This window comes from Limanda limanda, chromosome 12 (genome assembly GCF_963576545.1).
Source record: "Limanda limanda chromosome 12, fLimLim1.1, whole genome shotgun sequence".
Taxonomy (NCBI): Eukaryota; Metazoa; Chordata; class Actinopteri; order Pleuronectiformes; family Pleuronectidae; genus Limanda; species Limanda limanda.
The window spans coordinates 21,225,196-21,345,716 of NC_083647.1; the positions used below are offsets into that span (position 1 = coordinate 21,225,196).

The following is a 120,521-nucleotide window of genomic DNA, read 5'->3' on the forward strand; positions in this document are numbered from 1 at the left end:
CTGCACAAAATCACCACATCTGTTTTCCGTGTTTCTTCTTCTGAGCTGCAACATCTGGTCACTGTGAAATCAAAAACCTCATAGAGATATAAAGCTTTAACAAGTGGTAAGTGAGATAAATGGATATAATGTCAGATAAAGTCACCTGTGTGGTGTGTAAGGACACTTCTATTTAGTTTGGAACGCGGCCACACCAAAGTCACTTCTCGCACAGACCACAGAGAGGCAGCAAAGATCGCGATAACTGCGAGGGACGAAAACAACAAACTCTACTACTGTGAATTTATATTTACAATTTCCTGCAAAGCTTCGTCGTTCACTGCTAAATGCAACTGACTTATAAATGTACTGGCGTAAAAGCAACTGGTAGAAAAAGCTCCAGCAAGCATCAGCACTTGAGTGAATGTACTTTCCACCAGTGGAGTTCTGCATGAACCACAACAAGCAGCAATGAATAAGAACAATTTGACTAAATATTACACTAAATATTAGGCAAATAGGCAAATATTAAGAGCAAATGACATTAGAAGCCTCAAAAGTAGTATATAAAGGTATTACTTGACAGAATACCTTGTGTCAGAGTGTTATATAATAGATTAGACCACTGATTTATTATCATGTATACAACACTCTATTGTTATAGGAGGACCTGGTGATGCGTCTTTAACTAAGACTTTGACTAAAGGCTATTTAGTAGTTTAATCTGTAGCAAATTGTGTTTTGTATTGACCTTGAACGCTGCTATATTTGCCCCTCTGAATTATAGTGTTATTATTGTTGCAGTGTATTATGGTAACATGAAATGGAGATAACCAACTGTGAATTATGTTGAAACCCACAAACAATACAGATGATACAACAAAGTATCCCTTTGATGGATTGGTTTATATGCACAACACATCTGGAACAAACTCTCAGAAACCCTGAGGTCTGTTCTATCTTTCAACTCTTGGAAATCAAGTCTTCACACTTTTCTGTCTTTTGTCAAATGACAGTTTAGTCGCTCATTTCTCTGAACAACACTGTAACTGAACAGCAATTTCTATTTATTCTGTTGCGTTACGTTTTAGCCTTGTTATCATGGTTTAACACATGTAATAAATTCATTTGAAGGAAAAAAAATCTTTGTGGTTGTGTTGAAACTGTTTTACGGTAGTGTTGATTCAGCTTTATGGTCAATTTGAACTGTAATGACAGTTTTATTGTCCACCTCATTTACATCAGGGAAGGTAGGAAATAACAGAAACACTTCTATATATTATGCAGTACAGTTTAACAACAACACAAACTATGTTCTCCAAGATAAATACCGACACTGACTGCATTTATACTACTAGTACTGCCAATACTATCACTACAACCGCTGCTACTACTACTAATACAAATAATAGTTATAAAACCTGTGGGCAGCATATGTTTATACTATGACTCTCGTCCACATTTTTCACTACTTGTTTCCATCACAGCCTCAGAAACTGTTAAATGTGTGAATGTTTGTTGCAGTTTGTTAGTTGTTGCTATTTGTATTGATCTTTTGTTTAAATTAGAATCTTGATTCACCCACTGGCTCGTACACAATGTGTTTTGTTTCAGCTCTGTTCAGCTCAGCCGTCCTTGAGTTTGCTGAATGGCCATGTTTAACTCCCTGGACACTGTTATTAGCACTAGACATTGTTATTGGTACGGTGTGTTAGTACACTGAGAGCCTCTAAGTTCCTTATATGAGGAAATATAACACTCTGTTGTCAGTTTAATCAGGAACACCCAGATACAATAACCCAGCTGAATACAACAGGCCTGTAATTAACCTTGTTTCATGGAGATATGACATTTATATAGCCAGTGTTGGTTGAAAGTATTTTGAAGTGGTTTATATCATAAGGACCATTCAGGGTCTGCAATTTGTGCTGCTATACAAAGAGCTGTCTGTTGTTTAGCCTGATTTGAATGGGCCTGATTTGAATCAACATAAGAACAGAACAAGCTGCAGCCTCCAAATCCAAAGCAAAGGATTAAATCAACATCTCTGTAGCAAAGTTTTAGTGAAATCTAATAACTTTAACCTTCAATAAATGAGGATTTAATGCAAGATTGTTGTGTGTTATTATTTGATCGTGACAAACTGCTAACTGAGTGTAAGATAAGATAACATAACATAACATAACATAACATAACATAACATAACATAACATAACATAACATAAAGAAGCAGAATAGACAAGAGAATAGAAACCTTCAATAATTGAGGATTTAATGCAGTGTTGTTGTGTCAGATCGACTTAGTGTTGTGTTATTATTTAATCGTAATAAACTGCTAACTGAGTGTAAGATCAGATAAGACAAGATAAATAAGATAAGATTAAATAAGATCAGATAAGATAAAATAAGATAAAATAAGATAATTTATAATATAAGATAAGATAAAGCAGCAGAGTAGACAAGAGAAAAGACATTAAATACAAATATAGAATATGTACGTAATATTTTTCCCTTTGGAAATAGTGTCTGTATATGTAGTTAATGTATACAAAATCAATATGAGTATTAAATGCTATATATATTCATGCTGGCGAAAACAGAAGTCATACATGTGTAATAACGTCAACATATAATAACATATAATGTGTAGAATGACATTGTCGTGATAAGCAGCTGTGACATGAGAACAAACTGCAGTGGCTGTAGTACCAGTACTGGCCACGTGTCACACACTGACAGGTGACCAGTAACACTCGCTCTGGTCTGCGGTGCTCGGTAAAACGTGTCAGAGTGAGACCTCTTTCTCTTCTCACACTCTCTCTCTCTCTCTCACCGTGACGTCTCCCTCCTGCAGCCGGTCGGTTCCTGTCAGTGTCAGTGTCAGTGTCGGTGTGTTGCTGGTGTTACTGGTGTTACTGGTAGCTGTGGTCGGTAGCTGTGGTCGGTAGCTGTGGTCGGTAGCTAGCCCCGGAGCTAGCCTCGGAGCTAACCCGCTCCTCCATGCATCCCCTGCGGCCGCGATGGCAGCGCCGGACCCGGTCTGAGTCGTAGCTCCTCTGCCATGAGGCGAACCGCCGCGGCTCTGTGTGTAGTCACCGGCAGCCTGATCTAACCATCCTGTCCCCCTGTCCTCTCCCCTGTCCCCGGTCCTCACCCACCGGTAGCTAGCTTCTTTATTTCTTATCCATCTCTCCCCCTGTCTCCCCCTGTGTGTCCCCGGGGCAGCCGGTGGCAGCTAGCCCGCCTCCCTCGCCCCTCCGGGAGGATGCTGAAGCTGTTCGGGGTCCTGGTGGTCCTCGGACTGGCCCTGGCCTGCTTCACCTCCTGGGTGCTGGACAGCTACGACACGGCCTGGCACCCGAAGAGGAGCGTCCAGCACCCGGGTCCAGGAGTCGGGTCCAAGGGCAGCTCTCCTCCGTTTCCTGGCGGCGAGCTGGACGGGATCTTCTGGTTCTTACAGGTGGGTTGTTGAGTTTGATCCAGAAGCTAGCTCGGTTCGGTTCTAACCTGCCTCATTAAACCTCATCAAACCTCATCAGACCTCAACAGACATCTCCAGCAGCTGTTTATTATCTCATTTCATTCTAAACCTCTGTAGATGATCTGCTATGTTGTCATGTGGAGCTTGACCTCTGACAGATTTGAGTCACTGCTGGATAAACATGAAGTTCAGCCACACAGGAAGTTGTGTTTGATCCACTAGCTAGCCCGGTTCGGTCCTAACCAGTCTCATCGAGCCTCATCAAACCTCATCAAGACTCATCAGACCTCATCAAACCTCATCGAGCCTCATCAAATCTCATCAAACCTCATCGAACCTCATCGAGCCTCATCGATCCTCATCAGACCTCATCAGATCTCATCAAACCTCATCGAGCCTCTTCAAGACTCCTCAAACCTCATCAAACCTCATCAAACCTCATCAAACCTCATCGAGCCTCATCAAACCTCGTCAAGCCTCATCAAACCTCATCGAGCCTCATCAGACCTCATGGAACCTCATCAGACCTCATCCAACATCTCCAGCAGCTGTTTATTATCTCATTTCATTCTACACCTCTGTAGATGATCTGCTGTGTTGTCATGTGGAGCTTGACCTCTGAGAGATTTGAGTCACTGTTGGATAAACATGAAGTTCAGCCAAACAGGAAGTTGTGTTTGGACTTTGCACCTTCGACCTATTTCCCTCTCAATCCCAAGCACAAGCCTTTTTAGTGTTAATCTCACTTTCTCCCCCCATGTTCCAGGTGTCTGACATCCACATCAGCCGGTTCCACGACCCGAGGCGCATTCCGGACTTTGAGAAGTTCTGCACCGACACCGTGGAAGTGATCCAGCCGGATCTGGTGCTGGCAACAGGTGCTGTCCCACCCTCGGCCTGTCCTCCTGTGTATGTGTGTGACCGGGTGTGTGTCCCTGAAGATGTCTCACACACTTTCCCCCCCCTTGTCTCCACAGGGGACCTGACGGACGCTAAGACGGAGAGCAAGGTGGGCTCCCTGCAGCACGAGGTGGAGTGGCAGGCCTACCACAACATCCTGAAGAGGTCCCGGGTGATGGAGCGCACGCGGTGGATAGACATCCGGGGAAATCACGGTGATTAACCGCAGCATCATTACTCTCTAAGTGTTAGAGTATGACTGTCAGATGGAGCCCGGCCGAGTAGAATCAGCCGATATGAGCCTTTCACAGATATTTTGGGATCAGAGTTTAAGTTTCCTTATATTCAAAAACCTTTATTTGACAGAATAAACAATGCAGAATAGATTTGCATGTGAAGCCCCTTTCCCACTGCTAACATCTGGCTCATGTCTGCAATGGGAATGGTCACAATGGGCTTTGCGCTCACTGCAGTAAACATGGGTTTTAATATGCTCCCATTGGCAGTGATGGAAATGGGTGAACAAGCTATTTGGCAAAAGACCGAGAGGAGAGAGAGAGAGAGTTTCAGTTCTAGTTTCGTTTACGACATCGAACACGATGTACCTTCCTCTACTGAAGACAGGAAATCACCCTTATACCCTCGTTAAAAAAAGACACAATTTTCGATACATTTGATTGTTTCATTTAATGCCTCCACCACCCCAAAAAACAATATCAGTTGTGCTCTAATCTTTGAGTTAAGATTTTTCCAGAAGAATCCATAAACTGTGGTTCATTCTAGCATCTTACAGGAAGTCGACCCCCCAACCCCTCTCCTCCTCCTCCTCTCCTCCTCACTGCCTATTTCTCTGTTATTGGATCTCTAAGCTATTAGATGTGAAACAAGATATCTCCTCTCCCATCCATTGGAACTGTTAAAATGCAGACAGCTAGTTACTGGATGTGGAGTGTCTCTTGACAGATATGTTCTGCTGTTAGTTGTTTATGTGTGACCCCTCAGTTCAGTTCCCGGATTCTATATTAAACAGATATTGTTCGATATCCTCCTGTATCACGAGGGAATCTAATGCCTCTGTTAAAGGTGTGTGTCTTCTTTAGATGTCCTGGCCACTGTGGTCTCTGTACGCTCCCTAATCTCACCATCATTTCATTTCTCCTGACAGATGCCTTCAACATCATGTCTCTGGACAGCGTCAACAACTATTACCGGTCAGTATGAGAAGCCAGCAACACCGCAGCGAATGCCTGATGTACGTCCACTTAGAGCTCCCTCCTGCATGTCTTCAGAGTGTGAAGCTCGTCACACTTCAATGGCTGTGAAACACGAAACACTAGGAGCAGACCTAGTTTATCGTCAGTGTTCCTGACGCCCGAAATAGAATCAGAATCTACACGAACAAACGGACTCTCGTCGTCTTTTTTTGACACGAATTGTGTTTTCATGTGCCACGGCTGTTTTTCTGTTAACGCTGATTGATCTTTTAACTCCCTTGTTGTCGTCCTTCATGAGACAAAGTCTGTCCCCTGCGAGAAGCCTAATTTATTTATTTAAAAAAGCATTAAATGGTCTCTGCTCTGTGCTCCTGGTTGGAGCTGCTGGCTCCGGCCCAGGCTGCTGAACAGCACTGTTTGTTGCTCATGTTGGCTTTTCTCCATTTTTCATCTAGGAAATACTCGGCTAATCAGAAAGTCGGCTCTTTCCACTATGTTCACAAAACTCCCTTCGGCAACTACTCCTTCGTGTGCGCGGATGCCACCCTGACTCCGGGACCCAAGAGACCGTACAACTTCTTCGGGATTCTCAACCAGGTATTCCTGTCCAGCAACCTCTCTCTTTACTCAATTTGTGCAAACACTGGTTCTGGAATTTATTAATCATAAGGCGATTTCAATAATTTAACGCCATATTCATCTCAGTAAATGAGGCTGCTGAATAAGTAAATCCAAATTTTAAATATTGAAAAGAATTAGCAAATAGAAGGTTGTACTATCACAATGAACTCACAGTTACAGTACTACAGCATATACAGCATACCCATAGATGAATGAAATAAATGGTAGACAGTGCTATTAATGTACATTTTAAATTAGAATGTCTCTCAGTAGAATGTTAACCTCCGAGAAGAATAACAGTAGTTTGTGTATAATCCTGCTTGCTAACAAAACCCTGATGAAAACATAACTTCCTTGGTGGAAGTAAACGTGTATTCACTGTCTTCTTCAAAGTTATAAACAAAGGATGCACACGCAGTAGGAATTGAATGTAAATGAAACTATTATAGATACATGTCTCTTTTGTATGACAGACTCAGATGGACTTGCTGGACACGTTCAGAGTTGAGAGTCTGGAAAGCAACCAGTCGATCTGGTTTGGCCACTACACCACTTCCACTGTCGTCTCCCCGTCGCCGGGAGTCCGGGACGTAATGAGGTAGGAAAATCCTGGATGTTAAACCGGTCTTTAGAAACTGGGTGGGAGAAATATTTAAAGCTGAACTTCTATCACTGAATCCTAGAAAGGAATTTTAATTAAAAATGTAAGAAGCAGTCATTGGCATATTATCATATCATTTTTAGTTTTTACATTTGGACTCCTTGTGTTTTAAGGTCTGCAGTTGCATATCTCTGCGGCCACCTGCACACGCTGGGCGGCCTGATGCCGGTCCTGCACAGCCGACACCCTCAGGGAACCCTGGAGCTGGAGCTGGGCGACTGGATGGACAACCGCAGGTCTGCAACACGACGTGATCCCAAAATATTCTCAACTCCATGTTCATTACCTCTCTTCCTCTGCGGTGAAGTGAACTCCTCTCCTCCCGCCTGTGTCTCCAGGTACAGGGTCCTGGCCTTCGACCACGACCTGCTGAGTTTCTCTGACTTGAAGTTCGAGCAGTGGCCTGCGGTGCTCATCACCAACCCCAAGGACGCTCAGTACCTGCATCCAGGGGTGGAGCCGCTCGGTCGGATCCGAAGATCCACACACATCAGGTGCCTGTTCACTGTTATCAGAACCATAAACGCCTCCACTGGCGCCGCTGTACATGGTTGTGCAATATCTGATTTCTCTGATGTTATGTACACATGTTTAAACAGATCCTTTGCCTGTGATCACAAACATTGGCAACAGATTCCAGTGTCATGTGTCAGAGTGTTAGGTTAGTTAGTAAGATCTGGCTCTATAAATCTTTTAAAATGCTTGTTAACATGAGGAAACAAAGCATCTGTAAACATTGTGGCCATTTCTAAGGAATTTGTCCTGGTTCTTGAATCAAAATTAAAGAATTTAGCTTCCTTTAAATATCTGTAGTATCTTTTATTATGATGCAAAAAGTCAGTATTAAAGACAATCGTTGTGGATTCCATCACAATAGTTGTTCCACTGTGAATCGAGTGAACACTGTGAAACCGCCTCAGGCTATTTTCCTACATTAAATCATTCATTGTCTTTGTCTTCCTCAGGATCTTGGCCTTCTCGGAGGCTTCCATCACAGCGGTGCATGTGAGCGTGGATGGGGAACCTCTGGGGAAATGTAGCTCTGCTGGAGGACCTCTGTATGTGCTCCTGTGGGATCCATCTCTCTACCTCACTGGACTGCACACCATCCGAGTGAAAGTGGAGGTCAGCACTGCTTTCACTTATCTTCTGCTTAAAGCCACAAGAGTTGGGAACACATTTAATTGGTCTTGATTAGTTTTGGAAGTTTTCTTTGCCCCGAGTTAAATTATGATTCATTAGTAGCTGTGTAAGAACTGCTGTCTGAGCTTTTAGCTGCTTTTCAAACTCTTCTCAGTATCGATACCTTCTGCAGATTTTAATGTCCTCTGACCTGAATTTGCATTTTCTTCTTTTCTCATCACTTTGTGTGCGTGCCGTGAGTCAGGACTCGGCCGGCCGGACGACCGAGCGGGAGCAGCACTTCACTCTGGAGGAAGACCTGACTCCCAGCTTTGGTTTTGTGCAGTCCTTCATCCTCCTCACAGACCACTACATCCTGGCCCGAGCAGCCTTCATATTCATAATGCTGCTGAATGTCGGTGTGCTGCTGGCCTTCAGGTTCCTCAGTGTTCCCTCTGGCAAGAGAAGAGGTAAGATTATATAAATATTAGGGCTGGTCAAGTTAACTCGTTGTAACTCAAGTGATGAGTTAACTCGATTGTTTATCCTCCAATTATTTTCTTTTTTCCTGTTCTGCAGCAGTCAGCAACAGACTTTCACAAAATAAAAGCCTGACTTTCACAATAAAACAATAAATAATCAAACCTGAGTGAATGCGAGATAAAATAATTAATTGAGTTAACTCAGCACGAGTTAACTCCATTGAAACGAGTTAACTTGCCCAGCCCTAATAAATATATCATATGTATATACTTTATTCTATTTTATTTTATTTTATTCTATTTCTTATATATTGTTGTTTTTTTTTTTTACATATATTGTTGTTTTATGTTCAGTGCACCAATGACACACAGTCAATTTCCTATATGTGCAAACATACCTGGCAAATAAAAGAATTCTGATTCTGATTCTGATGATGCCATTTGAATTGTAGGCAAGTAAAGTGCAGTTACACTGACATTACAGTCTGTGCTATAAATCATACATATTTGTTTTTTCTTCTTCATCTTCAGGTTTGACGTCTCAAGCTTGTATGTCTCTGCATCTGGTCAGTAAAATGGACTCTTTCTACTACTCTCTGCTGCTGTTCAACCTGTGTACAGCCATAGGTGGGTCCACTGCTCTTCTTATACCTCAGGCTGAACATGCCTCTACTTCCAATATAATATTGCATCTAAAATCTATAAAAAATGTGTTAATATTTAACTGAAACACCTGCTAGTCCTGTGTTTGTTCTTGTATCACGTGACTCAACCATGTTCATAATGGTCTGTGCTGTTCCCCCCCCCCCCCCGCCCACAGGTCCGTGGTTCGTAGGAGAATTGATAGACGGCCATATTGGCGCCTGCTTCTCCTTTGGGGTTTTCATCGACGGATACTTCCTGGAGGGCAGCCTCAGTTATGTTATTGGAGTGTTTCAAGTAAGAAAAGTACATTTTCAACCCAAACCTCCTCACAGCTGAAGTAGCTAGTTGAAAATCAGCAGCTACCTTGATCAATAAATTATCTCTAGTAAAAATGTTTTGGTCGCAATAGCAATTATGAGATGTGTTGCTTTTATTTGTCTTATCTGAGAGTAAACCCTGTCTTTGGGTTTTGGGTTTAAATAGGACAAAACAAGGTAATTGTATTAAATATTTAAAAATCTAATATTATAGAAAGAATAATCAGCAGAAGATTAGCTCATGACAAATGTTAGAGGCTTCACTAGTTTGCTCTACGTCTCAGTGATGTCTCCATTTGTACAACTATATTTAACTGCAGCCTTTAACATCATGTAGCTTCATCTTATCTCCTAAATTCTGCACAAACCTTTTACATTGACATGTATAACTTTGTTTTGATTATGGCAGATTATCATATTAATCTTCATTTGGCCTACTAGAATCTAGACGTTTTTCTTCTTGCTCTTCGCCATTTGTCAGTGCTTCATTTAATTTTACAGACCGAGAAACTGCACTAATCACATTTAACTGAACTAATTTCCAGGTGCTGTTCTTTAACATGCCGCTCACCTCTTACCTCTGCTGGAGCCTCCACCACCGTTCCCGCGGCAACACCTTCCGATCCCACTTCCTGCGGCCGGGCTGCCGCTGGCGGAGTCTGGTGATCCACCTCTTCATGCTGCTGCTGCTCACCTGGCAGGCCCACTCCTGCTACTTCCTCCTTGAGACCTACGGCCTCATGGCCTTTTTCCTGTCTCCTGTCCGCGTGTGGGCGTTCGGGCTCAGTATGCTATTGGTGTACCGCGCCTGGACAGGCCCCGCCCCTTTCACTCGTGACAATAGCAAGAACGTCTCTTCCTCTTGACAGTAATTGCACTGTACCACCGCCACCACCACTATCTCCATTGAGCCTGACTCACAGATATATTTTCCAGTCTCTATCCACCCTGAAGCCTCAATTTCCCCCCCACACGACAGCCTCTTCCTTTCTTTCTCTCCTTCCATAGCATCCTCCCAGTACACCACTCACTACCCTGTTTCTAGATTGTATTTACTTGATATGCATGTTATTGTAAAGCACCGGTGAGCACATTTCTGTCCATATTCATTCCAATAAAAGTACCCTGGATAAGAATTAAATACCCTATTCGAGGACTAGTCCGATGAATCCTGCAGTTGACAGTGTACGAGCTGTGTCCTGCTGTGGTTAAAGCTGACTCACTAACTGGAGCTTTAGCACTTTTTGGAAGTGTTGCCTTGGCTGAATGCCACCTCACCACTGCCAAAGGATGAATAAGAAAGATTTCACCTTTTTATTCTCTCCCCTGAAAGCCGTTTTCATTCGCTAATGAAAGCTGCATGTGCCAAACCAATCCCTGTGTTTACCTCCCGACAAACAAATCAAGTGGATAATAAAAGGTGTATGCCTCACTTTATATACTTTAAGCTTTCCCTAATGTCCCACGGGCTGATGGGAAGTGGTAGTAACTTCGGTGGAAATGAGGATGTTGCAACCTAGACGACCAGATTCTCAAGTTTATTCTACATTTAATTACAGGAAATGACATAAGGGAAATTATAAATGGGTCGAGTACTGTCGCTGATCTGTCATCGTGTTTTTAAACTTACATGAATTCCACTTGCACACAACTGCCAATGTAAAACTTCGTAATATTCGCTCTGGAATATTCATATCGAACACTTCGATGCCACTTTTCACTCTCGACACAGAGACGCCGGCCTGACTCCCCATGCTCCTTCAAACGTGACTACAGAAAGCAGCTGTTTGTTTCTCAGGAATGTGAGCACTTGAACAATAGGCCGGCCCCGCTAGTATTTCAGGACAATGTTTTTTATACTCCATAGTAGCTCAGTGAACTTAAAAATCAAGATGTGTGGTGGCAAAAAAAAACTTGTATTGTGGGATTTCTTTAGATAATTTTTTTCTCATGTTATAAAACTGCACTGGAAATGGTTATTTTTCACCTCCCTCCTGCCGAGTGTGGGCAGGAAGATGCACGAGCGAATGTTGATCCCTTTTTTGTGAAGGTGCGAGAGCCTTAAACTGGGTTTGTGTCACACTAATTCAGTCCAGTACCCAGTAGTGGCAGGCGCCTCAATTCCACAAGAACTAACTGGTCTAAAAATGTACAGAAAATGGGAGAATACTTTATTTATCAAGTCCTTTCATGGAGGGAATGTTCCAGCGGCGTCAGATTCTCGTATATTTTCCTCATCCATACCCAGTGTCGGTACAGAATCGTTCCTCAGTGCTGTTAGAAGACATGCGCTCTAATATTAAAACACCTGCCAGGCACTGAGAAAAATAGATTTATGTGCAATCGTGCTGGCAGTGGTTTAATAACTTCATTCCTCTGCATCGACAGGTCTTACACGTTTGTACAGGAGCACCACTAAGTGTTTAATTCCAGGATGAAGACTGATGTTTTAAATGTATTGACTTGTTATTGGAGATGTTGTCTCTTAGCAACGCTCAGTATCTCTCTCAAGCTCTGGGACCTGTCAACAAGGAGGCAGTATAGAATGGATCAAGAGGGTAATGATTTATTACTGGGCTGCATTTCACTTCCATCCCCAAATTCTGCATGATTATTTTTTTCTTTTTGCAGAAAATCACTCACTGATTATAGTTTAATATAAATCTGGTGGTGATTGTTTTGTACTGTGCATCCAATTAACAAAAAACAGACATCATGACATGTCTGAGAAGGAATACACTGTAAAAACAATGTACTGGTGTTCACTTATTCCACATCCCCCTCTTATGTTCAACTACTTATGCATACGAATATGAAGACGATGATTCCCCCCCCCCACCGGCCAAATATTATTTCTTCTCGTGACCACTGAACTTTCAGCCAGCCACAACTTTTATTTTGTTAATGGTTTATAGTGCTGTGGAATAAAAATGTTCATTACAGTAAATCATGTGCTTTGTTTACTTTTACACAGGCGCCCCCCACACTGACAAATGCAGTTAAAAAATATCTATGAATCAAAAGAAAATATTTATAATATATTATTTAAAGTAAACATAATATTATTGCAGTTTAAACTCACACTCTGGTTAAAGTACTTTAGCCGGCAAGCTAATGCAAACAAAATTAGCAAATGCTGCTTTGTTTAATTTTGAGAAATGAGACTTGAACCAAATGTACAGAATGTCAAAGAGAACAAAATTAAAGTCCCACGGTTTATTTACAGTTTGTGTGATATGAAAAATCTTAAGTTTGAATCAAATAATATCAAGGACATAACAATGAAGACCAATGGCAATGCTGGATGTGGTGCTAGCCATCTAATACTTGTTATTTGCTTGTCGGCCAAAACACACAGTAATGCTATAGTGGTATTACACTAGTATATGAACAATTCAAAGCATAAACTGCAGCAAGAAGCTTATGTAGTTTTATGTAGCTCGTTAGCTCCAGCTGCGTAGCGCGCTGAAAAGGTCTTGTTCCTTTACACCTCAGACCTCGGGTTGATGGCGTTTCCAGTTGCACAGGAACAATGTTTATATTAGCCAGCTAGCAATTGTAAGTAAAACCAGATCATGATACCCCATTACACAGTAGTTCACACATACCAACCCTGGTACCAACAGACAGTAGTTTGACAGTACTATATGTACGACACATTTAATTACAGTAGTGCTAATAAACAGTCAAAACAGTTATTTCTCCACTAGATATAACCTTATTGCCTTTTGTCACTTGTTCTCCAAATAGGACAACGTCTGATGATGTCTCTTTATGGTTCAGTAACGTTTATTTTGGGTGATGATCTTTTAAAATAATTTCGTATTACTGCAATTTAAAATGTGTAACACGTAGATTAATATTATAAGCAAATATCTAATCTTTGTTTATTTTTTACTGTGGCCCTGACTTCTGAAAATATAATTAAAAAAGTTGTAATACTCAATACTTATCAGGTTTTCAAACACTTTTTTAATTTTACTTTTCACAAGATCATAAAGAGAGAACGTTATGTGATTTTTTTCATTTCTGGTTTGTAATTGCAATCAACTGGCATCTGCAAAGCGATGCAATGTCTTACTTGAGCTCATTACCTTAATGGGTTCATTTCTCGAGGTGTCTGGAGAGAGTAGTAGCTACCGGGAACTGTGGTGATTATCCTCACTCTGATATCTTTATAATTTGTTTGCCAATGTTTCCCCCTTTCATCATAGAGCAAAATGCATCTGCAAGAAAATAGAACAAAATCAACTCTGTAACTGTAAAGTCAACAAAGAAGCAAGAATCATCAAATAGTGGATAAATTCCAGAATTTAACTCACATACCTCCCATGTTTTCAATGCCATCCACCACAGTTTCTAGCACCTGCAGGATGAAAGTACAAAATTATACAAAACCACAATCAGGGAAGAGGAAAACACACATTGACACCATTTCCTCCTTACCTTGATCTGGCCTGATTTAATACACTGGCTGAGTTCACAGAGGGCAGCTTCTGCTTGGCTCATGTACTGAAGCACCATGAATCTCTCTCTGGTGATGCTCTTGCTTTGCAGAGTTTCCCGTGTCTCCTCGCTCAAAGGTGGAGGATACGGCACATCCTTGTTGTACTGAGAGATCTGCCCACACAGGATCACATGGCTGCCGCTGTTCATCTGAGGAAGAGAGAGGCGGAGGTCAACTTGTCGGATTCACTGAGGAAGAAAACACTCACTGGTGTAGATTTTTTTTCTTGGAGAGGCGGTGGACTAGTGGCAGAAACTTGGACTATGGGCAGAAAAGGTCTCTGGTTCGACTCCACGGAGAAACAACAAAAAGACGAACCTGGATTGATCTGTCCAAAAATCCAAGAGGATTCTCCCTACCCTGTCTAGTGCCCCTGAGCAAGGCACCTTACTCCCCTAACATCTGCTCCCTGGGCGCCGTACATGGCTGCCCACTGCTCTGTGTGTCCTGCACCAGATGGGTTAAAAGCAGAGGTTTAATTTCCCCTTGCATGAGTGTGCCTGTGCATGTGTGTGGGATAAATAAATGTATCTTAATTAGGAATAAGTGCTGCAGAATCCACAAGCCACCACATTTCATTTTTGTAAATGTAGGGAAACTCCATCGGGGATCAAAATAAATAACGCAAGAAAAACATGATGAACAGTACCTGTGAAATGACAGTATCGCTGATGGGACCTCCCACATTGTCAAAGTAAACATCTACTCCATCAGGACAGCACTCCTTCAGTCGGGCCGGTACATCATCCTCTCGATAGTTTATGGCAGCGGAGAAGCCCAGATCCAGTAAAGCACTGCACTTCTCTTCAGATCCACAGATCCCCACAACCCTCACACAGCCGTCCAGCCGGCCAATCTGCAGGAGGCAGTGACAAAAGCAGCCTCATGTGATTTCTTCTGGAATCCAAGCTGTGTTTATGTTATCAAATGATACCAAAATCCAGGGTTTGCTGTATTCAGGGTTCATACACATTTTGACCAATGGATTTCCATGACTTTTCAATAACTTTAAACCAAATTTCCATGACCGAACATTTTGTGAAAAATCTCGGTGTATACGCGAAAAAGTGACAAAATGTAGTATTCAAACTAACAATGAGAATTCCAAGGCATACAGTATACCTTAAATTACACAAACCCAAGTATGCCTGCTTATATTTTTAGCATATTTCTTTAAAAGCATATGAATTATTTAAAACATTTAAAGCGTAAATGAACGACATGAAAATATGAATATAACACATTGCCATGACTTCTCCAAAACTTTTGGGAGATTATTTTTTTCCATGACTTTTCCAGGCCTGGAAAAACACATTTTAAAATGTCATGACTTTTCCAGGTTTGCCATGACCGTACGAACCCTGTGTATTTACCTGTCCAGCTATGGAGCCACAGGCCCCAGCAGCCCCACTGACCACCATGGTCTGATTGGCCCCTTTGGTGACGTGACCCTTCTCCCTCACACCCAGCAGGGCAGTGAGGCCTGTGAGGCCGACCGCACCCAACAAGTAGGATAAGTGCCCGTCAGCCAACTGGGGATCAACCTGCAGTAGAGAGAAGATTGTATTGACTAATGTAACACAGCGTCCATGTCATATGCAGCGTGCTTTAAAAGGTCCTGTGTGTAATATTGAGGTAAAAGGGATCTAATGGCAGAAATGTAATATAAAATATGCCTAATAATGTTTTCACTTATCATCTACATTGTGCAAATTGTTGTTTTCTTTACCCTAGAATGGCCCCTTTTATATTTAAATACTTAATAATTATATCGGGAGAGAGTCCTCTCTATGGAGGCCGCCATGTTTTTTTAGTACAGTCGTCCAAACTTGACAAACTTAATATCTTTGGAGTTTTAGGACAACTGAGGGTTACCACAGGTTCTCCCTGAGGTTTGTATGGGAGGGTGAGGTCAGGGGTATTCAGCTGCAAAATACAACCTCACCACTAGATGTCACTAAATTCTACACGCTGAACCTTTAAACCTTACATAACAGATTCATATTTAACCCCACATAAGAACCCAGTCTACCTGTCACTGTGGAAAATAAGCCACTGCTGTAACAGGTATGTGCCGCACCTTCTGTAAGACGCTTCCTTTCATCACTGCGTGGGTCTGCCACAGCCAGTTGAACGAGGTGACCACATCTCCCACAGAGTAAGAGCTGCAGCGGCTGGACTCCACCACGCCGATGCCCACGCCATCCGCACAGGCAGACAGCTGCCATGGAGTCAGGTATTCAGCCCCGGTGTCCTCGTTCATCCTGCAGCGCTGTGAGGGAGAAGACAGGAAGATAGAGAGTCCTGGAGATGGGGAATGTTGTTTTTTATGCTTGAGCCTTTGACACTGTTGGAGGGATAGTTCACCCAAAAAAGACAATTCACTCATTATCTACCTACAAGTATGCCAATGTAGCGGAGGGTGAAACCATGATTTTAGCCTTAATGTCCTCTGTGATCCTTGTCTAGAGCCACCAGACTTTCTTTTTTTTTTTACTACTGTATAACCCCGCCTATACTGTATTCATATTTATATATATTTATATTTTTATCCTGCTCATAGTGTATTCATCGTCCTTATATCTTACAATTCCTGTTAATACTGCAATATTCCATATATATATATTTCTACTGTACAGATCTTATTTATTTACATTTACACTTTAATATGCACAATACTCTGCACTTTTACTGCCTTTTTTTTGCACTTCTGGTTAGATGCTAAACTGCATTTCGTTGTATATGTACTTGTACTGTGCAATGACAATAAAGTTGAATCTAATCTAATCTAAAAAAAGCTCTCGCCCATTGGTGCATGGAAGCATCGCCAGTTCTTACTAGTTCTACTTCCGGTAGTCGATATTTAGACTGATACATGGTGTAAAACACGGTGTTTCGAGTCGAATTTGAATGCCGGGGCTTCCAGACACTTGGAGGACACTTCACAGGAGCAGTATGGAGGCATGTTAGGTATTTTCTTTTTGTTGTTTTTTACTTTGAAGAAGTTGCCAGTTACTTCAATTGTATCTGATTTGGCTGCAACACTGTTTACCCCTGGAACTCCAAAAGTGGCTTGTGGACTCAAACCCTTCATCCACCACCTCCATCGGCTTGGTGGGGATTGGGGAGCGTGTCTATGCTTACACAGCCCTATGATCCCACAGCCCTAACCCTAACCCTAACCCTAACCCTAACCCTAGCCCTAACCCTAACCCTAACCCTCAACACCGCTAACCCTAACCCTAACCCTAAACCTAAACCTAACCCTAAACCTAACCCTCTCTTGAGCTCAACACCGCTAACCCTAACCCTAAACCTCTCTTGAGCTCAACACCGCTAACCCTAACCCTAACCCTAAACCTCTCTTGAGCTCAACACCGCTAACCCTAACCCTAACCCTAAACCTCTCTTGAGCTCAACACTGCTAACCCTAACCCTCTCTTTAGCTCAACACCGCTAACCCTAACCCTAATTTTCAGAAAAATCTAGAAATGTGGGAACATAGGGCTGTGGGAACATCAGGACAAATTTTTCAAAATAAATCTGGGAACATAGGTCTGTGGGAACATAGGGCTGAGGGAACATAGGGCCTAATTTTCAAAATTGTCAGTGAAAAAAAAATCCTTAGAAATGTGGGAACATAGGGCTGAACCCGGGAAGGGATAATGAGTGAATTTGAATTTTTGGGGTGAACTATCAACTTTCTTTAACCTTGTTATCATGACTCAGGAGGGCTGGTTGACTACATGCTGTGGATTGAGTTGTCTAACTTCAGATGTCATGATAGTTCAGACTCTAAACCCACTGATATGAGGTGAATCCCTCCTGACTGCATGTTTACCATGTAGGGGTCGACTGAAAGGTAAAGCGTCCGGACCAGGACCTCCCCCTCCTGCAGGTCAGGCGCCAAACTGGACTCCTCCAGCCGGAAGTTCTCAGGACCTGGCACCCCATTCTTACCTTCACGTAAATAAGAAGCAATCACACACACGCAGACAACAAACATCTCGAAACTCTGTTAAGAAATGAGAAGTTGACAAAGCTTCCCACCTGGACGTGAGTTGAGAACGACTCTCTGCACCTGCATCCTGGATAAAAGTCGTTTTTAACTCAAAAGCAACAAAAGATAAAAGTGTGACGTGCAAAATGTTGACAAGTGCAGCAGGAGTGTTACTATACGGTTAGCAACAGGCTAAGCTAAGCTAACAGGCTGTACGTCAGGAGTGTGTTGACATTAGCTAACCTGTGTTAACTTGTCTGCCTCCTGTTCCTGCACGGTGCAAGATGCTTCCCTGTTCGCCACTTCCGGCTTCGCTTAAAACCCGGAAGTCAGTTGAAAGGATCGGTTTTTTTTAGCCTAAAATCAAGTGAACATGATTATTGATTCTGTGTTTATGGTTTAAGTATATTTAATGAATTATTAATCAAGCGATAGCCAAGTGACATGTTCGCGGGGATGAGAGGCGGTGTGACGACTTCCGGTGCAGCGTGGTGGGGTCACCATCTCTTCCCGTAGGTTCCATGGAGCCGGCAAGGCAGCTCCGGTGAATCAGAAACGGAACGCGGCCCCTTCCAAGCAGCACCATTTTTTTTTTTGGTGTGTATTATTCTAATTTTTTTGTGATAATTCTTATGAAATCCAGCTCGTCCACAACACAAACCGCTACCGGTCACATCCGGCTGCTGCACCTCCGGGGGGCTGTCACCACATCTGCACCCGGGATCAGAGAGGATGCAGGCGGGCTGCAGCAGCGCTGGGGGTCGCTAGGAGAGAAGGAAAGTTCCGCCTTGTGGAGGAATCTGGGAAATAAAGGAAAGTTTACGAGGCTTCATGAGGAAAGTGAAGCTGGTGGAGGAGATGATAAAGGCCCGGGTGGGACCTGGAGGAGCAGAGTTCACTGTGAGTAGTCAAGTCTTTGTTTCTGATGCATGCAAACTCCTGCAGGGAGGGGTAACCTGGAGGATTTGTGGCTTTAGTGCATCGTGATCAGCTGCATGTCTGTGTGGTAATAAGATTGTGACACTTCCCCCCCCCCCCCTCCTGTGAAGTTAAGTATATCTCCTCATGCTGTGCTCTGCAGTCTGTGGGAGCGTGTGTGTCTGTGTGTGTGTGTGTGTGTGTGTACACATTCAAGTCAGTGTGAGTTGGCTGCAACCAACTAGAGGTTGTTATCATTGAACATGTATCTCTATAAATTAGGATTAAATTGTCAGAAAACATTGCTCATGTCTGACAAGTCCAAAACTCCCCTAGATATTCAGGATTGAAATATTTTAATCAGTAAAGCAGCAAATCCTCCCATGTTGGAATCTGACAGCATCAAATCAAATCTGTGGCTTTACAATTTACATAAGTTATGAATTTGCTGTCAAAATAAGTGCCCATTAATTAGTAAATGTTAAATCAACTAATTGATAAAGGTATCTTCTTTGAAAACACTATTTTATACACACATAGAGTTGTAACTCAGACTTCAGAGTACATTATATTGATTTCCTGGAGATTCACTCTCACCGTAACCATAGTTACTACTATTACTATTGACGCTAACATTAACTAGGACCTCCGAAATTGCATTTTACCTCATTAGGAGCTTTCTTTGTTCCCCATGGGGGTCTATTGGTCCTGACAAGGTAGGTCAGTGTGTATGCTTGCAAAGATGAGTACACACACACACACTCTCACACACACACACACTCACACACACTCCAAACCCTGATTCCCAGCACAGTCACAGTGTCATCAGACGCAGCCATGTCAGCCTGACTCGGCTTCTTGTCAAACTGCGTGAATGTGTTCAGGCTTTGCACGTTATTTTAAGAGCCAGAGAGGAGAGCGAGCCCGGCAGAGAGACTACAGCTGTGCACCGTCCGACTGGCACATGCTTGGTCATGTCCAGTGACACATGATATTTTCTGGTTTTCCTAGCGTATTGGTCTCATTTGACTCGTAACAGTCGGATAAACATGCGTGTTTTAACACAGACTTAGAGGACGGTGTGTTTCTAGTTCATCCCAATGTTCAAAACTGAAGCCAAAAGGTCCCGGATTAACAAATCCTGAGTCATTGTGTCAGCTGTCGTTAAATAACAGATAACAACACTCTGTTGTGTTTGTGTCGTCAGGTGGATTTAAAGCAGCCTAGAAAGTGTATAATAAGAACAAGTGCGTGTCCATGGTGCCCGTGTGCACATCCCCAAGGGAGGATAATTGAGGCCTTAGCATTAGCCTGAGTCAGCATGCACAGGGCAGCTAAAAGGAATGCAGCCATCATTGATTTCACTACATGCACCTTTTGTGGCTTGTCCACCTCAGCAGTCCAGTGATGAACGTTTCTATGGGGAGACACTGCTGAATATATTCTGGAGCGGAAGTTAACTGATTGTTTCAGCTTTATCAATATTGAAGAATCTTTGTAATAATCATGTAATTACAACAGATGGTTGTTTGCCTTATTGAGGTCTTTTTTGAAATGTATGTGATTGTTTTATCTGTTTGACATTATATCACCGGGCAGGCCCCAGATCACTTTGCGATATCCAGGCCTGGTTTAAGCACTCACACACTTTCATTTCATCCTGAGTGAAACTCATGTGAACACGGGTACAAACTGAAACTCAACACTCAGACTGATTATAGCAGTATCACATGTGGCTTGTCTTCAACAACAAAAGCTCGCTGAACTTTTCATCACCGTGGCCCTGGAGAGCTCAATGCACTGTAGCTTAAGAAAACACATGCAAATAGACTTAAACAAGGAAATTAAGAGAAGGTAGACTCAACACAAGACATATCTGGTTTCTTCTCTAACAAGTCGACTGCAGTGACTTCAGTTGTGTCACAAATTGAACAATGAACTGGTCACAGCCATCTTTTTTATGTGTCCTGTCGAATTTTGCCATTTTAACACTGAGATTATTCTCTTTGGAAGTATCATGAATGAGACTCTGTCCTTCTAGCTGTGATTCAACAATATTTTAGTATTATCTAAATCATTTTTAATTGATAATCTGATAAACTGGGGTTCAATGTGAGGATTTGTGTCTTTACTTTGTTGTCTATCATTTTACGTAAAGTAGCGTTGACATTGACGAACATCACTTGGGTAAACAGAGACGATTGGCTCCTCCCTTTCTCCATTGGTCTGTCTCAGTATAAATGTATGTACACTGGCTGCTGGTTGGACTGAACAAGTAAATATTTGCGCTTTAACTCCCTTAACTGTGCAATACTCATTCTGTCTGTTCATGTGCAATCACTGCACTGCACATATTCTCACACCGCACATCTTTACACTGTATATATTGGTTTTATTCCATTCATATTTTTCTATATCTTTTATAATATTGGAAATTCCCCAACCATGGGACTAATACAGGATTATCTTATCTGAAATCAGGATCTGTCGGTGTGTCATGAACTTGTTTATAACAGTTATAGACAGTTATTAGGAAACAATGAATTCACAAGATCAGATAAGATAAACCGCTATCTCTGTAGCAACATGTCCCACAAATATGGAAACACACTGTTACAGTACAGGGGATTGAATCCAAGGATAGAGAAAAGTCAAATTAAAGAGCAATTAAATAGGAAATATAAAGATAGTGATGAATTATACACTGTAAACAGGATATATACATTGTAAACAGGATATATGTATACTGTAAACAGGAATGCACATGGACAAAATAGCAAATTGAAAGATATTGAAATTGCACAAATAAAAACAAAAGCTAAACAGCAGCTCTGACATAAAAAAATATATATTTTCAAACTTCTCCACGAATTTGACACAGTTTGTGAATCACATGAAGACGCAATTAAAAATATCTAGATAGAAATATAAAGATGAAGTGATGAATTGTACAATGTCAACAGGATACATACATTGTAAACAGGAATACACATGGACAAAATTGAAATTGCACAAATAAGAAGAAGAAACAGCAGCTCTGACATAAACAAAAATACAATTTTCAAACTTCTCCACGAATTTGACACAGTTTGTTGATCACATGAAGACACAATTAAAACTGAAAACGAATTTCATAATTATTAAAAAAACCCAGATCTGAAGATGAAAGGAAAGTGAATGTTTAAAAAAAAAAACCTCACTTCCCCCCCATCCACCGCGGTCCTCCCATGTGTGCAGGAATTTCCCGCATGGACTGACGGGGACTTTGCTCCGTAAATTACAGCGCGTTGCGTGTCATAGGAAGGCCTTATATGGGCATGGAAGTGGGTGTGGCCTGCGAGCTTGTGGCTTGTGGAAGTGGGTTTGGTGTGGGGGGGGGGAGGAGGAGGAGGAGGAGGAGTGGTGGGTGGTGGGGGGTCACAAGACAGCACGCAGAGACACGGACCGAGTCGCACTACACGTCGGGAATAGAAAGGCCGCATCGCCCAGTGAGTGTGTTGTGTTTTTATTGTGTTGTGTTTTTTTAATTTACCGTACAACACCTTTCGTGCAAATAATGCGCAGCGGACATTGGCGGCATTGCGTCCGGGCTTGTGCACACCACTAGCGCCCGGGGAAGGATCCTGTTTACGTCTAGACCCCCTTGGAAGAGGTGGAGGAGGAGGAGGTGGAGTGGGGGGGGAGGAGGAGAAAAAGTAACCCACCCAGCAGCAGAGGAGGAGAAGTGAGGTCAGCGGCTCAACGTGATGCACGCAGGGACCGGGCCTGTGCGCAGCTGCTGGCCGGAGGAGGTGCGCTGCTGCCCGGGCTTCGAGCTGCTGCCGTGACGGTAAGAGTGGAGTGGGGGGGCTGGAGCCACGGGGGTGGGAGAAGGGGGTCTGGAGCCCGGGTTGGGGGGGTGGTCGTTCCCCGCGGGGGGGTGCACGCTCCTGACACTGACCACCAAAAGAAAAAGTTTTGTTTACCCCGCGGAGAGACACACAACCGGGGGTTCGAGTCCCCGGGCTGATGTAACGTGTAACGTGTAACGTGTTTACAAGCGGGAATCGACCCCGCGGTTGTTGTTGTTTACGAGCCGCGTGCACGCGCCTTGCACCGTGCACCGTGGGCTCGTGCACGCGGACATGGCTTTAGAGACACATGGGTAATCCTGTCTCTAATGCAACAAAGGCTGAGCTGGAAAGTGATGAAGAGGAGGAGGAGGAGGAGGTCCGGGAAGAGTCCTCCTCATCGGGCATGTTGTGTCCTTCTCCTCCTTCTTGTGTGTGCATCGTGCAGCCAGGCCGCATGCACACACACACACAGACACACACACACTGTTGTTTAAATTAGGATTCACCGACGGATTAGTGCAGCTAATGGCGCTCGACGTGTATTTTTAAGACAATCGAACGCGTCCTTGTGTGATTACAGAGGATTGGGTAATGTTGCACGATTGATGCGTCACCATGATCCCTCGAACATCGTGCTCGCCCCCTGTAATTAGCACCAGTGTGTGTGTTTTTGTTGTGTTGTTGTTGTTGTTGCTGCTCCCGAAGCGATGCAAGAAGAAAAAGTGCTTTCCCTCCGTGCACGGTTTCCACAGAGAGAGTCTTCTTCAATGCATGTGCAAGGTCACGTGGTGTGCTGCTGCTGATGATGCACACAAACACTCCAGCTCCAGCCTCGCATGCATGGGGCCCATTCCGCCCCCCCCCCCCTCACCCCCCCACCAGCAGTCTGTGCTTCCCCCTGAGCCCCTGCACGATCTGAACAGCTGCAGCTTGTCTATTTTAAGAAGCTTGTGTTTTACTAGGCCACCAGAGTGAAGGGTGACAGTTGTCGGTCACTTTCCAGGTTGCACCCTGAGCTGTAGATTAATTCATGCAATCATGCATTGGTTAATGTGAATCTTGAAGGAGAAAAGCAAAGTCTCTGTTCAGGTTGTTGACGGCTGCAGGAGAGTGGTGAGATTTTCTCTCCTTCCTTGCAGATGGACCAAGGGTTTACAAAAAAAACAGAAACCGAGGCAATCTGTGTGAATCCTCCACTTTGGCAAACGGCACCGAGTCCAAAATCTGCTGCAAAAACCTGGCTGGTTAAATCATAATTTTATTTGATAATCACAAGGGGGTTACCATGGCAATTGTCAGGTTCTAAATGCGAGCTCATCGAAGCCTTTAAGGCCATTTTAACTTTCTCCCCCCCCCTTGCATAGATCCTTTCAGCATGACTCATGCTTGCTCACTCTCAGTTGCCCTTCCTTCTCTCGGTGTGTGTGTGCAGCCACGGTTCAAAGGGCATAAGTTCCCTTTCTCCTCGGTTATGAGTCATTTAGTTGTTAAAAAAGAAAAAAGGAAGGTTTCTATCACGTCTTTTTGAGTTTGTGTGGCGGGAACGAGGGATTCCTCTCCGTTACGGGTCAGTTAAAGTTGGAAAGTGAAGCTCAACGATAAGTTCAACTGATTTCATGACCCGACATTAAACCTGGTGCATCTCCATCCTCCGATGACATCCCCGGGAACTATTGATTTATCTTTCTTCATGAACTCCCTTCCCTAAAAGAGGGTTGCTGTATATATGATTACTTCTCCAATAGTCGAGTGTAGTTCCTTCAGTTATATCACAAATTGAACAATACTAGGGGTCGCAGCCATCTTTTTTATGTGTCCTGTCGAATTTTGCCATTTAAACACTTGGATTATTCTCTTTGGAAGTATCATGAATGAGACTCTGTCCTTCTAACTGTGATTCAACAATATTCTAGTATTATCTAAATCATTTTTAAGTGATAATCTGGTAATCTGCTGTTTGAGGTGAGGATTTGAGCCTTGATAGGTCTTGATCGGTTTCTATCAAGTCTGTTTGAGTTTGTGTGGCGGGAACGAGAGATCCCTCTCCGATACGGGTCAGTTAAAGTTGGTTTCAGCACTGATTTCATGGCCCGACATTAAACTCGGTGCAGCTCCATCCTCCGATGACATCCCCAGGAACTATTGATTTATCTGTCTTCATGAACTCCCTTCCCTAAAGGAGGGGTTGCTGTACCGGTCGGCCGGTGTGCAGGACCTTATCCCCCGTGTCATGTGAGCTCAGTGAATGACACCGCTTAGACCTGCCCCTCCCTCCCTCCCTCTATTCTCACACTTGATACCTTTTCAGTGCAGGACTATTGTTGAAAAAGCAGACAGCAGGTTTTTACATGGCTGCAGCAGGGATGACAATGCCAGCCCCCCTGTGGTGACCCCCTTTTAGTCTGACGGCTGAATGCTTGACCTCTGCCATTTTCTCCACACAGGGTGTTGCCCGTGAATGAGAGAAACTCGCAGACCTCCTCAGATCGACTCGCCCCCAGGCCCGACGTCCTCTGCACGGGTCACAAAGAACTTCAGCCCGGAGGAGAAGATCATGTTGGCTGACCCGGCCTCGGCTCACACTGATGTCAACACAGTTTCACGGCTCAAATTGACTTTGGCTACCTATTGAGGTTTTTTGAATTTCTGGATATATTCAAGTGACACTCGGGTGGAGCGATAGTAGTTGTCTTGCTCGGCTTATTCATGCCCGTCATGAGTGTGCCAGCTCAGCAGAAACCCAGCGCCAAACGGACGGGCAAACGCATCACGTTTTTCAACGAACAAAGCGTAGCGATGAAGGAGGCGTCCCAGCACCCTGAAGGGTCCTACTACGTCCCGGGGGCCGCCGCCTCCGACCCCGGACAGAGCGAGGCCGCCAGTACCGTGACCTCCAATCCGGAGGGCCCTCACATGTTCCTCAACTCCGTCATCTTCAGCCCGGACAAAGGCGACCAGAGCCGGGGTCACTATCAGCAGACGGTTCCGATGAAGTGGGCCCACCAGGAGCCCAATCAGCAGCAGCCGTCCCTGTCCCAGCAGCAGAGGGCCGCCTCCTGGAACCCCATCAGCAACTGGGGTCAGAACTTTTCAAATTACATGGGAGGAGTTAACGTGACGGACTCAAGGACTCAGAATGCGTTCGCAAAGTCGATGCACGAGACGTCGGGCATGCAGCCGCATCCGCAGCCCGCTAACAGAGCTGCAGACAAGCAGCCTCTAGGGGCGCCAGACGCCTACAGGGAGGCAGTCAAGGTCCAGGGCATGGAGTGGGAGCAGCAGCAGCAGCAGCAGCAGGCCCAGGCCTTTCAGGAATCCTTAAAACCCGGAGCACTGAACACCCAGCAGTCCCACCAAGGAGGCAGCTCGGTCCTGCAGCCCTTCCAGTTGGCCTTCGGTCAGCCCAAGCAGCACCTGCCAGCGTACTACCAGTCCTTCCAGGGCAACAGGACCACCCTACCCAACCCGCCCAACTACCCCACGCAGGCTAAACCCCCCCACCAGCTACAGCAGCTGCAGAAGCAGGAGCAGATCCAGCGGCAGCAGCATCACATCATCCAGCAACAGATTCAGCAGCAGCAGCAGCAGCAGCAGCACCAACATCAAATGCAGCAGCAACAAATCATTCAGCATCAACAGCACGTGCAGCAGCATCTACAGCAGCAGCAGCAGCTACAGCACGAGCAGCAGCAGCAACAAAAGATACAGCAGCAGCAGCAAATGCAACAACAGCAACAGCAGCTGCATATTCAGCAGCAAATGCAACATCAGCAGTTGCAACAACAAAACCCTCATGTGCTTGACTATTATTCCGCCGCTCGAAATGCACACCCGCAGCCCCATCCCCAGCCTGCGGTGGTGCACTCCCAGGAGTCCTCTGCTCCCGCTGCCCCAAAGACCCAGGAGCCGGCCATCCAGGACATCACCCCCGACCCCCAGCAGTCCCCGGACCCCCTGCAGCCCCCTCTCCCCTCCGCGCCCCCGTCCCAGCCCCAGCCCCAGACACAGACTCAATCCCAAACGCAGCTTCGGAGATCGCGGCGGCTCTCCAAGGAAGGAGGAGCGCCGTCCGACAACCCTTTCCTCTCGACCTCCGCGGACCAGGCGGCCACGGGGGTGCAGGTCTCTCAGAACGGCGCCCGGGACGTCCAGGCCGCGCCGACGGGCGTCATCCAGAGCACACGCAGGAAACGCAGGGTGTCCCAGGAGGTCAACCTGGAGACGCTGGCTCAGAAGGCCTCAGAAATGGAGTCGCTACCACCACATGTTCTCAAGGTAAAGGCTAATTTTTATAAAAATGTCAGCCGTTTTCCCTTTTTATCGCTTGTATCACTGTACTCGGTTATTTCCTCTAAAGCTAAAAAGCCAAACAAACAACCTTAAATAGAAAAAAGTAACTAATAACTAAACTAATGTTCTTAGTCTCAATCACTACGAGGGGATTTTTTTATTGGAACGTGTCGCTCTCGCCGGAGGTCTTAATTGAGAACATCTCGGCGAGAGCTAGAAATCTGTTTCTCCGGTGTGATCTGAGGGTATAATTGCATCGGGACTGCAGCTCCCCGAACAAGAGCGGGAGCTGAAACAAACTCCCCCATGCAGCTGCCAAGAAAATTCTGCCAAAACTTGTGTTGTTAGTGATTAACGTGTTGCTGGAAGAAATGCCGAGTGTAATCAACGCCCAGTGAAGTGTGCGCCACGGAAAACTGAGCTGCTCCGCTGAGCTGCCTTGTGGAGGAAAGTCTGTGGCTGAAGAAGTCTTCACATGGGGAATTGTTGTCCCCGGGGTGAATGTATACTTTTCTAAACAGCTTCATACGCCACGGTTCCGCCCTCAAAAAAAACAAACCACTTAATAAATTCTGCCCACCTCTGCCTCGTGGCGTCATGTACTCGTGTGTTTATCTGCTGAATGTCTGGATTGTGCAACAAGTCGTGTCGAGTCAGTGTGTCTGCAGTTCAGCGCCCTGGATTTGCCTCATGGGTCGCGGATCATACAGACAGTGTGTTTGGTTACATGCCTGCACACACCTCCCCCCATCCCATCAAAGGAGAGACACACCAGCCTGGCCTTGTCTGCCCCCACCCTCCCTCCGCTCTCGCTCTCTATACAGGGGGGGGGGGGGTTGCAGGGTTTGCCCGGCGTGCAGCGCTCAGCAGAATATCTGTCCTCCACCACACTGGTGCAGGGGCTGGAGTTTTCCACCGGCAGTAATGAGCCCAGATCCAGATCCAGCACAGCCCCACTGCACTAGATGTGCAGCGGCAGAATGCGTCTGTCTTCCTCTGATGTGGTGGTTCGCTCCGAGCGCTTTGAAGCTGCTTCGGAGTCGATCGCTGTTCGGTTGCCCACCCGTTGTGGTTTCTCAAAGAGAAGAAATGTGACGAGTCATCTCTGAAATGGTTTTTCTCTGTAACGTCCGAGCTGCACCTAGCAGTGCGATCCGAGGCATGAGGAGGTTTCAAAATTAGTTTCCAAACTTTTTGACTGCAGTTCATTCTCTGTGTATGGATTCTGTCGGGGTTCATCTCAGGCGTTTAATGACAAATTGACTTATTTGTCAACACCCCAAGTTTGAGTATATTGACTTCATTTTCTTTACGCATTAAGATTTGTGTCAGATGAGGAACAAGGCTGCAGAGTTTCCAAATTATTCCATTGACTTAAACTTGGCCTCTTGCCCCAGATGAATTAACCTCCACCCAAATAGATTTATTGAGTTATTGAACCGTATTGACCTGCTTTGACTTTTTAAGTTGTCGGGGAATTACAACCTGCTACACACGTTGCTTTGTGCTCTGAATCATCAACGCTAGTTTTTGAGATTTGAATAGTTGTTGAATTTGAATTTGGGTGACCTAAAAGCTGAGGAGGAACTTTGTGCGAGCTGCAGTTTCGAGTGGTGTCACTTTGAGGAACAACAGGATGAAGCAGTCTTCGATTTTTGTTTCAGTTCAGTCTTAGGCTGTGAAAATAGCAAAGTTTGATGAGTCACCTTTAGGAGTGGAAGTGTTTCAAGGATGTAATATTGTTCCTTGGTTTACGGCTGCATCTGTAATCATTATCTTTTATTAAACAAATACAGTGTTTGTCAATTAAACATCAGAAAATGACACATTATGACTTTAAAGCTAGATTAAAAGTCATAAAAGCCTAAGTCATAAATTCCAGATTGATTTTCTTAGGCTTTTATGATTTTTAATCTAGCTGTAAAGTCTTAAAAAAAAAACAATTACACACAAATAACATGGATTTTATGTTTCAGATTAAATTCACCAATTCCAACACATGCAGGGTTCTTTTAATGCATTTGTTCTTATTTTATATCCGTTTCATAACAACTTTCTCCCTCCCTGTAGGACGCCCACCGGCCGTGGAGTCCCGGCGCCTCGGAGGGTCTGCACGCCAAGCGGCAGCGAGACGACAACCTGCTGCCGCTCGTCATCCCCGTGTCGGTGCCGGTGCGGCGGCAGGAGCCCCCGTCCCCGGACCGAGAGGAAGCGGCCCTGGCGTCAGGCTGGCCCCCCCGGCCGTCCCACCCCCAGGACCTGGGCCGGGCGGACCACCAGCCCTCGGTCATCGTCACGCGGAGACGCTCGCTCAGGAACTCCTTGTCAGAGAGCACCGAGCAGGTCGGTGCACATCTCTTCCTGCTCGCTGTTTATTTCATTTTTTCCGCAGTGTCAGCAGGTTCTGGAATATAATTGTTTTTGACAAGACCTTATTCACGAAAGAACAAATAATTGAGGGTTAAAGTCGGCTGCTCCTCTCTCGTCTTCCTTCCTGTCTGAACCCGAGCCATCAAATCCTTGCATTTATGGCCCATCACCCCCCCCCCAACACACTGCCCCTCCCCCCAAACATGCTCAATGTCTCCCCTGCCCCCATTTCAGTCCTCCACACATTTCTGGCTCTCCGTCTTTCAGTTGGTGGTAGTGGTGGTGGTGGTGGTGGTGGGGGGGGCTTTGGTGAACTGTTGCCCTGTCCCAGATCCGGCAGATTATCAGGATTTAGAATCGCAATACTGTACATTATGTACGGTGCAGATGAGAGCCGGGTTTGCTTGTTTCCTCTTGCTCTCTTTCTCTGTGATGGCCCGAGCCAACTGTTGTTGATGGTTGTGTGTGTGTGTGTGTGTGTGTCTGTGTTTGTGTGTGTGTGTTTGTGTATTCAAAATCACTGTGCAAATCCAGCGGCAATATACTGCTGGAGACGATGTGGAATGGTTGGCGACCACTCACACATATTTTGGGATTGCCCAATGATGCTTCCTTTCTGGAAGGGGATAAAGAGCGAGATAGATGCAGTTTTGGGAATTAATTTACTATTCACCCCAAGTCAGTTTCTTTTCGATCTAACTCCTGAAGGCATGTACACAAGAGACCAAGAGCACTTGTTACATATATTCTTGATGACTGCTAGGAGAATGGTGACAATAAAATGGTTGAATCCACAGCCACCTACAGTGGAAACAGAAGCTGAGGGAGGTTCATGGAATGGAGGCTTTAACTGCTCAATTACAATTCAGGTCTGATGTTTTTGTGAGGAGGTGGCTTCCTATTGCAGGATACCTCTCTAACTGAGGGGGATGTCTTAACTGTCCATTTATTTATTTATTATTTTTCACTAATCAGTCTGTCATATATAATTTGTGATGTTGTCAAGGAATGTTTGTGTTTCTCTTCAATAAAGTTCTAAAAAAAAAAAATCCCAGTGCACACAAAGACCTGTGTGGTAAACTCACCCGTGATTCTCTTCTCCCACCAGAATGGCGGCACAGAGGAGAAAGAGGACGACGGCAAAAAGTCCAAACGGCGCCCGCGGCCCGAGCCCCTCTTCATCCCCCCCCCGAAACCGGGCTTCTTCATCGCTCCGACCCCCTACGCCAGCATCACACCGTACCAGAGCCACCTGCGCTCGCCCGTGCGGCTGGCCGACAACCCGCTCACCATGCCGCCGTACACGCCGCCGCCGATCCTCAGCCCGGTCCGCGAGGGCTCGGGTCTCTACTTCTCCACCTTCCTGTCCCAGGCTGCAGCCGGCAGCCAGGGCCTGCCGCCGCCGGTCACGCCCAAGTCGGCCACACGCAGCCTGCTACGTTCCAGTGAGTAGTGAAATAAAGTTCATACAACTTCCCTGGATTATCCACATGACACCTTGACTATGTAAATTCAAACATTTAGCAATAAACATCTGGTGAATGAAATATGAAACTTTTGCTATGGAGTCCTGTGATTATGAAGAAACCCTTTTTGATAATGTCACTGATTGGATCTTGTGTTGCTGCCTCTTGCAGACAGCTGCGACATCACACCCCCGGTCCTGTCTGCGATGTGCGAGGTCACTCCAGTCAGCATCGAGCCGTGAGTATATTCTTTCCTCTCCACGTCCCCAAAAAAACATAAAATCCTCATCTTCCACTGGGTTCTGGGGGTCGTTTGTCATTTTCAGATAAATCACATGGCCACTCAAACTGCACGCAGCATTATCGTAGCGGGAGTAGTAGCTCTGCGATCAATTATTCAAACCCAAACACTGGGCTGACTCATGAAAGGTCTTGGAGGAGAGAGCGCAGACCCCTTGAAATTCTAAACCCATCCTTTAAAGTGGTCCCGCCCCTTCGCCGCTGTTACCACTGGAATCTTCTGCCCTGTCATCCACCTCCGGATCTAACGACGCTGCCTAATGTCTCTCTGCAAAATGCATCCTGTCATAACAACGCCGTACTGCCTGTCAAGTGGAGAGCCTTAAAGCTTCTTGAAACACAGATGGACACTGATTAGAACGGACACGTATCTTAAACATGTGGCTCTTGTTGACGTTGAACATTCAGTATTTAAGATTGTGGACGCCCACGGTTTAATGCTACAGCAAACACGAGTGGAGCTGAAAACCAGGTGGAATTTCAGAAGAGTTTTGGGTGTAGCCCAAAAATATTGACATTGTTTTCTCCACTGAAATCCAGGTGGAACTTTCTCTAGTTTTGCAGACTTTCTACATCTTAGTTTGTCACTGTTCAGCAAGTTTTATACTGTTGTTAGTCCACATGCATGGGCCCGTCTTTTTGTTTTTAACAAAAATGACCCATAAAAATATTCTATAATTTTTTTTTATTTCATTATGATCTAGTGCAGTGTCCGTTGTAAGCCTGCATGTTTGCATTGGGCTGTTTGTTTGGCCTGTGGTGATGCTGGTTGCAGCTTTCTTTCTGAAACTGTAACTGACCCGCAGTGATTGATCAGTGTTAACTGAAGATCAGCTGCAGGACTCAGTCTGCAAAACCCAGAACTGGAGAATCAGTTGTCGTGGCCGCTGTCGTGTGCGATTATGTCTATGAGCAAAATGTATTTATACTGAACATATCATGTGTCGATGAGATGAGCAGTTCTTTAAATATTTACTCCACATACAGACAGAGATTTATGGAATAAGAAGATAACTTGGAGGAAGAGCAAAACCTGTAAAATATAAAGTGGTTCCTGTGGCTGTGACCGATCAACATCGTTTCTGCTGAATCCCTCATTCTTACTGAAGGTGAACTCCACCACTGACAATAACAGCCACCGTACAGAGATGTAATCTGAATACATCACATGGATGTCGCAGAAAGTCAATGCAGAGTCGTCTACAACAAAGTAATGTAAACAACCCCAGAGCAAATCAAGACATTCAAGTGGCACCGTCTTCATAAATGTAAACACAACCCTGGATAGCTTGGATGTTTACGAATGCAGCAGAGCAAGGGGCAGTTTTTTGAGGACATGGATATTTGTATTTTTTCGAAGGTGCAGTTTATGGGGGTTTGTTGTGCAAGCTGCTGCCTGAGCCGTGCCAGCTGCTCAGCGGTCAGCCGGGGGCGAGCCGGTGAGGTTTCCCATTCATCACGGCTTCAGCTGGTTCTGGTGTACTCCCAAACAAACGGGAGGCATCACAGCTCCAGTTCTTAGTAGCCCGTCTTCCCTTGGGGAGGCTGCCAGAACACGCACACACACACGCACACACACACACACACACACACACACATACACAGGCACACACACTCGCTCAGCTGGAAACACTGCAGGCCCACTGGAAGTGCAGGGGAGGGACGAGACGTGCTCGAAAGGAATTATCTGTGTGACTGCAACGTGATTTTCACCACTACATCCCGGTGATATCTGGTTTCAGCCCCTCGAGAATCGCTTTGACTCTTTCCTTCTAGGATGCTTTTACTTTTATTGGATTTGAGAAGCTCACTTGCTTTGAATCTATCTGAGGCATTTACGTTTTATTCATGGTGCCCGAGAGCTGAAGTGAGCTGTGTAACGAGCTCGAATTCAAAACCGTGCAAAAGAATTGCCAGAGAGCCTCCACAATGTCCCCGGGACTATTTAAAGATCATGGCAGAAAGAACAGCTCGGGAACCAGAACATGATCTCGGGAATTAAATCGAGAGCTTTACTTGATATTTATACACAGTGTCTTTGTGATCGAATCCAAATTGAGTGGTGTCCAACCCTGTCGCTCACACTGATTCTGTCCTGTTTGCAGACGGATAAATATCGGGTCTCGGTACCAGGCGGAGGTGCCGGAGCTGAGGCAGCGGTCGGTCGTCGAGCTCGATCCACATCGAGCCGATCTGGTCTGGTCTCCGTTGAACGTGCTGCAGGAAAAACCCGACTTCCATCAGAAAGGTAAGAGTAAGTACCTGACGCAGTATTTCACAAGCGTTACATCACCGGATACAAGGGGGCATTCATTTGGTTGCTCAGTTTCGAATTTATTTACTTCATTGATTTTAATATCACATGATTGTACTACTTTGCTTTTTTCACATATAAAAAAACAAAACAGTTTCGTTTGTCAGTTTTAATTTAGTTTGAGACACAAGTCGGTAATTTCCTTGTTTTCAAAATACAGAAGTATCTCTGTTATCACATCAGAGATGATGTTTACAACAGTTTATGATCGAGCAGATTACTTTTTTTGAATACGCAAAAAAGGCACAACACTGTTTGAAAAATGAAAACCCACTGAAACGCTGTCAACATGGGTCGTAGGTCTGGACAGGACCCGATCAAATCACATAAAACTACACATTTATACCGTTAAATATCATTTTAATCTTCATTCTCTCCCTTACAAACACTGTCACCATTGTATGCAACATAATAACCAAGGTCAACATGGATCTCTGTCTCTTTCAGTGGAAGATCTCATGCACCTGGCCTGCTCCAGTGTTCTGTGTGGAGGAGGCACCAACCAGGAGCTGGCTCACCATTGTCTGTACGAGTGCAAAGGCGACATAATGGTGAGTGCGACAGAACAATCCTGACTGAGCGGCCGGGGGCAGAGAGTCACATTATTAACCAGAAAAATGAACGGGTGCTTGTGTTCTACAGTCAGCAAACACTGCTCAGTTCAAGTTTCCTTCTTTCTACTCGTGAAAACAATGAAGTCTACATTTAAATAAATAGTTTACAGTACTTTTAGATTATATATTGTTTGTTTTTTGTGAGGCCTAATGCACAGTTCACTCATGATTATATTCGTTATGTACGTGAAAGTTCATAGAGTTCCATGACTTTGCTTTGCACCTGGACAGAAGCACATTGCTGCAGTGAAGCCGGGTTCTGCTTTGCTTTCTGCACAAGTGTCTGTTTGCAAAAAGCTGCTTTCTACAAGCGGCTTGAGGGATCACAGAAATCTACGACCACAGCTTGATTTCTGTCGGTGAAACCTGATATCTTGATTTCCTGGGACAGGAACCAGGACAAAACCAAAAAATGTGACAAGGCGTTGCTTCATATTTCTCACGGAAAAACATGCAAGTGAAAATGCAAAAAAATACGGCATGTAGGAGAAGAGACAGAGCGATCACTGACCGGCTGGATGTGAACGCAGAGTCGAATGTGATCAGGCTGATGCAGTGCACATGCCTCTGACTTCCTGCCTGAACCCGCTGCCTCTCCGGTTACCTTATCTGAGAGAGTGATTAGTGAACAGCGGTGACTGATATGTAGGATTTCACTTTGCTCTGCCCTGAAACTCTGTGGCGGCGTGAGATGACTGGGCCGGTGAGACGGTTTGAATATGTAGCCGGAGGCAGAGAGATGCTGCAGCGTGTGGAGCAGAGGAGCTGCAGAAAGGCAGAGGAAGGCAGTCTGGTTTATGTGAGGAAATGATTTTGAAATTGATCTATAGTTACATTAATTTTTCATGCAAGAAAGCTCTAAAATCTAAAGTTAAAGCTTCTTAGTTGTGAGAATTATCAGCTTTTCTTTGTTCTTTGTTGAATTAAACTTCAAATATCTTTCTACTGTGGAAGGATTGAAGGTGTCATCCCAGGTTTTTTGCCAGCTTGTTATAAGATGAGAGATTTTTTGATCCCACACCGGGAAAGTCCACTTGTTACAGCAGCATGTTATTAAAATGATGAAGACAAGAGAACAATTGAAAGTATAAAACAAATAATTGATATAAAACTACAGAGAATACATAATGTACCTTTCACTACAGAGGGAAATATTATTTGTGAGGCACTTAATAGAGTAAAGTGCTGTGACCCAGGATGACTGCACAAGGATGTTTACTGCACTTGTGCATTATTTATAAGGACATATATGTATTTATAGACAGTTGTAGGTTTATAGGCTAGTATGGATATGAGTATAGTTTTAAATGTTGTATGTCACTAACTTGATGAGGGAAATGTTTTCTACTCTCTGGATTCCAGGTGAAATCCCCAGCACTGTGCAGCAGACTGTTGTTGTTGCAACTGTACTTTGGTTTTCATGCATGTGGTCAGGTTCTGCACGTATTTCTTAGCTGCACTCGAAAGCAGCAAGATTTCAGGCCCTAGCAACCAGCACTTGTCCAGCGTTGTCAAGGAAACCACGAGGGGGTGGTGGTGGGGGGGGGGTGCTGTCAAAGCTCCCACTCTCTGCAGCGGTCCGACTCTTGACTGCTGCCTTTTCAACATTCACACTCTGTGAGACGGTTTCTTCTCAAACACCTCAAAGTCTTTTATTTTTTTTCTTGTCGATGCCAGATGGCGAATCATCATCATCATCCTCATCATCATCATAATAATATGCACCCGGGTACTTGATACTTGCAGGAAAATGAGAGCGATGGTTATCTCCCTTCCCCGATGACCTGCGAGATTCACGGCTCAGTGTTTTCATCTCTAGGTGCATGAAGAACAATCAGAGCCTCAGAGCTCGTCTGGCCGCGGCCTCCTGAAGTATAAAGGCTCAGAGGAATCACTGTGTGTAAAGTTTCCTCATTTTAAATGCACATTTTAAATATATATAATTTTTTTTTCAGGCTGCTCTGTCGCTCCTGATGCTGAGGAATCCAATTTTCCCCAAGTCTCATCGTCTGTCAGACTTCCACTACTCAGGTAAGTCATATGAATACAGAACTAAAAGGTTTTAACATGTTTTCTTTTAACCTAATGAACTGGAAGAGAGTTAATTGCAGCTGAAACAAGTTGAAATGTATTGACCAAGAGAAATTTAACTGTTTATATATATGAAGAAATAGAAAATGCTCCAAAATCCAGTTTTTCTTAAAATATTATGTTTGTTATTGTTACTTTTCAGTGTTTTTCACATTCTTTATCGATATAGTCAGCGGATCCATTGATAATGGTTGCACTCGTTAATTAAAGCTCTACATTTACATCATGTTGTCGTTACTTTGAGACCAGTACATTTTCCACTCACAGAAAGTTCACTGAATTTGTCAGTGTCAGAACATTTCTCTGCATCCTTATCTCCTCAACTGATAAACTCCACCCGTCTGGCGCTCAAACCAAGTTCAGAGCAAACGAAAAACAAACACTTTTCAAACCGAGTTAAACTCCGTGTTTGTGTTTTTATATTTTGCGCCTCACGTTCGTAATCCGAGAGAGCGTTTCTGACTTATAGTGACCAAACAGTGATGAATTATCTAAGCCGCTGCCTCTGAGCTGTGGCAGCTGCAGCAGAGAGAGAGAGAGAGAGCGAGGCGTGGGTGGTGGGGGGGTGGTGATGGTGGTGGGGGTGGGGGGAGACTGTGGAGGATTGTCAGGGTCAGCATGATGAGGCAAGGAGGGGAACAGGGAGGGGCTCTACTGTATGTGGTTAATCCAGAGCAGAAGACAGGAGAACCATTGTTAATCAAGTGATTTGAGTGAATGAGTGTGTGTGTGTGTGTGTGTGTGTGTGTGGATTTAAGGGGGGTTGGACTGAACTTGTCTCCACACACACTCACACACACACACACACACACACACACACACACACACACACACACACACTCAAGCACACACACACAGAGTAAAGCAGGATACTTGTGTAATTAAACTGGACACTAACAAACTGCATCTCTCTACTCCTCTGTCTCTCCTCTGTCCCTCCTCTGTCTCTCCTCTGTCTCTCCTCTGTCTCTCCTCTGTCTCTCCTCTGTCTCTCCTCTGTCTCTCCTCTATCCCTCCTGTGTCCATCCTCTGTCCTCCTCTCTACTCCTCTCTCCTCCTCTCTCCTCCTCTGTCCCTCCTCTGTCCCTCCTCTGTCTCTCCTCTGTCCTCCTCTGTCCTCCTCTGTCCCTCCTCTGTCCCTCCTCTGTCCTCCTCTCTACTCCTCTGTCCTCCTCTCTCCCTCCTCTCTACTTCTCTGTCCTCCTCTCTACTCCTCTCTCCCTCCTCTCTCTCCTCTGTCCTCCTCTCTCCCTCCTCTCTACTCCTCTGTCCTCCTCTGTCCCTCCTCTGTCCTCCTCTCTCGTCCTCTCTCCTCCTCTGTCCCTCATCTGTCCCTCCTCTGTCGTCTTCGTCTCCTCCCTCAGGATCCGACAGCTGGACGGCAGCTGAGAGACGCCAGTTCAACAAAGGCATCAGCGCGTACAAGAAGGATTTCTTCATGGTGCAGAAACAGGTACGTGTGAAGCTTTCAGAATAAAGGTCGGCCAAATTAAAAAAACTCTCGATTCGAGTCATGTAAACAACTCTTACATGAGTCCCGGGGCGGGAGGAGGGAAATACAGTCACTCTGGAACAATGTTTACTTCCCATTTAATCACTCGCTGTGTCACAGTCGATTACCGCTTCTCCACAACAGAGGGAAACTATTTCGTGTTCTTATCCGAAACCACTTCACCGAACAAGGACGAGGCCGAATCAAATCAGTGTTAGAGTTTCACGGTCGTCTAATTTGCCGAACCACCAAATCAGAGACTTTAAAGTTCAGACTCATGAATCAGCTTGAGGCCTTCGTCGTTTGGGAAACTGCAATTAGATCTTTTCTTAAACAATTAGAAAAGTAATTGATAAGTAGATCAATAGAAGAGATTCGCTGTTTTGATAAGTGATTAAAGTGCTTTCACATTTGATGATTTCACATTTTCAAACTGATGATGTTACATATATTTCAAAGATAAGACAAAATAAGCTGCACATTAAATTATAACGGAAGATCTGCATCCGATTGCAATTAAGGGACTTTGATTAAAATTTTAAAAAGAGTTAATGTATTTTCCTGCTGCTCACTGTTTGCTTTTCCACAGACTGTTGTTGTAGCATCTTAAAACTCCACTAACAGTGTGTTTGTGTGTTTGTGTTTGTTTGTGTGTGTGTGTGTGTTTGTTAGGTGACCACGAAGACAGTAGCACAGTGTGTGGAGTTTTACTACACGTACAAGAAACACGTGAAGATCGGCCGCGGAGGGACGCTGATGTACGGGGAGGCGGAGCCTGTGGACAGCAGGAGCACGGAGGAGGAGACGGACCAGAAGGTCAGTGAGATATAATGATCTCCTACTGCAGTGACAATGTGTAGACAATGCATTTGAAGTGTGTAGCACTGTTATAGAGTTCAGCACCACTCCACACGTCACATTCTCACACTGGGGACTCTAAGACACGTGAACTGGGGGAACTGGGAATTGAACCACCGACTTTCTATTGCAGAGAGAATCTTACAAGATGTGAAACAACTGAGTTCTATGAAGATGTGAAACTGCTCGCTGTCGTTTCAGAAAAGTCAGCTCAGATTCTCATTTATCAAAACAAACAAAAAAACACACAACCACCATTTTGTATCTAGGGGAATAAAACTGATGCAGATATTTCTTTTAACCACAGAAACATTGCAGGTACAGTTTTTCCGGTTGTCATGGCAACTGAGCACAGCTATGTGCATATATAGTAACAAGTTTGAAACTTTCTCACACCTTTCAACGGCCCATTTCTCTCGCAGCATTTAGTGCATGTAATTAAAAAACCACAAATACTTTAAAGCCAATTTAAACGGAAGCAGCAGCAGTGTGAAGGGGAACATGTATCACACACATCTATAACACATCTATTACACTCTTCAGAGTCCTATATGAATCTTACATAACGGCTCCAGAGGTTTATAAATGAACACGCTGCCGTCAGCTTCTCTCCCAGAGTCTTATCACCTCATTCCTCCCTGCAGGTCTCTCAGCGGCTGGAGCCCCAGCGGGAGGAGGACAGCAGGAAGTGGGAAGGGTCAGCTGACAGGAAACAGGATGTGGCCTCCACCAGAGTGTCGCAGCCGCTGAAGCCCACCGAGAAAGTGAGTTGGAAATTTAGCGTCACGAAACGATAACGGAACGAAACGATGCAGAGGAACCAAAACAAAATATTCTGGAATATTCTTTCATTCATGCACGAGTGAGGAAATAGAAAGAAGCTGCAGCTCTGATTATCATAGAGGGGAACTGATTTTAATTTTGTGTGTGTTTGTGTGTGTGTGTTTGTGTGTGTGTGTGTGTGTGTGTGTGTGTGTGTGTGTGTGTGTGTGTGTATTAACGCAACATTCTCACGCACTCCTCTGTCTGAAGCCGTTGAACTGATTCTATCCGGACGTTTTCATTTTCTCACAACGTCACGTTTATCTCTCCGGCTCCTCATCATGACACGTTCACTGACCGCAGTAATTCTGAGCTGCACAGATTATTTATTTGCTCCCTGGTCTGTTTGTGCGGTGAAGATGTTGCAAGAGGCTTTTCACTGGTTTCTCTCCCTTGGCAGCTGATCATTGTTTCACAAGCGTCAACAAACTATCACACAACACTTTTTTTTATGAAGGCTGAATAACTGGTGTGCAAACAACTGACAAGGCACCAGACACACACTGCAGACGTTAGTACATGTTGTTAAGGAGTATTTACATTTTTAATATAACACAACACACACTCGACTTTTACTAAATACTTCGCAGACGCTACAAATGTCCTCATAGATTTGTTCAAACACACTATAGTGTTGGCTTATGAACTGCTGTTATAAAAGAGACATTACAGACATGAGGTCATTCGTATAATGTTTACAGAGAAACTCACACTTCCATTGTCAGATAAACAGATTTTTAAAAGTCTCTGCAGGACTTTGCTGTTGTTTCTAAGCAACAACAGCAAAGTAATCAATGAAAAACAAAGGAGATTTTTTTTAGGACCAGCCTGACTCGACCCTCGGGAGAAACCTCAGTCGTCCTCGTCCCACTTTTGTCCTTTTGAACTCTGCCCTACTTGTCCTGCTTGGACGTGTGTTGGCTTTGCTGCCCCCTGCTGGAGGGTTCCGAGCAGGGAACTGGGCCGATGTCAGCTTCTCTGGATTGTGCAACTCCCCCCATTATGTCTGTCAGTAAACAATGACTCAACGAGAACCGCTTCTCCTCGGTGTTTTCCACTGCTCCCCCCCCCCCCCCCCCCCCGCTCCGTGGCCCCTGTGTTGTTGTTGTAAGTTCCAGGGCGGGCGTTTATCCGTGTTTACCTAAACTCTGCGTCCATGTGGTTGTTTCCTGGCACGCGTTCGCATTCCATTGTAACGCTACCCGACATGAAAGCAGATCGTAAAGTAGCTTCAGGCTCATTATCGTCCTTCTAATTGCTCTCTGTGTTCAACCTGAGCTGCTGTTGTTGTTAACGTCCTCTCTCTCTCTGCTTCTTCTTCTCTGTGCCTGCAGCCCGGGAGCGTCCTGATCATGAAAGGCCAGGAGGACGCCGGGAGGGAGAAACCGCCGCCGTCCCGGGTCGTCGCCCCCCCTCCTCATCCGCCCGCTGCACCCCCCGCCTCCAAGCCGCGGAACGAGGACAGCGCACGCCGGTCGAGCCCTGCGGCGCCCAACAAAGTGGCCGCGGCGGCGCCGGAGGGAGAGTTCCCCTGCAAGAAGTGTGGCAGGTGGGTGAAGTGCAGAGGTGTAAAAAGTACTGAAATATTGTACTCGAGTAAAAGTACCATTACTTTGATGAAATTTTACTTAAGTACAAGTAAAAGTACCCATCTAAAAATCTACTCAAGTAAAAGTAAAAAGTAGCTCATTTAAAATGTACTTTAAGTAAAAGTTACTTAGTTACTTCCAACAACTTGATGGGGGCCGCTCCTATACAGTGCAAAGAAGGACAACGGGTCACAAATCCAATCCAATAACAGTTATTTTTGTGCAATGACATTAAACATGTCAGACATTAAACATTTAACATGTCAACACAACATTTAAGAACTTTTGGGAGGACGTGTCAAGACGTGAACCACATGACAGCTACATCGACTCCTTCATCCACTCTATGCAGCATCTACCACCAGTGTTGTGCAAGTTCACACCTCTCATGAACTAGTTCAATGTTCACTTCATTCAAGTAGACATGAATAGTTCACGTTCATAGTTCACCATTTAAATTCCCGAACTACTTCATAGTTCAGTTAATTTCATAGTTGTAAGGTGGAAAGAGAACTATGTTTTTTTTTTACTCAGTAACGGATGTAATTTCCAATGTAGCGAAGTACAATACTTCAGTCAAAATCTACTTAAGCAAAAGTAAAATTACCCATTCTAAAAACTACTCAAAAAATTACAAAGTACACACAAAAACTACTCAATTACAGTAACGTGAGTAAATGTAATTCGTTACTTTACACCTCTGGTGAAGTGACTCTGTTTCCTCAGCGGAAAACCGACGGCTCTGACTTCAGTTCCACAAGCAGCCGAACTCTGAAATGTGGCGACGCCGGCGAGCTGGTTCCGGCAGGCAACTCCAGCTGTGTTGCGCCAATCATGTGACATACCTCACTATCCATAATCAATCAATCAATCAATCAAGTTTTATTTGTATAGCCCATATTCACAAATCACAATTCGTCTCATAGGGCTTTAACATGGTGTGACATCCTCTGTCCTTAACCCTCAACAAGAGTCAGGACAAACTACTAAAAACCTTTTTAACTTAATGTAAAACTATGTAGAAACCTCAGAGAGACACATGTGAGGATCTGTCTCCCAGGACGGACACAAGTACAATAGATGTCAAGTGTCTATATAACCATCTATATTACACACCCACCTTATCCGGTGGTCTATTTAACCAGAGAGACATTTCCCATCCACCCCTCTTGCTCGCAATGCTGCTGCAGTATTGCCACCTGTTGCTTCAGCCCCTCCACCCCCCCCCCCAGCATCCACCTTTAGGCTCCAACGGGGGGGGGGGTTACAAGTATTTTCTCATCACTCCCATCATTCCTGTGTAATCATAATGGGGAGTGATTAAGTTGGAGCCTAGACGCCAAACACTAAATCTGTTGCTAATGCTGCAATAAATGTTCGAACGTGAGTTGTCTGACTGAACTATCCAGATGTAGAATGCAGAGTCGCTGCAGGAAACCTGTGATCCTGCCGCAGCTCGGAGTTCAGATCGGTAAATGAAAGAGTAGAGGTGTCTCACGGCGTCTTGCTGCCGATGGAGAAACAGCACGGCAGCACCGGGCCTGTTGCTGCCGAGCGTGTCCTAGCAACAGAAGCTCAGCAGAGTCGGAGCTTCTTGCCTCTCGACGATGACATGACGAGAACTAAACGCTCTCTTTTAAATACCCTCATTTGAAATGGCTCAAAGCGTGCTCATTAGAGATCTACCACCTCTCGAGTCGGAGGAGTAACGATACAGGAAGTCCACTCGGGCTCATCAGTCACCTGCAGATATCACAGGGTTCAGATGGAAGAGAAGAGTTTGTCCAAGTTCACGAGGCTGCAGAAGCATGAAGTAGAACTAATATGATCAGTGCATCAACTTTGACTTTTATCACTGTTAATGATTCAAGTCTCTTTTCTCTAATAACTGTAAACTAAATATAGAACTGTTGCTCAGGCAGAAATAATGGAAACTTATATTCCACACATTTTTTTTATCTGAGACTCCATCAAATACTAAAGATGAAGATGTGACCTTTCTTTCTTTTCTTTCTTTTCTTTCTTTTCTTTCTTTTCTTTCTTTTCTTTCTTTTCTTTCTTTTCTTTCTTTTCTTTTCTTTCTTTTCTTTTCTTTCTTTTCTTTCTTTTCTTTCTTTTCCTTCTTTCTTTTCTTTCTTTTCTTTCTTTTCTTTCTTTCTTTTCTTTCTTTTCTTTCTTTTCTTTCTTTTCTTTCTTTTCTTTCTTTTCTTTCGTATTCTGCTCTTCATAATAACACTTCCATCCCGACCCCTCCTGACCTGCTCCCTCTTCCTCCTGCAGGATCTTCTTCAAGGTGAAGAGCCGCAGCGCCCACATGAAGAGCCACGCCGAGCAGGAGAAGAAGGCGGCGGCTCTGCGGCAGAAAGAGGCCGACGAGCGAGCGGCGGCGAAGGCGGCGGCCGACGCGGCGGCGAAGGCCCTGGCGTCCCGGCAGCACAACGGGACCCGGCAGGTGGGCGGGGACAGCACCAACGACGACTCGTCGGACAGGGACGACGAGGACGACGAGGACTGGCAGTGAGAGGGAGGCCACGCCCACTCTGACTGTTGATTGGCTGGTTCTCTCCTGTGGACAGATCGCAGAACAAGACGACTTCCGTTGCACATTCAGGGACAGATTCCCTCCCGCGTGACTGAGTGTGAGTGTGTGGAGTGAGAGAGTGAATGTGAGAGTGTGTGTGTGTGTGTGTGTGTGAGTGTGTGTGTGTGTGTGAGTGTGTACTGTGTGTGTGTGTGTTTCTCACCGACGCCCCTTTACTCTGCTTGAAAAGCTTTCAGGAGTTACCTCTCTTGGTCACAGGGCTCAGTCAAATCAAAGCCATGCCTCGGCGCTGTCCTGCCCGCCACGCCCAGGCCACGCCCACGCTCAGGCCACGCCTCCTCAGCACTTTGAGTCTCGTCCGCTTCGTTCCTTCCGGCGTGAAACTCGTCCCACCTCCTCCTCCTCCTCCTCCTGTTTTTCAAACCCTTGGATGAGCCACAGCGCGTTTTGCTCGAGCTGCCCCCCCGACTGTCATGGAGTTTTGACCTTATGAACCTTTGAAATCTGACGGCTGGAGGCGGCGAGGCCAATCAGAGGAGGCGCTCGCCGTCGGTTTCTCTGCACTAAGACGGACGGACGGACGGACAGATGGACAGACGCCTCTGTGCCGCCCCCCCCTCTGCACTCGCGGCCGCCGGACGCTTCCTCAGACGCCGGCGTGCGCCGAACAGGTCCCGCCTCTTCTGTGAGTCGTTCATCCGGGCGTCAGTTCTGTGAATCCCCCCCCCCCTCGTCACTTTTTACAGTTCACCCTTTGTTCCTCACGGTTGATGCCTTGGATGTTTTGATAACTTTTATCTTGAAATGACAATCAATTTTACACTGTTGTTGTTGTTGTTTTTATATAAATATATATATATATATATATATAAATATGCAGGTGAACGTTACTTTTTCTGCCTGTGTAGCTATACATGGTTATTGTTGTTTTTCGTGAAATGTTCTTGTTGATGATTATTAATATTATTATTAATATTATTATTATTATTATTATATTCTGTTTTTGGCTGCAATTGAATTGAGCGCTTTTTACCGTACATGTCCATAACTTTTTATCTTCTTTTTTTTTTAATTTTATTTAAACAAAAAACTAAAATAATGCTACTCGCTGCCTGTTTGTACCTGTGGGGTTTTTTTGGGGGGGGGGGGGGGGCAGATGTGACGAAGAGGCAGAAACGTATGTGCAATAGAAACAAGTTGACCCCCAGTTACCAGAGCGTCCAGATGCACACAACGTGGCGGGAAAGACGACAACAGCACAAACTCATTCAACAAACAAGTTTTGGAAATAAATAGGCAGAAGTGACTTTTTTTTCTTGGTAATAATAAGAATAATTTAGTGATAAAAACTGGAAAAGCAGAAAATTGGCCTAAAACCAAACCCAACTCAAATCTTCCGTTTCCTCTCGACCACGACAGTCAAGGCAATTTCAGATTTTGTTATTGTAGACGTGTCTGTCAATTTTATCAGTAATTTATTCATCATCACCTCAGAAGAGGGAGAGAGATTGTTCACCGGAAACCAGACGAAACTGAAATGTCACCGAGAGTCGGAATGTTCCTACGAGACATTTTGACCCAGATATCAACATCTACTGTTTCACACAGACTGTTGATACTCGACACAATACAAACAGGCACTAAGAGAAACTTTACTGTAAAACACACATAAACCAACATCAGTTTTACTCTCTTCAGACTGTTAAGAATCACTAAGAAAATACAAATGATGAATTCTGCCATTTTCTTATTTTTCTGATCCACATATCTACATTTTACACTTTCTGTTCATGACGACATATCATTTACTCACAAAAATTGCAAATCAACATTAAATGCTGCAACAACTTCACCGCAAACCAGACTGAGGTCAGATTTTCAACATGAAATTTTGAATTCTGACAGATGATTGTTTAGTTTTGAGATCCAGACATCGACCTCCACCACATGTTTTCTTCACCTGATATTTCAGCCAAAGTTTAAATTTGACACCTGCCACAAACTGTTGTTAATAATTTACTGATACAAATTGAGTTAAAGTCAATAAGCAATAGAAGTTCTAGCTGCAAACCACTATTAAGTCCGATTTTGTAGATTCCTGAAAAAGTGCAGTGATGTTTTAATCATATTTAGTGCTTAAAAGATTCTACTTTTGTGAAAATCTGACTTGGGTCAAAGTTTACAGGTTTTTATCGGAGATTTCTAAAATGTTCTGTTGCTTTTAAAGACTCACATCAACATCTACAACGTTGGAGTTTTTACACGAAGCACAAAGTGAACGTTTTTGACAATAAATTATTTAATATCCGAAAACAGATAAAAAGGCAGAAGCATCATTTTCACACTTAAGGGGAATATTCACAGTAAAGCCCTTTTGAGCAATATGTGACATGTCTGAATTTAAACAATATTTGTTCCACTTTGTTAAAACCTGAATGTGGGTCGGCCGCTGCTCCAGTTCCACACGACTCTGCTAATGTTCACGTCGAGGGAAACTTAAATAATTCAATGAGAGAAATGTGCAAATAGAGTAACATTATATAAATACAAGTCTGCTGAAGCCTGGTGGTGGTTTGGGAAAGAATCCACAACATCAAACCTTCCCTGTGTGTGATTCAAGTCGGTGTCGGCTCAGTGTTTACACACGTCACACCCACAGTGTGTCTCTATGCTCTCCTGTTATTGTGTCACCCTGTTGCTGATAGCAGCGATGGAAACGCTGTGTTTTGATTCCTCTCGCTCGCCACATATCTCCACGCTAAGCCCTTCGGCCCCGAGCCAGCTTCTGTTGCCGCAGCAACAAATAGGTTAAAGGGTTATTTTCCTTTAAAGGACAAACCACAGTGGGGAGTTGGGGGAGAAACGGCTCCAATTACCAGTTACTCCACAAGTTAAACCTGGGTCTATGCACAGCCTGTGTGTCTGTGTGTGTCTGTATGTGTGTGTGTGTGTGTGTGTGTGTGTGTGTGTGTGTGTGTGTGTGTGCGCGTGTGTGTGACAGCTCGAGGTCAAATGTTTATCCGTACTCCAGTCAATGAGAAAAACAAGTTTTGCAGACTGTTCACGTTTGGTAATGTTAATTTATACATCTCCTCTTTATTTGGGCTCATCTCGAGATTCTCACAAAGGGGGGAATTGTCATGGGAAAAAAGAATTTCAAGCTGTTTTAAAAGTAGAAGTGAAGATGAGGCCGTAAAAGTCCTCGTTTCATCCAGATGGTTCATTAAGGGACATTTTTGGGTCAAAGGTTTATTTAGCTAAATATTAGAAGATATATATATGGATGAAAATCTATGTTGCAGACTTTCTATGCTATTTTCATATGGGGTTCACACTATAGGGAAAACAACGGAATCTCAAGTGCTTGTTTTTTTTTTTCTAGTGTAATTTATTTGTTTTGATTTGATTTTTACCACCTGTGTTTTTAGTAATGATTCATGAAGCACTGTATATTAAAGTTTTAAAATATTCAGCAGGTTTCTGGACGCGTCTGTGGTTTGTTATTTCCTCTTATCCAAGTTGAGTAGTACTGACCTACACAGACCAGTGGGTGGCGCTGCTGTGAAACAAGCTGTTGTGTTTCTTTTCAAACTTCACCAAACTCCCTCAGAACCACAGAGAACCTTTTAGAACTGCTCCTCCTCCGTCAGTGAAACACAAAGGACACACACAAAAAAGTGCTTTTCTATTCATTGTTTATTCATAATAGTCTATAACTTTTGATAAAATACACTTTGCTTACAAGTGCTGATTACTATATTACATTCAACCAGAGTTTAAAATGGAGACAAAAATGACACGAGACACGTTAAAAAAAAAACAACTTCACCTGTAGTGACGAACGTGACATTTTTTTAAATAAACGGCGGTGGTAGCTTCTACGTGCAGACACACAAACACAGACACACACACAGACACACACACACACACAGAGGTGAGCGTGACAGTGACCTGGAGGAGAAGGAGGACGACTGCTGCTGCTGCTGCTGCTTCTGGGTCATGTTTCATGTTTCAGTCATTATCAGAGATGTGAGCTGCCGTTTCTGCTGCGATTGAATATCTTCGTTAACCTTATTGTCGCAGCACAGTCCCCCCCCCCCCCACACACACTTTTCTACCATCATGTTCCACCAAAGATAAGACCTAACTATTCAAAGAGGGGATAGTGAATTGGCTTGGTGTTAGCAGAATCAGTTTTTTTTAGTGACGTGACTAAACTACATCTGTGGAAACTTCTCCAGATTCTAGCTCTACCATCTGGAAACCAACAAACAACACAACTCACACTCCCTTTATATCAGAGACGTTCAAATATTGATTTGGGATTAATCCACTGAACTAAACGTTGTGATTTGAGTGACACACATTTTGTTTTCATTGGGTGATGACACAAACACATGAGACAACATCTCTATGGAAAGATACACAGAATGAATGGATGTGTTTAAAAACTTGGGTCGAACAGAGAGTGATTCTCTGTTTGTGGGTCTGTCCGCTCACCACTAAATTATAGGAAACAGCGGACAGCCAATATATTATTATTATTAATATTATTATTATAGTAAATACCCTGTTGATTTGTCAAAAACAATTAGCAAATAGATTTTTTTTATTTATATTAAAATATATTAATTAAAATATATTACTTTGATTAACTAGTCAGACATTAAAAACAAGTTCAGATTATTTTTTGTTTTCTTAAGGTGACTTTGGCATATTACCTTGGAAATGATTGCTATAAAAAAAAAAAAAAAAAAAAAATTACTTTGCACCACTGAAATATAAATGATGCATCTTAAATTTCAGTAAAAACGAGCACCCGGAAAGACCTGCGGCAGGAACACTTCACACTGGCCTTTCTGCACATTAATGGGTTTGTTGTGTTGACACGATCATAAAGCACATGCTGGTTCCCTGTTGTACACCACAGACACACACACACACACATTGTGCGTGACACAGCATCATTGTGTGCATGTAACACTTCATAAAACCACATTAACACGGAGGGCTCCTCCCTCAGTTTGCAGGAGAAAGGCCGTTTGAAATGTTGACATGTGAAACGTCGCACCTTCCTGTTAGTCTGTGTCACGTCCAAATTATTCCTCCAGAAACGTGCTGTGCTGAGTCATTTCAGAATAAAGCATTTTAGCACAATTGACTTATTTTTCTCCGTCTCCGTTTTCCACAGTGAAAATCATATTTTGTAAATAAACAAGCTGGATATGCTCGCGCGAAGTGTACTGCACCGATAAAATAAAATCTTTCTACATCTAAGTGTATATATATCATACATGAGCAAATATGTACAGTGAATAACCCCCCCGCTGTCGAGTGTTTTACTTTGCCACTGCTGATCCATGTGAACAGACACACACGCACGAGGAAACCCATATCCAGACCATATCTACAAACGTTTTGGGGTAAAAATAAAAGCAGGTTCATACGATAGGAAAAGACTTGATTTGTAAAAACGTTTTTTTTTTAAACATATATATATATTTATATAAATGATTCTTCTTCTTCCGTGTGTTTGGATTTAAGTGCTGTACACAGTGATCCTCTCGTCTCCGGGTGGTTTTCAAGTGCTTCACCCGTCAGCAGTTAAAAACAACGCGATTGTTGATTCTTCTTATAAAGTCACCGTTCAAAAAATTCCATATTATTAATATTCTCCATCTAAAACTATACACGTTCTTTCTAGCTTTTGAATCCGAGTGTGTTCAGTAATAAATGTAGAGTTTTTTATAATAAAAATAGTTGCTGTAAGTTGCACTTCCCTGCCATGCGTGCAGAAATGCCGAATAGGAGGTTCTCTACAACCCATGATTATCATAAGCGCCCTTTTTTTTGCCTTTTAATCGCGACTGATTAGGCCCAATAATAATAATAAAGAGTGTAAGTCTATCACACAACAGTCATTACGTTCTACAAAAATATCAACATTCATTTTCCCTCCTTTTTTAAAAACTACACACACACATATACATATATATATATATGTATATATATTAAAATATATATATAACACTAATCCTAGCCAAGTGCAAACATTGCCAGATTGTATCTTTGCCACAAATCTGACACTTTACTCCTCTGATTGGAAACTGATTTGACATTTCTACCCAAACGATTGCACAAAAACAACTTCTCTCAGACGTTGGTGAAACAAAAGACCATCCAGTGTAAATCCTCAGCTTTCCAGCAGCGACCACACACACACACACACACACACACGCACAAACACACACACACACACACAGACACACGTGCTGGCTGTTTTCTCTGGAGCTTGGCGAACATGCTTCATCCCGTTCTGCACCGATCCTGCCTGAACCGCTTCTGGTTCCACTTCACGTCATCGCACCACTAAACAGGAGACGCACAGGTTGGAGGGCCCGATGCAGTCGTCGTGGCAGAAGGCGCCGCAGCCTTTGCACATGATCATCGCCTTCAGGCGGCAGTAACACGCAGACTGCACGTCCTCCATGTTGGAGCCCTCGATGAAGGACTGCTCGGGCGAGGGCTCGCCCTGGCTGCTGTGGTCGAGCGGGTGACCGGCGGGGATGGTGGTGACGGTCACTGAGAAGGACATGACGCTGCCGTGGACGCCGCCGCTGCCGTCGGCCTCGGACGAGGACGCCGAGGAGCAGGTGCCGGCGGTGCTGCGGTTCAGAGTGTGAGGTACGGACATGCTGATCGTGCCGCCGAAGCACGAAGCTTCCACAGGTTCCTGATGGTCGAGCGTCCTCTGGGTGTGGAAGGCCGGCGGCTGCTGGTGACCGGCGTCCACTCGGGTCAGATATGGCTCGGAGCTTCCTTGATTACTATTGCAGAGCTGGAGGTGCCTTCGGTGGGACTGGGGAAAGCTGCTGGTGTCTTTGGCTGTGGCACCGGTGCTGCTGTGGTCGGCAGCGGCTGCACTCTCCTCTGATCCCGGCTCAGTTTTCACGTTGGAGCCGTGTGGAAAACTCGCTGCTTCTTCAGACCTGGTTATCGTGACTCCCTGCTGCTCCGGTTTAACCCCGGAAACAGGAGAGAAAACTTTCCTGACTGATTCTTCTTCCTTCGCCACCGGCTCTACTTCTAGGTTTTCCCTTTTTAAACCAAACACCGACGTGTTGGGGATGGCAGACTGATGCAGTCTTTTACTCTCTGGTCCTCGGCCGTACGTGGACACGTTGAGCAGGTAGTGTCCTGTCATGGCCGGCCTGGGAATCCTCTTACGACCCAAAAAGCCAACGCAAATCCTGGCCTGATGATCCTCTGCATGCACCAGCTGATGGGTCTTGAACTGAGGCCCCAACACTCCATAGGGCTGGGGCTGCTGGAGCTTCCTCTGCATCAGCGCCTGGAGGATCTGTTCCTGAGTCTCCTTGTCAGGAAGTTCCCTGTGGTGTCTCGAGTATTCGGAGAAGACTCCCGCTCGTGCTGCTGTGTTGAACTGGTGAGACATGTGCACATCGGCCCTGTGCTCAGCAGAGTGGGACGTCTTCCCTTTACTCCCAGAGGGAAAGTTGGACATCTCCACTTCCACCTTGCACTGTGGCTTCGGGAGGATTTGCTCCAGCGGAACCTCTTTGCCCTGCAGGAGCTGAGAGACCAGGGGGTTGTTGGCCGGGATGCAGGAGCTGGTCCTGGTCGAGGATCCACCGGGAGCCGGGTTTTCCGGTCCCTTAGGTTGCACAGATAAAGATTGTGTTGAAGTATTTTGAGGTTTGTTTGATAAAGATGTGTGAGACGCGTTTGGGTTCATCTGAGTTAAGGAGTCCAGCGGTCGAGAAGGAGGACTGCTCTGATGGCCGGTGCAGGAGGTGGATTGTAACCTGGTTGGTGTCTGGGGGGATGTTGGGCAGGACCTGGGTGAAGGATGAGTCTGCTCACCACTGCCCCCTCCTGGCCCCGGGCCTGGCACCGCCCCCTTTGCGGCAGACGACACCGCGGCCGCCGCCGTTCGCTGGGCTCGGGCGAGCTGGGCTTTGATTTTGATGTCAGCCAGAGTGCGAGCACCTGTGCGGCCCGGGCTGCTGAGCGGGGGGGTGCCTGGGGTCCTGGGTGAGACTTGGCTCGGGGACACAGGAACGGAAAGGATTCTTGACACTGGGATCTGAAACGAGAAAGGAAAGACATGTAAGGGACGATTTCTAGATATTCTTATATATGTAGTAAATGAGAAATTAACACTTTTCCACAGCAGCTAATGAAACGACTCCAGATGAGACTGACCTTGAGCGGTGGAACCCTCGGATTCGTCGCTCCCGTCGGTGTCTGAGGGCTGGATGTGGACGATGCCGGGGGGGAAACGGAGGCGACCGAAGACACGGAGGACACTGAGGACATCCGTGGTCTCTTCTCTGGTGTCAGCTCAGCCTCCGTCTCACTGACAGATTTTCTCTTCAGAGGCTCCGCGGTGCCACCGGGCTCAGGGAGGACCTCTTCGCTCTCAGCAGGTTTAACCACAGCCATCGGTGGATCCATCGGTGGATCCATCGGTGGATCCATCGATGGATCCATCGATGGATCCATCGGTGGATCCTTCTTTATCTCTGAACTGCCCTTTTGGGGGGGAGGGCTCTTCTTCACAGGTGATGGGGGCAGATTGGGTTTCTCCTCCTTCACTTCTTCTTTCGGCTCCTTCTCCGGCAGCGCAGCCACCGCTCTCCTCTCAGTCCGACTCTCGGCTGCAGGTGTTCTCACCGCAGGTGTCGTCTCCGTCTGTGCCGTGGCGCTCAGCCTCCGCTCCTCGGCGTGCTGCGAGCGCCGGGTCTTCATGGGCTCCGTGGCGACCACCGGCTCCTTCACAGCGGGCGATGCTTTCGGAGGCTCCAGCGACGACGCCCGTGTTGTCTTCACGTCTTTAGCAGCAGCAGCAGCAGCATCGGCCTGGCTGCTCTCCTTTCTGCCCTTGGCTTCCTCTGATGCCTGAGTGGCCAGTCTTGTCTGATGGGGGGGGGCCTGGGGGGGCCTGGCACACGCCTGATTCTGATCAGCCCTCGTCAGCTCTTTGGATTCTTCATAGCTGAGCCCAGAACTGAACAGAGGGGAGAGTCAGAAGAGAGACAAAAGTCAAATGTTATTTATTTATTAACCACTGAGGTTTTTAGAGAAAATTTTAGCAAAACAAAACAAATATGTGTTTGTATTTGTGTTTGTGTCAGTAACAACATACTAAAAACTATATTTTCATCTGTAGTATTGTTTTGTAGATGAAACATTATGGTATCAGTCAATTTTTTTTTTTAATTTAAACTTATAACGGCTTCTATTTACACCTTGACACACAATCATCAATGAGCTTCAACCTCATTCAATGACATTTGACTTTGTCTTGAAGCAATATGTTGTTGCTGGATACAAAGCAATTTTATGCAGTGTGATAATATAATACAAATAATATAAGTATGTTTACCAGAAGAAATCCTACCATGTGTGATTCTAATCCTGTAAAGTGGAGGATCTGAATTAATGCTACTACTTAGTAACAATGGATTTCTGAAATTAGCTTTAAAATAAATAGAGAAAAGAAAAGATCTTATGAATAATGTGTTTTTGATAAAAAATGTCTTTTGGCGTCTGGAAAATCTAAAGAATAAAATCAAGAAATTATCAAAATTAAAATGACTCCAGGAGAACCTACCTTTCACCGTAATAGTTTTCGAAGAAGGCTTCTTTCCAGAGCTCGACTTTCTTTTCCTTCTCAACTTCTTGACGCATTCGTAGCTGCAACTCCGGCGTGAATTCCCCTGTAAAGAAAAAATGTGAACAATTGTTTTTTAGATGACATGTTTCTGTGAATTCTGTTAATTCTCTGTAATCATTCGTTGAAAGAAATTCCCACTTACCCTCAGACAGTCTCTCCTTCCAAGACTGAGCCGCTGATGTGAAGAACTCGTTGTTTAATGCAGAACTAGTGACCTTGAGAAGTCCGTCAATACAAGCCTGAGGAGAGGAGGCACAATGTTATGACACAATCTAAATCTCTGTGTCAGCACATCGACTCTGTGCTCATCTTACATACACAACGCTGTTAAATCTACCACAAGTCCAGTTTCTGAACTACACTGAGATAGTTGAGAAGTTCTACAGTGATAACTTAAAAGAAGCGTTAAAGGTCTAGAGCCACCTGCCGGTCAACTTCAGGCAGGAGTTTGAGCAGCCTCTGCTGGCAGTCGGAGGGTAGGACAGAGAAGGTGTGCTTGTTGATGATCGCCCGCAGGTTGGTGTTCACCAGGATCGAGTCTGGAGTCTCCACGTCGATGGTACACTTGGTACGTTTGATCTGCCCTGCAAGACAAAACAACACAGATATATTAGCCAAGACTCAATCTTTCAGCTGAACTTTGCAAAATTAGTCGCATAAATTATTGTATAATTCCCTTGTTCCTGAGGTCTAAAGAGAAAGCATTTAATTCATTGTAGTTTTATTCAAGCAGGCACATGTAAGTTTGCAATAAACTTATTTTGAAACAGTTTTTAAAAGAGAAAAGCTGGTGTTGCTCTCCTTAAACAAATCACTAATGATGTACTCATCTATTATTTTCGAACATTCCATAAATATGCAGCTTTACTTCAATAAGCCCCACAAACAGCCAGGCACTGTAGGTTTAAGTAAATGCTACACAAACATAAGAAACAGACCATTTGTTGTTTGTCTATTTTCAGTGGATTAATACACATTTGGTCATTAAATGTGGGATTGACTCAAAATAAACTACCGAGTCTGATTTAATCAAGAGCATGAATGTGACAGTGTGGTTTGTGATGACAACAATAGTCTAGTGCAAAAAGGGAAATGCTTGACCAGGCTTTGACAACACTGGGCAATACGTTTCATAATTAGTTTCAATCTTTTCATGGGATTTGTCGACATCAACCAGCTCTTTCCCCTCTGATGTCCAAACCCCTTCACTGAATTAAGGCAGATGTCAGACTGACCTGCACTGAGGCGACTTGCCCTCTGAGGAACCTTCCTCTGTACGACCGGATGGCCTGAGTCTGCTGGGAAAGACGAAGAGGAGGAAAAGCTCTGAGAAACTGCAGGACCGAGATCTGTGTCTCAGGCAATTGAATAAGACCAAAAACCAAGGACTGCATCTGTCATTTACCTTCAAAACCGTGTGAAATATCATACAATGAACACTTGATGGAAAATGACACCTCTGTTCCTCATATTCCGTTCCGACAGTATAACAGCTACCACCTACCAGCCTTTGGAGTTATGTTGTCAGCCATGTCTTTGATGGTTTTCAGGAGCAGTCTGGGACTGGAGGTGGTCGGCATCCCCCCCCCCTGTCTGCGCTGGTTCCTCTGCTGCTGCTGCTTCAAGGCCTGAAACGGAAAACAATGAGGGGAACAGGCAGCAGGGTGAGAAAAAGAGTGTGAATGTGTGTAACCCTCGGTTTCCCTGCAACTACCCAACTGCAGCCACTTGAATAACAGCTACAAAACAGCAGCAGCAGCAGCAGCAGGGAAACACAGGATGCATAACAAAAGCATAAACCATCTCCTCGTAAATCTGTCAGGACGTCAGATCACCTCAGAAGCACAATGTCAAAAGGGTGAAGAGAAGAAGTCGGTTTGAAACGTGTAGGAAGTCCCTGGAGGGCGTTTTACACTAGTTCTCTCAAACACTGATATTTCAGACCTTCTAGTGTTGCCATAGATCCAATGAATGAATTAACATTGTTCTTACAGAGCAGAAAATCCACACCAGCACAGATGGAGTGAATTACAAGCTGTGCAACCAATTGGTATCAAATTAAATGGAACACAAAATACACAAAGCAGCTGATAGAAAGGTGTTGAATGGGTGGATTGTGGGAACATAATACTGTAAAACCTGCTGTAGGCAACTCTCACAAACACCTCCTTGGTTTTAAATAGTCTGCAACAGGGAATTGGAAGATAACGTTGACTTTATCAAGAATGTGTCACCAAAAACTTGAGATATGTGAATTTAAATATGCAGAGATAGATAAATCTGAATGTGCATCTTGTTACATTACAGCAAAATAAAATATACACATAAGTATAATTCGTGAGGATGTATTGAGATGTTGCAGAAGGGTGCGGCAGGAACTCACAACCTCTGAGATGTGTGCTTACACAGAAAGTACAAACGTCAACTCCATTGAGAAACTACTTGAATGCAAGAAAAAAAAGAAAAGAAATAAGATCCAAATTCCCGTACCTGTTTCAGAGCTTTCTTGCCGTGCTTCTGCGAGGGCGAGATGAGTTTACTGGAGGGCACGGAGGGCGACGAGCACCGAGGCTGCGGCGACGACGGCTTGGAGGGAACTACGAAAATGAAAAAAAAGGCACAAAACAGATGTTACAAAATACACTTCCTGAGGGTGGCGTACGGACTCGATCCCATCGTGCTTTTGTGTTGACGAAACTGAAACCAACACGGTGCACAAAGAGGCAGATTACATTACCTTGCGAAAATGTCACATCACTAAAAAAAAAGCACTGAGCATCTGAATGGGAAGATTAGTTATAAGAACCCCACCCCCTCTGCTGTCTATCTCCACTAAAACATCCCTTCTACATACCGTAGATGTCCCACTTGTTTCCTTTGGATCTCGCTTTATATGCATTTGACTTTGTGGCTCTTTGAATTGATTAGTTTAAAAAATACTACATTATCAGAGCCCGCCCACTTGCTTGGCAGCGCCTAACGTGTGCATTATGAGGAAGTGGGCACGGGTCATACTGCAAAACATACAGTTTCCTGTTTAAACAGTCGCTTACGAATGTTCAAGTGGCGGAGGACAAATAATGAGAGTCGGTGAGAGCACGGCCTGAGGAAAACAAAATAATTGGCACTTGAGGAAAAGGCTCAATCAGGAACAATCAGGTGTGCGATTCACAGCCGAGGATTTGACTCCTCGGAGAGAGAGAGAGAGACTGCTGCAATGCGATGATCATGTGTGACAGAAAACATCACGGACACAGCTCGTTTCTCTAAAGACAAAACCCACCTTCTGCCATCATCATGTTTGACGCTCTGAGTATATTCCAGGGAAATATTGGTGGATGAGATGGTGTCATTTATGTTTTCTGAAGCGGTGAAGCCACTTTCCCTCAACTTGCCTCGTCTACCGCTGCTTCAGCTGGTTTCCTGTGTTTCCGCAGTGAGTTTCAAACTGCTGCTGAGACGGGGCGTCAACTCCTACTGCCGTGATACAGCTCAGAAACCAATCAGTCAAAATATACCAACGGACAGAGCAATATGTCTTCGTTAATATGTTATTATCGATCAAGGAGATGGAGAAGGAAATATCTTTCTTTTCTTCCGGTTTTTCGGAACTTTCCTTGAACAATAAACTATATTTTATGTTAAAATCTGCAAGAAGTATAAACTGAAAATGCTCATCTCATCTTCATCCGCTTATCCGGGGTCGGGTCGCGGGGGGAGCAGCTCAAGCAACTGAAAATGCGATCAAGCAAATCCAGACTATGCCAACAAGTATCAGGTTTAAGAGATGGTCCAAATACTGTGCCAATATATAACTACCTTAACTGATGCAGTGATGTACAATGTGTTATTAATGAGTTATTAATAACCAGTGAACAGTACCTCTGCGCATCCAGCGTCCTCTCCTGCCCTCCTGGGAGATGCTGTTGTTTTCGGAGCTTCTGGAGTCTGAGAGGTTGTCGCTGCTCTCGTCGGAGCTCTCCTCAGACAGCTCCTTCGCCTCGTCTGAGATGTCCTTCTACATTAAATATAACAGAGCGCATTCAGTATAATGTTTTAAGGTGGATAGATCAAGCAGAGGAGGAGGGAGGCAGAGGAGGGCAAGAAAAGAAAAACTCTGTGTCAAGTGTACAGTCATCTCAAACGACAAAACTTATCTCACAGTGCAGATTTTCTGACTAATCTTGATTAGCTGGTCATGTTTATATTTTCACAATAAGCAGCACTTTTTAACTAGAAGCGCTGAGTCATAAAAACTGCTTCTTCTCAGTGTGACGAACCTTTAACGTGTAGACTCCCATTCGGCCTGGAACTTTGTAGAAGATCCCCTCCTCGCCACGAGAGTTTGTGTGCAGCATCGCATTCAGACATGCCAGCGGTGAAGTTCCACTGGATCATGGGAGAAAAATGCAAAAATTACACATCTGTCCCAACAAATCATTGCGCTTGGGAGAAAGACGCGAGAAGGGGTAAAAGGCTGGACTCATATCTGGGGAGGAAGGGCCGTCATGCATCAAGAGGACATGTGTGAGTTCGGTTCAGATTCACGTCAGTGGAGCTGTGGTAATATTGCTCTATGTTTTAATAAGGAATCAGTTGCATAAAACTGATCTTATTATTAATCAGGACTGCTAATCTCAGATTAAAATAGTCTGATATGAACTTGCCTGTTGCATAAATATCACATGAGGTCCAGTCAAACATAGGCTCAGTCATGCAAGAGATCAGATATGTCTGCTTGATTGTTTGTCTAATTAATTTACACTATTATTAATTATTCCTTTGGATTACACAAAGTAACATTACTGAACTTTCCTTCATATAAAATAAAAACACTGTCATCAGATGTCATGTTTAGTTTTGTCACAAATATTTTACAATAATGGCAAAATATAGGGAAAATAAAGTGTTTTTATGCAACAGGTGGCTCTGGGACGTCCATGTGAAATAAATACAAGTATGTGTAACGCTGCGTCTTTATGCAACTGAATCTAAGACATGTTATTGTTAATAACATGCAAAAGGTCAAACCAAACCAAGTGGCATTGCAGTAAGTTTGGTTAAGGTAAGTGGGGTTTGAGGGGGGGTGGGGGGGGCTAGCCTTTCTCTTACCTTCTGGATGAGAACAGTGAGAATGGAACAAAAAAGAAATGAAACAATTATTAATTCTATTTGGAAATAATCCCGACTATGTGATCAAGAGAAAAGAAAGAACGTGATCAATCAATGACGGAGGGAGAAAGCTCTCTCTCTCTCCCTCTCTCTCTCTCTAAAGTGTAAACAGAAGGAGGACAGTGAGAATATCTACCTTATTTCTTTAAGTCTTTCTCTCTGGATCACTTGCAAGATCTCTTTATGGCTCATGGGCGTGTTCGGGTATTTCTCCAACACCTGCAAACAACAACAATGCAACATTATCCAGGACCCATAATGCAATTCTGCAGAGGGATCTTCATTTAACAGTATATGTTCTCAACCTCCTTAATGCAATAGATAAAGAAGAAGTTATTTATATAGGATTGGATTTGGGTGAGACGCTGTTTACTCCTGAGACTACAGAAGTGTTTTATGAACTCCAACACTTCACCAATCACCTCATTAGCATATTGCTGAGTAGATAATGAGGATATTTTCATTTTGGGGTTTAACTAAAACCTTCTGACAGCTCCTTTAATTGTGTAAATGCAGAATTCGATAGTCAGAATAATCCAAACCACAGATGTTTTTGAGATTATTAGATTTAAACGGAAACATGACATGATGCTGGATTCACTCTCTGGATAAAATGCACATAAAGGATGTTGTTAAATAAATAACAGGTGATCAACACTAAGATATTAAAATGTATATGTGCAGAACCACAAACACTTCAACATGAGCTAAGAGCCCACAACCTTTCACACCATCACAAACACAAACATGTGGTGCTTTTTACTTTCCTCTCTTCTTGTTGATCACTAAACTAATACTTTATTGATGTTTACATGTATCACTACTTTCAATCTACGTTGTGTGCATGTAACATCAGTTGTGTGTTGCAAAATGCATCATCACAAACAATCTAAACAATCTCCACAGACAACAACAATAAACCCAATTAGGAGACAGCTGATTGGGGAGTTTTGACATTTCCAGCTCGTTAGCATGCTAGGCTAGGCTGCTAGCTAGGCTGCTAGCAACATTCATGTGAGTATCTAACCCCACGCTAGCACGGGTTAGATATAACAACCGACCCACGTGTTGTGTAGGGTGACTTGTAGGACGTGTTAGTGAATGGGGACTATGTGTGTGTGTGTCTGCTCGGGTCCCACCACTCGCTGCTGCTCGCGAACACACAACTTGTTGACAAGCGGAGTTAGCACTTAGCATTAGCATAGCGTGCTAACTCGGGCTAACTTCACTTTCCGAGCCGTGCCAGACCGTGTCTGTACCGTTTTAGCGGCTTCCGCCCACGTCCGGCCCTTCTTCCTCTTCGGTCGCTCCCGCATCCTGGCTCGACCGGTCGGGTTCAGCTCGGTGGAGAAGCTGCTGGAGTTACCGCGTAAGATCCACTCGGGCTGCCATGTTGGACTTACTGTACAGGGTCATGTGACCAAGAGGGAGACGTCACCTTACTGTATATAGAGCCCAGGTTCACACACACACACACACACACACTGACACACACACGTGTTTATTTGAGCTGTCAAATCCAGGACGAAAGGAAAAACTGCAGGAGATCATTTCAGTTTATTTTAGTTTAAGCAACATGGACTTTGAACGATTCCTCAGCTGTGTGGGAATAAGAATAAGGCAGCAAATCCACAGCAAGATTCCTTCACATGTTTTTGGCTCACGGTTACAGTAGCTACAGATTCAAGCAACAGTTCATCAAGCGTTTTAGTTAAACGTGAAACTTTAGGGGCCCCCGATCACGCTCCATCTCTGGGGCCACTGGGAATAAAGACACAAGGAGGAGAGGAAGGATCCAGATTCTGTTAAAGATTCAGTGTGTAGGATTTAGGTGAAAACTATTGGCAGAAATTGAATTTAAAATAATCCTAGTGATGTTTTCACTTGTGTGTTTCGTCTAAATTGCACAAATTATTGTTTGCTTTCCCATAGAATGGACCCTTTATATTTAAAAACTTTATATTTACATAAGGAGCGGATCATCTCCACGGAGGCCGCCATGTTTTTTTTACAGTCGTGCAAACTGGACAAACTAAAAACCTTTTGAGTTTTTATGACAACTGAAGTTTAACACATGTTCTTTTTCATGTTTGAAGGGTGACGGGTATTCAGCTGCAATGTGCAACTTCACCACTAGATGTCACTGAATTCCACACACTGAACCTTTAAATACACTTTCGGTTTGTTCAGCAGATGAAGCTGCTGGAAAACAAATAAGTCCCACATACGGTAAACAGATCAGCCTGAAATAAATCACTCCTGTTTTATCAGCTTTCTAACAGCTTAATTTAAATAGAGATGGTAGTGATAATAATAATATATAAAATCATTGTGACCTGGGTGATTGTTTTTTTTCTTTGTAGAAAAAAGATGCAGACAGAATACATGAATTATCCAAACTATAGCATCTAAGGTGAGAGTCTATTAATGTTGAGTGAACATTTTAACAACAATTCATCAAGCATTGTTTCACTAAACAATGGTGGCCCTCAAACTTTAAGGGCCCAGATCATGCTCCATTGTCTGCAAAAACATGAAATGAAATCAAGTCGTGAAAAAATCTCCCAAGCTTGGAAGTTTGATCTGTGCTATTCAGGTAGACCAGTAGAAACTAGACCAAAGCCCAACATCCACCCATCTAGTATATCTACAGTTTTTTCTTTGAGGATGGCAGGGAGAGCTGGAGCCAATCCCATCGGTGCGAGAGGTGGGATTCAGGCCACCAGCGTATCGCAAGGTCAACATAAAGAGACTAACAACCATACGCATTCACACCTACGATCAATTAAGAGTCTTCAATTAACCTCACACCCAGGGAAGTATTGGGGGGGAAAGACGTACCTGGAGAAAACCACACACAACCACCAGGGAGAACATGCAAACTCCAGAAAGACCTCAGCCAAACCTGGATTCGAACCACGCCCCCCCCAAAAGCCTAACAGTCCTTTTAGATTCAGTCAAGTTGCGCTAAATTCCAACCACTCATAGATATAAGTTCCCTAAATGTGCCTGTTTTTTTTTCCCATCAAGATCCATTAATTCATCTTAAGGAAAATGGTGAAAATGTAAAAAAATAACAAATTAAAACGCCCTATCTTACAAGGTTAAAGAAAGTGACAAATTAAATCCTAGATCTGTGCTCTGATCCAGATCTGAACCACAATTTAATGGGTTCTTCCCCAACACATACTCCATCCTTCCACTAAGTTTTGTGGAAATCCGTCAAGTTGTTTTTTGCATAATCTTGCATAAATACAAACAACCACACAGACAGGGGTGAAAACATAACCTGCCTATCAGAAGGGAAAAGCCAGCGAACAGATTCATCCTCTGCATTCATGTGTCAGACATTCTTTTGGATTTAAGGGATCTCTCCGGTTATGTTGAATACGTGCTGTCTAAAATCATTCTCACTCAAAAGTAAAGACAGGAAATCAAGGCCTAACATTCCCCCTCACACCTCTCCTTAACGCCCCTGGAGAACCTGGTGCCACCCTGAGCTCAGGTCAGTCCAGCAATACAGATCTATGGACACATATCACAATCAGAATCAGAATCAGAATCAGGGGCTTGTGTGAACCGGCTCGTCCTGTGAGAGAAAGGCAGCAGAGGAAGGTCTCCGTCTGTGAGCGGGAGAGAAGCTCTGAGACGCTGACGTCAGAGCGCTGGAGGAGGACGAAGAGGTGACAGATGCTGCTTGTGGTGCTTGATACCTGGAGACCATAAAAACACAAATTGACATTGGTAAAGATCCAACATGTTTGGGAGGAAAGTGCAGTTTGAGGCATGACTGAAAAACCTGATACAACTCTAAACAATTCTTCACAGAACTCATAGTATATTATATTATCTATTGTATAGTCAAATACTTATATTTATAACTCTACTATATATCATATCATATTATATCATACTCTCTGTATATTCTTTGTATATATAAGTCTATATACACATATTTATACATGTGTACATGTTATTATTATTATTATATTTATTATTATGATATATACTGTTGCGGCTGCCATTACTATATACTGCTATTGTATTGGTATAATTACTATCATATATAAATATATATTATGTTATATTATATACTATATATACTGTACTATTTTTATATACTGTGTAACAATAACATTACCATCATATCATCAGTACTACTACCATCATCTTGCCACTGCACCTTATCGACCTATTTATCTTGTGTTTCTGTTTTTATTCTTTCTACCTCAATATTTTTAATTTTATTCTATTGTATTGTATTTTATTGTATTCAAATATACCGGCTGCTATGACGACTTAATTTCCCTTCGGGGATGAATAAAGTAATCTATCTATCTATCTATCAAATGTTAAAACATCTGCCTTTCTCAGCCATTCTCTCACCAGGATTGGGACTTCCTGACCCTCGAGGATGAAGCCCTCCTCTCTCTAACCGGAACATTCAGCACGAGATCCCCCAGCAGCCTCGGAGAGAAGGCCCTCTCCAGGTGAGCGCCGTTAAGGTTCAGGGCGAACATGGTCGGTGGAGACATGTCTAACTCCAGCAGCATGATGTTCTCAGCCTGTAGGAGGAGATAACAGTGGAGTTACAGAGTTGTTTCCTGCTATGATCTCCCAACTGCTATGTAAACATTTGATTGCTTCTATTTGATGGATCAATTATTTATCTGTCCCAGGAGGGAAACAATCACACAGCAACAAAACAAACGTTAACGGATATAACAGACACGTAAGGCAAATTTATGCCTCTCCGTTTTTTCTTTTACGGACAGATAAGACCGCCCTATCCGTCGTGAAACGCCCTCTCCGAGTGCTTCGGACAGCTTTTCGTACATGTCTGATTTTTCTAACTATCCGTCTTCATGTTGGAGACCCGTTTCCATTTCTATCATGACACTGTTTCTATAATACCGTCAGGTTAGAAGCAAACACTGGATAGTAGTAGTTAGTGCCGGGAGTCCCTGCTGACTGTGTGTGGAAGATGGGGGGGAGCTAGCTCCGTGTAGCTTCTAGCTACATGTAGCCTCAAGCAGATTCAAGCTGTGGAATCAGCAACACAGTTCGGAAACAAGACCGGGGAACCGCTGCGCTAAGAAACGATTACATCAGCATATTGACCCGCTGGGTGTCACTTTATTTAGTTCTGTTAGTTGCCATGGTTCAGTGTGTGGGACGCAAGCTAACATGTAAACAGAGACACGTGGACTTCTTCTTCCCAAATGGGGTAGGCTTCTCTGAGCTCGTCTTCCGTTGCGCCACCTATGGGTTTGGCGGGGAATTGTTTTTAGACGGATAGTCGTCGGAGAAGTAAAAATCAAAAAGACTCTTTGTCCCCCGCTGAGACCTCTCCGAGAAACGGATACGTAGAAGTATATAAGAGCCTTTACATTGCACCTTTAAGCAGTTCTGGACTGACAGAGGTAAACATTTGATCCAGACATCCTGGACATCCTCCTTTTTGTGCGTGTTTTAAAACTTAAGAGCTTGAGGAGTATTAAAGTATTAAAGGATATTTTTGATTAGTTTTTGCTAATAGAGGGGAACAATTACGTAGACTAGATAGGAACAGTTTTAAATGAGGATGCTTCTTATCACCGACAATGATCCTCACCATAACAGTGTCTCTGTAATAAATTAAATCCCACAGTTTACTGGTTGTTGTTACTGTTTGTCTAACAGTATTTTTCTGGGCTTCAGTAGCGTTTCCCAAACACCACATGATGAACACTTTCAATAAAAGCACAATAAATTGCTGTAAATGTGAATTCAATATAGACTCAACCGATTAAAAAACTCAAGCAAGCAATTTAGACTCTTCCATGGGTTCCAGCTCTTTTGGTTATTGAGTTAATCAACTAAATCTCTTGGGTCTATTATGAAACATCTTCAGCAAATGCCAAGTTTAATTATATATATTTAAAAATAACAGTCTCCATGTCGGCTCAATCTTAATTTATACACTCAGAACAATGTAACATGGAACAAAGCATGAGCACATTCTTCATTTGAGTTTCAAATTCTGTTATTAAAATGCACATCATGCTGAATTGTGTTATTATATTGTTATTGTGTATGAGGTGTTGCACAGATAGGTTATACATTTCAGTACAATGCTATTAATTTGCTATTATTTCAGTTCTGCCTTTTATTTGAGAACTTACAGAACCTGCTCTACACTGATCTCTACACATATTCACTGCAACAAGTTAGGCTGTGATTGGTCACCATGGCTACAAGCATCGTCACATCATCAAGCAAAGAGGGCGTCTTTGAACATTAATAATATGAAGCGTAGGATCAATATTTCCCAAGCTGTACTTTTCCCAGCTGTCCTCTTGAATATCTGAGCACTGACCTGGTATCTCGACGGGGCCCCAGTTGCCGTGGCAACAGCCATCTGTGCATATTGGCTTATTGGCCTCTTGTATCCCACGGCCGACAGAGGACGTCTCTTGATCCGAATTGGTGCACTAGAGAAAAAAAGACAGAGGAGCAGAAGGGTCCGGGTTCAGTTACATCCACTTAGAGTTCGTTCAGCAGGTGAAATGGAAGCTGCTGGAAAACAGAAAGTCCCACAACCGTCAACTGATAATCAAAATAAATCACTCCTGTTTTATCAGCTTATAACAGTTTAATTAAAATAGACAAAATAATAATAATAATAATATATCAAATCAATGCGGCCAGGGTGACTGATTTCCTTTGTAGGAGAAAGATGCAGACAGAATACATGAATTATTCAAACTATAGAATCTCCTTCAATTTTAAACTCCTTTGGGATGGAAAAGGTTTGATTTTGTCACCCACTAGTGGTCAAATGTTACCACTACGTAAACATTTTTTGAAAGATGCTATGATCACATGAAAATTAGAGCCTGACCAATATAATAATTTCTAATAACATATACAAAATATATTTTACAGGATATCTCATGCAGAAAAGATGTAGATTTATGTTTACATTTTAAGACTAAATATTGGCATCTGGAAGCAAAACAAAAAAAGCTTTTCCAACTCTGTTATATCATTGCTCTGTAATTTATTGAAGGTCTTATAGTGAAGGTAACTTTTCTTCAGAGAGTCATGCCTTCTTATATTTAAGATATATTATATTTTACCCTAACCCTACATTACTGGATTTTGTATAAAATCTTCATTTAATATAGACATAGTTAACTCCTGATAATAAGGTCAGAATAAAACAAAATGTGTTTCATCCTCAATTATAACAACTAAAGTAATAGAATGTTTGCACCCTTGACTTAACACCTCACAACTGTTGTGCATTATGGTCTGTTTAGATGACTGATGAATGGATTCACTGACCTCTCTGGTGGAAGCACCGGCCTGAGTCTCCACTGGTCCTCCTCACCGTCAAAGTGCAGCCGTTTAATGATCTTGTTCTTTTCTTCAGGAGGTATAAAATTCTCTATCAAGAGATATCTGCAAAATGCACCAAAGGAATGAGTTCAACCGCAGTATTTCATTCATACCACAACAACATACATTGAAAAGTATCGACAGAGTTATACACATAGAATTGAGATTAGTGTTAACAAATCAGATTTATTGTTTTATTGCCTCACTGCCCTATAAATAAATAAGCTGTTAAGACTTGAGTAGTTTACAGTTTAAAGTTTTATGGAGCCCTCACGGTTTTATTGCTCACTCGTTTTGATGAGGTAAAAATCTCTCACTCATGGTAGTTTAAAAAATATATTTTAGTGTAAAGTAGAAATATATTTTAAAAGGTTTTAATTATTTCAACTAATTTTTAATGATTTGTGAAATAATAATCATAGTAAAAGCAGGGTGACATTTAATGCAACAACCAATAAAATTAAATAAAACCTACATGTAATGATCCAATGTGGCCATGATTAAACAGTATTGATCGAAAGTTTCTCGGTAAAAATAAAACTACACAATCTGTAGTATTGTACATGTATCTGTGTGTATTCAGTGATGCAGGTAGTGTACTTACTTGTACTTGAGTTCCCTGGTGAGCTCGGTCTGTGTCTGTTCAAGCTCCTGTCGGGTCATGACGTGTTCATCGATGACGTCTTTGATCTCTCCCTTCACCAGCTGTAGTTTGGCGTAGATCTGTCCAGAGCAGAGTCGTATCAGAGACGTTAACACATGTTTTCATGGAAATGGCCTAAATCGATAGTTAACCTCTTACTGAAACTAACTTAGCCATTGGAGGAGACACACAGTAACAAGGAATTGAATTATTTCCTAAACATCAGAAAATAGATATCTCCGTTTAGAGAAACCTGGAGCCACACGAGCCACCTCCCTTATGACGTCTCCTCACGTGCAAATACGATTAACTGCTCCTGTGAGTGAGTCATCCTACCCTCCTCAGCTTCTTTGTCTTCAGTTCCACCTCCTGCTGCATGGAGGAGAAGGTCTCCTTCATTTCCACCGTCTCCTCGTCCTGTAGCATCATCTGCTGCTGCATCTCTCGCTCGCTCCTTATCTGCGAAAATCACGGGGCAAACCTTCAGCTTAGTTGGAATTCAATACAAAGAGGGAAACCTTACAAATGGTCAGGTTTCCAATGTGGGAAAAAAGTTCATATAAATGACCTGTTCTGGCAAAAATGGTTTCAAAGGTCCTATGCTTTAATATGAATGTATTGTTCACAACTCTCTATCTTGGGAATATGCCAGATGGGTTGAGTAAAGCTGATATATACCTACTTAGGGTCTTGCTGGCGGCAAGTAAAAAGGCCATCACAAAATGTTGGCTCCAGAAAAACGCTCCCACTACAGACTCTTTTGTTAATATTGTAAAACAACTACATGTTCTAGAGCAAATGACTTATTCAGTCAGACTCCAAAAAGACTTATGTGAAAAACGAAGGCAGAAATGGCAAGCCAACTTGGCCAATGAGTGAGACTGTATGCACGTACTGGGTTTGATACTTTGTCTTTAGGATTTATTGATCACCCCTGGACCTTGAATTTGGGTAATTGTTCAATGTTTTGTATTTGTCTTTTGTTCTCCCTGTACTAAAAGATGAAAATGATCTATAAATTAAAAAAAAAATTACCTGTTCTGCAATTAGTTGCCTCTTCAACTCGAGCGTCCTCTGTTGTTCATTGGTGTGATCGATTATCGTCTTTCCTCCGACTAACAGTTTGCTCTCCATAGTCTGCGAACAAAGAACATGAGATCAATTATTTATGCATCTTTTCATTGTTCCTACAATAACCAGACATTGGTGCTTTGATAACGAGATGTGTAATCTTTACCAGTACCTTGTATTTCTCGATGATCTTCTGCAGAGCGTCCTGGTCCCACTGCATGTCCTCCACACTCTTCCTGTGCTCGCTCAGGGGCCTCAGCCTCTCGCTGCCCCCCTGGTAGATCAGTCTCCTGGGGCAGTCCTCGCCCTGTTTCAGGTAAAGTCTCCCGTCTGGTTCCCCCTGAAGGGCCCTCAAAACCTCCGCCTCCCTCTCTGTGAGCATCTCCTCCTCCATGCCTCCCATGCTTCTGCTCAGCCTTTTGCTATTCCTCCTGATCCTCCTCCTCTCCTTTGCGAGCATCCCTTGCTTCTCCAGCTGCGCCTTCAAGCGGGCGATCTCCTCCTGGTACTCCCTCAGCAGGGCGTCTTTGGGGTCCTCGTTGATCCGGGGTTTGTTCTTGATGTTCTTGGCCCTGCTGGCGTACCTGAGCGTGGCCAGGGACTCTTCGAAGTTCTTGTGCGAAGGCCCCACGGTTGCGATCATGACCGTTTTGGCGTTGCCCCCCAGCGAGTCCTGGAGCAGCCGGGTGAGCTTGGAGTCCCTGTAGGGGATGTGGGTGCTCTTCCCGTCCACCAGAGCCGTGATGACGTTCCCCAGGGCCGACAGAGACAGGTTGATCTTGGTTGCCTCCTTCAGCCGCTTCCCTTTGGCGCCCGTCTTGCTCTGGCGCTCGCTGCCAGCCAGGTCGACCATGTTCAGCTTCCCGACTCGGATGTGGTCCTCGCCGTCGGGCCCCACCTCGCTGCACTCCACGGTGATGAGGAAGATGGCGTGGGACCTGGAGCTGCGTTCGTTCATGTTGGTGAACCCCACGGACCTGGACTGGTTGCCCAGGTTCATGACGTGTTCGATCTCCGTGGCGTTCTTGGTCACCACCGAGGACAGGTCTTTCACGTAGATGCCAAAGTCGGGGCTTTCCTTGAGCTCCAGCTTCCTGTTGTTGTCTTTGAACAGCAGGTCCCGGATCTCCTCCTGGTAGATCTCCAGGTAGGATGACCTCACCAGGTACTTCTGGTTCTGGGTCCTGGAGATGTGGGTGAAGATGTGCTGGAACGACGTGGGTATCACCCCTCTGCCCTCCGGGTCCCTTACCACCCCTTGCATGGTGTGAGTCTTACCTGTCCCTGTCTGTCCATAGGCAAATATGGTCCCGTTGAAGCCCAGGACCACGGACTCCACCAGGGGTCTCACCGCGTCGTCATAGATGTCGCTCTGCGTGGAGTCCCACCCATGTACGGAATCGAACGTGAACACCTTCCTGGGCTCCTCGGGTGGCGCCCTCGGGTTCCTGATGGTGATCTGTCCCAGTTTGTCATCCACCTCCAGGATGTTGTCGCACCCCGCCTCTCTGGTGCCGAAGGGCCGGCAGCGCACCACCACCCGCACCGACTCGCACTGTTTGGCCTTAGACATTTTTTATATTTATCTTTTTTTTTTTTTTTTTTTAAGTTAGATGACGAAAACAAACGCACCTTGTCTCACCGCGTTAGAATAAAAACAAGCCTCTGTCCCATGTGAGGTCCACCGCAGCACCGCGCCGCCACGCACATCCCGCACCCTGCACCGCATCCTCCGCCCTGAGCATCTCCCACCGAGGGATGCAAGTCACAGGATGTTTAGAATGAAAAAAAGGAAAAGATGCTGTTCCTGCTGCTGCTGCTTCCCCCCCACCCAGCCCACACCGCCTCCCCCGGCTGGTACACACCCTGCTCTGCGGACAATGGGAATCAGACATGTGACCTGCGCGACGAATTGGATTCGAGCTCTCCCAACACATATGGTCTCATCCTGTGACACTGATAAATAACCCTATACATTTTTTTTTTTTTTTTTATAAAAAGCACCTGAACGCACCTTAAAATATCAAAATAAACATGACACAAATATGGTTCATTAACAAAAGATTTATTTTTTTACATCACCATTCAAAAAAGGCCAGAAATATATTTTAATGTACACAGAGAAAAAGACACTTGCTGAAACTGGTACACATTCATTACTAATGTATTTTCCAATAGGAGAATATTTGTTTTTTATTTATTTTTGCCTCCATAGTGTCTTTACATACGCAGTGTGTGTGAATAATTAGGCTCCTCCTCCATCTATACACCATTACGTAAATCAATAATGTTAAAGAATACAAAAGCATCAATTTCTGCCGATATGGAACACAGTGGCCAGTCTATTAGGTACAGGTAGATACAACTAATAGTCCTGCAAACAGAGTTATTATAGAAGGTGTTTATTAATCTGTAGGATCATTTTGGAGGCTTTTTATAACTCTTTATAGACTTATATCAGCTAAATAACAAAAACACATCTATTTTACTGCAACACAGCAACAAAATGATCCCAGATGAGAACCCTTTCTACATCTTATAACCTTCATGACATCAGTCTTAGCTACCTGTACCTAATAAACTGGCCACTGTGGGAACTTTCAGAATGCTGGCCTCCACTCAATGGGATCAAATGTAGGCATTATTATTGTTATTAAGCGCTACTGGCACACGTGGCGAGTCGGTCACTTGTGAAACCTCTTGCTGGGATCGTTTGCATGATCCAGTAAAAGTTGGCATGGAGTGAAGTGGTTTCCGTACACGGCCTCGTACTTTCTCATCTTCTCCACCAGCTTGTCGGCCCCGAATGAGTCCACGAAACGGAAAGGTCCTGGAAGCAGGAAGAAATATTATTAGATATCAGATAGAATATGATTCTAGGAGACTCATTACTGTAGGTGATGCTCTTTTCATAGACATATATTGAGCAAGTTGCTCAGAATCATGATTTAAGTTGAAGTCTGACCTCCGAGACAAGGAGGGAATCCCAGTCCGAACACGGCCCCAATGTCTCCTTCCAGAGGGCCGTTCAAAATGCCCTCTTGCAAACACAGCACGGCCTCATTGACGAATCGAGAAACAAGCCTGTACTGCACATCAGAGTCCGATGAACTGTAAGAAACAAGTATTTCAATGATTTAAACAAGTGAAAAATAAACAATGTAATAGTTTAAAAGCTTAAAGGGTTTTGTATCCTTTTAAAATTAAACCTTTATTAGGCACAACTGGAACAATATATTAAGTTTGAAGTCTGCTACTTCCACTTACACAGCAGGATTTGGTGTTAGCCTGAACTTCTCAAGGATCTCTCCAATATCTGGGTTGACCTCTTTGACTTTGAGTCCTGGCTGGTAGACGTAGCAGCCCTTCCCCGCCTTGCGGCCTTGAGTGGATAAAACAAGCGAGGATTAAACATTCATACATTGCATGCTCACATAAATTAACAGGGAAGTTCTTCATCCAACTAAAAGCAGACCACAGTCCTTCACTGTGACCAGCCATACCATTGAATCCCATCTCCACCATGGTCTTCAGAACCTCCACGTTTCCACCTCCAAAGCGAGAGCCAAAGGCTTTGCCCAGATCCTCCGCCACATGGGCGGCTACGTCGATACCGACTTCATCGGCCAGCGTGGCTGCACCCACCGGGAACCCAAAGCTCGTGGTGAGCCCATCCAACTTCTTGGGGTCAACCCCTTCCTGTGAGTGCAAAATGGATACATGAGTACTGTGTGTAAAAGAGCTTTCATTTGTAATGAGTAGGATTTCATCTTATCACATAAGAATCTACAGATTGTGGTTTACCTGAAGTACTCGTACAGCTTCCGCCAGCATTGGAGCCAAACACCTTGTGGTATAGAATCCAGGTCCATCCTGCAAAGATATTAGTGTGATATATTACTGCAGCAGCTCACATGTGAAGCATTGTGGAAATTAATGCTGAACTTTCATTTCCAGCCACTTCATTGTTGCATTTGCCAGGGAGGTATTGTTTTCAACTCACCCCAACAACGATGATGACTTTGCCCTGCTTCAGGCCGACGGCCACAGCCGAGGCGATGGTGTCCTGTGACGTCTGATCAGTGCTGATAATCTCAAGGAGCTGCATCTTGTCGACTGGAGAGAAGTAGTGCATTCCAATCACCTAGAGATAAAACAACATTCAGTATCATTGCTTTTTTGAAATTTAATTTAGTTTAATTTAATGCAGATATTTAAATTACATGGCTCCCAAGTTCAAACCTTGTCTGGCCTCTTGCTGGCTGCAGCGATATCCTTGATGGGCAGAGCGGACGTATTGCTGGCAAAGATGCAGTTAGGGGAGGTGACCTGCAGGCAAATGTTTGTTAGCTCAAAGTCGCACTCATTTAACGATTAGGTGTTGTATGAAAAGCCGACTCAGCATCTTTTCAGTGACACTTACAGCCTCCACCTCCTTCAGGACTGCGTGCTTGATCTTAATGTCTTCAAACACAGCTTCAATAACCATGTCTGCATGTTCAAAGCCACTGTAGTCCAGCTTGCCGGTCAGGCCGGACAATATGGAGTCTCTCTGGAACGACGTGATGTTCCTTTTCCTGGTCTTGTCATTGAGCCTGGAAAGGAATGAAATTCAAATAACTATGGGGGTTTTCAAGTGACCTGCCATTTTGGTTCATGTAGGTGAAATATAATACATTCATATCACAGGTAATGCTATGAAACAGCTGCGCAAATCAACAATACATGACAACTAGAGCCTGACCAATTCATTAGTTGGTTGATAAAAAAAGTATATTAAATCTATACTATTTTCAAGAGGTTGTATTTGTATTTTTCTTTTCATTTACAATATTTTTTATAATTAAACTGTAAAATATCAAGCCTCAATTACAGGTCTTTGTCATAAAGGTTTGATAACGACAAATTGTTCAAATATATAGATAGAAAAAATGTGTGATGTGATAATTGCTGTGTGAAAACCAACCCTTTGTAAACCTGCTGCTCTCCTCTGGCCAGTCCAGCCACTGTGGTGTCCTTCAGGATTGTGTGCACACCTTTGTCCACCGTCACCTGAGCGATACCTGCTCCCATCAGACCTGCTCCCAAGATGGCAAGAGTCCTAATGGGGAAAAACCGAGACACACAAAAAGAAAAGGAGAAGTAGATACCTGTTTAATATCACAATGTCAACTTGATTGTCCAACATCACACACAAGCTCTGTAACACACACTTACTTCACTTCTTTTTGGGGAGTTCCAAATCGGTTCTTCTTGCACGCAACTTGACCGTGGTAGAGACCAATCAGGGCGCCTGATTCCGGGGTTCTTGCCAACTGCCCGAAATTCTGTGACAACCATGGAAATTTGTGTTATTCACTAACACAATGAGCTACTGTAAATACTAAATTTGAAAGTGGTATAGAACAACAAACCTTACCTGAGACTCTGCTAAGTATCCAGCAACCGGACCTTGTTCAACTCCAGTTTTCACAGACTGACGGGAGAAGCAGCAACAAACAACAGTTATATTGCAAGTCATGTTAAAACTAAAGCACATTTCAAATGAGAGAAGAGAGTATTCTACAGTATTTACAAAACCAGTGATTTTCATCTGACAAGTGAATGATCACACTGACACTCACATCCTCTCCCACACTACAATAAAATAAATTTGCTCTCCATAATTCAGCCTTTTAAATCAGGCTAATGTCTTAAATTTCTCCCATCCTGATGTTCAAATATAGGTGTTGCCTAGAAGGAGTTTGTACTTACATCAATGATCTGTAGGGGTGCTGGATACAGTCCCTTGCTCTGCTTCATAACTTTTCCGTGGACGGTTTTGTAAATTTGATTCCGCACAAACCCAAAGCCCATGATGTAGTCTTGAACTTCTGTGGGCAAAATAACATCAACTCTTAAATAAAGTTATTCTTCCACCTACAGAATTAAATACATTCAAGTGACAAAAGAAATTCAAATGCAACACAACTGACTCTGCATCGTGCCCTTCTCTTTGTGAAGATTGATTTTCTTGTTGACAATTCCTCTGGCACATTCGATGGCAACTTCCTCCAGGTAGTCGATCGTTCTTTCCTCTGGACTCTTTAGCCCAGGTCCTAGAATACAAGCAGAGATTATAACATTAATCATAATGCTGGTGCTTAAACTTTAAAAGTACCTATTTGAAACAGCACAGTCTTTTTTAATTGTATGTTTTTTTACCTAGAGGGTCTACAAGATGGTCGACCAGCCCCATCTTCTTGGCTTTATCTGCTCGGATATTTCTTCCTGTTAGCATCATGTCAAAGGCACTGGGTAGACCGACCTAATGACAATAACAAGAAAACAAACATGAAACGTGAACTGACCCTTCATGAATATAGACAGTTTAGTGCTGTGTATAGATGCACTAATATGAATTATATTTTTAGTTAGGAACACAAGTTATACTGAAGTCAGTTGAACTAATGACTGTTGAGAAGAGGACAGAGTGGACATAGACAAAGTGAAGCGAGGGGAAATAATCTGTTTGCAGGGTCGTGTAAACATCCTAAACCAATTATGAGCATTAGCCAGATTATACTGCATTATGGCTGAGCCTTTTCAGGCCTGTGCTCATACAATGTACCACTAAATGTGTTCACAAGCCATGCTCTGCATCATCCTCCAAACTGTGTGAAGGCATGAAAGAAAAAAAGCAGCGATCTATTGATACTTAAAACCTATTTCTGATCTATTAGAGCTTTTTAAATTTAGAATCATTTGATCTTCATGTCTCTTTATTTATTCATTAACCACTTCACAAAAGTGCCACAATGGTGTTAGAGTCTTGAACTGGCTCTTATGCAAAGCTCTCAAGTCACTTCCCATAGATTTTTGTGTAAAAAGAAAAAAAAGGCAGAGGCAGCTCAAACAATAGCAGAGCGCGTGATTCTAGAAGCCCCGGGGCAACATGAATATATGCATTTAGGTCATTAGCTGTCTTTCCACCTCTGTTTTGCTACTGTTTCATAAACCCAGCGGGTTTGTTCACCGAGTCAAACTCTTTCCCTTGTTTTCCCCCCTCTTCAGATCCACTCTGCAAGACTGTCTGCCTACATGGCACCTCTGGAAGGTCATTTCCAGTGCAAGCTGTGCTCTCAGATCAGCTCCACTGTCAGGAGAGAAAATACTAACAAAGAGGAGCCTTGCACACAGACCCCTCTCCCCCTCTGGAATCCAACAAAAGTGCTGCAGCCACAGATAATCTAAATCCTTGTGTGCAGTTTTTAGACTTCATAACAAAGCAAGTGTTTGAGGCACTGCGATTACAATTTGAAGAATATAGCATTCTCCAGGAGGCACACACAATATATTTTGGCACACACAATATATTTTTGCAAGTGCTGGGTAAAAGTTGCACGAGAAACAAATGTCTTTTGTTAGGGTTACTGAGGCTGACAATCTGTGGTTGAAATGTAATATCTATGTAGAAGTTAAAGGACAAAGAGGAAGAAAAAGAGCAGTGCACTTATATGCTTCAAATTGAGAGAAAATATGAATAGAACTTCTGCACTTACCATTTTGGGGAGTCTCTGCGTACCGCCAGCTCCGGGTAGCAGACCAAGCATGACCTCAGGAGTACCGAGAACTGTTTTCTTGCTCTTTGTTGCAATTCTGTACTGGCAGGCAATGGCAAACTGAAAAGGAAAAATTAGAAAATTAGAAAAGACATTATGATCAATTGTCCTTGTCAAATATTTCCAGTTTAGTAAGAAGTAGCTGTCTGCTGAAAAAGTTATTGTTCACCTCTAAGCCACCGCCCAAGCAGGAGCCATTGATGGCAGCAACAATGGGCTTTGGAGACTTTTCAACCCGCTCGAACATCTGCTGCCCTGCCTGAGAAAGCTTGGTGACCTCTTCTGCGTTGTTGCAGGCCTGGATCATACTGTAACAGAGGTAGAGTGTGTGAAAAGGAATCCGGAGAATGAAAGACATGACAAACCTCTTCGACATTTCATTCAGAAAACTGAAGATCTGAATGTTAAAAGGTGCAAAAGACTATAACTTTGTTTCAGGACATGAATTGAGTCGATAGAAGGAGCTTTGTCTTACTTAATGTCTGCTCCTGCGATGAAGCATCCCGGCTTTGAGGAGATGAGGACAGCACTCTTAACAGCGTCGTTGGCCCACACCTCATCCATTACTTCGGCCATCTCCTTTTGCATTTGGAGTGACAGGGTGTTGACCTAGACAGAGAGGTGACCATTAGAGTTGACTTTTCATTCCAGCAGTAAAAAAATGTCACGTTTACTTTGAATGAGCTCACACCTTGGAGCTCGGGTCGTTGATCCGTACAACAGCGACGTCGTCCTTGACTTCATAGTTCACGTGAGTTCGGGCTAAAAATAGAGGAGAGATAATGTGGAGTGAGAAAGAATTGTGTCACTGAACAGGGTGACCCCTTTTTAATTATTTATTATATAAATATGAATTCTTTTTGGGGAATTACCAAGCATGGCAGGAGCTACGGAGAAGGTGCGGAAGTTATTGCCTGTGGATAAAGAAAAACAAGAATAAACAAAACATTATTATACATTTATAATTTTAACAAGCTTTTAAATAGTTTAATTTAATTTAATTTAAAATGGCCTGTTTTTAATGTTAAGACTGTTATTTCATTGTTGTTTCAAGTTAGAGCTACAGGAAACTGGAATTTCCAAGGGGAGGGGCAGGCACTAAAACAATTTCAAAAAAATGATTGCAATATAATTTTCATCAAAAGCAGTTTCAACTAAAGTCCAATATATATCGATTTATTGCTAATGCATATTCTGTGTGTTTTACCTGTCATGTGAAGGACTTGTGTGTAAAACTCTTTAAATGTTCAATTACTAATTTTCCCTTTTATTATTCAATGTTTCCAAATCTCACGACACAGATTTACTTCCATATGTGCGTTTTGAAAAGTGTTATGCAAGCAAACTATTATAATCCCTGAAATCTATTTATATACACATTTTGATCTTGATGACGTCCAGGCGTCTTTTATAAGACACACAACCTGAAGCACATTTCCAAAGGGATCCAGACTTTCCAACATATTAAACAGGAGGCCCTTACACCTGCATCCAGACAGAAAGTCCTCTCTCACACACACACACACACAAACACACACACACAGACATACACACGAGTATATGAGACTCTCACATATCCTAACCGTGACCTCGAACGCCTGCTATGCAACCCAGTGGAACACGACCCTTCACCTACATTCTCCGCCCACAGCTCAGACAGAGAGTTGCCATCACAGAAGCTAACGAGTGACACACGTCTCCAACACCCTGCTCACACCTGTTTAAACAACCGGGACACTTACACTCAAGAGTAGAAGTAAACACTCTGATTTAAAACTTTTAATTCGAGGCTCCTCTTCACCTGACTGAACCCTACGGGACTCCGTAGCAACCGGCTGGGTTAGCTAGCTAGCACATGTAGCACGTTTGCACTCAAGTTTCATCACTTAAAAAACAAAGTTCCACACTCACACTGTATACTAAACGTTCACCGACATGTATATATGTGTAAAAAACAAAAGGACACTGTTTATCAATGGATTTCCACGTATGGCTGGGTAACATTCCCCGGAAGCTAACAGCTACTCCAACAAGCTAATTACCAACTGCGGCACGTAGCTAATCAAGGACTCTCATTGCCACCCCTACCCGCGGGTTATCTTTATCTCTCTATGCAGCTTGTACCTGTGAGGAGTGCGTATCTCCTCGATGTGAATCCGGAGAGAACACCAAGGGCTCGGGTACTAGCCATCTTGGGAGCGGAGGTCAGTCAGCAGTCGGTGGATGTGAAGCTAGCGGGCTAGCTCGCTGTCAAGTGTGCTGTCAGGAGACTGGGGAGTCCGAGCTACCGCCCACAACCCGGAACAATCGGGACGGATGCTGATTGGCTCCCGTTGGACATTCCCGCACGCCATTGGCTGACTCGGACGACGTCACTGCTCATTAGACGTTCAAGGACAGTAAAATGCTTCTAAATTCCAGCACTTCCTCATCATGACATATGATGAATAATCCCCTTTGTTTTAAATCTAATGTTTCACTCAAATAATTTAAAAGCAGGTTTTCGGGCAATTTTTAAATCTGTTTTAATGTACAGTGAAATAATTACTGGACTAGATGAAAGTAATAGCAGCATGTCACCACAAGGCGGAGGTCGAAATCAAACTCGAACCTGAGAATAGTAATTGCATCAGGTTTCATTTAACTTTCCTTTATTTGACTTTGCATTGAGTTATAAGTCAAGTTTTGGTAAGAAGGAGGCAGATATAGGGCAAATACTTCAAGTATAATTTTATGTCTTTATGTAACTATATGGATTGTATTTATTTTTATTAGCACTTTGCATTATTTAGCTTTTTTTTCTGTAGCAAGTCTCCTTGTAAAATGAACATATGTCACTGTTCCCTCAAATGAAAACAACAAATGATCTAGCCAAAACAAAAAGGAAAATATCCATTGTTCAGTGCAGAATAAGTAAATTTACTCAAGTAAAAGAAACAATATATTAGCATATAATCAGCAATATAGCAATAATAAAGGTATATAAGAAGTTGAGCATGGTAAAGCCCTCGAAAAGCCAATTTATTTGCCTGAATAATAATAATAATAATAATAATAATAATAATGATAATAATAATAATAATAATAATAATCCTTACAATTTCAATAGGGTCTCATCTGACCTTTGATGTCAGTGCTCGGGCCCTAAATATATATAATGATATAATAGTATTATTATTTGTATATCATTGACTATTATCACGTAGGCAGTACTACATATCTCCATTAGCACATATATCTATCTATCTATCTATCTATCTATCTATCTATCTATCTATCTATCTATCTATCTATCTATCTATCTATCTATCTATCTATCTATCTATCTATCTATCTATCTATCTATCTATCTATCTATCTATCTATCTATCTATCTATCTATCTATCTATCTATCTATCTATCTATCTATTTATCTATCTCTATGTTTAGCTTATTTTGCTAATACCTGCAGTTGTTCAAACTCAAATCTGCAGAGAGTTTTTCATCACATATCAAAAGTATTTATTTGTCTAAATGTCAGAAGTTTTAATTTGGGATGTTTCTAGTCTGGATTTTAAAGTATTGTTTATTTTTTAAATGTGAATTAATTCCACTGACTTTAGCCATGATGTTTGAGCAGGAGGGCGGGATTCCCGTGTCGCCAGCACAGATATCCTCCAATCAGAGGCGAGAGCCCCCCCTAGCAACACCAATCAGCGACGGGGGCGTGGCCGGTTGCGAGGGTAGTGGCAGTGTTGATGTGCAGGAGCAAGTGTTTCCTCCAGGCTCCTGGTTGCTGCTGAGGCTCTGTCAACACTCTCCTCCGGCAGGTTGCAGGTTCGAATCCCCCCAGCTCTCCTCCTGTCACACATCCTGGTTCATCTCAGCTCCTGCATGGCGGCGGTGCAGCACTAACCCGGCGGGCTGGAGCCGAGCAAGAAGCCCCCAATCCCGATGCCTTCCCCCCCGATGGAGGGCTCCTCCAGAGAAGAGGACGTGTTCACTGTGAAGCACGAACTGAAACATGGTGAGTTCCACTCTCCTTGTGTGTATTTGGGCTTTTTTGTGTTATTTTTGCAGACACGTGTCAGGGGAGGGTTAGTGTGTGTGTGTGTGTGCGTGTGTGTGTGAGGGGGGGTTAGCTTGATAGTTAGCTTGCTAATAGCTCGCAGCAGCAAACTGTCACAGTCGATGAGAGCTTACGTGTTCCCGCTGCTAACGTTAACCGCTAACTCACGCAAACTAATGTATGTTACCTAACCGCCCCCCCCCCCACTACGATGTTAGCTTACTGCCACTTGATAGCCGTTGGGGGTGGGGGGGTAATAACATTAGCTTAAGACAGTAGTTAACGTGTAACCAACTGAAATCAAACCATCGACCAAGTTCGTATTGACTGAGCTTCCTGTCATTACGCGGGTGTGTTAGCTGCTAGCTCACACACACACACCGACACACACACCGACACACACCGACACACACACACCGACACACACACAGCTGCAGTGCTGTCAAGTCACCAAAGCTAACGTTAGCTTGGCTGCACATGACGCCTTCAACTAAATGCTTTATGTAATAACGCATTTATACACCCCCCACACCCCCCCAGTTATCAGCTCGTCCCTGTGAAGCTTGTGGTTGTTGTGTGTTTGTTGGGAAGGAAGTAGTGTGGACACGAACCAGCACCATCTCACAACGTGACTTTTAAGAAGAATATACAGGAAAAATGCTTATTGTTGCTATTGCCATTTACATTTGAGCTCTTATACTAATAACACATTTTGTTTATACAGCACGTTTCATACAGAAAATGCAGCTCAGTGTGCTTTACAGTGGAATCAAATACATGAAATAAGATAGAGCATGTTAGCAATAGGACACAGACTTAGGACAAAAAGCTCAAAACTCGCAAAAGGAATCAAAGAAAGTTTGAACCTTCTGGTGCATACCAACAGAAAGCTGCTGCTTACCCCCAAACTTTTTCTAGTTCATTTTTGGGATATTGCGCAAGCCGGAGGTAGAAGACCTCAGGGAACCGGTTTGGAACTTACTCAGATAAACAAACGGTATTGTATGAGGGTGCTGTACCATCAAGAAACCTAAAAACAAGTACAATCATTTAACAAATCACCCCTCAGTGATACTGGAAGTCAGCGTAAAGACGCTTTAACCAGAGTAATGTGATCTCTTCTCTTGTTTCCTCGTTAAACCACCCGGCTGGCAGCTGAGCTGAGTGTAGTTGCGTGTCCACTGGGCCTCTGAAGGCTGTTTGCATAGCGTCTCAGTTGTAACAGCTTTACAATGACACACTGCTGCTGCTCAGGCTGCAACATGACTGTGCTGCACCCCCATTTACTGCCCTGCCCCAAATATGCAGTCTGTTTAGTTGTAAATACCACCGGATCAACTTAACTCTACTTTGTACCCTTGCAGAATAGTAAAATAAAAGGACTCACAATCACATACCTGCTAAGCCCAACCAAACCAGGCCAGAGCGTTCTGTCTTTTTACTTTTGCAAATTAGCTCAAGCAAACATGAGCAGTTTGCTTTTCTGTACTAATCCACCTGCAAGAAGGGAAGGATTTCTGTGTGCAGGATTAATTTGTCAATGCTCTATTCTTATTCCTGTTTTTGCCTCCACTGTGGATGTTATGTTTTCATTCCTATTACTTAGTTAGTTTGTGGAAAAGATTATGTAAAAACTACCACACGGTTTACTACAAGAGTTGGTGGAAGGATGTGGTACGAGTTAGGGAAGAACCCATTTCATTTTGAAGGTGGTTTGTATGAATGTGCGTAATCCAGATTCAGATAAAATCTTTATTTTAAGTGCCATTCTAGTTTTTTCATCTGAGGACATTGATATTTCCCTCCCGTAAACTGAATAGCTTCCTCTTTTCAAGCAGCAAGGCATCTTCTCCTTGTACACCTCTGTTAGCCTATTAATAAACATACAAAATCCAACTTGGCCTTGACCGGCTCAGCCTGACAAGGATGTTATGCAACCTGAACCCCCTGACCCTTGAAACCGAAGGATAGTCTTCTTGTTTTGAGAATGAAGGATGCAACTGGATTCCCCGGCAGTTGCAGCATTTCTTCTCGTGTGTAACAGGAGAAACACGCGATGATGAAATGAGGCGTTTTTAATTGCTCAGTAGCATATTTCCAGAGTGTGTGAGACAGAATGAATGTGTTCACCACAGTGGCTTTGCATGTCTAGGAGCATGCCGTGCTCAGTCAGCTGTGGAGAGAGACTGGGATCACGAGACACACAAGAAGCCAGTGTGCGTGCTGGTTTCAGAGAAGAATCTCTGATGAAAGATAATCACCCTTTGGCAGGTTAATGATTGCATGCAGATGCTTTTAAGATCATTTTATACGGTTGACTATTTGACTGAAAGTTAAGAGGGAGTCAGCTTTTTAGCACAAGCCTTGTTTTTTTGTAACCTTTGTTTATAAGAAGGACGTTTACTGATCCTCGGCAAGTTCTTTGCAGTATTTCCACCACCGATCGCTACCCGTGGTCCCAGTATCTTTTTAATTGCTGATCCAGATTACAGCTCGGTTCTCCGTCGTTTTTTTAGCCTTGCAGAGTCTGACCCTGTTGTCTGTAGGTCTTCTCAAAGCAGCACGAGTGAGAGCCTCTTTGCATCACAATACCAGAATGCATTATTAACGAGTTGGCACCAGTTACAGAACAAGATGTTTAGAGGACTGGTCAGGTGATGCAACCAGCCTTCTGGTGGCCAGGCAAAGTCCACAGCTGTTGGAGAGGACAGTTCAAAACAGATGATCAGTCTCAAATGTATTCAAAACTTTCAACATTGCTACATAGATAATGAGAATGTTTTCAAGGGTTTTGTCCAGATGAGGATGATTTTATCACTTTAATGTCAGACCAGTAGCTCACTGGTTAACCAAGCATCTTTTTAACCTTTCATTGTTTCAGAGCAGGAACATCTCTACTGAAGAGGAGCTAGATTAAACCTACATCTTTCTACTCTGCATCGACAACTAGCACATCTTTTTTTTTTATAAAGCCGCTGCACTCACAAGCACCAGGCCTGTCAGTGTAGTGAATATAAACATACATTTCCCCCGTGTCCCAGATAAGCATCAGGTGGTCAATCAGTAGTAAAATACCTCATGTGGAACAGTGGGCTTTTCATGTTTAGCTACTCATTAATACTGTATCTTATATGATATTTTGTTATAGAAATGCAACTTTAATTTGGAACCTTTTCAGAGAAAAATTAAGGCCATAAATGCAAACTGATTATATGTTATTTTGTTATATGAAGTGTGTAATTAAAAGCATGTTTTTTTCTTATTTGTCCTTGAACCTCAGCCAACCTGACGGGCCATGTAGAGAGGGTGGGCATTGAAAACTTTGAGCTGTTAAAAGTGCTGGGCACAGGAGGTGAGTGAAAAACTGTATCTCTGTGTTGAACACAACATTCACATGATCGGGCACACACCAGTCCCACTGACATTCATTTCTGTTCAAGCCGCCGCTTGTCGCTGAACTTTGCCATCTGTCTTTGTTGATTTTTTCAACCACCAGCGTACGGCAAAGTGTTCCTGGTGCGGAAGGTGAGCGGCCACGATGCGGGGGAGCTGTACGCTATGAAGGTCTTGAAGAAGGCCACTATTGTACAAAAGGCAAAAACTGCTGAGCACACACGCACAGAGCGGCAAGTGCTGGAGCACATCCGCCAGTCGCCGTTCCTCGTCACGCTTCACTACGCCTTCCAGACGGATACCAAGCTGCACCTCATTCTTGGTGAGGATATTTTTCACGTTTATACCCCTGTGTTGTGTCTATAGCAGTAAAATAAACGTCAGAAAAACACGACAACGTGTATTATTTTGGATGACACATGACGCACACGGTATCTTTCATCACAGATTATGTAAATGGCGGCGAACTCTTCACACATTTGGTGCAAAGGGTGCGATTCAAAGAGCAAGAGGTGGCCCTGTACAGTGGAGAGATAGTGTTGGCGCTGGAACATCTACACCAGGTAATCTTCAGATTCAACACAATCAAACTGTTGTGTCTTTTATTTTTAGAATTTACATGTTGCTGTTTACATACTAACATCTGTCGCGTGTCAATATTCTCTCTGTCATTTTCTCGGTGCAGCTTGGGATCGTGTATCGGGACCTGAAGCTTGAGAATGTTCTGCTGGATTCAAGTGGTCATATAGTTCTCACAGACTTTGGCCTCAGTAAGGAATTCGATCAGGTACATGTGTCAAAATTCATTAGGGACTTATTCTTTTCCCTTAAAAAGTTATACACATTTATTTTTCCCTTAAGGCCTTATATTTTTCACAGCACTTTAACAGCACTTTCTATGCCACCATTTTCTATTTTCTGCCAGATTAGTTTTAAATGATCTTATATGAAAGAAATCTTTTATTTTTTGTTTTGTGCATTAATCTCTGATATTTAAGTTTGATTGTTGTTTTTCAATCATTGTTTGTTTTTGGTCAAAGAAAAAACGATATAGTTGAAACCAGGTTTTCTTGGTTTTCAATCTTGGACAGTTCTGTCATATTCCAGGCTCCGATATCTCTGTGTTTTGAGGTTTATATGTCTTTTGAAACATGTATATTAATGCATTTATATTTTTCTTTAAACAGGTGGACAGGGCCTTCTCTGTCTGTGGCACCATCGAATACATGGCTCCGGAGATTCTGGAGGGAGGAGAGTCTGGACATGATAAGGTAATTCATAGTTTTATGTTTAATAGCATTGTGTGTCTCCTCTTTCTGTTCTCCTCAGTGAGTTTTTCTTTTCCTTTAGTCTAATAAGTCTAAGTCACGGGCGGTTGCTTTCATGCATTCCAGGCGGTGGACTGGTGGAGCCTCGGCGTGTTGATGTACGAGCTTCTGACCGGAGGATCCCCCTTCACAGTGGATGGAGACGAGAACTCTCACACAGACATCGCCAAGTATGGAATCCCCCCCGATCCCCAACTAATCCCCAGTTATTATCATGCTACAGCACTGACTGTGTCTGTCTCACACATCACAGGAGGATCTTAAAGAAGGATCCTCCGTTCCCCAAAGACATGGGACCACTCGCCAAAGACCTCATTAAGAGACTCCTCGTCAAAGATCCAAAGAAGAGATTAGGCTCAGGTCCGAATGGAGCAGAGGATATAAAGAAACATCCTTTTTACCAGGTGGATCTTCTTACCTCTCAGGGTTTTTTTCTGTGTTGAGACAAGCTAAATAGCAGGGTGGGCTGTTACTCCTCAGTATATAATGGGGCCACTTTGAGTGAGGAGCTTTAAGGAATTTGTTTACACTGTGTTAATAAGGATCGGGACCAACCGCAATGTTTTTGTCTCCTTTTTTTTCTTAAAACTCACTTTAGAAAATTAACTGGGAGGACTTGGCAGCCAAGAAGATGCCTGCTCCCTTCAAGCCGGTGATTCGGGACGAGCTGGACGTCAGCAACTTTGCCGACGAGTTCACGGAGATGGATCCCACCTACTCCCCCGCAGCGCTGCCTCAGAACTGTGACCGCATCTTCCAGGTGGGGAGGGGAGGGAGACATGTTGGAGAACCAGACCGGTTTTTTGTTGTGACTCAGTGTCTGGTGGTTTACAGACAGAAATATTTCCTTTGTGCTCCCCTGCAGGTCATTGCACAGGACAACATCTCTATTTGCATCTCCTTTGTGCCGATGTTTGTCTGGGCTTTGGTTGCAGGCAGAGTGAAATGTTGACATGGCTGAAAAATCGCTTCATACATTATCCACTTTTTGTCTGTGACTATATTTCACGTACTCAACCGCAATTGAAGTAATCAAGTGAAGTTTTGAATGTCCTCAAAAGGTTGCTGTAAGTCAACATGAGTCTGTCTGTGTGCATTGGTATTCAAATTGACTAAAGGAGCTTTTATTGGAGTAATTGCTGCCATATGCAGCTCTTATTGAAGTAACAGATGTGAATGACTATTTTTGATGTAGCTTTGAACCGTAATGTGGCCCACAACTCCGTGCCAGCTGATGGCTGTCTGATGTATTGCATGAAATTTCAACTCTGATTGCCTTCTGGATCCTTGAGCTTGGCAGATCAATAGATCCATTAGCAGGCTTTTCTGGTGGAATAAAAGGTTACACTCTGAGAGCATCACCACGTCTGTCTCGGTTACGCCTTCGGTCTTTGATTGCCAACTTCATCTGGGCTTTTTTCGCTCTCAGCTGCCATTCACATAGTCTGAAATTTTGTGGTCTTTATAATTTGCAAGCCTAGCAATCTCTGAGAAAACGACAGCAATCCCAATTTTAAACTGTGCACTTGCTCCCCCCCACAGTGGCTCACAAAACAAAATTAAAATTGCATTAAGAGCGCCAAGATGTAATTTCACAGCGGAGCAATCAAATATTCAAGCCCAGCAATTTAGGGCATCTCATTCATTCAACATCCATCCTTCCGTCCATCCATGGCTGTCACCACATACCACACAGCTGTGTGTGTGTCAGTAGAAAAGGGAGAGAGAGATTAATGCCAGCTCCGAGCTCTGGGCGCCACACAGCTGGAATTATGCAGGCATCTCTTCATAATGACAGGTCTAACAATGGGAACAGCTGGACAGCCGCCGTCACTCACAAAGAAACTGAATGTGGCTCATTGTGGAGCTGACAGGCTGGTTTGACATGGAAACAGGATTTCAAGTTCTACAGTAAACCTGGAAATGTATAAAACGCATTAGGTGTCTATAAATCTGTGTAATGGTAAAAGGCTGCAGTCTTTTCTCAGGCTCTTTAACTAAATCAATGGAGGTTTCCTTTTCCTCAGGCCAAATATTCCAGGCCTCATTTTACAGTATGTCCTTGTAAACTGTAAACCTGAAGAGTTTATGTTTCTGTCTGTGCAGGGCTACTCTTTCATGTCCCCGTCCATCCTGTTCAAGAGGAATGTGGTGATGGACGACCATGTCCAGCTGTGTGGGGGCTCTGAGAGGCCCGGCTCTGCTGCGGTGGCCCGCAGCGCCATGATGAAGGTAAGAGAGATGGACTTGGATCCTCCAGCACAAACACACTTAAGCTAATGGCTGCTGTCACAGACAGATTCATTTTTTTTTGTTAGTTCTTCTCCCTTTCCATTAGAATTTGTTTCTTACTGCACTTCAGTTTTTAAGTCTGTAGCATAGTCATAGGTCTTATATCCTTACAAAAATGTTTATCTAATCAACTGATGACAAATTCAAATCAATTAACCTAGATTTACTTCCAACTATTTAAATAATCCTTAAAAATTGCTGACAAGCATAATAAAGGTGATGTTTTAGAGCCTTTCACTGTTATTACCTATTACATATGTATTTGTTTGTAAATGTCTTTTGTAATGAGTTTTTTATATGATGATTGAATATTTATTATATATATTCACTTTATGTTGGTGCATTTATCTTCTTTTCTTATTGCTCTGTCTTAATTATGAACTTAAAAACTAAATTTTTCCTGCAACAAAGCTTTCCTGCAAAAGTTTTTCGCCCGCTTACATTTTTATAACCGATGTGATAAACATCTTGAATCTTGAGTTGCTCAGAATTCCACAAAAGCTTCTGCTCCGTCTGCTTAATTGGCTCTTATGTTGTTTCCTGTCAGAACAGGGAGCTAGTCAAAGATTTTTCTTATCTTGTCCTGTGGTTATTTTCAAGATCTTAATTCAGAATTGAAGAGCGGTTGTTTTGTACATTTACCTCGTCAGCATTTCGGAATCAAGATGATAATATGATAAGAATAATACGCAACAAGAGACGTTTACCTGGCTCCTCATTCATTGCTGCTGATCACTGTGTGGAGATATACTTAAAAAAAAAAAGAAGCTTTTAATCATCATATAGCAGCAAAAAATATTTGTAAAATTATAATAATGTTGAATAATATACAAGCAGAAACACAACAGCTTGAAGACTTGGTGAAGGACAAGTGAGGTTTTTGCTCGAATGATTCAGGCTTATGTTTTAAGCAAATGCTGAATAAAGGTCTCTGGATTATACTTCAAACATAAATTGTGTCTTTCTCTAGAGAAAGAAACTAGAGCATTCTACTGGCAGGAGAATTGTCTCGAGGACATGACCTCTATTTTATAAGTGGTTATTCTGCCATGAGCTGGGTCCAGTTACTAATGTAACCAGCAAGCCAAGTACCACTGACCTACATTAAATTATTCTCCATAGCAGCCAGAGGTCGTAAATAGTGGATTCATTTGAATTCGGAATGCAGGAATGCTTTCAGTCTGTACTTGTTAACAGAAATCACTAGATATCGCACCAAAGAAAGCATTTAACCTGACAGACATTCTATTGAGATCACGTGCAATTATTCGACATTATGGTGTTGGTTAAAATCTATATTTGACCAGATACATTTATTTTTGTTCCACTCTTCCCCTTCACAGGACTCTCCCTTCTACATGAGCTACGAGATGGACCTGAAGGACAGCGCTCTGGGAGAGGGGAGCTTCTCCATCTGCAGACGCTGCACGCACAAGAAGACGGGACAGAAATACGCCGTCAAAATTGTCAGCAAGAGGTAAAAGCTCACAGCCTGCACACATTACTGTGTATGTGTATACTTATGTCGTATTTTTGGTGACAAGTTTCTGACTTTCTGCTCATGTTTGCTGCAGAATGGAAGCACAGACGCAGCGGGAGATAGCGGCCCTGAAGCTCTGCGACGGCCACCCCAACATTGTCAAGTTACATGAAATTTACCACGACCAGGTGAGGTTCATCGCAGCGCTTACACTCTCCTCCATAAACTCTGGTTCGCGTGGCCCCCCCGTGGAGCCCATGGGGACGGCAGCCTTATTAGGCCCTGGATCTGGAACAAGGCAGATTAATGGGGATGCTGGAGGCCCTCGAGGTATTCCTCTATCTCTCCGTGTATTGTCCCATAAACTTCTCTGCGTGAGCTTGATATTTCACATGAAACGTATTTTTAAACTGCAGCTGTGCAAACACCCATTTTTTTCTCCTGAATAAAAACAACCTAGATTTACTTGTGTTGCTAATCGAGCCACACACTCCCCGCGAACTCAATGTGCGTACGTTCTAAATGTAGCTTCCCTCTGTTATTGGGAAGTTGTGTGTGTGTGTGTGTGTGTGTGTGTGTGTGTGTGTGTGTGTCTGACTGTGCACAGGTTCATTAGCCCCAGACCCTCAAGCCCACGAGCACCACTTTAATCCTGATGAGCTCAGTGGGGTTATTACAGTATCTCGGAGGCCCATGACCCAGATCAAAGCAGCGCTGCCTCGTCTCGCCTCAGCCGAGTCCCGCCTTTGTTCCTCAGACCCGGCACTAATGAGAACCTCCCCCCCCGCTGCCCAGACACATTGTTCCTTTACCACTTTGTTTGGCTCCTTTCACTTTTACTCAGCATCATTATGGTTTAATGTTACCATCATGGCATCAGCAATGGACGGTTTTTACTGAATTAATTATGCAACAGAGAAATTCCGATCCTCTGCATCACATTCAGTTCTAGGTCAGGCCGTGAAATTACAATTTATCATACATTTGTTTTACACAAACCTGTCAATATTTGTTTAATTGCAAATTATAGGATTTTTTCAATCCACTACACAATTTCAGAGCAGTCCAAAGAACAAACCAGGACCCAAACATACGGGGAAACGCGGCTCATATACTCTGAATGGGGTGAAGTCATGCATTGTCAAACTGCATTGTGGTTCTGTTGTGTTGCTCGTGCTGTGTGTGGTAGAAGTTAAGCAGAGCTCAACTGTTAATGCGGCTACGGAGGCATCGGCCAATCAAATCGTGTTTCAACAATGGAATGTGAAAGAGGAGACAGAGGCAGTGGATCAACCTGGTCTGTGTTCATCTGGTTGTGGATTGTATTGCTTGTGTATTTCTCTTTAGCAGCCAGTACTGCACATAAGTACGAAAATGTTGCGTTTCCCGAGCATGAAACTGCGATTGTTGTCGTTCTGATGGATGTGCCAGCACCATGCGTCAAGCACGTCCGCCTTCAAGTGCTGGCACAAAGCATTCGTGTACGTCCCGCATAAAGGCTGGTGATGACTAATACAAATGTTCTTTGTGTGGGTTGTTCTTTTTTGTTTTTCCGCTGTAGCTCCACACGTACCTGGTCCTGGAGCTGCTCGGTGGAGGGGAGCTGCTGGAGAGGATCCGCAGAAAGCAACATTTCAGTGAAACCGAGGCCAGTCGCATCATGCGCAGGCTGGTGTCAGCTGCCAGTCACATGCATGACGTGGGAGTGGTGCACAGGGACCTCAAACCAGAGGTATTGGACTCTGTTCTTCTCTGTCCAAACACATCTAATCTGTCTGTGTGCGTTTCGCGACCCACACAGACAGACAAGCTCTTTTATTCGAAAGACGATTACTGTGGCTTTCTGAACTTTTTATGATCTGCAATCTTCTGTGAAACAAAAGTACCTGGTCAGACCAGTCTTGATGTCCAATTTACTAAGCTATCGAGTGGACCTGCTTTGCTAAGCAGAAAGAAATGATTGCTGTCTGTCTCTCAAATCACTTCGCAGAACCTGCTCTTCACAGACGAGAGCGAGAACTCTGAGATAAAAATCATAGACTTTGGCTTTGCACGCCTCAAACCACCCGACAATCAGCTCCTGAAGACTCCCTGCTTCACGCTGCACTACGCTGCGCCAGAGATCCTCAAATATGACGGCTACGATGAGTCCTGCGACCTGTGGAGTCTGGGGGTCATTCTGGTGAGTGCCTGTTGTAAGATGGAGCCCGGCTCAGGTTTAACACAAAACACAGATGCTGGACAGTAGCAGAAACATTTGTTATTCAGCTCAACATAATTCGAAGCGGAACTAAGTCAAACACTAATGACACATATTTTATTTCACATCAGTTAAAACAAAATGAAACTAGAATGACACTCAGAGTACAAACCTCCGCCAAGGCCAAACAGTCTCATCCAATTTTTTTCATCCAGATCTATGAATTATTCCCTAGGAAATCAATATAAATGTCAAAAAATGCTTTTGATTTGATTTGACTTCCCTGACCCTCCAGCGAGTTTGGTGGAAATCTGTCCAAAGGTCTTTGTGTGATCGGACACAAAAGCAACCTCCTTGGCGGAGGTAAGTAAAAATGGCTAAAGTGAAGATTCAGGAACATCCGTAAAACGTGATTGCACAAAATCAACATACTTTAGATGAGGCACTTTCCTCAGTGCCCCATGAAAGTGACCAGATTTTATTTAGAATTTATAAAGAAATCTTTTTAAAACCCACAGCTCCAAGCTCTACTTTAAAGATGTTTTTCACAATATTTTCAACTGAAGCATTTCAAAAACCTTATCAATGTTTAATCATGAGCTCCACACACTTTCATTTCCCCCCCCCATTCTATCCAGTTTATGGTTTAAACATCTAGCTGCAGGCAGATCTGATTAAGCAATTAGATGTTATTTTATCTGACTTCATGTGTAGTTACAGGCTTTCAGTTTGCATGTTCTGGTAAATCAGTTTTACATGATGTTCATCTCCCTCTCTTGTTCCGCGCCACAACCTTTCAGTATCCTGTGGTGAGCTGACACAGTTTTATCGCTCACCTCAGAAAAACAAGCGCTCGATTTAAATCTTACTTCCCAGTAGCGGAAATGTCGTTGTAATTCAACCTTTTTTCTGTGAAGAGGAAGAACATTAAAAGGAGAAGGCGAGTTGAGAGGTTTGTGTGGTCGGACAGTCATCGGTGGACCGGGCCTGCTCTCTGCAGTGCTGATTCGCACCGTCGCCCCCTGGGGGGGATATGGGAGTAGTGTGCCTCATGGAGCTTTGATGAAATGGCTGCTGACAAGCTGTGTGCACAATGCCCTGGAAGCAAAGAGTGTAGAGACAGAGAGAGAGAGAAAGAGCGAGAGAGAGAGAGATCAGGGCTCCTCTTCTGCCAAAAGGGCTGTTCCTAACTACACGCCATTTTAATGAGAAATGTGAGGGCAGATGTAAGCAGGCCAAGGTGAGAGTGTCCTGTTCATTCAGCTGAGCACAGGCCGCTCTTCTGTTTAGTGCCGGTTCAACCACGGTCAACAACACGCAGCATGACAATGGAAAAATGTGGACGGCCGAGGTCGGTCACAGGCTCTCATAGAGCATGTTGTTATTTTCACAGTACATGTGTTGCATTAAAACCCATTTCCCCAGGTCATTGTTGGCATCTTGATATTAAACATAAACCAGCGGGTGACTCTTTCTGCTCCACACGGATGGCACAAACGATTTAGGTCAGACTCACTGCGTCTTCCTGTGGTTTCTGACGACAGATTGTGTGGCTTCGCTCTGTTTTGCAGTACACCATGCTGTCCGGTCAGGTGCCTTTCCAGTGTCAGGAGAAGAGCCTGACCCACACCAGTGCTGAGGAGATCATGAAGAAAATCAAACTGGGGGACTTCTCTTTTGAGGGAGAGGCCTGGAGGAACGTGTCGCAGCAGGCCAAAGACCTCATCCAAGGTGAGGATGGAGCTGGAGACTCACACATCTAGTGGGTTTAACTGTGAAAGAATCTGTGTTTTTCAAAAAATCTGATATTAGATGGAATTCCATGTCAAGACTGTGACTTGGAGAAAATGTTATGCCTTTATTGATGAGATAAAGTTTAGTGTGAAAGGAGAAGGGAGAGGAGGAAAGACTGGCAAAGGTCTGGGCCAGTACCAAACCTGTCCCTTTGTGAAAATCTGTATTTTATATGATTTTCAACTGATTTTAATCGAAATTACAGGACCCTTTACTCCAGTTGTTATTAAATTTGCCAAGGAGGTTATATTTTGGTCCGTATTTGTTTGGTAGTTAGCAGGATTGTGCGAAAAACAATTCATCCAACGTCAAATTAAATGTAGTGGAGGGGTGGGGCATGAAGTAAAGAAGAAAGCATCACATTTTGAGGCAGATCCAGATTTTCTTTCACTTTGTTTTAAACTGCGTGAGTGGCAAATTGTAGAAGACAATAATCCAAATGAACTACTATTGAGGGTTGAGCCTTGACGGAGGGATGGAGTGCATTCCAGTTATAGATTTAAGACCAGGAGTTTGGGATTGACACGATGTCCTGTTCTTTTGAGATGTGTGAGAGGAGCGAACCTTTTCTGTACTTTTAGATTTGGACTCACGGATTGAGCCTTTGACTCACAAAGCTGCTCACTGAGGTTGAACCACCTGAAGAGGAAATCACTTCCTCCCTGCGGCTCAACTCTCCACTGACCTATTAACAGCACTGAAGGTATTTATCTGTGTCTCGTTCCTGCAGAGCTGCTCACGGTGGACCCAAACAAGCGGATTAAAATGTGCGGCCTCCGTTACAACGCCTGGCTCCAGGACGACAGCCAGCTGTCCTCCAACCCACTCATGACCCCGGACATTCTGGGCTCCTCCACTGCCTCCGTCCACACTTACGTCAAAGCTACCTTTCATGTAAGAAACGATATTATTAGATGTAGGTCAGGCTTTCGCAACCTTCTGGCTTCCTGTTGCAGAATTTGGGTTGCACTGAGTGGTTCAGACTGTTCACAGGCTGCTGCTGCTGCTCTGGATTCTGCATCACTGCAAATTAATAAATGCTTCATCAGTCATTTAGCTTGTGGCCATTGGGCAGTAAAGACGAGCTTTTTGAAGACATCAGGTCAGGCTTTGGGAAACTGTAACCCAGCTTTTTTCATTAATTTCTGCCATTTATGGAGAAAACTGTTTTGATTAAGTAGGAAAAAGATTAGCATATTATTTAGAAACATTTATTGCAACTTTTGTCAAAGGAAATGTTATTAATTCTGTAGTTTATGCATAAAATATATATTAACATCTAGTTAGAAACACACTTGATAGGACAAAATGTAAAAATATTCAGTTTCAGCTGTTTTCAGTGCCAGAGCAGTCTGGGCTGATGAAGTGGATCAGTGTGTCCCTTAGAAAAATGAATAATTCATACAAAATCGTAATAACTGGCTCATCATTCCGCCCTTTTTTGTCCCAGGCATTTAACAAATGTAAGCGAGAAGGCTTCCGCCTGCAGACGGTGGACAAGGCGCCGCTAGCCAAGAGGAGGAAGATGAAAAAGACGAGTACCAGCACAGAGACCCGCAGCAGTTCCAGCGAGAGCACCCATTCCTCCTCCTCCTCCTCCCAGTCTCAGGGGAAGACTTTTACCGAGGGCGACACCAACCCGCGGCCCCCCAACAGCACGCCTCTCACCACCCCTGTCAACACACCCGTGGCCCTGGGAACAGACTCTGAGCACCAACCGGCGCCTCCAGCGTTTCACTTCACGGAAGGACAGTGAGACAACGAGAGGAAAAAGGGAGATTCAGTTTTTGGTGAACAGCAGGGAGGCTCAGACCGGCTTATAGACGGCTCTCTTCTCCTTCTCTCTGTCCCTGGCAGCTCTCTGCCTCTGGCTCAATTGCATGGACGTCTGCAAGTCTCCAAAACCAAGCATGCAGCAGGAGCAGCAATCGTCACCTCAGTATCAAATCAATCAAAACCATCTCTAGCAATAGCCTGTCCCTTTCTTTCTCTCTCGTTCCCCTTTACACACAGACTCTATCAATCAGGGACTGGACCAGGAAGAAATTGTCACTGGTGTCCAAGATGAAAAAGGGCTGACCTCCTGCCGCTCGTCCAGACAGACAATGGGGAGACACTTTCGGTCTCGTCATGAAATCATAGCTCTGTCCGCTCCATTCGCCCGTGTTTGTCGACGCCTCCAGAGGTTTCAAAGGGAAAGTCGCAGTGTTTACACCATGGACGCTTTGTGTTCTTTTGTCAAAGGGAAAGAAGAAGAAATGCAACGTGCTGCAGCGTAACGTTACGAAACTTGGGTCCACGAAGTCTCTGCAAGATGGAGCAGGGTATTTATATGTGAATTTTACAGACTGAAGTTTATTTATAATGAGCTATATTGTTAACTTATTTGTGGTTCAGAGTGATCTGAAAAGAAACGATGGATAAAAGAGATATTTTATGTTTGTACGTGTATGGTTCCCTGTCAGCTCAAAAGACTGTTTCCATGTAGTCAGATGGTTGTTCACGTCGTCTCGATGCTTCTAGTCAGACACTTATGTAAGACAGAAAACGCAAAAAGAGATTAACACCATTAGCCCCTGGGTAATGGTTGTAAACCAGTTTGTTGAGTTTATGTAACAGACTTTAAAAAAAAACATATTTATGAAGCCTGGTGAATTTTGAATTTTCAACTGCAGCTGTGTCCAGTGGTCAAAAAAAGTCAATTTACTTACACGTGTTTGAAGAAGCAAAAGTAAACCTGTTTTTGTAGAAACAACCAAATGTTGACGTAGAGTGTTCAAAGAAAATCTGTGTTTTATTGTTGTACGGGAAAAACTGCTGTCAGAGGGGATGTGGAGAAGAAGAGGAGCTATATTTAGAGTTATGATGCACCGCTGCTGCTGCTGCTCGTCCACACGGTGTGATCCTGAAGTCAGTATTTAGCCCAGCAGTGGATTTGCCTTGTGTTGCATAAAATTGTAATTGTCTCACTACGGCCAATTGGATTAAGACGAACGTTTCAAACGGATGAGATCCAGATCAGCTTAGCGTCAGGTGAAGACGTTGAGTTCACTGAGACGCCGAAAGGAGCAGCTTCAAGCTGCTTCCTTTGTAAGATGAAATCAGCAAGAAACAGGGAAAGTTTACGTGCCAAAAAATGCAATTAAAATTATTCAAGTGTCAGGAGGTTGGGGATGTATTAGAATAGTTTAAGTGTCACCGTCCTTAGGTCTTAAAACTAATTTAAAATCGACCCTTTATAAGAGCATCCAGGTTTCTGAGGACAGACCTAAAAAAATAAACTGTCCCTTTTTTTACTTCTACCACCGACCCCTGGCTTTATGAACCCTGTTGTACCGCATGACTGAAACGGAAATCCTTGCACTGTGGGACAGCTCTCACTTCCAGGGAGATTTATCTGGTTGCTATTAATTCCCCGGTGCATGATGTGAACTGAAACATCAGCCTCTTTTATTTCTAAACCAGATTCTCACTTGATTTAACGTGAGTTTGTTTACTTGCATATTTAAATATCCCTGATTTAATTCTGGACTCTGAAGTTTTACTGGTTCCAGTGTGATGGATGTAAACACCAAAATCCTCTCTTTCCAATAGCCTGAATATTGTAATGTTACAGAACTGGTAAGTCAGATAGTTAGGTGATTTAAAATGTCATGCTCGGTTAGTTACGATTATTACTATTATTTTGCAAGTGTGTGTTCATGTCTGTATCCCTGGTGGTAGTTGAAACTCTGTATTCAGTTGTATACAGGGGTATTCGTGATCAGTATGTGAAGTTGCCTAGAGACAGTTTCTCCTGCTTAGTTAGGAAACAAATTTGTAGTCGGACGACTCTGTGCATTTGAACACACACCCTCATCTTCTTCCATTTGAATGCACTCTGACTCCGAACCAAAGCATTAACGTCAAGGTAGCTTCTCTAAGCTGCATGAGATATTTCCTTTCATGCAAATATGCAATGAAATGCTTCATATATCGGGGGTTCCTGTTTTGTTGTGTCCAGATGGTGGAATATTTTAGATGTTTCTCGCCCAGAGTATTTTATTGTATCTTCAGAGGTTCTTTACTGGATCTACTCTATAGTATCCATGTCCGGCACATTAACATGCTTACAACTATGCATCTATTTTAGCTTTTGTGTTGCTTTAACCATTTAAAAAAAAAAACCTCAAACATAGGGTGTAACACAGATACTCTACTTTTAATCCTGCGAAATTAGCCACGGCAGAAATAGCAGCGTTTGTTGCTCGTGTGGAAAAAGCTGGAACTCTTGGAGCTAAACACTACAAAGCTCTCGTCTAACTTCGTTCGCATGAGTTCCCTGTCGCTGCCTCATTAAGCCTCTTTTCTTTTGTTTGGGTGTATAAATAGCTCAAGTGGAGGAAGAGGAAGAGTGTCCTATATTGAGCTCCCCTCGGGGAGCCAGGCTCTATTAGCTGATGTGCTGCAGCGCAGTTTTTTTTCCAAAGAAAATACCGTGCTCCACTCACTGCCTCTGTGGGACCCGGCTCACTGTCTTTGTAGGGAAAATACCAGTGTAACACAGGAAAGGGTTAGTTTAGTACCAGGGTCTCTTAGGACTGGTTTTCAATCGAGCGTCCTCCCTTTGATGAACAGTCAATGTTCAGCGTGTCACTCAACAGAGGAAGGGGGGGGGGGGGGGGGGCGATCTGGATCTGATGTCCTGTTGTCTCTCGGTTTTTGTTTCAATTCGCTGGAACTTGAATGAAAAGATCCTGGTCTGCCGACAGTGCTTCCTCTTTTTTTAAAGGTTGACGGCACCGCACCTCATGAGCTAAACCTTTATACCTTTTTGCAACATGAATTCGAGGGCTGAGAGTTTTAAACTGTTTTGTACAAACCAGTGACTGATTTTACATGTTTTAGAGTCAACAGATCCGGCTTTGGGACGTTTAGAGTCGACACATCTGTATTAGTGTGTGTGTGTGTGTGTGCTCAAGAGCCAGATGTGGTTGCCAAAGCTCAAAGTAACTTGTTGTCACTTTCTCATGTGTTTGCAGTTATCTTGTAAAGTACTTTTAACAGATGTGGCCGGGGGGGGGTGGCGGGGTTTTTAAACTTTGGTCAGCTTTTAGTTCAGGATCTTGAGGAGCTGTCCATGGTGCTGAAATGGCCAAACCTTTGGTGGTGCTGCGTCATCAATCATCATCATACCAATAATAATAATAATCCTTTAAATCTGTGAGTACCAGGAGTACTTGTGGTGTCTTTGGGGTACATGTGAAGTAGAAAAACCAAAATCTTAGTTAAGGAGAAATAAATAGTATAAAATACCAGTTGTAATGGACAACGAGCTGGATGTTTTAAATGAATGGCAAATATTTCCAGGTTCTGCTCCAAGATTTAGTCAAATGAATTTGACTTGAAAATTGAAGAAACTAAATACACAAAGCCTTAACATCAAACACTTAAGGATATAAATAAAACAATAATATACAGCCACAATAATAAACTGTATGTGGACCCAGATAAACCAATATGAAACATTTGCTTTAAAGAGTCAGTTTGAAAAATATAAAGAAAATAATAAATATATTAATAATAAAATACTTGGTTGAACCTGTTTTATTGGGTGAGCTGAGCCTTTTAATTTCTTTGTGGGGATTTTATTTTACCCCTTCCAGAGAGGTGAAAGCACATGGTCAGTAAAGATCGTTACCTTTAGCAAGAACTTAAACATGTGTTCTTGAGTTTATTAGATTTACTGAGCCTGTATTGATCTGTGTAATGTTGATGACAATGTTACTTGAATAACCTGCCACTTTCGGCATCATCATCATCATCATTGTCGTCGCCCCTGCTATCACCATCATGCATGTGCTTCTGCTCGATTCCTGTCAATCGTCACTGATTCACACCTTTACTGAACCGTGTCAAAAAGTACTGTAGCAGTGAATGCCTTGGAGATTGGTCAATTATTAAACTGTTTTAAAAACATGCAATCAAGCTTTAAAGGGCAAAACTTTGCACTTGTATGTTATTTTAATCATTGAAATCGATTTTCCTTTTGTAAAAGATAAAAAAAAATGTCCTCTTTGTGTTTGTGCAGGTTCAGACGTCTTTGTTTCTGTTAATAGCCGGTTTCCAAGGTTCTGATAGAAAGATAGTTGTTTTACCGACTGCAGAGGTGAACCATGTGCTTACCTGCTTCTTTTAGGGCACTGTGAACATCATCATTCAGGTATCCAGGCACAACATTGATAACATGAGGAAAAACACCTTGATTTGCTTCAATAAATGCTTTACTTGCTGGCTGAATACACGTGTACGTCCAATAACCTGAAACCAGTCGTGATGAGTCGTTTAATAGATCCTCGGCCTCGTTGTATTTTCAAGTGTATCTAAAACATTACTGAAGATATTTTGTGATACCAGGATTTTTGTGTATGAGTTGTCAGAAGGACAATAAATGTACGATTTCCTGCTCATTTATTGATCTCGACTGTTAAATGAGATGCAAACATTTTCATATTTATGAAAGACACTGCTATAATTTAAAGGGTTGGTGGGCATGACATCTTTATTTTAACAGACGGCCTCTAGATGGCAGTATTTAATAGAGTATCAGTAAGAGAAGTGACATTACATTCATGCAGCCTTTATTATTTATTCATCGATAAGTCACATAGAATATTTTTCATTTGGTTCTTAGGATAACAGGTTTATTAGTATGTACCAGGTGGGTGAAATGAATAATTAAATAAAAATTAGATCAATTAATTTCATGTAAAGTTAAGTCTAAATTGAGTAAATCTCCACTTCTATTCATTTTAAGCTCTTGTTTAAATAGTTCCACACAGTGGACTTCTTCCTCGCATTAATTTGAACATGAATTCATTTTTAGAATTGTTTAAAAAGTAGGAGATTAAGAAATTAACTTTAATAAAAACGTTACTGTTCATAACGAATTTATTCATTATGTGTCAAATAATGATGAATGCAAATTGTGTTTAAAGAGTTTTCTTGTATATTTTTAACTGTTTTGTGTCATATCTTTGAGGAAATCTATAATTTGGAATTTTGAGGTGAAATTGAGGTCTTTCAGAAAAAAACTCACAAATTGATTATTTTATATTATAAGTCAAATATCAAATTTATTCTTCACTGGTGCTGCAACAACTAATGCATTTTCTCAATCAAACTATTAATTTGCATTACCCTCAATATTGGAAAATTGTGTAGAAAACCTATTACACATCCTTGTATATTCTTATTATCAATATTATTTCATCCAACTAACAACCAAAGGATATTCAGAAGAAACTAAAACCAGTGAATCTTCGGGAATTTTTGCTTAAAAAAATATTGAAAACATCAAATATTATCAAAGCAGCAGCTCACTACTTTCCAGTTCACCTACTAACCAACAAATTAACTTATTGCCAATTATCAATAAAGCTGGGCTTCATTTCAACTGTTGTGCACTAACATATACCGCCAATAGGGGGCGCTCTTTGTCTCTGATTGGGTGGACGAGGACCACGATGTGCTGATCTGGAGCAGGAGGGAAACTCTAGGACAGTTTTGTTCAGGTGGCAAATAATCTGACGATACAAACCGAATCATTTTTCCCGACCTGGTCAGGGGACCACCAGAGAGGGTCTGGATCCATAGGACGAAAGGTCAGAGGTCATCTGAGTGGCAAATTTCTGTTCCTTCAAAAACGTGCCAATCCTATTTTCTATTACATGTAGTTTGATTTCAAGTTCATTTAAAAAAAGACATGTTAGTGAATGATTTTACTCGTGAGAGGTTGAGAATATTCATGTTTAGTTTTTTAGGGTTTAAATATTAAACTTCATCTTTTCTCTGACCTCTATATACTTTCTCCATCATCAGATCTAATATCACTTATAAGCAGCTCGGGGGGGGTAGCGTGTTCCCGAGCGTACGTCGGCTCTTGCACGGCAGCGACGCACAACGCCGTCCTGCTGCAGGATATTTAAAAAACAAAGCTCATTTTGTTATGCATGGCTTTCAGGCCACTTATTGTGGTTTCACCCCACTTGCTACTGCACACAACAATACAGATGGTGCACTTACAGAGCACTTTCACCGGGCTAATTCTGCTGCACAGATATCAATATGGACCTTCAGCAGCAGAAACTCATTATACAGTGAGTCCTCTGTGTGTGTGTGTGTGTGTGTGTGTGTGTGTGTGTGTGTGTGTGTGGTTGTGTGCACGATACCTCTTTTCTTTGAAATCTCTCTGCGCTAACATGAAATCCATTACTAAACATTGTGCTGTGTGCAGCGGTCAGGTATTCTGATGGAGGGTCTGCACTCTCATGATCCATCGCAGAGAGTTGCAGCAGAAGGACGCCGTCGGATAATACATCAAGAAAGACAAAAATACACACACACACACACACGTACACATTTTAAAATCCTGTACTACAGACACACAAGAGAGTCTAAGATGTGGTCTGTTGCTTTTATTTTCTTAATTCATTGTAGACTCGGATTCTTCTTTGATTGCACAGGCGCTTTAGAAATGTTCAAATACTTAAACCTTAGTAATAAGAATCTGTCTCATGTGAGGCTTAATCCATGAACCCTTTTTATTTTCATTCGAAGCTCTGTATCAACAACTTGAGGCCATTTTGCTTTTCATCCAGTTCAGATCAACCTGTGTCAACCATGTTTCACAGACGTGTATATATATTCACATTCACGTGTTGTTGAAAGCATTCGGCGTGTTTCATGCTCTGAGACCTTAGAATTTGTAAATGTGACTTTAAAAAAACCTTTTTGCACATGAATGAATATCTCTAACAAAACATATTTATGTAGATTGGTTGAGGCTGGTGAGGTGGAGGTCACAGCTCTCTGCACCCAACTCAGGAAACTTCATCATTTTGTTGCCACAAAGCTGGAACCAAACTTTTGTCGATAACATAATTATATATCTTGGTATTTAAGAATTATAGTTGATAATTCAGGTCATTTTTCAAAAGGCTTATAAACATTTGATGGTTCCAGGTTCTAAAACGTGAGAATTTGCAGCTTTTTCCTGTTTTTATGGTAAATTGAATTGACAAAATATTTAAATGGGAAGTAGAATAATCATTATGGGGCTAATGATTATTCTTCTTTTTCTTTTTTATGGTTTTGCCTTCATCCTTATCCTGTAACTGTCTCTTGTGACGATATTTGCAATTGTAGCTGTTCTGCAAAAGTTTGCTTCATAGGTCCAGATATTAAGATTTCCCTTTACTGGAAAACGTGACCACAGATTAGCCGGATTGACCTGCTGGGGGTTCTAGTTTTCTTTTGAGATAACAAGTAAAACAACAGTAAAAAAAGTTGAATCTACTACAATAAAGGTACAGACGTGTGGTTTTACTCCCAGTGAGACAAGGACATTCAACACAGCAGATTAAAACCATCAAAACCATCAATCTGCATCATGAGTTATTTCCAGGCTCAGGCCACACCCCTCTGCCAAGTTTGGTGGAAATCAGTTCAGTAGTTTTTGTGTAATTCGATATCTAATTTAATTTTCTGACCAACAAAGCAACAAACAAATAAACCACAACCAGACACTGCAGGTGAAAGCATAGCCTCCGACATACTAGTTGTGAAAATATAAAACTTAAAGAGGGAAAATCTGAAATAGCATTGGGTCTCTTCATAATTTGCTAAATGGTTCAATTCAGGAGTCGAATCACCTTAGTATTTAAATATACAAGTAAAAATACAAAGGTGAACACCATCTAAAAATATAAAGGTTTAAAATTCAAGAGGCTGTGAGGAGAGTGTTAGTCACTCAGATTTTAAGAGGGAGGTGTGTTTTAGAGATAAATACAAAATATACCAGGACATGAGGATTTTTATAATATTCCGGTGGCTTGAAGTCTCCAGTCTGGATTGGAACTGGGGACGTTCAGCTTCTCAAACCCTTCGACGACCTCACTGGTCCCGTGCAGATGTTTAGCTCAGCTCTCCTCTCAGGGCCTCACCACTGTAGACGAGGCTGAGGGCCACGTTTATTGTAAACCAGCAGGAAGTGGATGTAATCCAGTGCACTGTTCTCTCATGGCAACATCCAATGTGTGTGTGTGTGTGTGTGTTTGTGTGATCTTGTTTGTGTGCTGCAGCCGGGCGGGCTTCAGGCCGAACTGTAGAGGGGTGAAGTGCCTCCGATCCTTGGGAGTGGAACGCATTTCCTTTTGTTGCCCTCCAATTTTTGACTGGCCTGCCCCAGCACATGAGCATGATGGGGCTGTTTCTATTATCCAGCTTCCCAGACCCCACCCCGGCCCCCTCCTCCCATTCCTACAGTGTTCTGCCTGTTCCCAAAGCGATTGGCATTCCTGGGGGCCACCAGTGAAGCAGCTTTAGAGGGGAGGCCTGCTGGCTCCTGGGTGGCCTCTTGTGCAGGGGCTCCGAGGGGAGGAGACAATGTCTTATTAATTGACTGGGCGTCTTGGGCAGAGTGCAGGAATTTGCGGCCGGGGGGGGGGAGCCGGAGAAGTGGGGATGAGGGATGAGCTGAGAGGGATGGAGGGGCGGAACGAGAGGGGCAGATTCAGCGTCCACCGATGGAGATTCATGGACGTCTGGTCTCAGATTTATTCCTGTTTGATTTACAGGAGGGTGAGAAGCTCCTGTTCAGATCCGACCCACAGCCGGTGTCTCTCAGGAGTTCTTTAATCATTCCAGTGTTGAAGAATCCAGCTCATCAATGCATTGGTGTTTCTAAAAGTTTTCTACTGCACAGTTCAGTTTGAGTGTTTTTAAAGGTCAGATGATTGTTGATTTACATTTTGAGAGAAGTACAATTTTAAAAAGGGAAAAATGCAAAAACTTGTGACATCAGAAACTTAGTCAAAAGTAAGACATCTAGAAAACTGCATTCGAACATTTCAGCTGTTCAACCCTGTTGAAAATTCAGTTATTGTGAATAGAGCCGGACCAATGTGGATTTTTGTGATATGATGGCGATATAAGGGAGTTAAATATGTCTGATACCAATATATGGGCCGTTATATGAATAAAAATAATTAGCAGTGCTTCTCTAAGATGTTTTTATCAAAGCACAATGATATAGGAATGTTATTGAGGCTTGACAATTTAACAATAAACTTTATTCTAAATAACTGAATGAAAAGAAAACACCAATACAACTAAATATAGATCAGAAAACGTCTGTACCAATACGTCTGTGAAAGGCTCATATCGGTTGAATGTTATTGGGCGAAATCGAAAAATGGGTCAAGCTCCAGCTGTGAACATATATTGGAAACATCCTTTAATAATGGGCTGGGAAAAGTTAATAGAGAATACGTTTCTGAAATTGCCAGACATGGATGAGGTGAGAGGATTTTAGAAACCAGGATTCTCCACAATATTGATGTCTTATAAATTGAAGGATTACAAGCGTGTGTTCCACTAACTTCTTCTGACATTGTCTCTTAAATCCACGTGCAGCCTCCTGCCTTAAAAATAAAACATAGAAACTATATGGGGTCTTGTCCCTTCAGTTTTCTGTGGAAGAGCTCGTATGGAAGTCGACAGGTTGGAAGACGTCCGACGTCCCGGTGGGCAGACAGCCGTCCCTCCTCTGCAGACTGCTGGTTTTGTACGAGTTTGATGGAGTGGGACAGGAAAGGCAGGGGAGGGTGGGACGGGTGTACCATCTCCCCATGTGGTCCCCCCCCCCCGCCAGGTGTCCTCACCCTAATCCTGTTACATGTGTCCCCCATTAGCACTAATGGGGCGGCCATTGTCCCCCTGTTGTGTGCTGCTGTGCCCTCGGCCCAGTCACCTTGAGTCAGTAAACTCAGCTCTGTCATGTTTGGACTGCTTCCCACACACTGGGGTCTCCATGACGATGGTGGACACCCACCCCCCCCGACTCCCACCTCCTCCCACACACTGACACGGAGCTGGGGCGGGGGGGGGGGACGGGGGGGACGCCCCTGCAGGACGCTCCCATAATTCATAATTTACATCAGTGTGTCTGTAGTGTTGGATTTCTGATTGTTGCTTCTCTCCTCTGGAGCCAGGTCTGGCAAAGAGAAACTGAACCAGTGAACATTTAAACAAACTTATGATTTATTTATTTGTCTTCTCTGACTTTCTTTCCTTTTTAGACTTTTATTTTGTGCGTTTTATAATTCATTCTGTTTGTTTTATACATATTGTCGATTCTTTTCTTCCAATAAAGCACTTTTTTACTCCTTCTTTAAAAAATATGCTTTATAATCAATGCTTTTTTTCTATAATGAGTTTTAAATTTGTTTTGTATTAATTACAGACTTACAGTGGAAACAAGTAACCTGTCTGTTCACGATTGTATCACTGATATAAAGGATTTATTCACTAAAATTTGTGCTGCTTGTGTTTTTTTGACATTATAAAATCTTGAGGTTTTTATGAACATTTTCCATGCTTTTTATTTTTTTTATATATTTTAATAAAAAACTAGTTGAATGGCTTTATCAACACAATCACGAGGTAAATGGATAAATGTGGTGAAAACAGACTCTTTGTGTTGTGCCGTTTAATTCATGTTAAGGTCAAACCACTTTATTAATTCACACCGCTCCTGGAAATCACTCTTCACATTATCATTCTGTGAAAACCACATATCTCCAACACACCAAATAACGTGTTAGAAACAGGTCAAATCAAGTTTTCTTCTTTATGAATATACGTGTTCCAGTCATTCAAATTGGGCTTTGAATGCTCTATAGTTAAATGAGGAGGAAGGTATTCTCCTCTCATACTTCATCCTTTGAGTTGATCCATTTCAGGAGCATCAGGAGTTTTTATTATGTGGAGCTGTGTGTTGACTTCTGAGATCACAGCTTTGTTTTCTCTGTAAAGTTAAGTTATATAACAAATCAGCTACAAAGAACAATAAACTAAACCCTCTGCTTCTCACTCCTCATCTGCTTCCAAATCTTCTGCTTCTGTTTTCTGGATCCTCTGAATATAAATGACATGCACCTGCAAAAAACCTCCTCCCACAGTATCTTTTAAAAGCTAAATATATCCCGACAGACCGAGTGGGAGAGCGAGCGCGAGCTGAGAAAAGAACAGGGAGCATGCATTAGGCAATCTTGTTTGGAGCATTTTCAGGTGACCCGGCCCCTGCGCTGCATCCATCATACAGAGACTGATTGAGCTGACCCTCAGGCCGGCCCCACCGACCCCGGGGCTTCCTGTTCTTTGTCAGCCCCTCACAATACCGCCGGTATCACACAGACTGGGAGAGTCTGAGAACCGACCAGGGGAGTCCACCCAGGCCGGTGGGGTGATGCTGAGGTGGAGGGGGTTGCATAAGGGGGTAGAGAGGGTCCACGGGGGGAGAGAGCTGAGGACCCCCTTTTCAATTCCACCCAGTCTTTCCAAATGAAGAAAAGGCAGAGAGTGGTGTCCTCTGTCACCCTGCCACACAGGGACCTTTAAAAAGCAGCCTCAGTGGTTTCTCAAGTGAGGTGTCTTCTCGAGAGACAAAAAAGGAGGAGAAGAATGAGTGGGAGAAGAATTTAATTGTGGTTCTGTGTGAGGAGCTGCCAGTGGGAGGACGGCCACTCTAACGGTTGTAAAGGCCTGAGCCCGGTTCCTTGTTCGTCCTCTGTGTGGCTCTTTGGCCCCGTGAAATCTGAGGTGGGCTCACGCAGAGGAGGAACATCACGGAGCGTTCTCAGGTAACTGGTGAACACACGGGGAACACAGATGCTCTTATTCAATAAAAGTACTCGCATAGTAAAGTAAAATATACTCTGTGACAGGCAAAAGTCCTGCGTTTAATATCCAAATCCAACTAAAGTACGAGTTATGAGGAGAATGGACCGAAATATCAAGAGGGAAGTTTGCTGAAAAGTTGTTCTTGTCCAATCAAGGTGTCCGGCTTCCTCTAAACTAATCCCAGTTAAATCTGAGGGTAGAGAAAAAAAATTAAAAATACTGTATATGTACACCAACAAGTTTTAGACATTTGTATTTGTACTCTGTGTGAACTCCAAAATACTTCTTATTGTTTGCCTTCAATATTTATCTTATTACTTATAAAGCACATTGTAACAGTATTTTGAAAGGTGCTTTTAAAATTAAGTTTATTGTATTTAATTATATATATGCCTCTGTGTATGTTTTTATAGGAGCAAAACAGGTTGATTATTAATGACGTGTTTTAAGACATCTAAAAAAAACTATACCCGATATAATAGAGGTTTTGATATGTATGTATATAAAACATTAGATAACAAATTAAACTTTTCTTTAAAATTTTACATTGGATTCAATATGTCTCCTACTTCACTGGGTCTATTCACAATTTGTGTGTGTTGGAGGTTTTATTATTGGACCAGTTGTGAAATAAAGATGGACAACATGACAAGCCAAAGTGTCTTGATCGCCCCATAAACCCGCCTCCTCCACGTTAACGGTTGGGACCAAGACCAAACTGAAGAGTACATCACTGCAAATACATTTTCTCAAAGATGGGTCGTCTCACACTGATGTTTATTCAAGTGGTCGTTTTTCCTGTATGTTTGGTTTTAAACGGATTTAAACATCATGATTGACAGCTGAGACACCACATATCTTCAGCGTTCCTAGCCAGGATATTTGGGCTTCATTTTCTGGACAGTGGGAGGAAGGGGAGACGTGTCGGCCATCTTTATATACAGTCTGTAGTTAACGCGGAGGCACGAGAAAGGAAACTTTAACAAAGGTTTTATATTCTCATAATAAGGTTTTTATGTGTAAAAACTTAATTTCAAAAGCACATTTCCCTTGTGAAATGTATAACGGAGTAAAAAGTATAAAGTAAAGTTCAGGTAAAGTGTCTGTTAATGTATGCACAGAGTATATGTACCTGGTGACTTACGACAAAATACAGCCACGTTGAATTATCTCTCACGTAAACCTTCAATCTCCCTCACAACACGACCTTTGTCTCTTTCCCTCTGATTTATATGCTCCTGCTTAGGCATTCATATGCATGTGTGCGTCTCTGTGTGTGTCTGTGTGTGTGTGCGTCTGTGTGTGTGTGGGTCTGAGGTCTCGCTCCATGAGGATACACACAGCTTTGTCTGAAGTGCTCGCTGGTTACCATGACAATACTTCTTTGCGGGGTTCGGAACAATCACCTACCTGTATTGCCTCTCTGTGGAAGTGATATTAATAAGATTTGTCCTTGGGCACTAACACACACGACTGTGTGAAGGACTTAATCCATTGTGTTAATTGGTCCTGGTTTTCTACAGCTGCATTCAGACCACGGACTAAGTAAATGCATTTTCCCTCCGCACACGTCGCGCTCCTCCAGCACACTGTGAGCCGAGTCCTTGCCACATTGTGTTTTTGTGAATAAAAATCAATAACTCTGCTTTGACCGACCCTCTCATGAGCCCAACAAAGTGCTGAATAAACCAAGACCTGTTTTATTCATTTCCATTGAGAAACAGTGAGGCGATAAAAATGTCTTAATGGTAACCACCTCGATGTGGAAACAAAACGGCACAATGAGAGAGGTGCGCCGCTGAAATAATCATTTCAAATGCAAACGCCTTTTCATCAAATATCTCAGAAACTTTCTAATGCCGAGGAGTCGACCTCTGTACACAAGGTCCTGAGAAGTTTAACTCAGCCTATAATAGATCGGCATGGCTAGCTGCATCGATAGCGCCAACATATGGTCGTGGAGATTTTTGCGATTATGGCTAATAACTCAAATCGTCAAATTTGTTTTATTTCAATTGAACTGCAACGGAGAGATTGCATTCTTCCCCAAACTTGATTCAATGTTTGTACGTCCTGGAAATAATTACATATATAGTTACAGTTATATTATATCATACCTTCATAGCTACAAACAAGAAGGTCGCTAGGAGAAGGAACACAATCGCCACGGCAAACATTCTTTCGGCCATCTTATAAAAGTGAAAAAGAATATCATGGATCTGCATATTTATCTGGATATGATCCAAATTGCATTAAAAAACAACAACAGACAGAAACTGAAATATACTAATATAAAATATAAACTCCTTGTTGGAGGAAATTAACTGTTTTGACTTTTCACTGCAAAGTTTTATCACGACCAAACTACAAACTTCTTTTATCTCTTTTAAATGTCATGGGACTTCACCTCTAGGGGGCAATATAACTATTGTATTTACTGTTTTTATTTGAATGTATAAGACATGATATTCTGTGCACAGGTGATTTATCTGCTTCACATACAAAAATCAAGAGTCAAATATAGAGAAAACGCCTATCGTTTAAATTCCACCCGTCATAATGAAGTCAATCAAAGGGCTCATGGAGTCACGTTAGCGAATATGAATATGATGATGGCGGCTCTGCCTCCACGTTCCTCCGTCAGCTGGGTCCTCGCCCCCCCCAGCCGCTCTCCATCAGGACGCTGATCCTCTCTCCCTGCTCGCTCGGCCGGCCCGTGGCTCAGCAGCACACCGAGGCTCCACTTCTCCTCACTCATTTGCAATGCTAATGCACAGGAGACAGCTGTCATGTTGCAGTGACCATGATCAATCCAAAACCAGGGTGGTGGTGGGGTGGAGGAGTAAAGGAGGGGAGTCGAGGAGGAGGAAAAAAAGAGAGAGAGAGAGAGAGAAGGAGAAATAAAACTGCGGGGTAAATAGGTCAGCCTATTATCTCCTGGCCTTGCATGGGTGCCAGCGCCCGAGACCATGAATTTCAATGAAAGTCCCTTTCACCCGGGAAGGGGGGGGGGGGGAAGAGGGGAAGAGAAGGAGATATGGAAAGATGCCTGCAGAAAATTAAAAGTGGAATGAGGGAAAAGCAAACAAGGTTTGTTTTCAGCTGCCTTATTGAAAGTAGTCCTTACAAAGAAGTGGAGGGCCTCATGGAAAGTGGGGGCGGGGGGGGTGGGGGGGTGCGTCATCCTCAGCGAGTACAGTGTGTGTGAGTGAGGGCTCTTCATTTAGGATGTAGATGCCTCTCCGCTTGAGAACTCATATATCTGATTACTCAGCCTGGTTTCTCTGTGTCCTGGAGAGCAGACCTGGCTTATAACAAATCCATACGACAACAATACACATCACATATATATGAATTCTATAGTGCTCAGTAGTATTTTCCCCCTGGAAGTACTTCATGTGCTCTGGTTTACAAGAGCCGTTGATTTAAATATAGGATTTCCTGCTTGTTATGTCACTGATGCTCCTGTGAAAGCTCAGAGGACAGATCTTTATTCTCTGGTTGTATTTTCTTTTTCATCATCTACACATTCTGTCAAGTTCTGTACTTTTATCATTTTTGCTTTGCTTAGGTTTAGTTTTATTCAACGACCACTTTTCTGCAAACATGCACATTTTAAAGGAAAATATTTTTCTTTTTACTTTACCACATTTAACCAGCAGTTATAGTAACAGTTAGAGATGTATTGATAAAGAAAATCCGCCCCAATAAACTGGTTGACTGTGTCTCAGGAGAGAGAGCGAGATGTCCCTGAATCCTCCAGTTCATGTGCCAAAGTATCCATTGGCAAAACCTTTCCTTCCCCCTGATGACTGTTCAGTAGTAGTGTGGAACATAGAAGTGCTGTGTGGATGTGCTTTGTTGTGTAAAGCACTTTAATTGGTCGTTAAATCTAGAAAAGTGCAACATGAATATTATATTTTATCCTATTTTCCTGCCAATGGAAGACAAATGCCAAATTAACTGTCTCAACATTGATGTTGGACATTACCTGTTAAACTGATAATCTGAACATATAGATTCAGTCCATTTACCAATATCTAGTATTATAGATCTATGGTTATTGGAGTTTATGTTTGCTGATGATGTAACAAGAAACTACTGTTCAGAAAACTGAGGTTCTGTCTCCAATAAATTATTTGTCCACAAAATATGTGTTTAATGAAAACTAATTTGCAGGTTTTAAATCAAGATTTATTGGTTATGTTCTGTATTATGTTTATAAAAAAACCTCCTGTCCAATAAATGCAGACCAGAACCTCAACAATCATCATTAATTGTACTTTCACTGACAATAATAATAAATACTAATAATCAATGAATTGACCATAGGTTATATATTATTTTCTATGCTAATTTACTCAATGAATAAATGGATTAATGTACAATAATTTCTAAACAAAAAAACAGAAACGATAAATAAATAAGATTGAACATCAAATACATCACAATGTTTCTCACAAGGTATTGAATCATTATCACTTTATCAATCAGATGCTTTATTGACAGGGTTATTCTGCAAAATAAGTTAATTTGCTTCTGATACTTTAATTTCAAGTTTCTAATGTATGACCTTTACTTTTAATTGAGTATTTGTTATTATTCTCAATCTAAAAGCCCGGAGTGCTTCCTCTACAGTTACAGAAAAGGAACAGGTCATAACATTTAAATGACAGATCCATTAGCGGGACAGATGCTTTTACACTGGAGGTGTGAGGCAAAATAATCAGACGGCTCTCTGTAATTTGTAAACCGCCCGGTGACAATGGAGGTCAGTGAAGACACAAGAAGCCATTACTCTCCCTCCACTGGCTTCACTCTCTCCGCTAATAATGTTTGCCCAAGATGGATTGAGGGAAATGAGCTGGAAAACCCAAAGCGTGTGTGTGTGGAAGAGTGTGTGTGTGTGTGTGGAAAAGTGTGTGTGTGTGTGTGTGTGTGTGTGTGTGTGTGTGTGTGTGTGTGTGGTGGGTGGGTTCGGTGTGAGAGGGGAATCAATTGATTCCTGTTGTTAAGGAGCACCGACATTGTTTCATCTTAAGATGTCATCTCTATCTCTATCTCCTTCTCCCTTTCTCACCCTCCCACCCACCCACCCACACACACACACACACACACACACACACACACACACACACACAAGCCTGTTGATGTCAGAGGCAGCAGCAGCAGCAGTAATCCCCGTGCTAGGCCGCCCAGATCATTATAGACTCTGATCTGCAGTCCCTGAAAGAGGGAATTAGCTGGGAACACAATCCCGGCGACCTCTGCGACACGGGCACAAAGCCTCAGCTGCCGGGGGTCCACATCCCTAAACCAGCCCATATGGCTCAGACAAAACTGTTACAATGGCCGCCACAATGGAAACACGGTGGGAGGGTCCGCGGGACGGCCTGTGTGTGTGTGTGTGTGTGTGTGTGTGTGTGTGTGTGTGTGAGTGTCCCACCCTGGCAAGATCTGACAGTTTGCCTGTGTTTGTACACTAATGTGTTGGTGTGTGGGGCAGCATGGGGCGAAGGGCTGCTCCTCAGACGGGTTCGGGAAACAAGGGAATAAATCGTCACATCTCTTCAATTATAAGGAGCTTTCTTCTTCGTTTATGCTTTTATTTTGAAACAAACTCACAAACATTTTCTTCATTATCGAGTTGAAAGTTGCTGAGATGAGGCGGATTTGTCCACGTTTGGTTTCTTCCACGACTTCTACAGTATCGCTTCTACCGGATCTGTGTGTGTGCGTGTGTGTGTGTGTGTGTGTGTGTGTGTGTGTGTGTGTGTGTGTGTGTGTGTGTGTGTGTGTGTGTGTGTGTGTGTGTGTATGTGTGTGTGTGTGTGTGTGCATGTGGCCTCCTCCTATACACCCCATTTCCTATATGTGAGTCTTACCTTTGGCCTTTCCCTGTGAGCTGATGGGTTTCCTAAGAGCCCCCCTGGTGGGTTCCTGCTGAGCAGCTCTTTGTGTTTTTCTGGCAACTGGAAGAAACCCTCTGCTTTTAGGATACACACAAGAGCAGCCCGCCCCCCCTCTCTGCGTCTGTCTCTCGCTCTCACACACACACAGACACACACACACACTTTCTCAGGCGCTCCATACATCCATGTACTTCTCATTTGATGTGTAAATCTCAATGAACGGTGCATCCAAACATGCAAATTTGTGCTAAAGATGTTTGTAAAACCGCTCAGTGTGAGTCCTTCACTTAACTGTGTGTCTTTGTCCAGATCCCTGATATATGAGATCCCTTACATTTAATACATCCTGCAGTAATGATGTGTGTGTCCTCCTATGTGTACGCATTATTTGTTTCTAAAAAAAAATGACAAAGCTGTCGAGCAGCGTCAGGAAAAACACGATTTTGTCCAAGAGGAACAAAGAGAGAAGGTGGATGGTTGCACGAAAGAAAAGAAGATTGGCATTTGTTTCATGTTTAAATGTTTTTGTCTTCATATTCCCTAAGCCTTGCCACTTGAGTTCCATTGTTACCATGACAACAGAGGCCCAATATGTGAGAATCACATCTGTCCAACATTTGGAAAACTTTCTCTTCACGAGGGTCGATGTTTGGCTTATTTGACACCGGATTGGAATTCAGAAATATTGTCATCTTATAATCACGTGATGGAAAACATAACTCCATCCATCCATCTATCCATCCATCCATCCATCCATCCATCCATCCATCCATCCATCCATCCATCCATCCATCCATCCATCCATCCATCCATCCATCCATCCATCCATCCATCCATCCATCCATCCATCCATCCATCCATCCATCCATCCATCCATCCACATCCTGTGTCTCCAATCAACCTGACCCATCTGTGGCAGGAAGCCTCAAAAAGAGTTTGAACCAACAACCTTCTTGCTGTGAGGTGAGCTGTTGTTGCATCAGGTGGTTTGACCCTGGTGTATCTGTGTAGCTCTCTCATTTCTCAGTAAACGTCTGTGAAACACTTATATATTTTCATACTGTGCAGAAGGTTGCGTCGACACAAACAGAAAAATGTGTTGCAGGGTTTCTGTGTGAGAACTTGTGTTTCCACTGCTGTACTTTCAGGACTAAGCAGATATCTCTGGGTTTTTTGGAATTAAAGTGTTTTGCAACAATATTTTTCTTTCAGGTTGTTTTTGCCCAGTTGGGAAATCTGTTGAATATTCACAGTGGTTCTTTCTCTTCTACCTTTTTTATTTCCAGGTGTATCAGTGCAGGATGGAGGATAATGGGCTCTTTCAGCGCCTCGTTGATAGACAGTAGTTGTATTAGCCGTTGAAACGATGAGCCTCTCGTTCCTTTTGGACACTTTGTGCACAAAGAGAACAGCAATGACATCTAATCGTCATTATTTCCCACTTCGTTTAAAGCTATCCCAGAAATTTGAGGGTGAACTCATCTCACACTCACCTGAACTCGACTGTTTCGGCCCGACTCTCTCTCTCTAACCAGGTCCAGAGAGAAGGAAGGTCACGGATCACGGTGCCCGAGGCCGTATCCTGATTTCTGCTGACAGTGAATATGATTCACCGACAGAATCGACAAGTGCTCGATGCTGCTGCTGCGTTCACGAAGCTTCTGTTTCCAGCCGTCAGCCCGAGTCACTGTGCTTCTCTAGTGCTTCTCGCTGGAGTGAAGTGGGTGAGAGAGCAGACCACTTTTTGCTCGCATGACACCCTTCATCAGATATTTAAAACCCTGGGGACGATCACACTGAGATTCACTGAGCTGCCTCCACATGACTCTGTGTGCTTTTTATTTTTTATTAATGTTTTGGATATGATCCTCGTCCACTCAGTACCGTTGGAGACCCACAGCAGAGGAGCATTCTCTCTCCGGGGGCCGTATTCTCTCTTTCTCTTTTCCTCTGCACTCTCTCTTCTCCACTCTTCACCCTCTTCAATTAGGGGAGCTCCAGCTGTGCACCAGTCAGGATCAGAGGCTCCCTCTATTAGCCAAATCCATTTGTGTGGCGATTGAATCACTCCCCAATCTTCTGTTTCGATCCCAGCCCCCCCCACCCCCCCCCCCACTCCCTGGCCCCCACGACCAAATACACAAATGCATCCATCCATGCACCCACGCTCTCAGGAGTGCCCATACACACACACACACACACACACTCTCTGATACACACACACACTCTCTCTCTCTCACACACACACACACACACACACACACACACACACACACACACACACACACTCACACATCAGACTACCTGACAGCTCCACAGTCTGTGAAATAGTAGAGAAAACCAGTATATCTACACAAACTCTAGGCAACTCACTGACTGACACTAAATATAAATTTATAAAATCAAATTATATTCTATGTTTACAGCCCATATTTTATAATTCAAAATTTGTATCAACAATTTGCACAAGGTGCGACGTCCTCTGACCTTAAACCTCGAAAAAACAGCAACCTATCGTGATTTTTTAAATAATTTTTTGATTGACACTTTATTTCCTCACTACAAAATAAAAAACTTAAGTATTTATTATGCTTCTAATTAGAGGGGAAAAGAGACTAACTAGAAACAACTGCTCCTCATAACTAAATATTAATTTTTCCTTCTTATTATCACTAGATTTAATTTGCGTGTTCACCTACAGATACATTTTAAATCCAAGACAAACTGGATTATCAATATAATATCTAAATGAATCACTTGAAATTGGAGGAAGAGAGTAAATAGGGCACCACTTCCCTCCAGAAGGATTCTTCCAATCAAGGTAAGTATATAACTTGTAAAAATTACACATTACCATTTCTATACGGCTATAAGGATGTGGTTTGTATTGAAGTTGTAATAAAAACCTCACAGCAGAGACTTTTTCCCTTAAGGCCTTTTTCTCCTTTTCTCTCTTTTAAACTGTAGTTAAAAACAAAGTTATTCTTCGCCTGAATTTTCCCATTTATTCCAGAAGGTGGCACAATTGTGTAAGCACTGGTCAGAGGGCAGGCATTCATCCTGGTGCCATTGATGCAACACAAGAGCCTGTCACTGAGGTCCAGTTACGTGGAGAGTCATAGAACCCCCCCCATCTCCAGCTGCTTTGTTCCCCTGCATGCTAAGAGACGTCTTGACCCTTCGCCCTGCAGACAGTGTTAACAAGTGTCACGGCCCTTTTAAAAAACATATATATATATTTATCGTTTTTATGTTTTTTATTGTGCGAAAAGAAAAAAGGCCATGAAAAATATACATATATTGTTGGGTGAAAAGAAAGCCTCCGATGAAGAGTAGGTGACCTCTTCCACATAGTCATATAATTCAAACTCACCAAGGGCGAGCCTTTTGTAAGTCCTCTCCTCTTGCCCTCTTTTTCCCTCTATTTTCATCCCCACATTCTGCCTCCATCACACACACACAGACACACACACACACACAAACACACACACATTGGTTTTTTCTCTTTCTCTTCGGCCTTGGCACTCTTGAGTGACAGCCGTCTGGTCCTGGTCACATCAGACCCCTCAAAAAAAAGAAAGAAACCCCCCCGAGTGGCAGTTTGCTGAATGTCGGAGATGATGCCATCTTTTTTTTCAGCTGCAGGGTTGAAGGACCAGAGGAGATGACAGCAAACAAACCCAGTGTCACATTCCACTGGGAATCTTTAGTTTTAATGCTCAGTTTAATATCGGCTCTGAACTCCGGGACTTAAATTAATTTATCATTTCCGTCATATTTTGAGTGAAATGTTATAATATCCACGACCTCCACCAACGAGGTTACAATTTGGGTCCAATCTTTTGTCAGCTAGTGTTATTTTTTCATGAACCTTTCAAATTAACTGTTTTACTGCAACTTGGTGGAAAGTTAGGATAAAGAAAAAGCAATTAGATATTGGTGCGGACCTGAATTGATATGAAAACAAATTCTTTTATTTTTATAAATTCTCCATTAAATCCTACACGCACAAGGTCTAAAACTCGAAAGCACCAGAATCGTGAATGGACGGATCGTGATAGTTGAGATACACAAAAGTCTGTATTCTCCTGTGTGGCCGTCAGCTAATGATTTCAGACCAGTTCTCATGGACGTATGAAGCTGTTTTAATTAAACTGCCGAGCGATGGGAGCATGTCTACGCGCCGCTGCATGACACTACATTAACAGCCACTTTTTCCATCTCACTTCATTAAAGTGTGAGTGTACACTCAGTGTCCACTTTGTCAGCTAACTCCAGTGCAGTCTAAATTACATGATATAATGCCATGCCTGTGATGTTCACTTTCTCTGCTGTGGAAGTGTCGGTGTAATCACTGATATGTTTTAGCAGCGAGGTTAGAGTGAGTGATTCTGTTGTCAGGTCCACAGAATATATATATATATGTCGACGGATTTTCACCCTACATGTAATTATTCTATTAGTTTTCCAACTTCAAACCTGAACAAGATTGCAGATAAATCCACGATTTAACTCTAACCTGAACAAAGAGCAACGACCTTTGACCTTTACATTTGTCTACTTTCAGTGTCTCCTCCCTCTCAACATGATCAGTGCTGCCTGTGATTTGTGTTTTCAAAGCTGGAGCAGGAAACAGGGGGTGTTTCAGTGTGTGCAGCAGAAAACAGCAGAACCATTATTAAATTATATGATATAATATAATGAGCTGTTAATTAAATCAATGTGTATTCTTTAGCACAGGGGTGATGGTGAGGGATGGTGTTGGACTGGAGGATATTCAGATGTGTTAACAAGGTCTTGCCTCCTCTTATAAATATGGAGGACAACGAGTTTCCTTGAACTTTGACCTTCATTTTAAACATATAACTGAATTTTCACTTTTGTGGCAATGTCACAGAAAAATGAACATTTAGAGTTTAATGTTCAACTGCTCAACGAGATCAAGGACAAGAATAAGTTGATCAAAAATAGATTTATATTTCTTTTACTTATATTTCACACATGCACAATCCCTTCCCTGGTGACCATAGTATTTTTATATTTCATTTTGTTTCCTACTTTATATATTTATATTTATATTTATATTAATACACACCACAGAAAAGTCCTTGTATGTGTACACCTATTTGGCAATAAACCCAGATTCTGAAGATGTGCTGCTACACTTTGGTTTACATTTAATTTGGTGGCATGTAAATTAACTTGGGCAATTGATAATAACTATAAACTGTTTAATCCATAATCACATTTTGATGGGGAGCCAACAGAATCCACAATACATCCTTAAGCAACGGATGTATTCGATTTTACATTTAAATTCAAGAATTTAAATATTATCGTGAAAACTTTCTAAATCTTACTATTTTTTAACCTTCAATAACGACCCTGGAGGTTTTTAGTGCAGTGTTGGCAGATGTACGCACATAAATTCTTGACACATGTCCATCACAGAGGTTCCGTGTGTAGCTCTGCAGGTCGGTGGTGTCCCTGCTGATGTTTTCCCTCTTCTCAGAACACACTGGAAAGAAGCATGCGAAGGTTGAGGCATTAAACATATTCATAGCGGAGCCTCCTTCCTGATCCTCCTCTTTGCTCATGCATTTCTCCTGCTGGATTGACGCACCACTTCTGCTTCTTAAGTTCAAGCCTGAGAGATGCCTCTGGTGCTCTTGATGACACGAGTTTAAAAAAAATAGCTGTGGCTAAAAGGCTTGGCAAGGTGCTCTGCATGGGCATCCCAGTGTGTTTGTTTGAGGGGGTGCACTTGACCTCCTCCCTCTCAAGGAGTGATGGAGGAGACAGTGGAGAGCTTCTCAAGGCTGTCAGTCAAACTTTTCCTCCTCTGCTCCTCCACAGCTCGACCCGCTGCTCCTCACCTCCACATCAGTATGGACGGGCAGAATGAGGGTTTGAATTTGAACCTTTGTTGAGCTGCTTTTCTGGATTTCTGTGCTTAAACATGATCATTTTCTGAGGTTTTATTTTGTACAGTTTATTGTTCCTGCAAAGAGTAAATCACAAAAACTTATTCTCATATTTTGATTCATGCATCTTCTCTGTTATATAAGTTTTCTCCATTTCTCTCTCTCTATATATCATTTGAACTATTCATAATTCTTTGCAGTAATCTTTGGTTCATGCTGATGAATGATGCAAAGAAAATGAAAAGAAACAAATTGTTACGATTATGAAAATAATATTTATAAAAGGAAAAATAAGCTGCCTTTGATTGGTCCAGTTTGCATTTGCATTTTTTTGAAAGTGACCTTCTATAACCATTTATCATTGATATTCTCCTTTTGTGAGGAATTATGGGAAACCGCTACAGCCACAAAGACAGTTGTCAGAGGAAGCCTGTGTGATATCCTTGACCTTTGACCTTTCTGCGAATTCATTCAAAGACGATTTCTAGGTTTTTAAAAGATTCTTTGTATGTAAACAGACGTGGATGCAACATATGTACCCGAGAATGAAGAGAATGAACAAATGCCTCTTTCCTTCCTTATATTGGAAATATTTAATTATAGCCCTTTTTAATATTTATCCACCAAAAACCCGGACAAAATTGCAAAGGAATCGATGGTCCCATTGTCCAACTCGAACAAAGACCAACTTTCTCCCACCGTCTCAGAACTTTGAAATGCACTTTTAACTCGGTTTTATTTTCACCGTCTCTCGTCTCTCGTCTCTCGTCTCTCGTCTCTCGTCTCTCGTCTCTCGTCTCTCTCTCTCCCTCAAGACGATGCCGCTGATTGTGATTTGTATTTTCGAAGCCGGGGCTGGGAAAGCGTGTGGGTGTTCAGAAGGTTTAGGTGTTGGCAGCCGAAAAAAGACAATACAATTAAATGATTAATGCGCAACGGGGCCCCTGACAATTAAAACCATTATAGAAATTAGAATGGCATTATGTCACAGTGGAAAGCTGATGACACCCGTGCCGTCTTTTCTTAAAAAGCAATTTTCATAATTCCAATAATTGAAATTACAGCATATTCATTCATTTACTGGGTGAGGAGGGCCAAGAGCGGGCGACTAATGAAACGCAATCATTAGCATCCAAACAAAGTAATTGGGGAGTCTTTTATCCTTGGAGATAGGTGATAAGGCACAATCACCCCCCCCCATCAAAATGCAAAAGCAAGTAATTAAAGCACAGACAAAGATGAGACCAGCGGCGCTGCTGTGCACCTCTGAAAACAGCTCTGATTGCCTTGATTAGAGACCTCACTGTACCCTCGGATTCTGTCTGTGGATACTCCGACATTCTCGGGGAACAGACGAGGTTTGGGGGGGCAGATGGATGAGTTTGTTTTGGGGGGGGGGTGTCTTATAAAGATCTGGAAATGTGGGGAATTCTCCGGGAAGGTTTCTGTAAATCTACCGACGCCCGGAACCCGACCAACCAGATCCACATTTAGCTCCGGTAGATATTAGCTCCTTGAGCGTAATTAAGTTAATGGAGAAAATGTCGCGGACGTGTGTGACAATTAAGAAGCTGCTGTGGAGGACGGAGCGGCAAGAAAAGGGAGGACGTGCGGAGGTGGAGAGGTGAGGTGGAGACGGAGAGAGAGGTTGAAGTGAGAGGAAGATGGGCCCATGAAGAGTCTTGAGAGGGAAAAGAAAAAAGAAAAAAGGAGCTCCTTCTCACTCATCTCTCTAGTGGGGACACCATTCTCTCTCTCTTCCTTTTCTTTGGCTTCCTCCTCCTGTGGCGTTCGGGGGTGCATCTTCCCAGTGTGTCCCCACCCCCCCACCCCCCCCCCCCCCTTTGCCCTCCACCCTCCTCAAGAAGATCGCCATCTTTGGAGAGCGTCATTAAGCCCTCCTGGAGGGGAGTCAAGAATATAATGCAAGAGGGGCCACCTTCTAGGAAAGGGCCCGGTGGAACCTTTTCTCCTGGTGCTGTTCCCTCATTAACACACACCCCCCCCTCTGCTCTGTACCCGCTCCAGACTCCAGCCTCCACCTTTCTACAGCGTGTGCGTCTTTGCTCTCCGAGGGACCTGGAGCCCATTTCTTGCTGGTGGTGCAGCGAGTTGACATGGCCACCCCCCCCTCTCTACTTCTCCCTTCGCCTCATACCTCCACCTCCTCAGAGATGGACTGATGAGAGGATAACAAAAGGACTTGGAGGGGAAGAAACTTCTCTTCTTATAGCCGTAGCCCTGGAGCCCACCATTCCATTTCTCCGCCTGTGAGAGCTTTTCATCTCAAAAGATCAACACATGTCTCTCTCCTGCAGGCACCTCCACCATCTCTCTCTCTCTCTCCCTTTTTCTCCCCCCCCCTGCCCTCTTTCTATATACGCCTCTCTCTTTCTCACTCCTTGGCAAATGGGAAAACTGTCCTTGGTTGGATTCTGTTTTTCAAAGGAATCAATTCTCCTTTGTACACACTTGATCTGACCCTGTGACAGGCATTAAGTGTGTCTTCTTCTGTCTGATACAGAGGGCTCGTGTTCTGTGTGCTGATGGACACAACCCATTATCACACACACAAGTGCAAACGCACACGCTCACACGCACTCGTTCACATCAGCTCCGTGCATGCAGACATCGCGTGGACTCCCGGGCATACTGCAAATTTGTGTACATAAATACACACAATCTCACGCACACACATACACACGCCCAGGTGGTATGGCGTGCGAGCAGATGATAATGGCGAGGGCTGTGATTGAGGTTTAGGCCCATCAGATATGTGCTGCTGAGAACAAACTAATGGCTTTGACAAGAGCAGTGAGAGGGTTGAAGAGGTCATCGGAGAGAGAAGTGTTCGAAAGTGAAGATACCTGAATCAAGACGAGAGAGAGGGAGGGAGAGAGAGAGAGAGAGAGAGAGAGAGAGAGAGAGAGAGAGAGAGAGAGAGAGAGAGAGAGAGAGAGAGAGAGAGAGAGAGAGAGAGAGAGAGAGAGACTGGTGATTAGACATTAAACACCAGACACACACCAGCTCAGAGATAGAATGTATGGATGTGTGGGTCTCTGGAGGGCAGAAACAACAGCTTGAGTCAGACTGGAGTTATTAAACTGATGGTATCAAGAAAGGTCTCATAATTATAACAGGTTTAACTCGCACACAAATTAACTGTGTTTTGAATTGATAATGACGTTGAACCCGTTATCTTCTCCATGTTCAGTGCCGTGCAGGTGAAGCGCTGCACCGGTGGAAACAGTCAACATATTCATTTTGATTCTTTTTATGGGTTTCAACAACAAGAAAAAAACACTTTAACAGCTTCACAGGCTGTAAACAGAGAAAGTGAAAAGTCCCAAAGTTTAATGGAACATGGAAACCACGAGTCCAAAATCACAGTGTTGTTGTGATTAAATAGAAAAATCACTTTTCTCTCCC

At 43.2% G+C, this 120,521-nt stretch overlaps 7 protein-coding genes across 9 annotated transcripts; 3 read left to right on the top strand and 4 right to left on the bottom strand.

The window, feature by feature from the left end:
* Positions 1–2,755: 2,755 nt before the first annotated feature.
* tmem62 (transmembrane protein 62) lies at positions 2,756–12,369 on the top strand. The gene is made up of 13 exons (XM_061082247.1): positions 2,756–3,439; positions 4,227–4,338; positions 4,438–4,575; positions 5,526–5,571; positions 6,030–6,171; positions 6,669–6,793; positions 6,970–7,092; positions 7,195–7,350; positions 7,822–7,981; positions 8,244–8,448; positions 8,992–9,087; positions 9,281–9,399; positions 9,968–12,369. The coding sequence occupies exons 1-13, from the start codon at positions 3,245–3,247 to the stop codon at positions 10,286–10,288; spliced, it is 1,938 nt and encodes a 645-aa protein (XP_060938230.1). The 5' UTR covers positions 2,756–3,244; the 3' UTR covers positions 10,289–12,369.
* Positions 12,370–12,623: 254 nt separating this feature from the next.
* Positions 12,624–18,194, bottom strand: ptgr2 (prostaglandin reductase 2). The gene is made up of 8 exons (XM_061082248.1): positions 17,980–18,194; positions 17,771–17,889; positions 16,010–16,201; positions 15,303–15,473; positions 14,579–14,785; positions 13,869–14,078; positions 13,749–13,788; positions 12,624–13,648 (listed from the first exon to the last, which is right to left on the bottom strand). Exons 1-8 carry the CDS (start codon positions 18,014–18,016, stop codon positions 13,584–13,586), a joined length of 1,041 nt encoding a protein of 346 aa, XP_060938231.1. The 5' UTR covers positions 18,017–18,194; the 3' UTR covers positions 12,624–13,583.
* A 607-nt stretch (positions 18,195–18,801) lies between these two features.
* Positions 18,802–43,563, top strand: mideasb (mitotic deacetylase associated SANT domain protein b). 3 transcript variants are annotated; one of them, XM_061082590.1, is made up of 13 exons: positions 18,802–18,829; positions 25,125–26,955; positions 29,041–29,313; positions 30,449–30,785; positions 30,978–31,044; positions 33,212–33,354; positions 33,868–33,971; positions 35,990–36,065; positions 37,490–37,578; positions 38,290–38,433; positions 39,120–39,239; positions 40,632–40,846; positions 43,167–43,563. In XM_061082590.1, exons 2-13 carry the CDS (start codon positions 25,387–25,389, stop codon positions 43,405–43,407), a joined length of 3,378 nt encoding a protein of 1,125 aa, XP_060938573.1. In that variant the 5' UTR covers positions 18,802–18,829; positions 25,125–25,386; the 3' UTR covers positions 43,408–43,563. The 3 variants fall into 3 exon arrangements, with proteins under 3 accessions (XP_060938573.1, XP_060938574.1, XP_060938572.1); XM_061082591.1 differs by lacking the exon at positions 18,802–18,829 and adding an exon at positions 22,268–22,335; XM_061082589.1 differs by lacking the exon at positions 18,802–18,829 and adding an exon at positions 22,543–22,676.
* Positions 43,564–49,662: 6,099 nt separating this feature from the next.
* Positions 49,663–59,698, bottom strand: asxl2 (ASXL transcriptional regulator 2). Its single transcript, XM_061083104.1, has 12 exons — positions 59,560–59,698; positions 58,437–58,519; positions 57,409–57,517; positions 57,011–57,146; positions 55,619–55,725; positions 54,633–54,756; positions 54,364–54,426; positions 53,552–53,712; positions 53,271–53,367; positions 53,066–53,171; positions 51,655–52,459; positions 49,663–51,535 (listed from the first exon to the last, which is right to left on the bottom strand). Exons 1-12 carry the CDS (start codon positions 59,614–59,616, stop codon positions 49,787–49,789), a joined length of 3,597 nt encoding a protein of 1,198 aa, XP_060939087.1. The 5' UTR covers positions 59,617–59,698; the 3' UTR covers positions 49,663–49,786.
* A 2,164-nt stretch (positions 59,699–61,862) lies between these two features.
* On the bottom strand, positions 61,863–68,970 carry kif3cb (kinesin family member 3Cb). The gene is made up of 8 exons (XM_061082171.1): positions 67,570–68,970; positions 67,362–67,463; positions 66,663–66,785; positions 66,288–66,406; positions 65,630–65,746; positions 64,659–64,773; positions 62,687–62,865; positions 61,863–62,013 (listed from the first exon to the last, which is right to left on the bottom strand). The coding sequence occupies exons 1-8, from the start codon at positions 68,968–68,970 to the stop codon at positions 61,863–61,865; spliced, it is 2,307 nt and encodes a 768-aa protein (XP_060938154.1).
* A 473-nt stretch (positions 68,971–69,443) lies between these two features.
* On the bottom strand, positions 69,444–77,253 carry hadhab (hydroxyacyl-CoA dehydrogenase trifunctional multienzyme complex subunit alpha b). Its single transcript, XM_061082261.1, has 20 exons — positions 77,123–77,253; positions 75,871–75,912; positions 75,690–75,760; positions 75,474–75,607; positions 75,168–75,306; positions 74,939–75,058; positions 73,602–73,704; positions 73,373–73,495; positions 73,152–73,270; positions 72,817–72,873; positions 72,615–72,724; positions 72,364–72,498; positions 71,821–71,992; positions 71,640–71,726; positions 71,401–71,541; positions 71,202–71,270; positions 70,901–71,096; positions 70,665–70,779; positions 70,363–70,508; positions 69,444–70,227 (listed from the first exon to the last, which is right to left on the bottom strand). The coding sequence occupies exons 1-20, from the start codon at positions 77,187–77,189 to the stop codon at positions 70,082–70,084; spliced, it is 2,292 nt and encodes a 763-aa protein (XP_060938244.1). The 5' UTR covers positions 77,190–77,253; the 3' UTR covers positions 69,444–70,081.
* A 1,516-nt stretch (positions 77,254–78,769) lies between these two features.
* Positions 78,770–96,188, top strand: rps6ka5 (ribosomal protein S6 kinase, polypeptide 5). The gene is made up of 17 exons (XM_061082535.1): positions 78,770–79,005; positions 82,328–82,399; positions 82,544–82,762; positions 82,888–83,003; positions 83,126–83,227; positions 83,628–83,711; positions 83,835–83,938; positions 84,022–84,172; positions 84,367–84,528; positions 85,875–86,000; positions 87,404–87,537; positions 87,635–87,728; positions 89,102–89,272; positions 89,531–89,722; positions 91,312–91,471; positions 92,265–92,428; positions 92,985–96,188. The coding sequence occupies exons 1-17, from the start codon at positions 78,933–78,935 to the stop codon at positions 93,288–93,290; spliced, it is 2,430 nt and encodes an 809-aa protein (XP_060938518.1). The 5' UTR covers positions 78,770–78,932; the 3' UTR covers positions 93,291–96,188.
* The last annotated feature ends 24,333 nt before the right edge of the window (positions 96,189–120,521 follow it).

Excerpts from the sequence above, each read along its gene's own strand:
- mideasb (XM_061082590.1), top strand. The coding sequence starts at position 25,387 with ATGCCCGTCATGAGTGTGCCAGCTCAGCAGAAACCCAGCGCCAAACGG. Across the intron at positions 37,579-38,289 it reads TCTTCATGGTGCAGAAACAG|GTGACCACGAAGACAGTAGC; the intron begins GTACGTGTGAAG and ends TGTGTTTGTTAG. Across the intron at positions 39,240-40,631 it reads CGCTGAAGCCCACCGAGAAA|CCCGGGAGCGTCCTGATCAT; the intron begins GTGAGTTGGAAA and ends CTGTGCCTGCAG.
- tmem62 (XM_061082247.1), top strand. The coding sequence starts at position 3,245 with ATGCTGAAGCTGTTCGGGGTCCTGGTGGTCCTCGGACTGGCCCTGGCC. Across the intron at positions 3,440-4,226 it reads GGATCTTCTGGTTCTTACAG|GTGTCTGACATCCACATCAG; the intron begins GTGGGTTGTTGA and ends CCCATGTTCCAG. Across the intron at positions 5,572-6,029 it reads AGCGTCAACAACTATTACCG|GAAATACTCGGCTAATCAGA; the intron begins GTCAGTATGAGA and ends TTTTTCATCTAG.
- ptgr2 (XM_061082248.1), bottom strand. The coding sequence starts at position 18,016 with ATGCAGGTGCAGAGAGTCGTTCTCAACTCACGTCCAG. Across the intron at positions 17,890-17,979 it reads CGTTCTCAACTCACGTCCAG|GTAAGAATGGGGTGCCAGGT; the intron begins GTGGGAAGCTTT and ends ATTTACGTGAAG. Across the intron at positions 14,079-14,578 it reads GCGATACTGTCATTTCACAG|ATGAACAGCGGCAGCCATGT; the intron begins GTACTGTTCATC and ends TCTCTTCCTCAG.
- rps6ka5 (XM_061082535.1), top strand. The coding sequence starts at position 78,933 with ATGCCTTCCCCCCCGATGGAGGGCTCCTCCAGAGAAGAGGACGTGTTC. Across the intron at positions 79,006-82,327 it reads GAAGCACGAACTGAAACATG|CCAACCTGACGGGCCATGTA; the intron begins GTGAGTTCCACT and ends CTTGAACCTCAG. Across the intron at positions 83,712-83,834 it reads GAGAGTCTGGACATGATAAG|GCGGTGGACTGGTGGAGCCT; the intron begins GTAATTCATAGT and ends CATGCATTCCAG.
- asxl2 (XM_061083104.1), bottom strand. The coding sequence starts at position 59,616 with ATGCGGGAGCGACCGAAGAGGAAGAAGGGCCGGACGTGGGCGGAAGCC. Across the intron at positions 58,520-59,559 it reads GGGCGGAAGCCGCTAAAACG|GTGTTGGAGAAATACCCGAA; the intron begins GTACAGACACGG and ends TGTTGTTTGCAG. Across the intron at positions 53,368-53,551 it reads TGCCTGAAGTTGACCGGCAG|GCTTGTATTGACGGACTTCT; the intron begins GTGGCTCTAGAC and ends TCCTCTCCTCAG.
- kif3cb (XM_061082171.1), bottom strand. The coding sequence starts at position 68,970 with ATGTCTAAGGCCAAACAGTGCGAGTCGGTGCGGGTGGTGGTGCGCTGC. Across the intron at positions 64,774-65,629 it reads CCGGTGCTTCCACCAGAGAG|TGCACCAATTCGGATCAAGA; the intron begins GTCAGTGAATCC and ends TTTTTTCTCTAG. Across the intron at positions 62,866-64,658 it reads GGGCCCCGTCGAGATACCAG|GCTGAGAACATCATGCTGCT; the intron begins GTCAGTGCTCAG and ends CTCCTCCTACAG.
- hadhab (XM_061082261.1), bottom strand. The coding sequence starts at position 77,189 with ATGGCTAGTACCCGAGCCCTTGGTGTTCTCTCCGGATTCACATCGAGG. Across the intron at positions 75,608-75,689 it reads TCAACGACCCGAGCTCCAAG|GTCAACACCCTGTCACTCCA; the intron begins GTGTGAGCTCAT and ends CTCTCTGTCTAG. Across the intron at positions 73,496-73,601 it reads CCATCTTGTAGACCCTCTAG|GACCTGGGCTAAAGAGTCCA; the intron begins GTAAAAAAACAT and ends CTTGTATTCTAG.